Source organism: Acipenser ruthenus, chromosome 10 (genome assembly GCF_902713425.1).
Source record: "Acipenser ruthenus chromosome 10, fAciRut3.2 maternal haplotype, whole genome shotgun sequence".
Lineage (NCBI taxonomy): Eukaryota > Metazoa > Chordata > Actinopteri > Acipenseriformes > Acipenseridae > Acipenser > Acipenser ruthenus.
Window position 1 is genome coordinate 37,917,463 of NC_081198.1, and position 116,722 is coordinate 38,034,184.

Genomic DNA, 116,722 nt, shown 5'->3' on the forward strand with positions numbered 1-116,722 from the left:
GGAGAGGGTCGACTTCGCGCGACCAGGACTCGAACCTGCACTTCCCTCTCGCGGCCGTGCTTTTACCATGTGAGCCCCTCGGGGACAAACCAGATTTATTTATTTACATATACCTATCATTAAAAATTACACTTATACCCCAATGATACATTTGAATTTGAATAGCTCTCTTTTTCTATAGACTGCTGTTTTATACACTGTGTTTATATATGATGGCTCAAACACACATATTTAAAAATATCCATAATTTCATTTGAAAGGTTGCCACTGCTGAATGTCTCTTGCCAGACTTACATAAAACTTTATAAAATCCATAGCAACTAAAGCTTATATGTGCAGCTTACTACATGCTTTGATAAGCAATAAACTGAGGTTGGCAGCTCAGTACTAAGAGGTGGTGAATCTTGATGTTTCCTTCCAGGAGAGGGCGCTCTCATCACTGATGAAATTAACCACACAGACTATTGTAATCTAGATTTGGAAAACTGCCACATTAACCAGGTTGGTTAAATCAGACTCAGAGCTAAATGGTACACAGTGGTTCACTATATATTACATATACCTGTCAAGGTAGCCATTTAATATTGCATCCAAAGGAGTGGTTTAACATCTCATTCATCAGACTAAACCTACAAAATGTTCCACATCAATGATAAATAAAACAACCTGGTCTAAGACTGTGATACAGGTGTTGGGAGCTGACTGAACGGCATTGTTATTCATTAGTTGGGGGTACATTGAGCTGGAACATTATTTTTCACAGTAGAACCAGACATAACACTTGGGAATTAGAAGGGGGAACAATTGCAATGTCGAGCTTCCCATCTGGCATACCCAAAATGGGCTAGAGCAGAGAACCTGTCTCCCGAGAAGGAAGCTGGAAGGGACTCTGTAGGGAGAGTGTAGCTGGACAACTCTTGACAATTGCTTCAAGAAAACTTACATAGTAACCCCAATAAAAGCTCTGGGTGTTTGCATGAAGATTCTTGAGTGGAAGGTTTGTGCTACCTTACCTTCCTGTACAAGCCTTGTGACTTCTGGATATGTTGAAATCAGTTTGTTTTCCCTTTGAAAGGCAAAATAATAATAATAATAATAATAATAATAATAATAATAATAATAATAATAATAATAATAATAATAAAAAAATACCAAATTAATTACTGAAGCAATTGTAAGGGTTTGACAATTTCCAGTGCTGTAACTTGCTTGGGTTTTATAAACATAAGGCAAAGATACTAATTTTCTTCTTGGCAGAAACCACACTGTGATGTATGTAAATTACCAAGCATGCACCGACAATGTACTTAGATATATTTAAGAGATAGTAATACTGTACATAATTAAAATATTCTTTACCATATAAGTTTTATTTTTTTTCTTTAACAGTTAATGTTAACTTTAGTGTAGGTCAAGGGATGTGAGCCAGGGCTTCGCCCTTTCCTAATTTCACCTGCCTATCATTATTGACTAATTTCACCTGTCTATCATCATTGACTCCCTATTTAAACCCGGTCACAGCTCAGCTCTTTCTCTTACGTTTAGCTTTTTTGCATATGCTGCGACCCGTTCTCCCTCCCTGCTGGATCTCCTCAAAATATCGCATTCATTTCCCTATCTCATCATTTCTCATATGGAAGCTCAGTACAATACTGAGCAGCAGTGTGGAGTAGTGTTTAGGGCTCTGGACTCTTGACGGGAGAGACGTTGGTTCAATCCCAGGTGGGGGACACTGCTGCTGTACCCTTGAGCAAGGTACTTTACCTAGATTGCTCCAGTAAAAACCACTGTATAAATGGGTAATTGTATGTAAAAATAATGTGAAATCTTGTAACAATTGTAAGTCGCCCTGGATAAGGTAATCTGCTAAGAAATAAATAATAATAATACTTCTAATGCAGCTATTTTATAAGGATCGGCAACTCGCCAAACTCTGAAAAACCCTGCATGACAACAACATCAACATCCCGGTTAGAAGCAGGCATATGTAAACACTTGTTTAGATGGCTTAGACAATCGCTCCAGCACCACTGCAGTTCTTCCTTCAGCCTCTCGTTCCAATCTCCGCCGCCTCCTTCATTACATCTTCTGTTTCAGTGGCTCCATTGCTCGCCCCAGCCCAGGCCCCGGCCCCGCCCCCATCTATCAGCATTCCAGATGGTTACTGCATCTAACGTTATGCCCTCTCCCCATTGATCTGAAGGCAAGTAATAGAAGATAGCTAAGTTCCACACACGCTCCACGGTCACTGACACACATACGCTGTGCACCGCCCCGCAGTCACTGACACACATACGCTGTGCAACGCCCCGCGGTCACAGACACACATACGCTGTGCAACGCCCCACGGTCACAGACACACATACACTCTGCAACCCACTCTAAAGATAAACTTGGCCTCCTACTCGACAATCCTGGAAAGCATTCGTCAGCTCATTAACAACTTCCAAGTATCAAAATAACGCAACCCGTTATCTCTCCTCGGCCACTTCAATTTCGCAATTTGAATTATTCTCAAGGCAGAACTCATAAGCCATCACCTGATCAAGACCATGGGGCATTGGTCCTCTTCGGCAGTGAACTTCCTACATCCGATCGCTGCCAGTCTATGTCACTGCAGCTCACCAGTCTATAGCTAGTATGGCCGGAGTGGGGGCGCCCTCTCTGCCAGGACCACCAGAGGGTTTCCCCTAATAGAAGGTTTTTTTCCTCTCTGCCGAGCGGATGGCTGACACATAGCTTGTTCCACTAACCATCTATTCTTAGTTATTTTGTTTGTCATTGTTTGTCTCGTCTTGCTTTTATGTTATACATTGGCATGCTGTCTTTGTCTTCACAGGTGCGGGTTCAGCGGGGAGCCGGTGGTCCATCTTTTGGGGGGATAGTGAGTCTCATTTCCCCGACCTGGAGTTCCAGTAACTCTGCAGGTTCTTTGTGTGGTCAGAGGGGACCACCGGCCACACTATTCTTTCACAGCTCATGCACTATATCTTGCCTCAAGAAAGAAGGCTCTGTCTTACTTCCTTCTTTACCCTCCTGGGACGTGGCCCTCTTACTCTTAGTGCTCGATTCCCATAACTAACAATTATTTGTGTTCTTTCAGATTCTCTTTTCTTCCTTACGTCAAGGCTTCGTATGAGCCATTGCGTCCTCTGAGGGTTGAACCCGGTCGCTAACTGGGATCCAGTGGCAAGGCCGAGCCTATAACGACTCTCCAATAAGTCAGAGGACTCTGTCTTTTCAGAGGCCCAGAGGCCATTAAAGCTAGTCCGGCCCACCTTTTCTCTCTCCCTTGTTTGGAGGCCGAGCCTCCAATCCTAAATTGCAAAAAACACTCCCTTTCACTCGCAGCCCTAGCTACCGCTCTGTGAAACATATATTATGCAAAAACATCATAAAAGATTTTAAATTACTATACTACTACTACTACGACTACTACTGCTACTACCAATAACAATAATCAGTGATACACAGGCACCAAGCCCTGCATCCTCATTAGTTTCCCCATTTGTATTAGATAATTCCCTTCATTGATTTTGTACATTTTCAATATTCAATTTTGGCAGTAAAAAATGACAACAAGTTCAACATATGCTATGTGTGCCATTTCAGTTAAATCTAAAGCCCAGTTAAATACCAGCCAACTCAGGAAGATTACCTACAAGTTGCTGAAGTTTCCTGGCATTTTAAAAGAAACTGAAACTTCTTATTTGAGGAGAAGCAATGTTTTTTTTTATAGTTGAAATGTTCACCTACCAGCTAAGAAGTTTCTCCGTATTAACTGATTTTGAAATTTACTGTTTAAACGAATATTACATTTCTAGTGGGCAGAATGCTATGCAACATAAGGTTTAATTGGTGTCATTCATAATGAATATGATTTATTTAAGCAAGAAGACCTGAAGGGTGAACTTGTTACACAATACTATTTTTTTTAATAAGAAATTCATCTTTGGATGGATAGATATTAAGCTGCCCTTCACAATGGGTTTCTCTTGGCTGCTTGGGGACTGCCTGGAGAATGGCAGGGTCACATCAAAACACCCAGGTGCTCACAGCTCCCCCATTGCCACAGAACCTACAGAAACTGCATACACACGGGCATCTGTTAATTAATGGGTAAACACCAATTAGGAAAGAAGAATTTTGATAAGGGCTGATAAGGTGCAGTGATTAGTTACCTTAGGACAACTTTGCACATTTTAAGAACTTCACAGTTATTATTTAGTTTAATTGCTTAACATTGGTCCAGAGACAGAAATGAATGTCATTAATGCAGATAAGCCAAGATAACACCGATTCCATATGGGTTTAGTAATCACATCACATGGGATTTAACAGTGTGTGTGTTTCTAATAGTTTAGTACACTACACAACCAAGGGAGACATAACAGGTACAGCTAAGGCTTACAGCTTTAGCCAAAAGTTTTGCATCACCTAGAATTTTACGATTGCGACATAATTAAAAAAAAATGTAATCTAAGAAACTACAGAATGATATTGCATAAGTCTACTGGAAGCCATAATAGTAAAACAGTATTCATGTTAGATTTTGAAATGTCACATTTTTCAATTTTTGTCAGTTTTTCGTTAAGTATACTGAAAACTACAAAGCAGTATGTAATTCAATATGTTAACGTAACATTATTCAGCAGGTTTCATTCGACTTTATGAAGCAAAATTAGTTAATTCTAAAGGGTGATGCACAACCTTTGGCCATAGCTGTACTGTAGTAGGTAAATATTTAGTATATCTTGGAACATACTGTACAGACAAAGCTATTTAGCAAGTTTAAAAGTTGACATTTCTGGCCTGTACTATATCAATTCTGCTATAAGAAAATCTGGTAATATTATGGTAACATACAGAAAGTGAAGCACTGAATGCAAACTATAATAATGTTGCGGTCAACTTGAAAACTTGTCTACATTTAATAGGTAATTCATACAGTATTTAGCAAGTTAAATAAGCATTGATGGCTGGGCTTCTGAGAGGCGCATCCGGTAAAGGTGCTCCGTGTGGAGTGCAGGATGTGCCCTATAGCCTGGAGGTCGCCAGTTCGAGCCCAGGCTATTCCACTGCCAACCGTGGATGGGAGTTCCCAGGGGGTGGCGCGCAATTGGCCGAGTGCTGCCTGAGGGGGGGGGAGGACTTAGGTCGGCCAGGATGTCCTCGGCTCACTGTGCACCAGCGACCCCTGTAGACTGGCTGGGTGCCTGTGGGCTTGCCTGTAAGCTGCCCAGAGCTGCATTATCCTGACACTGTAGCTCTGGGTTGGCCGCATGGCAGGCCTGCAGAGTGAAAAGAAACGGTCAGCTGATGGCACACGCTTTGGAGGTAGCGGTGAGCTGAGCCTAAAATACAATTGGATAATTCAAATTGGGAGAAAAACGGGGTAAAATCAATTGGTGACTATTACATTTATAAATAATAAGAAGCAGCATTGGAATCTCATGGACCTTTAAGAAAGTAGGAAGTTGTCTTGAAAGTAAGTATTTCTTTGACACTCAATTTTCAGTCAGTATAACTCAATGTGCTGTCATGCACTGGCCCGTGCTGTGCTTTGGGGATTTTCAATTGCAGCTGGTGGAGTAAAGGCATCATCCAGTTTGATAAATTGATTATGCTCCCATATATATTTCTACGTTTTTAAGGTGTTTTTCCACTTAGTGGAGTATGTATACATTTGTTAAACCTTTTGAATCCATTATGTGATAAATTACATTGTAAAGCCACTGCAGGTTAGAAAACTGTGACACGTTTTATATATATATATATATATATTTGATAACAAATATCTCACTGTAACAAGATGTCTTCCACCAAACAGGGTTTGGTTCCCCTGTGAAGAACAATGAATCAATTTTACTTGACACGAAGCTTCTTTTACTGTGCGCCTTCGTGAAATTATTTTTAAAAATGACACGAAGAAGCTCCAAGTTAGTAAACCATGTGTGCTTAGAGATCTGCTGTTGACATAAATTGTGGATAGATGCTTCTCAGAGGAGCATGTAAAAATCTACGTCCTGTCTGGGTAACGGGCAATATCCTGTTTCCCTTGCACTATTAGCACTTTCAATCAAACGGGAACATTCTAAATTGAATCATCAAATATAATGTGAATACAACATTAAAGAATCTTTTAGTAATGTCTCCTATATGGAAGTATAGCTTCTGATAGTATCAATTTCTAGTAATGTTAAAACTGGTAAAACTATAAGAAACTTGTTGCCGGACTTTTAGGACTTTTAAAGTACTGTAAATGCATACTGGCATACTTTCAATTTGTATAACTTTACTTTCACAAGCATACATTTTTACAATCAAAAGATATATATTTGAAAAGAATATAGAAATCTGGGCTAGTTTGTATGGATATTATTTGCATTTTAACTGAAACAGTGTCTTGCTGCTCTCATCTTACTGTACAGTCTGACACCCTGATCATATGACTTTTTCTCACTGCTGTATTAATATCAACAGCCTCTGGAGGATCTAGTCTTAAGGTCTGGCCTCTGTTTTAATGTCACATACCAAAACTTAACAGTCAAGCTAGGGAGACCACAAGATGGGCCAAGGTATGCTGAAACAGTTTGGGACCATTCAGGTTTATTTACTCACATCAGACTGCATTCTTATCAGGATTATAGGCCGGCTTTCATCCACAAACGTGTTTAAATGTTTATCAACTACAATTTTAGTTACTTTTAATCATCCATAAACAAACAGCTATTCTTTTATTTATTTTACAAGAAATTCAGACTACACAAGTGTATAATTATAGTATAGACCAGTGGTTAAAGTCCAGGGCTTGTAACCAGAAGGTCACTAGTTCATATCCCACCTCTGCCACTGACTGACTCACTGTGTGACCGGGAGCAAGTCACATAACCTCTTTGTGCTCCATCTTGTAGATGAGATGTTAAATTCATTGTCCTATTGTAAGTGACTGCAGATAATGCAGAGTTCACAGCCTACCTCTGTAAAGCACTTTGTGATGGTGGTCCACTATGAAAGGCCTATATAAAGACTATTATATATTTCAGAGGTTTGCTTTTTTTATTACTGTGGTGCTGAAACAAGAATTGCAACCTTCAACAAGTGAAAAGGCAGAACAAGCTCAGATTTAGCAAGCATTCAGAATTTCAATCCTCAGTGGTTTTGTTATTAAAATTGTTTTATCTGGTACATCCATTTACAAAGTTTTCATTGGCAGCATAAAGCAAATTTCGCGCATCATCAGGAAACATTTGCTATTTTGTTGAAGGTGAGATTTCCTGTAGCAGATTCAGTTGTCAGACATAACCTTTTGCACATATTTATTTATGTTCCTGATAAGTAAAAAAACATCTAAACTGTTTTTTATAGTCATAAATATTAATAAGCTAGAAAGCAATTGAATTATCATGTTAAATATTCAAACATGTTACTGTGCTTAAAAATATAGGTCCATTCTCTGTAAAACAGTGTGAGAAATAAACAATTTTGAAACCACATAAAAATGTTAGTACTGTATATTGGGGATGCGGATTGGGTGAAAATCAGCTTGTATACTATACATTTGTTTATAATACTTTATATAATAATAATAAACAGCATAGCTAATTGTACTGTGTCATAATTTCTCTCTGATACAAAGTATCACAGATCACATACATTAATATCAGGGTCTACTATATATTATTCAAAATTAAAAAGCCATTAAATAAGTGACTTTTTGATTTCTCGATGTGCCACCTTCAAGAAAAATTTTAAAAAAATAAAAAAAAAGCAAAAGCTCAAATCATATGGCTCCTGGGTCAAGGGGACAGTTTGGTTCTTTTTAGCTCACAGCCCAAATCTGGTACTTTTTGCCTGTCCAAACTGAACTTTCACAAAATGTCCCTGTTAAATACTGTCATATTGGGAATTTGTTGTACTTATCCAAACAGCTGACAATCATTTTGCTGCCATTCTAAAGCTCACAGGCTTGTCTAACGTGATCTCTTTCTACCATATTTTTACTGGATTTCTCAATGATAGTTGATAGATTTTTCTGATCTATATAAACACATGAAGTGCAGGCCATTTTTATGGTGAATAACCTAATCCTGGACAGGAACATGTTGTAACCACCTGGAAAGAAGCAGGATGTACACAGCTGGTTGTTAGCTGCTGTCCAACATTCCTCAGCCTTCAATTAGTGCCAGTGCTCTGCGCCTTCATTAAAATCAGCCTGCGAGCAGATAGTTGCAGATGGCCACAGGATGTTTAACATGCTTTAGAGCTTTGCCCTCGTATTAAAAATCATCTAGATAATGGAAAAGAAACACAATGTATGATGGGAAGAAATAAATTAATGCTACTATATAATCCGTAAATAATTGTAGACTGTAAATATTTTAGAATCAAGCCACACTTTTTCACCAGCCAAAGGATTCTTAATTCTCGCTTTTTTTTTTTAAAACAACCAAAGCCAATGTTAATTTTTCTACATTTTTCTTTTCCCAATTAAAATCGCATTATTTGGTTGTGGAGAAATAAGCACTTTCTGAAACAATAGGCTGACTGTTGCTCAACTAACTAGTAGGCCACGTAAAAGCTGCATCTCTATGTGTTGCATGTTTGTTTCAGTAACAAAGACAGCAGGTTTGTCAAGCTCTGGTGTATGTGCTTGGTAAGTCGGTGCTTCAGAATCCTAGACTGCACAAATTACTGATGCTTCATAAGGAAGTGCCTCACAAGAGAGGAGTCAAGGCCAAGATTCAGTGTTTAGTGGGGCTTTTACTTTTTGTGTGAAAGTGAATTGATCAGGTCTTTCTGATATTGCCCTAAATTACTGTTGCACAGTTTTGATATGCTGAGGCATCCTGTAAATTGCAAACGTCAGAACACCAGCATGCAGATTCTAAAAGAACCACTGTCATGTGGACTGCCATCTTAACACGGTCTATTCAGGATTAACATGCATCTTAGATTGTTCCAGGATTTTAATTACAGTGCAGGTTGTTCCGTTTCAGAAGAGCGGATGCAGCAGAAACTGGCAGTATGTGCTGCCTTATGCACAAGGGTCATATCAAGGTAATTGGTGGAGATTAACTGACGATCATATTTAAACATGTGACCAGGCAGAGCAAAAGGTCACTCTGGATTTATTTTACCATCTGTCATAAAGTTCATATCTCAAACAGTCTTGGCAGCATATATTTTGGATAATATGCATGCATTAGCGTCAATAAATCACAAGTTCGATGATTATGGTATGGACCTAGGCTATCATTAATGTTCAGCGAATAGCTCATTAACAAGGACTACTAAAGAAAGCTGGTATATGTTTGTATGTGCATTGCATGATGTGAAATTCAAAAAAGGAAATAGCCTCAGTTGCCATTTTAACCCCCTACTGTTGGTGTTTAACTATTCAAAAGATGATGCCAACAGATTTGAAAGGTCACTGACAGATAATTGGGATTCCACATACAGTTAGCACTTAATTTAGACAATTGTGTTAGGTACAGTCAAAGGAAAAAATAAAAATCAAATCTTTACATATTTCAGCACCTAGATGTGTTCCAATTGTCTGGTGGAAAGTTTGGTATAACTACCTGGGGTGGAAATGTTTTAGAAGTGTAATAAAATAAGCACTGACAGTCCAATGTTTCTCTCTGCAAGCTTAGCTACTGAATGTCATATTGTAAAATAAAATAAAATTAAAATAACCTATTTCTAGAAAGAGTGTTGGTATTGCTTTTTGTCAAAAATAAATGCACAACACAGGTTATTTGAATAATGTTACAATCTCTGATACTGATGACACAATATACTTCTTAACTACGTGGGATAGAAATAAGTGAAAGTGTTAAATTTCATTCAGGGTACCAAGATGAATTTAAAAAAGCACCTGGTTAGAAATATAGCTATGAAGTTTTATCTTCAAATAACACACCTCCAATTAAGTGACTTACCAGTATGGCGTTTCCTAATATAAATCCATCAATGCTTTTGGGACGAGAAGGAAAGACTGTAAATGCCAGCAACAAAGAGGTACTGCCAACACTCACTTTGCAAATACATTAATAACCTGTTTGACATTTACAATTGCATATTTGTTGCCATACCACATTCTCAGTCAAATAAAACTGATTCATATCAGCTGGAGTACACTTTACATTTTTGTTTTGGTTAAAAAAAAAATGGATACATACCTATTTATTTTAAAAGAAATTAAACAATGCTAGTATTTTATACATAAATGAATGTACCCAAGTCATCAAACCATGTGCTGTATTCTTCCCGTGTGTACTATTTGTTCTGCTAATGAAAAACCCACATGGGCCAGTGCACTAGGTTAGCAGGTTTACCTTGGGGAAATCGGAAACATGGTATAGGTTACAGCACTAAACGCAAACCACATTTTTTGCACACAGATGCATGATACTGTTCTTTATGTAGTACAATAATGGAGTTAATAAAATGGGTGACGATATTTGTACTGTAGAACATGAAATCATGCCATAGTTGTCATTTATTTTTCTTCAGTATGTTGAAGGGACAAGGAACCAAATACCCCTCCTCGTTTACCACATGGAAGAGGTTACAGGCAATGTGCACTGTTTCACCATCCGCCAGCCATAAGCAAGCACTGAAACACATAGACTGTCCTCACAGTCCTGGAATTGTCCTAGTACTAATAATGTTGTTGCAGCTTTCTTTCAGTGATCTAAAACCGTATTATTACAGTTTTTGATACACAGACTGGAACAGTACACTGGTACATACAAATTCTTATTAACATAAAAAAGCTTTGACAATAACCCCTAAAGTCTGTAACTGTAAAATGCTTAATACATTAGTGCACCTAAGTTATTTTGTAACACATACACCATATGCTTGAGTAAAAGCTTCACAAATTTGGGCCAGGAACCTAACCAGGACATAATCGAATTCATCCTGCCAGTAAACTGCTGCTGCAGCAGGTGTTTCCTTGTTCCTATCAACAGCCATACAAGGACTCAAATTAGCCACTTACAGAGACCATTACTGAAAGCGCAAGTCTCCTCTAACCCACTTATTACTGCTTATATGAGCTAGGACTGGCTTGAGCGTTTACTCTTTCTAACGAAACATGAATGCCCTCTCTGGGGCACATTATTCTTCCTGCGATTTCCTGATCTCATAATGTAAACTGAGGCTATATGAGGTTTCTAAAGCCACATATATATTTTTTTTAGTTGAGTGGAAAGATTTGCACCATTAAAAAAACAAAACAAAACAAGTAAAAGCATATTAAATCAGTTTCTAAATATCATAAAATGACAACACAGGTGAGATGTGGATGAAATATGAAGTACGTATCATTAACAGGTTTAGACACAGTAATGACTATTAAAAGAATATGACATTATATTAAACTGTACTGTACTAATAATGGAGATACCTGTTGGTACCATGTAAATATGAAGTCACCATCTCAAATATTCCTGTAGCTGAGACTGTAATAGTATGTCAGCTGCTGCTTTTTAAAATTCAAGTCTATAAAATATCATAGAATACAGTACTGAACACAAAGCCAATATCTCAGTCACATGACCAAAATATGGCAGCTACAATAAGTCACAGGTCAACCTTACATTTGATCCGAGTTTCCATAACATTGCACAGAATTACAAAAAATAGGGGATACCTAATTATCACAAATTCTGTGCCTAAAATCAAGGTTTAAAAAACAAAACATTTGTGTATAATGAGGTGTGTAGTATTGACGTTAAAAGCCTTCCACTTGTTTAAGTGAATTTAGTAGAACGTTCCATTTTTTTGACACCCACGCCAGATAACACGGACCACATGGCTCTTAACTTTTGTACATTAGTAGTACGGGGTAATTGCTGACTACAAGCTAAAGGGCAAAGCATGGTCACAAAAGACCATTAATATTGCAATTAAACTAAATTCAAACATGTCATATCTGGGGACTAATTCCACAATTTGACAGATTTAGAAATTATGGCTCATTACATTCTAGTCATAAATTCACTGCTTCACGCCACGACCAGTGGGAGCTATAGTAATTAGAAGTTTTTGAAAGTCATGTGTTTTGACATGTTTAAAAAATCACTGCCGACAATTTCACAATTACAAAAACGGGTCTTTATTACACAATTTGATTTGTGCAAATACTTAAAGAATCATGTTTATTGTATTTTAGATAAGCATGTATAACAAATTGCAGTATAAAGTTTATTTTCTCAACAAGCCAAATTTCTTATTTAATAAAAGTGTTGTGCCAGAACTGTATTTTTTATATGTTCTGGTATGTAAGTGACTTGTTATGGGCATGTACAACAGGGTTTAATCATCACCCATTATCTAAAACATCTCAAAACTAGGATGCAAGTTTTCCTGTAAACCTGAGAGCGTGCATTGATTTCCCTCTTAAAAATAGGCAAATAATACAATTGCAGTGGTTCCCCAAATGCAATTAATTTCCAATTAGTTTTCCCCCAGAAGAAGGGTTTCAAGAACAGTGGCTGTTGTACCAATGTTAGCAGTCATCCCATCCACTCACTTTTCAATGGTAGAATGAGTGCACTTGTGGAATTATTTATTTAAATAAATATGTGGTAAAGATCTGGAGTAATATTTCCAATGTGTTTTTCTTGAAGGTTTCATTTATGAAAACAATTAAACCCAACCCTCCAAAGTTGTGTTAATCCTGAAACTTTTTCAAAAGGCACTCCATATGCCTAGAAGGCAAACACATTTAAAAATCTCTCATGCATCTGGAGTTTATTTTCAGCAAGCAATTGTAGGTCCCTTACTGTATCTGCATTTGCTGGAAAAACCCAGAATCTCACTTGCTATTTCACTTACAAGCTTCAGCCATGACCTTGTGATGAATGTTACAGATGCTGACTTTAACACAGAAAGTTTATAGCCACACAGATTACAAGTTTGTGGTTCACAGACTTCTGCTGAGAGGTCACCACTTATTTCTCACTAAGTTTTAATCAAAAGTCAATGAGCCAAACAGTTAAGTTGGAGAGAAAACATCAAAATCAAATCACAGCAGGCACAACGGGAATTTCATTCATTTTAAATTACCCCATTTTTCTACCATCCTTGTGTTATTTGCATGAGTTATTTTTTTTATTTTTTTAAATTTAATAGAGGGTTGATAAATTTGAAAAGGGACCAAATTCACCAAGCAGCATGCAATAACTAGGCCAACATGAGCCTGACAAGCCCACTGCTGGGGATATATGAACATGCTGGAAGACACTAAGCCACTGCAGTGTCCTACAGTAGTCTTTATTATAAAACAGAAACTGAGGCATGTGAACATTGCTGAAACAAAACAGCTTTTTTTGTTTTAAATTTGCACAAAACCCATGAAAACTTTTTTTTTAAATCAAAAAGAATTATAGTCCTGAACAACATCTCAAAGACACATGACCAATATGGTAGCTACAGTAAGTCACAGGTCAGGAAGAACTTATATTTCCTCAGAGGAGTTTCCATAACATGGAAAATATTAAGTCGGTAACTCAAATTGCTTGACATTCTCAATCCCCAGCCAGTAAATACAACAGCTATCAGTATTTTGAAAAAGTAAACCAAGAGGACCTACCTATGTGACACATATACTGTACGTAGACAATTCCATATAGAATAAATACTGCATCCCCAGATCCCAATACTTTAACAGTGGTATTCACTTCCAATCTACTCCATTCCCAATAGTATCCTAAATTACTGAACAGCAGTTCAGAGCCTTGTTTCATACAGCTCTAACTGTTTCACTGAAACTAGGTTTTCAACTAGGTAATTAAGGAGCTTGTTTGAACAAGTTCTTTGATTGGGATAGACTGAAAAGGAGCCAAGTGAGAACCACTGCTCTATTGTTATATTCATAACTGGATATAAATGTTCAGACAGGCCTTGTTATATTTTCTCTGGCTCTGTTACTCTAAATGACATGTGCTAAAGAGTGTTCTAACCAGGTTTCATCACAACTGGATAAGCAGTTCTATAGATGAATGAAGAAATAATAATACAAAAAATAAATAAAAATCACACTTTCAGGGCAGCTTTAGATTTTAAATATTTATCATGATAACTTGCAAAAGGATTACAGTGTGGAAGAACAAATATATCTGCATCAGCCAATTCTTTGAAAAGAGGCTTATTATAAAATATATTGAAACACATTTTGACTACACTAAGGCTGCTTGCGACACATACTAAAAAATAAAAATAACTTGCTAAACAAACATGCAAACAGAACACTGGAAAGCACGACCACACTTCCTTGTTTTAATTAACAATGACAATATTTCGTGTCAGCAAGTCTTTTTTTCACCCTCATTTTAAATTCTAAACACCCACAGTACTTTTAACATTGTGTTAATGTTTAGTTCAGATTTATTCCAAAGCGCTCGGCTCTCATCCTTTTCTTAGCCTAGAGGGAGGGAAAACAATTAGCTTTACAGGTTTAGTTCTTATAAAACAGTGAAATAAAGTAAATAAATTATACTTTCCGTTTACCTGATTATCAAGCAGACCTGTTGTATCCATCACAATTCCAAATCGTTCCTTTCTCTTCCTTAATTTTTCTTGACAAACCTAATTAAGTAATATGCATTAGATTCAGCAGTAATAATTTCTACACAAAGCAACATTTAGTAGAATAGTCTACTGATAAATGGAATATGCAGCTTTGGGTAGTCTTCAATGAGTTGTACTAGGGTTATTTGAATTCTTTCAGCACTTTCACGTTGCAGAAAGACTACCTTAGGATAACTACAAACTAGCTTCAGTGTCTTAGAATGAAAAATAAATACACTTAGACACCGGTTTCTTACATCTGTTTTTGAAAACTCAAAGATAAATGATATATGTAACAGAACCATGCCTGTACTAGTGAGCGGATTTGGTATATTGTGGATGCATAAGATATATACTGGCTGGAATGTTTTACTCTGGTTTAACATTACATCTAGGAAACAATACAGTTGGTACAAATACACTGGTATAAATGATAAACTGAAGAAAACTAACTGCTCACTGTTTTATCACAACTGTACTTCTTGTGGTGGTAAGTGGTAGGTATATCCCAGCATTAATTAATCTTTTATTGATACACTGGTCATGAAAACAATAAGCCTGTATAAATAGTTTATATATATCTATATATATATATATATATCTTTACTTCAAGCTCTACAAAGGTTGTTCTTTCATGCTCCTCGCACCTGCACATGTTCTTGATTAGCAGGAGTGAAGTACGGCACGTGCGCCCCTGTAAAACAGGCTGCACGTGCCAGTGAAATGAGGCCGAGTTAGCATTTTCAATCCCACAGACAGCAAACGTGTCATACAAGAATGAACAACCATGAGAATAGATTATGTTGCTGCCTGTGTCATATAGAGGAATCACTTAACACCATTACTTTACTGAGAGATTAAAATGGGACCTTTAATTTAGGCAGAATTACAAACAATCAGGAATAACAACACTGCTATCCTGCCTTTAAGTAACCATAGGGAAACATAACTGAAAATACAATAAGTCTTGAAACACTCACTATTCTAATTCAGGCTTCACATTATACAGACCCATCTTTTGAAGAAATATTTTAGCTTAAAAAACAAACAGTAATACTTGACAAAACACAACTTACCGGATTTTGTTTAATTTCTGTGTCACCTGTAAGGAAAGTGATAAATTACATGAAGTGAACACCAGGCTATGGCATGTATTGCTTACACAGTTCTATAATTTAACAAACGATCATGTTGGATAGCCTCACTCTACAAATTCAGTGATGCAACGTGTACACACAGCATAAACATATAAACAGGAGCACTAACTTCTGTTCCTGTGATTAGTTTCAGCTGTCAAGGTTATCAAATGCATATCATCTTCTGGGATTAGAATAAAACAATTACCAAACACACCTGCTCCAGCACTGTAAATTGGGTATGTTGAGAACCCAAGAATGTCTCCAAAACATTTGTCTTACCGTAAACTGGAATGCCAAACCTATTAAAAAAAAAAAAAACATGATTATGATCTATATTGACAAAGAAAATACAGATTTTTTTCAGCTGTAATTAGAGTTTAATTACATGTTAATACTCCCCCTCTCTACAATATACTGCAGATGTACACTATCCAAATCCAATGTGGACCAAAGATCCTTGTGTTCCATTCTGGGAAGACTATATCTTTCCAACACTTACAATGGATTACCCCTAAGGGTGCTGGACTGCAACTAGATATGACAGTGTAATTACATCTCAACAAGGTACGCCAGTATCCAAATATAGCATATACATATAAAAGGATCAAACCCAGTCTTGTGGGTCAGAGGATAGCAATCTGTTCCCCCCAGTTAAAAGATCAAGTCAAGTAAACACTTGTTTGAAAAATTTGTGCCAACAGTTGTTTCAATACAAGTGAATGACAAATGGATAAGCAGTCTATTTGCTAACTGGTTTAAAAAAAAAGGATTAACTGTACATATTACAAAATAAGAAATGGAATGAGCATACCGAGCAGCTCTGGCTTCTTTCTTTGCTTGATCACTGGCAGACTTGCCGAATCTTTCCGTTCTCTTCTTAAGCCGCTAATCAAAGACAATAAAATATATAGATAAATAAAACCAACGATATACTTATACTAAAATGCATATAAATATGCTATCGTTTTCCTAATTTGATAAGACTATTCAATTTGATCAAGTGCCCTTTGCACAGTCACATTGAAAAAAATAAAAATCTAACTTTTACATATATATATATATCTCCAACTTATAATATATATCCACTTGTCCCCAGTGACAGAAACTGGTATGGCAGCACACTCCTGTAGATCCTTTAGATTTTGAACAGTTCAATAGGGTGAAATACTCAGCATCTCATTAAAACCAATCTTTATTGATATCCATTTGTTTTAAAAAGCGCAGAACAATGCGTTTCGACACATTGGTGTTTTCATCAGGTTACAAACTATCAATGTTGATAGATTAAATATATATATACATAACCAAGGAGTGCCACTTTTTTGTAACAGACAGACAATTTAATCTGATGCATCACAAAAAAAAAAAAAAAAAGATTTAGGATTAAAATATTGAACAAACCTCTTCTTTCGTCATGGATGCAACAGTTTTAATGCTCAGTTTTTCTGCCTGCCTGGAACACAAATTTCCAACCTCTGGTCCGGAGACCACTTGTGGTACTGGAGTCAGGGGATTTCTAGGGGGAAAAAATGTAAATGAGGCTTCCGTGTCCACTACACAACCAAAGTGTAGGGTTTGTAACTTCAAAACTAGCTCTATTTTCCAATCTTTACTTACTTGACATGTTCTTGCAAAGATTCTTCATCCTCAAGTATATCCAACTCCTCTTCCTTTGAGGAACGGAAAACAGAGGTACAATTCATCAAAAGCAATGGCAAACTCAAAATGTACACAAAGACAACCAACTCTACTAATTACTAGGGCAAAGCTAAGGGTCATCTCATTTATCAAGGGTTCCATCACTAAGCAATACAAAAAAATGTAACACAGCATTTCTTTAGCTTCATCAGCTCACTTGGGTCATCAAAACCTAGATCCTGGTGTCCAACATATTGTCCAAATGAATGTCAATAACAGTTGGATGGCCAGTTCAACATACTAATATACATGAGACAGGGTACTGATCTGCGCAGCTGGTTGGAGCAGACCTGTGGTTCAGTTCCCCCCCCCCACATGTAAACATTTTAAAAATTGAGACCATTTGAATGACAATGAATAAATACTTTTAAAATGTATTCATTTGACTACAAAATAAGCCTTCAAAAAATAACTGCTATAATATAACCAATTCACCATAAACAAAGAAGCTGAAAATACTGAAAGCTTTGCACCCTCTGCATGTACTCCATATTAATTTACTTTAATATAACAAACTGTACTGTAATATAACACTAAAGTTAAACCTTATTAAGAATTAAGTATTATACTATGCAGTAACTGATGTAGAGAGGGAGTTTTGTTTCATGATACCCTAAGAAAGAGATGATGTTGTAGAAAAAACTGTATAAAAAAAACAACTGTGCTATGAAAAAAATATACAAAAAGGTCTAGTCAACCAATGCACAACAGGGGCTGAAATAACCCTCTAATATTTAAAGTAACAGGCGCTACTCTTTAAAACATTATGTACTTGACTAGACCATCTTAATCTCCACAGTATTCTCTGAAACCATCCCCATACTTTCCAGACCCTGGGTACTCACATACAACAAGACCTGACCATGCTACTGTACACTGATAGCTTTGGACTAGAACATATAGAACTGTATTTGTATGTATTTTTTTTTTTTTTTTACTTATTACTTCTAATAATAAACTTGAGACAAAAAATCAGGCGTTTTGCTAGATTTTTATTATTATTATTGTTTTGGCAACAGGTCAAACTTAATAGGTTAATCATACATGTTATGGCAATTATTTCTAATACAGTCAACACTCACATATCCAACCATGTAAAATTTTGACTTGATTGACGGTTAAAAGCGTGATGCATATCTGATTATTTAATTTTGGCCCATTCCAACCCTTGTCCATTTTTCAGGGAACACAAAAAAGATACAATGTCAAAAATTCATAGCTGAAAGGGCTGTGTTTTAAAATAAGTAGGCTTCCATTTAGATGTACTGTAGTTGTTTTTGTTGGTACAGTACTATATTTTCAACAGAAGTAGTATTTTAATTCATAATTCAGAACGATATGATTCTGGAAAGATCACTTGCAAAAATAGATGACTGTGGACACATGGACTGTAATACAGTACATACTTTTAAATCGCATAAGTATTGTAGCAGTATGTAAAATTTCCCATTAACGACCCAACAGCAAAATTAAATCAAACTGTTACCCATGCACAGAACTGGGTAAACATAAAATGCAATGCAATTTAGCAAAAAAAGATTGCAGAATATAGGCCCTAACACAGTTCAAAAGTAAATGAAAATGCACAAAAGCAACTAAAGATCAGATTAAAAAATAAATAACAATAAATACATCACAGTATCTAAAACTGTTTAATCATTAACTGTTTTACGTTACAGTAGCTGGTCTCGTTCGCTTTGCTGTTGCTGCATTTTCGTCAGGTGAAACTGGAGGAAGCACTGTGTAACTGCACAATTAAGACTGATTTGCACAAGAGAGAAAAAAAAAAGAACACAATGCAGGGTTGTGACGGATAACCAAATAAATTGTAACATTGAAGAGATGGGCTTTGTATCAGAAAACTGGTGACGGAATCGGAAATCGCGCATGACGGGAAAGTGCATTCATTTGTTATATTATATACATATAAAATGTTAATTGATTTGTTTCTTAATACAAGGACGGTAAAACGTGACTGACGTGTATCTGAGTGCTGTATATCTGAGTGCTGACTATATTTATCAACTGCTATGTAATTTACAGTGGGCACCAACATGGATTTTTGCCTTCAAATTAATGTGCAGCAATGGTCGTTTGAATATTCATATAGTTTATCTGTGCTGAATTAAATCTGAATAGCGGCACCGATTGAGATAAGGTTGAAGAGAGTAGTTGAAAAACAGATAAAATAAGCCCCAGGACCCAGTACCGGCATTAATATGCCCGGTATGGAGTACCGGCAGAATTTCACCCCTGCCTGTAACCAAGGATATGTACCACCTGGGATACAAGAAAAGACTGAAAGAATGTCACTTCTTACCTTAGAGCTTGTACCAAAGACATCTGACTCAATGTCTTCAAAGGCAGTTTCTTCATCCACACTGTCTTCTAATTCACACAAGGAATATCAAGAAGTTGAAGTGCATTTAACAAAAATGGAAACCCCAAAGCAACACGTTTGCTGTCTTTTCAGGTTACAGTAATTTTCGGAAATTAGAAAATGTTTGCATGGTCACGTGAAATAAGGTAATACAGCGTTTAAAATGCTGCACCTACTGAGCAAAACTCCACATTTCTACATGATTGAGATAGGGCCTCAGAGGAAGTAGTCTCAATTGATAGATAATGGCAATTTAAATTTCCCAAAATAATGAAAGAAGCAATTTAGCAAATACTCTGCTACAAAATGCCATTTATCATGAAATGTGGCAGTCTGACACAGATTTAATGTTCACTATGTGGGCTTAAAAACCCACCTGTACTTAAATCAGAAACAGTGGCTGTAAAATTCATAACATTATGTTATTGATTAGCAGGAAAATCTTATGCAGGAAACAACTGCTATAAATTAAAAAAAACTGTGAGCACAAACAGTATTTTTTAGTTGCCAATTTCCATCTTGCTATACAGGTTTCCACAACAGCTAGTCCTTACTACTGATGTAAATGTGCTTTATGTGTCAACAGATCTATACTTCTACAAAAATAAGCAGGGCTACACGCAATTGCCTGCCAAGCTATGCACAGCTCCAAACAAATAAGACATCAGGCTCGAGTTTTCTGCACAACTGTTAATAATGTATATTCAAATATTAAACTCATACTGTACCATGTTCTTCTTCATCTTCATAAGCCTTTACCAGTCTTGCTAAGAGCTCAGCCTTACTCCCTTTTGTTTTCAAATTACGATGAGACAACTCCTGTTTTAGTTCTACAATCTGTAAAATGTTCTTAAATTAGAGAGACTGCAGTGTTTAAAGCAGGGGCTGTTATTCTTCTCGAAAAAACAGTATTATAGAGTCGACAAGTACGGGCAAGTGACCGCTTATCTTCTTCATAATCTCGATAGAGGTATAGTTAAAAAAGACACGTTTTTTTCAATGTTTCATATATATATGGGCTTCAGTGAGTTCAATTAAAATATGGCTCAAACCTTTCCCCAATCGACGTTTTAGCCAAACAAGATCAATCAGGTAAAATAAACCGTCTTAATTTATATGCAGCATGTTGCACGTCTTTTTTTCGACGTTATATATAATCATTTTTATTAAAGACCATGCATGAGCTAGCTAGACCCTGTCTCTGACCCGCAGGTCCTTGCAATGCAATGTTAGCATAACGTGAGCTAACCCAACAGACGTTCAAAAACGTTGCGGTTGTGCCGTCAGGGCTTTAGTTTATGTAGATGTAAGGTTTAAAATTAGACGCTACAAAGAGAGTTTACACTGGACTGAAAAAAAATTGCTGCACTTTTGCCTGCCCTCGACTTCACAATTCTCAAGTTAGTTAGTTAGGTCGGTCGGGTCGGGTTCTTCCAAATGCAGACTATGGCGTCCAGCATTCGGTCACCTTGGTTGGAACGCCATAATTGGTGGTGATCGATCATAAAAACTCCGAAGATACATTAAAGTAAATTAATACGAAGAAAGAACGCACCTTAAGTTTTGTAAAATCTCGTTCTGCTTTGACAATAGCCATTTTCGGTCTTCGCAAATCTACATTTCTCGGCTGCGCTTCCGGTTTACATAATGACGGTAGATGGTGGTTGTTGATAAACTGAAAAGCCGCCCGCTGATGATCACACATAAGTGTAATATATTCGTCACCAATTTAGATAACTGAAGAGATGCATTTGTAGAGGTAATACAATTGGTGTGTCCTTGAAGTTAAAAGTAATATAGTAGGCCAACTATTTTTTATTTTATTTTTTAAAACGAGACAATAACAAAACGAAATGTATTAGGCCTTTATTATTTACATTTATTTGACTGACGCGGTGCCCTGTTTACAGAGACCCTCCAAATTTTAAAGTGATTGCTTAGATTTCAACGTTAGTTTAGCTATTTATTTTTTATTCAGCATTTGCTTTCACAGTGTACTGTTGTTATCAATATTTTTTAAATGCGAAAATCGACATTTCAAAGGTGGGCACGGTTTATACTACCGGTGTAGTGTTAAAGTGGTACATCGTCAGAAGATGGTACCTTGACCAAAAGCGACACTTGTCGCATTGGAAGTTGTATGGAGTCAGATTTTGGTACATATGCAATCAATTCCGATCTGATAGGTGTTTTCCTATTGTCAAAAAGGTACATTTACCTTTTTTTTTTTACAAACTTAAACTGGAAACAGCGAACAGCGAACAAGACAAAATGAGAAGTCCACTGCAAAGATGCACAAGTAAAAAAAATGTACAAGACCCAAAGTATTGCATATGATAAATATTCACATACTATTTTCTTAATGATGGAAAAATATGATAAATTACATTAACAATAATGTAAAAGACTGGAAATATAAATTTAAAAAGATGTAAAAGACCAAAAGCATAACATACTAGATTTGAATTGGCACTTGCCTGCTTTCTTAGCAGAAGTTGTTTAGGCTTTCACAAGCAAACGCAATGCGCTGTGCACCACTTTTTTTACCACATACCTAAAAATAACACTGCACCGGTAGCATGGTACCAAAATATTATTACCCATGCAGATTGTGAATGTGGATGTGAAAGACAATCGTCTGTTTTAAACAGGTGTTGATCGTGCATTATTGATTCCTTTCCAAACTACCTGCCTGCCATTTGCAGATTATGTGGGTCTGTGAATAAGGCATTACTATTGGTTCCAAAATTCCAATGATAATCATTTTCATTCAATTTATGATATTATCTCATTCTGCCGATTTGTTTTATTTTTTTAAATTATTATTAAGAATTAAAAATCATTGAATATATTGTATTATTATCCTCAAATATATATGGTATATGGTCAGTTTTAAAATCAAAGAAAATCAAGGGTTAATAATACTATTTGTAAAGACTAATACTGGAATTTTTTTCATTCTGGTTTAGCCATTTACATCTGCCCAGCCTATTCACATGGCTTATTGTAATATTTGATAGGTTAATCAAGAGGGTTCACTGGGAAAATTGCTGTGTACCAACAATTAATACAATAATACAAAGCATACAGTTTATAACCCAGCTATAAACTCAATCACATGACCTCAATATGGAAGCCATATTAGGTCAGTGGGTCAATGTCAAGGTCACCCTGCAAATCTTAAGTCACTATCTCAAATGGTCCCTTAGTCATGAGGCTTTGACGCTGTGGTGGTGAAAGCTTTTTTCTTGTGCTTTACATGGAGAATCACAGAGCACAGTTGTGTACTGAGTATGAAGCCAGTATCTTAGTGTTAGGTCTTGTTCCACTGGCAAACAAAATCATATGACCACAATATGGCCGTCAGGGCACAGGTCAAAGTGAAGGGTACTGTTAGTTTGTCTAAAGAGTTTCCATAACACTGAAAATATGAAGTCACATGAAATGGTTTATGAGAAATAAGCAGTTAAAATAGTGGCAGTGGTGCAGCTAGAGGAGACAGACTTATTTAAACATGCATAATTTAAAGACATGAAAAGCCAGCAACCAGGTAGAGAATTTCTTCTGAGATGCACTCAGTGCAGAAACCACTTTACAGCTGAATCAGGAAATTTGAAGTTGGGAGAAAGGCTAGCTCCCCTTGCTGTTCTCTAACACAACAGCATCTTGCATAGGAAAGAGAAAAGAGAAAAATCTGAATTGCTTGTTTCTAGTTGTCAACAAAACACATTAGAATTTTTGTCCTGTTTCAATTAATATGAAACATATAAAACAAATGTCTTTCTTTCTTTCTTTCTTTCTTTCTTTCTTTCTTTCTTTCTTTCTTTATTTGCAACATGCCATAGTCACATAGAACATTAATGTACAACATTAATTGTAAATACAAAGTGTGGTGTAATATAAACTCTGACAAGAAAAATACTTACCCCATTTGTCAAGTATATTTAAATATTTACAAGGCACTAAAACTATGTAGCTGTGGGATGACGTTCTGCTCTGATCCTGATACCCATCAGAAACAGAAATAGTTAGGGATATAGGGGTCTATTTGAAGTGGTCTAAACCTCATAAGATGATTAAAAAGGTACTATAAATTCTTAGAAACTGCAAACTAATTGTAAAATGTTACACAAAGTTTCACACAGAATCAAGGGCATGCTTATTTCCTGGCAAGTAGATTTCTAATATTTCCTGAACAGTCTATTCCTCAGTTTCTGGAATATCTCTCAATAAATGGAAAAATGGGTGCCCGTGTATACAGCTCTGGCTGTCATTTCCAAGCTGCTCTTTCATTCTGGAGATTGTATCATCAATATCTTCTTTTGAGAAGGTCAGTGGTAATTGGCATGGCAGACGGACAGCTTCTCCCTATATAGTGTGGAGTAGTGGTTAGGGCTCTGGACTCTTGACCGGAGGGTTGTGGGTTTAATCCCAGGTGGGGGCCACTGCTGCTGTACCCTTGAGCAAGGTACTTTACGTAGATTGCTCCAGTAAAAACTGAACTGTATAAATGGGTAATTGTACGTAAAAATAATGTGATATCTTTTAACAATTGTAAGTCGCCCTGGATAAGGGTGTCTGCTAAGAAATAAATAATAATATATGTACAATGAAAAGAAAACAATAAAACATACAAAAATGTGAATCACACAGTATTTTATTTAATGGAATTCATTACAGTAAATGGAGGGTATTGCATATTAAAGGTCCCCAGGACCAAAAAACTCAGTGTGTGACAGTGCCAGTATCCATTTAAATTCACTAAATAAAGACAAATTCATCAATTCAAATGTTCATGGTAATACTCTAAACTGTGTTTATACAGTACTATATTGCTGTACACAGGCGCTTTGTCAAAACCACAAATTAATCTGATTTACATTTTGATAACAAACTACATGTTTGGTTGCTCTATGGGCCACTCTCGTGTTGCTTGGAACAAATATCTTCAATTCCTTACCTGAAGGTAATTTTTTACTTTAAGCAGTCTGCACTGTTGCACGTTTCAAAACAGCATTTAAATTTTCCATTAAATCTGATGTACTGTAGTAAGGCACACAGTCAGACATCGCCGCAACTTCCAAGTGTCTTTCAGCGGTTGAGCCACCTTGCCAAGAAAAACCAAAAAACAAGGATTAATATACACTTGATAATAAGTACAATCTCCAGCAAAGAATAATAAATAAATGTTTTGATTTACACTCCAGTGACTGACCAACACAAACAAACTGGTGCCAAATACAGTCCTAAATGACTATTGCAATGCTGTACAGAATGGAAAATGAAGATTTCTGCTTAAGAACAAGGTGTACTCCATCAATCTTTTTCCCCTTTAAAATACAGCTGCAACGTTTTAAAGAATATAGCAACTGTTGCCTTGGGCAATGCCTAGCGTTAACAATGTATTCCCCTATGGCCTAATCTATGACACTCCATAACCTTGCATGGGTATGAGAAATGTGAATTTAAAAACCGTCACCCAGTGTTATTCCCCCAGACCAGGAATCCACTGTCAATTGTGTTTAATAACAAGCTGTATCCAGGGTCAGCACGTGTCACTCCGGACAGGGAAGGAAGCCGGACTGGAATGTCTAAGTGACAAACTGCCAAGTTGCACATAGACATTAAAACTGGTATAGCCACTGAAAAATTATCATTTAACAAGCACATTTTCTCCCCACTTGAAGACAAAGTTACACCTTTTTCCAAGAAAAATGTTATGTTAACATACTGAATTACATACTGCTTTTTGGTTTTCCATATATTCTTACTATTAAAGAATCCAGTCATGTTGTGGGAACACTACCAAGCATCTGAAATGTGTGCATATCAAACCAATGATCAATTGTTGTGAAAGTGCACAATGTTACTTCACATTTTATGAAGGAAACGTTTCGACTACATTACTGTTCCAGATACACAGACTGAAATAGGTGAAATTATAAAAGGTTAATATATAGCATTGAGTGGTGCTGCTGTGCAATATGTTATACACATGTGGTCTGTCTGCACAATATATCTATAAAATTGTTGAACAGCTGTATGAAAACACACACACACACACACACACACACACATTGGTCTCTTCACTATGTAATGAGATTTAATTACTACTTATATTAATAATAATGTATACATTATTTCTTCCCAAACTGTTTTATCGGAGGAAGGTCTTGAAAGCTTGTGTTTTAAAGTTTGAGAAATTGGTCTAATAAGCTCATCAAAAAAAAAAAAAAAAAAATTTTACTGAGAAAGGTTACAATTCTTCATTTTAAAAAACATTTTCACATGTTGGCATTCTAAGAAAGAAAACAGGGTCAAACAGCCAATGTTGAAACGTTTTCACTTATTGTCATATTTGTGCGTTTACTGTAACACTAAAAATGGCAAAATAAAGAAGATGGGATTGTAAGGCTTATTTCTGTATTTAGGATTCAGGTGCGCAGTTCAGATTTGATGTACTGTATTATCACTTTCAAAGGTCAAAACCCTCAAATATTTTCCATATGAGGAAGAGGAATCTGTTGCTGCTGCAGCGTGCTTTACTTCTATTTTTTCCGAAAGCGAACCAGTTACTGACACAACAACTCTGTCAGAAGAATGTATCGGAATCCTCTCCTGCAAACCCTATAGTTTGATACCTTTTATGAACTCTGAAAATAGTAAAGACAACAGCCCCTGTGACCCTAAAATAAAAGACATGATGCAATTTGTTGTAAATGACTCTTTAACCCTGTTGGAATGAATGCAAAACACTTTTAAATAGAAACTTCAGCAAAATCTAATACTAAGGGAGAAATTCAATCAGAAAACACAACACCCACACTATTTTCCTGTTCTACAGAGACATTCAATCAAACAAACATTCTGGGGCAGTCAGCGATCCAGATAAGCTGTAAAAAATATGCATAGCAATTTTGCTGCACAGCTTGAGGTCGCATGTTATCAAGCTTCTGGTACTTCGTTGGTTCCCGGCATCTCAATGGTCAATTGTGAATATACTGCAAGCAGTGGCCAGGGAGTAGCAACTTCCAGGACTGTAATATTATTAATATTATTAAGGCAGGACTAAATGACTGTGAAAAAGACATTGTTGGATTTTTTTCAGGTGGAAAATAAGGAAATCCCAGTGTCTTCATGTAGAATGATTCTAAATGAAGCTGTTGTTCAAAGTACGTTACAGTTAAAATTTAAGGCTGTAGTTGATGCATACCTCATAAGTTGCCATTAAAGTATGGCCAGTATTCATTGAAAGTACTCATGACTTCAAGGTAATGTTGCATTTTACTCACCCAAAATAGATTTTACTCAAATAGTGTCTAAATTGGAGAGTATATATGTGTTTTAAAGTAAATATTACTTTTTTGAATTAAAATATTATCATTTCATACATCATGACACTGAGGTAGAAAACAATATAGCAATGCATTGATACACTACCCATCTGTTAACTTTACAGGTGTGTCCAGGCACTCTGCTGGAAGTATATTAGTCTCCATAAGCCTTTTAAACAGCAAGGCTTCTTCTACCCGAGATGGATTTAACAACATGAAGTTTCTTCCAGATAAAACAACCCATGCACCGTGCGAACCCAGCCGGTTTACAATTTGAAGGCCTTCTGATTTTTGATGGCACTGTTCTGAAAGGAGTCTACGCCTGAGCTTTACTGAATTCAGATAAAAAGGAACAGTTTTAAACACTTTTTTGGATTTATTTTCTTTCTGGGATTGAAAAAGCTTGTCGATTATTTGCTGGTTTGAAAGAGGAGCCTTGCGCTTTTGGATTTCAAGCTTACTATGTGCCAAAGCCAGTTTAAGACGTTTTTCTACTCCTTTTGAAAATCTGTCAATGTTTTGCTCTGATGCTTTCTTGGTCTGTAATTTATATTGGTCCAAGTCCTACATATATATTAAAAAAAAAAACACAACTTACAGATATGGATCACAGGAAAAAAAAACTCTGCATTTTAATTATGGTCATAAATGAAATGTATATATTTTATCCCCATTCCCCCCAAAAAGTAGTACCCTAGTTTTACACCACTTCTGCCTATCATAGTTCCACTTGAAAATCAATCTAGGTTTGCTAGCCATAAACCTAATAACCTTATGTGGACTTAGTAGCAGTTTTTATTCCCTGTAGAAATCAAATAACTTGATGAATAAACTGTTTTATTGTTTTCATTAAACACTGCAATGTTAACTACTAATTGCTGGATAAATACTCTTATATTTGTCAGTTGGTGAAAAAGTAAATACAAGGGATTTCAGGCACTCATCAGTTGCTGCCTTCTTTTAAACTAAATGTAAACTAAAGACATTATAAGCTATTGCAGCCTCCCCTAATTTGTTTTGAAGAAACTACAACCGCCTTCTATTAAACTTTTAAAGATAAGCACTTCTTAGGCGAACATTCAGATTCAATTATTTGCAGGTGTGGTGGAAAATGGGTTTGGTGAAAAGGTCACCAGTTGTAACTAATTATAATATGCTCAATCACATATGGAACCTTGATTCACTTTACTCTGGTGAATCTGGTTCCTAGGGACAAGCAATAAATCATACCCAAGAAAATGTGGAGAAACCGTTAAGATAAAAACCATCTGCTACCTGTAAAGCCAGAGGGGGGTGGGGGTGGGGGAAACCTGTATCCCTGAACAAAGTTACAGCTTTTACCTTACCCCATCGAGTTATACGTTGTTACTAATTACAAAGCTGCTGTTATCACATTAAGGCTTTGGATAATTATTGAACAAAACTACTGTGTATACTTCTTATTTAACTTAATCTGTTACCATCCTGTTTATATTTTTAGGAGAATATTTTTTTTTTAATAAATATAATCCATACTGTAAACAATGAATCTCTCTGGACCTGTGTTGAATACTCATTTACACTAAGTATCCCTTTTGCACTCTGTATTAACATTGTAAATAGGACTAAAGCAGCGGGCACACCTTTGAAAAAACCCACCTTTGAAATTTAAAGTATCTGAATGTTTCTTAGCATCCCAGAAAGAAACTGCAGACAATTCCCTTAGCTGTCTGCTTCAACAGGCCAGATTATCAAAGCCATCTGGTGGAGACTGTTTGCATTGCATGTCTGGAACTGACATAGAATAGCATTTGCACAATATATAAACTGCAGAATGTTCTGGATAGTTTGTGAATATTTGGAAATAGTCCAAGTTACAGTATCTGGATAACTGTCATATATATATATATATATATATATATATATATATATATATATATATATATATCTGTGACCAATGGTCAGCCTAAAGTGAGAAAGGGACCTTGACCAGAAAAATCACCCTGGGGGGAATGTAGCTGCTACCATCATGTATAGCACCTCGTTCTACTCGTATTGAATAGGACTTTTCAGAAAAAAATACCAGGAGCACCCAACTCACTTCTGGAAAATTGCCAGACAAGGGGTAACTGACGAGTTTTATTTGATTTTCTGCCTAACCCTTTACCCTGTAGGGGATGTGGGTCCTAAAATGTAAGTATTGCTGTAAGACCCTTAGGTACCAGTCTTCCAAATTCTGTGAAAAACTTTTGGTTTCAAGTCCCACCACTGGTCATTAAACCCCCTTGAAATTTGAATTTTTGCTATTTGTACCAAGTTTAGGCCATAATAACTTGCGTGGGGGGACTCCAAAAAATCACCCAAAGATATGTTTGGATAGATGTTGATGAGATATGGTATGTGGTACTTTAACCTCACCAAAGTGGCCATAAGCAATGCTCAAATGCATGACAAATGCAACTTCAAAAATCCAAAATCCCCGGATACCAACATATGTTGCTTGATGCTTGTAGATTTCATTAACATCTATCCAAACATATCTTTGGGTGATTTTTTAGAGTCCCCCCACGCAAGTTATTACGGCCTAAACTTGGTACAAATAGCAAACATTCAAATTTCAAGGGGATTTAATGACCAGTGGTGGGACTTGAAACCAAATGTTTTTCACAGAATTTGGAAGACTGGTTCCTAAGGGTCTTACAGCAATACTTACATTTTAGGACCCACATCCCCTACAGGGTAAAGGGTTGGGCTGAAATTCAAATAAAACTCGTCAGTTACCCCTCGTCTGGCAATTTTCCAGAAGTGAGTTGGGTGCTCCTAGTATTTTTTTCTGAAAAGCCCTATTCAATACGAGTAGAACGAGGTGCTACACATGATGGTAGCAGCTAAATTGCACCCAGGGTGATTTTTCTGGTCAAGGTCCCTTTCTCACTTTTGGTTTACCTTTGCAAGGTCACAGGTCGAAGGGGACATTTAAAAAAAAAAAATTGGCTATCATTTCTGAACTCAGCATGTCAGAAAACCCCCAGGTAAATTTTTCTAGGAAAATCTGAGACGGATGGGCAACGAAATGTCCCTTTTCTGGTTGAGTTGGCGTGGAATGACCAATATATAACTGAAAACTCATTATTTTTTTAATTAGCTACAACATTTGGGCTTTCTCCTTCTTCAGATAGCATGGTAGAAATAGCTAGGTAGACTGATGTTAAGTTTGAAAGTTGCAATATGGTTTTAGAAAGAAAATGTAATGAATAAGGTTCAAAGGATACAGTATCTTATTAACTGCTGGAATGTGAAATTGTAGGGGTCTAAATAAGGCTTCTACTGACCTGCTGTACACACAGGCCCCAAATAATCAATCAAGTTGTACAGTGTTAAACATTCATAATTCAACAAACCACTTCAAAAGTAAATTCTTAACAAAATGAGTTATACATATTAATTATTGTTATATCAGAAGAACATAAGTCAAGTTTATATTTCTTAATTTAAAACCCTACTGCTTATGATTTACAATGAACTTGCATTTAAAAATGTTTTGTCAGATCTGGTCTAAAGTTATGAAGAAGTTAAATTTGGGGGTTGGCCTGTCTTCATTTGCAGTGAAAAAACAAAACAAAAACAAAACAAACAAAATTACAAAAAACGTAACAATATTCACAAGACTAATCCTGTGCAAAGGCAGCACACATTTATTTTGAGTCAGATCAGATGACCAAGGCAATAACATGGCATGAACATATATCTGCAAAGGTGCAATAAACTAATGGTTAACTCTGCTTGAGTACTGATAACCTTATCGGTTACATGTCACGTGGAATTTATATTAATATTGAACAAAAATACTTTTCTATGTCTTCTTTATTTCCTTCCTAATAGCATGTGCATTTCTTTTTTTTTTTTTCTTTTTTTTTACAAAAAAATCTAATAAAAGTCAGACTGCAAAACGGAGATTAAAAAGATATGTGAATTAAAGAACACTGTCACGATTCAGTACGAATCTTTTGTAGTTTTTGCACGGCACTACTGTACTAGGTATTTATTGTCTGAGTTTGCCTAGTGCAAGTTCTCAAGATGTTCATGTTCTATACACTTGCACAAGCAACTGTTCATGCAATCTGTGAGAAGTTTTGTATTGCTACAAAACCCCAACATATACATTATCAATTAAATAGGGTTTCTTAAAAACAAAAAAAGATGACAAAGAAGTTTGCACAAACCTACAAACTATTATGATTATTATTTAAACTCATTTTTAAAGTTGTGATTTAACAAGCCATACACCTTCTTTCCAATGTAAAAAAAACTGTCCGCTCCATAATTGAGTCTTCATACAATAATGTAAAAAATGTGCCACACTACAGTAAATTTACTATCCAGTGACTATTGTTTGTGGTATGAATTACCAAGTGAAAGAAAAACACTCCATTATTAAATCACAGCTGTCAAGAAGATCCAGACAGTCAAAAATAACACTGCCTAGGAGAATATATATATATATATATATATACATGTATACATATAGTGTTGATATAGTCATGATGGAAAAAAAGGGTAATGATTGAAAGGTTAAAACCTGGACTGGAAAATGTTGAGCATCTAACCTAATAATCAGATGCAGCAGTCTGGAAAAGACAAACATATCAACAATCCGCAAGTCTGGATGACAGAAGGGACAAGCCAAAACCAATTTTCCACTCTATATTTTATAAAACCTTGAGATATGGTTTTTGCACCCTGTGAGTCACAAGGAATGCAAACTACTGGTTCAAAGGTAAAATCTGGAAACTTACTTCTTTTTCTCCTCTTCGCTCAGATTTTTCCACAGATCTTCAACACTGCTGGTAATCTCCTGCAGACTGGCCTTTGGATTCTCTTCTAGGATCCTTGGTCGCATTTCTTGCCTGAATATTGCACTGGCCGACATCGGCTGCCTCACAGTTTGGTTGCTGATCAAGTCGTAGGCTGTAACCTTTGCCATTTTCTCAGTCACTGCGTGGACAGCTTTTTGCATGGGCTATTGTTTGGACTTGACTGAACTCTGCAGGTTGATTTCATTCTGGTTTGCAAATGTCTTTTCATGAGGCACAAAGACTTTCACAGGTTCTAGTTTCTCTCCTGTGTTGGAATCTTTCAATGTGTGACCCATGCTCCAGCTTTCGGCAGTCATTTCAGAGAAGTCTTTAGTACCATCAGTCTTTGTGTCCATCACAACTCCTGGTTTCTTCTGCAGGCCATTTTCACCTGCACTTTTTAACCCATTGCCCTGCTGGGTGTCCATAAATATCCTCTCATCATCAAGTGTGAAAGTCACACCAAACTCGCAGGCGTTCTTGATGATTTGGCAGTTGCCTTCTGATGATGATGTGCTTTCCAGTGGCTCGGTTGGCATGGTTTTGTCGAACGATACTGGCGGCTCAGAAAGTAGGACACTGGTGTTTTCCTTCCTTATTTAGCGTTAGTAATGCACTGTCACCTGTGAGGACCCTGCTGTCAGGTGAATCGGTTTGATTCACACATATAGGAACATCTCTTTTGCTGACATCTGTAAGCACTGAACCAGGCAGTGCACCACACATTGAAATTAAGATGGTCTCAACAGCAGATAGAATGTTTTCCTAAGAATACAAACAAAAACGTAAAATACAGTATAAATGCAGTTATTTAAAAACATGTAACAACAAATATGAAAAATATGTAATTAACTGTAGAAAAGATTAATGATTGTAATATTATCAGTACGTTATAATGTTGAAACGTATAAAAATTACTTTCACATAGCCAAAAGGTGTAGAGGTATACAAATGCTAAGTTACCTTGTTCTGAAGCATTACTTTAATATCAGCTGAAGCAGCAGGAACAACAATGTTCATAAACAACACAGGACACCGGGAATGTGAAGATTGTCGGCAGGACTGCAAGCTATAGAACTGTCGGACCAGCTATAAAGAGACCAGCAGAAAATACAATGCAGACACAAAAATTATCATTATCAAACATAGTATCAGTTTGGTAATGGTAACTTGTATTAATCAGTACATTATTTCAATACAAGAAAAAGTATATTCCTCATATGTAGTTAAAACATATCTTGTTATTTTTATTTCTAGTTTTTAAATCTTTATAGCATTATATTCCATTTAGAAAAAGGGGAGAGAACTTTGTACTGTAGCAAAAGCTTTATGCCAGCCCACAGTCCGTTACAGTACCTTCAGTACTTCTTTTAGATGAACCGGTCTTTGATTCGTGAAAATGAAAGTTTTGTCAGAGCTGCTTGAGCTTGTCAAAGTGTTGTCAGAACCTGGTTTTGGAAGAAATCCATTAAGAGTAACCTGTAAATGCAAAAAATATAAAAAAAAACAACATGTTGTATTATAATAAGTAGGTAGCAAATAAAGACTACAGACATATTCCCCTGTGAGAAACAGTGAGGAGAGATCAGGCAAATACTTGTAAAGATTATATTCATTTAGCGTGTGTGTCAGTGTGTGGGGAGGGGATGTGAATGACCTAAAACATACACAGATCTCAATCTGCTCAAATAACAATGCCAGAAAAAACACTTTGTACTGAAACTCTTTGGAAACAGGCCGGTACGTGACCATGCGAGTTGCAACAGATGATAAGAACTATTTTGTTCTGCATATTGTGATTAAGAAGTAGTAGCAAACAAACAAAAAAATGTTTTCCACAGGAGTTCTATAACTCATTTAAGGTTTATTGTGCAAGAACCAAGTTGTTTGGTGTGTACTACTGCAGCAACACACTTCCTTGTCCGGCATTCTGAAAACAGGGTATTTTTTCATCAACCCAGAATAACCCTAGTCTCACCCACACTCTACAACATGTATTCACAATGTCATTGTGTATTATTATCCACTGGGATATTTTCAAAATAAACAAATCATGCAGTGTTTACTGTTTAATATTTGAGCAATTAATGAAGTTTTCAATGCACAATCAGAACAAATTTGTCATCTCTGGACAATGTTGGTGCCAAGCTGCCAAAATCTGCTATGACAACCTCTTCTATTGGCAGCGTGTTGGAAGTAGGGTTGGCCATGCTCCGGCTCCGGAGCCGAAGCCCTGGAGCCAGTTCCAGGACCTGGAACCAGAGCGGAGCTTGTCAGTTTTCTGAGCTGAGCTCCAGAGCTAGGGATGCTGGAGCCAGAGCAGAGCTGGAGCTGGGGATACTGGAGCCGGAGCAGAGCTGGAGCTGGGGATGCTGGAGCCAGAGCAGAGCTGGAGCTGGGGATGCTGGAGCCAGAGCAGAGCTGGAGCTAGGGATGCTGGAGCTGGAGCGGAGCTGGAGCTGGGGATGCTGGAGCCAGAGCAGAGCTGGAGCTAGGGATGCTGGAGCAGGAGCGGAGCTGGAGCTGGGGATGCTGGAGCCAGAGCAGAGCTGGAGCTAGGGATGCTGGAGCAGGAGCAGAGCTGGAGCTGGGGATGCTGGAGCCAGAGCAGAGCTGGAGCTGGGGATGCTGGAGCAGGAGCGGAGCTGGAGCTGGGGATGCTGGAGCAGGAGCGGAGCTGGAGCTGGGGATACTGGAGCAGGGGCGGAGCTAGAGCTGGGGATGCTGGAGCCGAAGCAGAGCTGGAGCTGGGGATACTGGAGCAGGAGCAGAGCTGGAGCTGGGGATACTGGAGCCGCAGCAGCGCTGGAGCTGGGGATGCTGGAGCCGGAGCAGAGCTGGAGCTGGGGATGCTGGAGCAGGGGCGGAGCTGGAGCTGGAGCTGGGGATGCTGGTGCCGGAGTGGAGCTGGAGCCAGGGATGCTGGAGCAGGGGCGGAGCTAAAGCTGGGGTTGCTGGAGCCGGAGCAGAGCTGGAGCTGGGTCACTGGGGCTCTCCAGAGCATATCGCTGCAGCTGAGGTTCCGAAGCAGCTCCACTATTTCCTGCCTTTCATCACATTTAAAAAAATCCTTTCTCAATTATTCAGTTCAAACTTTCGCAATTGTTCATTCAATTTGAATGAACAAAATAAATAGTATATAAAATAACGAAATGTAAATTCAGAAGTACTTTAATGTACATAATATTTCTGTTGATATAAGGGGTCATCAAAAATTATCAACTAGAATCATGTATTCCAGTATCTGCAGCCATTACCTTTTATGAAATCAGTACAGGCATATAAAGCGGGTCCTTATAATTGCATAGATAGTTCAGATATCTGTTCAGGATTCAGACATGTATCTGAATATTTGTTAATCTGCAGAACGTTATTACAGTCCTTATATTTAGCACTATTAAAGTTGAAAAGTATCTCAGAAGTAAGAAAGGCCTGACTTTACACTCATGAAGGATTCTTGTCTAAAAAACACATTTTACCAGCTTGAACAATTAAAAGAAAACTTAAATAGAATGTTACTATGGTAGGCAAGAACATGCATTATTGATTAGAGGTTTCAGTGACTCTGGAGCTGGAGCAGGGGATCCCCATCAGAGCTGCCGGAGCCGCTCTAGCAAAGTCGGAGCACGGCCAGCCCTAGTTGGAAGTACACATGAGCTGTGAAAATGGGAATCATCTCAAAATGACTGAATGAGCTGCTATATATTGCATGGAGCTCAACAGCTGCTTTGCAACAGTGTATTTTAATTAGAGATTTTAATGAACTTTCTAATTACTCAGAACTGAAACATTTATAGTAGCCATTATCGTACATTATTTATACTGCACCATTACAACATTGTTAATTGTAAGCAGGTGATCACTGACTGCAAAACACTGAATGAGAACAGATCATTGAGGTAAACTACAGCCTATTATTGTTGGCTTTGTTGATACTCAAAAACTACAACATTGAGTATACAAGCTTTCTATTTGCATACAACTACTGCTTTATGTTTTACAGCAATTCCTGAGGCAACCATTAGCCAACCTGCAGCAATTTATATTATGCAACGGTGACACTGGCAAAAAGCTGATGTAAACCACTGTCTTCAGAACTGAAAAACAGGGGTTCCCCAGTGGCTCACCTGGTAAAGCAAAGTGGGGAGAGTTGCATTGGCTCTGGCGCTCCTGCAGGGTAGGGAGGCAAAACCATCAGGGACTGTTTCTTCTCATCATGCTACAGCTGACTCTACTAACCAGGAACCTGGTGAGCTGAAGCGGATACCTGCAGGGCTGGCCTTTGTCCACCAGGAACTGGTGACATCCACTCTCGAGTACCTGCGTGTAATGAGGCCATTGGCTTGGATGGGCGAGCAGAGGATGCCTACTAAACTTCAGTTCCTTAGCTGCTATGGGGAACTGCTATGTGAGAAAATGGAGGGTAAAATAATTGGGCACTCTAAATCCATAAAAATAAATAAACTGAAAAAGAAAAAAATATGATTTGACGGTACTTTTATCTCAATTTTCGACCCAATTCAAAATGCACTGTTTGAATATCAGCTTACCATTGCAACCACTAAATGACCAGGAGGACTGAAGATTTAACAGACAAAAAGAATGCTCACCAAGTCATTCTCATTGTCAAATCGATTGTATCTTTTCACTCACCGAACCAGGCCCTGGAGGTGAGGCCCAGCCTTGGACTTGTGGGCGCCTGAACAGTAGGGGTTGCTGAATCATGAATTATCCCCAAAACCCAGTGCAAAAGTCAATGCAGCACCATGTGGGCCCCCAGCCAAGATTCGCAACTCAGTGCAAACAAAATTCGGACCATATTGGCGTGACTCACCCTGCACTGCAAGCGGTAGTGCTTTTACTAGCTGAGCCCCTTGCAATACTCAATCACAGTTACTTTAGAGCCATGCTTAATTGCTCTTATAATTAAATCTGAGTTGGTCACCTGGAGTTCAATAGGGTTGCCAGGCTTTACAGAAGTGTTTTCAAGGGATGCTCGATGGTAAATGTTATCCTTTTCCAGATTAAACCTAACAACATTCAAGCTCAATGATCCAAACTTTATTTAAAAATAGAAATGTGTTTTGTAGCATATTACAGTACTGGGTAGCAAACTGTCTGAATTTTATAAGCAACTTTTAATAAAATGTAATAAAAATGGAAAATTACCATTGAATGCTAAGCAGCTACAGTAGATGCTAAGTGGATTCTGACAATTTATAAAGCTGTAAAAAAATAGGAAAACACCTTTTTAACTGAATCCACAGCCCGCAATTCCTCTGTGATTACTAAGTGGTTTATTTTTTTATATAAGGGATTAGGACCCCAAAAATTATAGCAGTACTTACAAAATCCCTATTTTCTGTGTTTCAAGTGAAGAGGGAAGTTACTTAATTTTTACAGATTAAATTAAACAACAGAAATGTTACCTTAACATTTTTTAAGTTTCATCTGTCAAGAGAAATGTGTTTATACAAGTTGCAGGTAGCAAACAGGGGAACTGTGGCAGGAACAAGCAAACATATTCACGCTCTTCGGAAATGCAATTATAATTTGAATTAGTTCAACCAGTTCATGTGACACAAATTATTATTAATGCTTTACAAATGCTGAGGAGAAAATCTGGAGGCCATCCAATGACAATGTATCACGTATGACTGGCTTGCGTTCAGCATATCTTGATTAGAACTTCGAAGTGCTGCATTTACTTTGGGAGCACTCTGGAGTTTTGCACCTCAAAATGCATCATTTCAAAATGATAAGATGCTTACCATTGTTTTTAAATATACTAAGTTCCTCTTACATGGTGTTCTTCTTTCACCCAGAAACGAAGAAGGATTTGAGAGTTCCCAGCCCCCTCCTGGTTGGAGCCACCAATGCCAAGCCTGCTGGCAGGCCGGCATTATGCCAACTGAGCTCAGCAATGTCCTTATGCTGGTCACACATCTACAAGACTAATGACCCTCCCAACTAATCCAATGTTACATATTTTGCAAACCTCCGGCCCTAAACTTGGCTGCTGGGTCATAGAACTAGTTTAGTTATATACAATAGGGAACATTTGCTAAAGATTGAACCACTTATTAAAAAACAAACTGGTTATTTTACAAACCTTAATTCAGTAAAGAAAGTTTTGTATTTTTTTCTCTTTAAAATTGAGTTCCCTTATATGTGTTCACTTATAAAAAAAAAAAAAAAAAAGATGTACTGTACTTCTTAAGATACCATATAATTGTTGTTATCAATATTGAATTGGCCTTTTGACTAAGCAGTAGGGTATTACTAAACAATATTCAAATTCCTGCATAACTTTAAACGCCCAAATATACAACCAGATCTTCAAAAATAGAAGAAACCATGAAAACTCATCTTCAAACACTGGATTTGCAAAAATGATTATGAGTGCCACCCAGAAGCATGATGTAATGGTTGAAGTCACTCAGGCCCCACTAAACAGCAACACAATGAAGATCTGTGCAAGAATATCATGCAGCTCAGCTGACCCTTGTCTGTCACACTGAACATGAATTGTCTCCAACTTTCCCAAATCCTATTCACTTTTATCATAGACTCCTAGCCTCCTCTTTATGTATGTATGTGCGCACTGGTTTTCAAATCTGAGTAATGTACTGTATCCCCTGAGTTAACAGCCTGCAGCATTTATTATTTAAGTATGAAACAAATACTGACTTGCTGTACTTTACATTACAACAGAGTTGTAAATGCCATTCTATCAGCTCACACAATAGTCCAAAACAAAACAGATTTGCTCTGATCAGAACTGTAAATAAAACAGTCTGTCCCCTGAGCACATTGAATCTAATTTTAAGAGTCACATTTGATTATATTACTTTGGGATGTATGAACATGTGAACCCTGACAAGATCTTTCTTTGAAAGAAACTATTGGGGGTGGGGTTATTACTGTACATTCTTAGATTCTCCCAGGCAAAAAATAAATAAGATCAAATGTATTATTATTAAAGAGGCTGAGTTTGAAAAGAATAACACAACATAAAAAAATAAAAACTAAAACTTTTCAATGTACAATATTAAATTAAACTGCTGTCATTTTAGGAAAATAATTCCAAAAGCTGCTGAGCAAGTATTGCTGTCTTGGTATTTCCTTGTACTAGAATGTAGCCTTTCACTGACTTCTGGATCCATCTGATGGTGTTGGAAACGTAGCATGCTGCTCATCAAGGCAGTTCCAAGCACGGACACGAGGGCCATTTTGTGATCTGACACCCTGGCTTTCTGCCAAACAATTGCCTGAAACAACATAGTAAAGGGTCAAATATTTTTTATACTAAATTTAGATCTGTTGATCTCTAGTCATCTGCAGGATTACGTGCTTACGAACAGACATTCAGCAGCATTTCACAACCCCAAAAATGTCAATAAGCATTTTTCATTTAACGTTCCATCAGCCATACAATCCCCTTTGCAGGTTCAGTGAATATCTCCAAATGTGAACAAGTCTAAAAACCTTAATTTTGATCAAATGAATGATTCAATAAATAACAAGGTTCTGTCTTGGGCGAATAGCAAACATGGATTTGTATTAAAATACACAGTTGATTCAATTTACCAGTGATTTTATAAAAGTGTAAGTAGCTCCAAATTTCCTTTGTTCGTAATCATTCTTTGGGATTCTTATTGCAATAACCGAAGCACTGTTATTGCACTCTGATACAGACAATTGCATTCAAACAATTAATAAAGTGTGGCATGTGAAATAGTACCATATTTTTATTTGAACATGACAACCTGGATTTTTGAGGTTGCTTACACATAACATATATTTTAACACCAGCGTTCAAGCTTGTCATGGGCATTTCCAGATGCAAGCATAAATCCAGGCTGTTGATTTCTGCAAGCGTGCTATCACACATCTCCAATGAAATATGCAATTTAAGAAACTGTAAAATGACCACTGCAGTAAACAGCTTTCAAAAACGCTGTGAAACACGAGAAGCCATGAACTGCAAAGTTTGTGATACAAGATATCTCCGCATGTGCTGATGGTGTGAAAAGCAGGCCCATGACAATCTTTAAATGAATTAAATGAAACGGATACACTACAAACTTTTCTCCCTCCAAACATTTTATTCAACGTAGGATTTGCAACTATATCAAGAAGTATTCCAAATACAAGCAAAGTATATATTTTTTGCAGCAGCATTTTATAGTTGGACAGACAAATTAAAATACAGAAGAAATAGGATTGAAGTAGCTTTCCACTGTTAACCCAAACCAGACACATTTCCCTATTAAATGCATAACAACAAATAATAATAATCTCCAGCCACCACCATAGACACTGTGGACAGAAGGCTTACTGTACTGTATAAGGGACTTTCACTTCAATCTCAATTGCAACTAGGTATGCTAAATTTAGAGTGGAGTTCAAATGTCAGTGCGATGACATTGCAGAAACCCCACACTGGAGATACAGTAAAGAGGTCAACGGGGACTGCACAGCTTCAGCCTTTTTTTAAGATAAGGAAGGTCAACAACATTATTACACTTATATAATTTCTTTCACGGCCCTGTTGTCACAAAGTGCTTTACAAATTAACAGGATTTGTCATTTCTTGCACCCTTTTGGAAACTAATCTATAAAATGTGAAGGGATGTATTGCTTTGCGGTAGGGAACAGTCAAAAATAAATCAGCTAAACCTAATTGTATTGATTGATTTAAAAAAAAAAAAAGTTTTACAAAAATATCTACAAAATGGCAAATATCAGCATAACTAATATAACAGTAATCTAGTGTATTTTCTGTACTGCAGTTTCAGGACTACTTTCTTTTTTATTTTTACTATATCGATTCAGTGCAGAGCTTCACGTAGCTTCTCCTGTAACATTATCTCTTTGCTCCTTGAAATTACTTCAATATGCCTGATTTAAAGTATGCTTTCCAGGAAAGCCATGATGAGAGATGGAAAAATACACTTCTCTCACAGAATGCCTGGCATGAATAATAGCATTATCAGTATTCTAACAATTTCTTGGCAGGAAAGCCCAATATTCAGAAGTAGGACATCTGAATTTTCGGGAACTGACACAAATCCAAGAACCAATTATGAAACGTTACAGGCCGTTATATCCATTAACTAACTAACTAACTAACTAAACTAAATGTACATACACACACTTAGTTGAATAATACACATGATTTCAAGTAGCTTATCAAACTCATATTAAATACTAGCAACAGAAACATAACACATTTTGTGGTAAAAGTGTACTGTTAGTTGTTAACTGATTGTTAAAGATGAAATGTTGTACAGACCTTTAAACCTGGTTTCTGGTGTGATATATCTTATACTAAATGTGCAGATTTAACAGAAGTTAAATACAGAAAAAGCACCTTTTTGGATGATAATATTGGGGGTTTTTTTAAGTATAATTTTGGAGAACCAAATGAAACATGTTTTAAATGTTAATAAAGCAATGGTTGAAATGTATTTTATTCCCCCAACAGTAATTTAGGTTTTCAGATACACGTTAAACACATTGCATTTAACAGGTTTATCTGTTCATTGTAAAATGAACTGCATACAGAGAGAGACATCTTGTGGTTAAAGCCATCACTACAGGAGGGAACTCATGAATTGTGTTGGATTGTGTTACATGAAGGACAAAGTCAAAATGCTACTTTAAATATCCACCTGTAAACAAAACTGTGTTATATTTACAAGGGACATTTTCAATCTACACTGTTCCAAATAACACAGTGTAACAAATTATTTTTTTTTTTTTGGTTCCTGGGTAGTAAGTGTTATTTCCTAATTGCTTATGCCTCAAAAGTATAGAAAATGGCTATTATTCCCCACAAACTTTGCTTTTGTGACCAGGACAGTGATATTTTGAAATTGACCTATTTCCAATGAGAAAATGGGCGAATTTGTGTCTTTTCGTTCACATAAAGTCAGAAAAAAACAACATATGAATCCAAATTAACATGTATTTGTACTAAAGTAATACAAAAATGACTACAAAAGATTTAGAAGTGAGTAGCTTTTCAGGATTTACGATTATACTGTAAATCACTTTCACGAATCAGCCCCCAAATGTAGTCTCCCAATACCAATACCAGAAATCTCAGTTGGTTTCAAATAATAACAATACAAGTTAGTTCATCAGTCACTATTACTTGTTAAATACTCTTTACATCTCTGCAGTATATTACACCCTGTGTTTATTCAGAGTCATACTTTAGTTCCTAAAGGCTGGAATAAAGAATAACCTAATTTATTATTTAACATTTTTAACTAAATATGAAAGAACTTTTGATTCCTACCTTGACCCAGATGAGAAGGCTTTTGAGAGACTACATTTCCAGTAAAGTCTAAGGTGTACTGAGTACTAACGTCATCAGAGGCAGTCTTTATAATAATTATTACCTGAATAGAAATTAGGACAAATAACAAAAGTTTAGACGTGTGTAAATAACAATGGAATAACAAACCAATTTAATGGCTTCAATGTCAATGTGGTTTCTTGTTAATTGTATAAAATAAAGTTATTTTTTCACAAAACATAGTTTTCATACTGTACCTTGTTCATCTGAAACCCATAAATCATATTAATATGAACTATTAGGCTAATTGTCAGTAACTTTCCATTTCTACGTGTGCTGGATGTCTTTAGCAAAATAATACCTAGTTTTGTAAAGGGTGCTTCTTAAACAACGAGCCATATGAAAAACAAATTATGACTTATTACAGAACAATTCTGAAATACAAATTTAGATCAGAATATGCAAACGTGTTCAAGCTAACTGGAATCAAAGAATCATCTTGTGCTAGGCCAATGGCAGATCTCAATTTGAACATGTTCTGTGATAATGTTTTTGTTACATGGCGTGTTCTTTATCAATCACCATGTATAACCTACTCCCTACATGTCATACCTTTACTCCACTGGGAAATTGCTAGCTTGCCTCCACTGCAGCACCTTATTAGAGGCTAAACTAGAGCATCAGTCCCTGCCGATGGAAACCCCCAAATGTACAAGAACACCTCACCTCAGATACAGTGCACAATAATTCACCGCGGAATCCATACGTCTCTAAGGATTCCAAGTCATCATGGCTGCTGATTTTTGAAGTGTAGTGTTTAACAGCAATAACATGGGTTGCTTCATCAGCTGCTTCAATTCCAATGCCATTGTCTATCAACTCAATTCGGTCAAAACCATAATCATCCTTAACAAAAAAAAATAATAAAGGATTGAATTTAATTTGTATTATTTTCTCAACTTTTTGCCACGACCATACAAGATCACCAGCTAGCTTTATATAAACTGCCCCATATATAAACTGTCAGGAAACAATTATTGATCTAGAACAGTTTAAATGAGCAATTCTTGATCACAGGCTGAGGTGTTCAAACTGTTCAGATTCCCTCAAATGGGCAATACTTACATCAACTGTTTGGTTCCTAAGAGTATAAATCTGTCATTCCAGCCCAATTTATCTTTTTCAATATCATAAATCAAATAATTTGTCCTCACTATTTTCAATGCAGGCTATTAAAGCCAGATGTCATCAAATGTCTTCTGCCAAAAGGTTCAACATTAAATAACTGACTAACCTAATAAATATACTGCCTTTAAAGATGTTGTTGAATATTCCATTAAAAGTAAGTGTCCCGATATATGTTGAGCGGCACTTGCTGTTTGGTAAGCATATTAGTAATCAGATGTCTATCTGCAAGGAGCAAACCTGTCATATTAAGAGTTCGATTTATTTTTGGTATGTATGTAAGGGTGAGAGTGGAGAGGGGTAGTGGAGCGGAAAAAGGGGACGGGGGGACGGGGGTATCAGAACTGCTAAACTACAAACAACACATAACTTGGCATTAATTCATATCTGAGTACATATAAATATTTGGGCAACTACTATGTCTGACAATACTGTTAAATTATTTTGTTAGAAACAAAAGCGCTAATTTGTCCGGCGGTGCCAACGCTGTAACTGGAAAAGCCGTTGGTAGAAACTATGAAGAGTAGAGGGGCAAAATAATTCAATACAAGCAACAACAACAATAGTTTGAATAGAACATGGAAAGTAAACAAATGCAACAAACTTCCAACTTCTGTTTCCAAGTGTTTTAATCTGCACGCCGCCCCCAGGGTAAATAACAGCTGTATAGGATTTATGTGACGTCATAAACTACAAGACCGTTAGGTCGAGTGGTTATTTTCCTGTAACTCACTGAAGCCCATCTATTTTTTTTTTTTTGTAATACATGGATATTAGTATCTGTAATACAAAAAGACAATAAACAGGTGTTAAGGATCAAATTTCAAGTGAATTTAATTAATAATAATAACGTAAATTAAGTCAATATTAAAGAATCTTAAATATAATTTTCTTTTTGATAATTTAGGAATGGTGAATTAAATTGGGTAGATAATGAACTGCAAAAAATAACGTATTTTTAAGGAAAGGGTGTTTCAGTTTGGTATGCTTTTTTTTTTTTAGTCGCTGTCAGAGTTGAAGATTATTTGTCTCGCTCGCTTGTTTGGTTCTCCCGTTGGTGAAGGATGATTGTAAATCTTCACAGAGACAGATTTGTTAAAAGTGCCCAAAAACCACGAATTGTGGGTGTTGTCGAGTGATGAAAACGAGATATTTTGTGTTTGAAAGTTGTCTTGGGTGCACAGGAGTCAAATATGGGTCAAAGGTCAAGTAAAATCTTCTAGTAGAATATGCCATTTTGATGTCACTACTGTGGTATTATAACTTTTTTTTCGAATGGCTCAGGATGCAAATATAGCCTTCATCCATGTATTATACAAGGGTGTGTAAACAGCAGCAATACAAGTATGCCTGTGGTGATGCAGCAGTATCATTTTCAATACAGAGGGAGAAAGCCCCTGAGAATGCAACAATAACCCTTAAATAAAACATGAGTAGTAATGTATTTCCATTAACCCATTTCAACCGAATGCACACTTACTCTTACAGATATTTCATTATTCAACAAATGGACATATTATAACCTTCCCTTATATTTAAGCACTTTATGTCACATAACAAGTGCTGCTAGAAATCTGCGTTCTAGATTACAGTTAAATACAAAATTACAGAGCACTGCCTTGAGTAATAACAGTACTGACATGTTGAACAGCTTGTCACCTTTTTGTTAAAGGCAGCGTATTAAAAAAGAAGACAGGATTGTAAGTCCTGAAATGTTTGACACATCTTTGTAAAAATCCAAAGCTCCACATTTGGGAATAAAATGACCAGATTCACTTCAATTCTTGATGCACCGGCATCCAATGAATTCTCCACTAACTCTTTCACTACATTCAGCATAGAGGTGATCACTTGGGACTTGTAAGTAAACGGACGGTTTCCGGAGGCAGCTGCTGCATGTTCATAAACCACCAACAAAGTCATTGGGGAAACCTGAAATACAGCAGGGTTACATGGTAACTACTATTAATATAAATACATATTTTCTTTTTAAATACCAATACCAGATTATAAATTTGGCGTTGCAGCCTTGCATTTAAAGAATGCACACTTTCCTTTTAATGTATTTTTTTTCCTACATTGCGAGAAGAATCTTAAACTTTAGATTCAAGATGTTGTTTTGCATTTTGAGAAGTGATACATATTAAAAGATTATATTGTTTAAAGATGGGACTCACATTAAAAATGGTATCCAATTTAGGAAAAATGCACAAGTGGCCCAATACAGGACAGACAAAATTAATTACTGTAAATATACCCTTTGATAATTCTATCTAAGAAGCTGTCCGAATGTGGATCTTTTGCAAGAGTTATGACTTTTGTTAGGCTGAACTAATGAAGGCTATATCTTCAAGAACATTAGCCTAAATTTCATGAAACACAGCATGTAAAACTGTACATCATACTACTCCACATATTGTGAATGTTGGTCATGGATTACAGTGACCTTAATTTCAGGGCATTGATTGGTTGGGATGCTAAAGACTTTATTTTTTTTAATTTTATTTCTTAGCAGACACCCTTATCCAGGGTGACTTACAGTTGTTACAAGATATCACACTATTTTTATATACAATTACCCATTTATACAGTTGGGTTTTTACTGGAGCAATCTAGGTAAAGTACAGACGTGCTCAAATTTGTTGGTACCCTTACAGCTCATTGAAATAATGCTTCATTCCTCCTGAAAAGTGATGAAATTAAAAGATATTTTATCATGTATACTTGCATGCCTTTGGTATGTCATAGAATAAAGCAAAGAAGCTGTGAAAAGAGATGAATCATTGCTTATTCTACAAAGATATTCTAAAATGGCCTGGACACATTTGTTGGTACCCCTTAGAAAAGATAATAAATAATTGGATTATAGTGATATTTCAAACTAATTAGTTTCTTTAATTAGTATCACACATGTCTCCAATCTTGTAATCAGTCATTCAGCCTATTTAAATGGAGAAAAGTAGTCACTGTGCTGTTTGGTATCATTGTGTGCACCACACTGAACATGGACCAGAGAAAGCAAAGGAGAGAGTTGTCTGAGGAGATCAGAAAGAAAATAATAGACAAGCATGGTAAAGGTAAAGGCTACAAGACCATCTCCAAGCAGCTTGATGTTCCTGTGACAACAGTTGCAAATATTATTAAGAAGTTTAAGGCCCATGGAACTGTAGCCAACCTCCCTGGGCGCGGCCGCAAGAGGAAAATCGACCCCAGAGTGAACAGAAGGATAGTGCGAATGGTAGAAAAAGAACCAAGGATAACTGCCAAAGAGATACAAGCTGAACTCCAAGGTGAAGGTACGTCGCTTTTTGAGCGAAAGTGGGCTCCATGGAAGAAGACCCAGGAGGACTCCACTTTTGACAGAAAAACATAAAAAAAGCCAGACTGGAATTTACTAAAATGCATATTGACAAGCCACAATCCTTCTGGGAGAATGTCCTTTGGACAGATGAGTCAAAACTGGAGCTTTTTGGCAAGTCACATCAGCTCTATGTTCACAGACAAAAAAATCAAGCTTTCAAAGAAAAGAACACCATACCTACAGTGAAACATGGAGGAGGCTCGGTTATGTTTTGGGGCTGCTTTGCTGTGCCTGGCACAGGGTGCCTTGAATCTGTGCAGGGCACAATGAAATCTCAAGACTATCAAGGCATTCTGGAGCGAAACGTACTGCCCAGTGTCAGAAAGCTCTGTCTCAGTCGCAGGTCATGGGTCCTCCAACAGGATAATGACCCAAAACACACAGCTAAAAGCACCCAAGAATGGATAAGAACAAAACATTCAACTATTCTGAAGTGGCCTTCTATGAGTCCTGATCTGAATCCTATCGAACATCTATGGAAAGAGCTGAAACTTGCAGTCTGGAGAAGGCACCCATCAAACCTGAGACAGCTGGAGCAGTTTGCTCAGGAAGAGTGGGCCAAACTACCTGTTAACAGGTGCAGAAGTCTCACTGAGAGCTACAGAAAACGTTTGATTGCAGCGATTGCCTCTAAAGGTTGTGCAACAAAATATTAGGTTAGTGGTCCCATCATTTTTGTCCATGCCATTTTCATTTGTTTTATTATTTACAATATTATGTTGAATAAAAAATCAAAAGCAAAGTCTGATTTCTATTAAATATGGAATAAACAATGGTGGATGCCAATTACTTTTGTCAGTTTCAAGTTATTTCCGAGAAAATTGTGCATTCTTCGTTTTTTGTGGAGGGGTACCAACAAATTTGAGCACGTCTGTACCTTGCTCAAGGGTACAGCAGCAGTGTCCTCCACCTGGGATTGAACCCACAACTCTCTGGTTAAGAGTCCAGAGCCCTAACCACTACTCCACACTGCACGAGGAACACTTTGATAAAACCTTGCATAAAATTTAGTTACTAAAGTTTTTTTCCACAATATTGTAAAAACAGGTAGCGTTTTCAAAAATAGGACAGAGAAGGAGAGGTGATACATTTTATTGGACTTTCAGCCAAAGAAAGCAGGTGATTAATTATTGTTTATTCTGTCCAATAAAACTTTTACATCTCTTTCTCGTTATCTCCGGACTGATAAAGCTACCATTTCACCTATCAACGATAATGAGAATATATATATATATATATACTAGCTCAATCCAGACGGTTGTCATGCTGATGCGCTGGGGAGGCCGCACTGTGGTTGATCCCCCGCAGCCAGCATCGCAGCCGTTGTGTGTGCTGATGCGCCAGGGAGGCAAAATAAGCTGATCCCTGGAGCCAGCATTACACTTCAGCCATTAACACCAGACAGAAGGATATCTACATCATCATATGGAAGGAAGTGCAAATGGATGGAGACACATATGGATCACATTAGTTTACTGGAAAGCTACGTCTTAGTTGGTGCTTATCTTGGCGAGAGCCGAGTTCAAATCACCATTAAGTTTTAACATCTACTCTTGTGTAATGGAAATCATTATATATATATATATATATATATATATATACAATATTTTATCTTGGTTACTCAAAATTGTAATTTGAGAAAGGTACAAATGGTAATGTGCATGTCTGCGCTCTTATTTACACGGGAAGGCTTACATGTTGTCACCCTCCAGCTACTGACACTAAACACTGGCTACACCGTCATTAGCAAATTAACCATTTACCAACACAACTAGAACAGGACATCGCATACTTTTAAATAATTCGAAACGTAATCAGTTCAGCTACATGCTACCATTTTTTTTGTCTCTCTTTAACTCGTGTGTGCATACACATTGCAAAACAAACATTTCACCTTTTCGAGAACCGTCTCAAAACTATTTCTTCATACATGAATTGACGTTTAAAATGCTGCATGTTATTATGATACAACACGTATTCACCCATCTAAGATTTTATAATTACTTCTCACGAGTAATCCAATGCTCCTCACTATTTGTATTCTCACTTTTTTTTCTGCACAAGGGCGGAAACCCCGCCTCCAACTACGAGTTTATTGTCAATTTAAAATAGTGGTTGGCTATTTCCAGTATCAGTCATTCAGTGTTTTGTCCACTTCCGGTCTATGTGAATTCTTTGAGTGAAACAAAACTGCACAACATCAGCGGTGCAGCGGTGTAGGCCTTCCAATTACTTCGTCAGAGGCGTTTTGTTTTTTAGAAGCCAGGCATTTAATTTTTAAGACATTTCTGTAAGTATAAACGGCTCTGTTAATCTTGTCTATTTTCACAACTTTTGTTATTAAAAAGCCTTTTTGGTTTCTGCTAGCAGTGACCTAGATAATCCCAGATGAAAATGATTATTCAACTGGTGGAGACAAATATGACTGGAAGAAAATAAGATCTAGCTTGATTTCATTATAGAACACCAGTTTTCAACAGCTTTTGTCTATTAGGTATTTTAGGAATCAAAGTAAATTGCAATTAATGTGTAAACAACACCGGACAATAATACGATATTATTGACCATATATATATTTTTAACTTGGCTAATTTTATGTCAATGAACTGATAAGATTTTGCTTAGAATTGTAAACAGATTGGTGATCAGATATGTTTTATTTTCATGTAATGTACATATTGCACATTTGTTACACTCTAGTCTGTACAATTGGTGTGAACAGATTCTAATTTTGCGCATGAAATGATTACATCAGTACTGCAATCCACGAGTTTTTGGGAGCACACTGACCTACAATTTGAAAGAGCACAGTATGTCACGGTTCACTGGCGCTGTGCCAGTCTGTATTTTTCTACAATACTTTTCGTTTTTATTGAATATACATAATACAATGCACTATATATATATATATATATATATATATATATATATATATATGTGTATGTATGTATATATATATATATATGTATGTATATATATGTATGTATATATATGTACTGTACTGTACTGCAAGGCAGGGATGTACGTGTTTAATGAAATCTATACAATGAGCACAACTCAATCTCGATATAATTTGAAACCACAGACGACAAAGCCACTTTCACACGATGGTACTACTTCATGACCCAACCTGTCTTCCTTAATTCAACTGCTGCAATTAATTGTTTTGTGCAATGCAACTGACTAGACGTTCACAGTTTCGGCTGTATTGTGATTAATAATCACCAAACCTATTGGCTATTTTTAGAGAACCAGACTATTTTTCTTTGATAGTATAGCTGGTTTGAGACACACGCTGACCAATACTGACGCATACATTAAAGTGACACCGAGGAAAAGCAGTGTTAGGTTTTTGCTTAGAAGAGGTTTACATAGGTGCATGCTATTATTTATTTATTTATTTATGTATTTATTTATTTATTAGCAGACGCCCTTATCCAGGACGACTTGCTATTAGGGGCTTGATAAATCTCAGTACATGCCAGTAATACTTCCCTGGTCTTTAGTTTAACTTTGCCCATATAATGAACCAATGCTTTCACAAATATGTACAGCCAAGTACCAGTGAGTTGTATAAGACTGTATGTTAAGGGTCAAACAGTTTTTCTTTTTTTTTTTTTTTAATTTTGTCTTAAAACTGGGTCTACCTCATTCTTTACAGTGTCTGTATTACATTACACAGTGTTACTGTAACAGTGTTCTTAGAGGGTTTACCTTTTCAACTCCGAAGTAGCTTTACAGAATGATAATCCTAAAATACTGTAACTAATGCAATAGTTTACAATACTACCAGTTTAAGGTAGCATTAGGTAGTCCAAGACAGTGCTTGATAACTGAGAGCTATGAAACCAGATATTATATCAGTGTCTTAAACTGGAGAATTCATAATACGTGCAGCATAGGCTTTAACCAATGCTGTTTACCAGTGTGCCTTGTGGGGTGTCCTTTCCAGGACTGCAGTCAGCAGTTTTACTTCTACTGTATACACTCTTGTAACATGTCATTCACCTTGTGGGTTCACATATGGTGAAGGGTGCAGCTTAGTCCCAGTAAGTGTTAATCATACCAACAGCAAAAAAGAAACCTCTTTGTGTAGGAATGAATGAGCTGGCACAGTGATTTACCCCCAACTCCATAGAGGAGAGATTGTATGCACAGTGGAGGGAAAAAAATGGAAATTCAGTCCTTGAGTCTTGAAGCGCTGCATTTACACAACAAAACCTCTATTCAGTTCGGCTTAAGAGGGGCCAGGAAATTCACAGTTGGGCTTCTTTAATTGAAGCTTTAACTTGCACAGTGGAAAAAAAAATGATTTGACCCCATAGGGATAAATGACCCTGGGAAGCTCTGAAGGACACTTCAGCATATAGGTCTAAAAAAAAAATTAAAAAGCTGCAGTGTCCCAGATTGAAGTTACGTTATTGACAAATCTAATGAATTTCTGTCATTCACTGTATTCTTCCATAGTTTAGTTGCCTTTGTTGTAGTCTTCTTTATCAGTTACCCGATGTCAATTGTAGCCCAGGAATCAAAACAGAAATGGCTTTTTTTATTTTTTTTTATCAGATTGTGGTTTTATATACAATACAAATTAGCCAAATCATTTGTCGTTTGACTATCTGTTTTAGGTGTATATCACAGTGTTTAAGGATGGTAACAACCTTATCAAATATGTGAGCTATATATGTATTTTTTAAAAATGTACCCTAAATTATTTCTCTTCCCAGGTCAGAATGAACGTGGGTGTTGCACATAGTGAAGTGAACCCCAATACGAGGATAATGAACAGTCGAGGAATCTGGCTGACATATGCACTTGGAGTTGGCATGCTTCATATTGTGTTACTCAGCATTCCTTTCTTCAGTGTTCCAGTTGTGTGGACCTTAACAAACGTTATACACAATTTGGTGAGTAATCAGTTGCACTAAAACCTTTCGTCTTTTTCAAAAGGTGCAACTCCTGATGTGGAAATTTAAAAGTTGCAGCCAGAGGTTACAGTAAATGAATCACCGATTGTGTCCCACAATTATTTTCAGAACCTCAGAGTTCCGAACATCAAACTTATGAACTGACCGGTCAACCGAACACCCACTTTTAGCTGGAAGTATGCAATCACTGAACCTGCCTATAATGCAACCAGAATCCAGTTTAAAAAAGCGTACGAGTATCCTACTGAAATGGTAAGAACGTGTTACACTTTCAATTGAAAGAAAACGTTGACAATATTTTTTAAAAGTTGACAGCGGTATCATCTTCTGCAATGGGAATACAGAAGAAGGAAATTGCCAGCGATATTAAAAAGGGCCAAGAGCATCATAGCAGTAAAAACAGATGTATCGTACGCAAACCTGATGAGATTTTGATAAAGCACACCGTAAGTGGCATGCTTGTGATGCTGGTAATTATTGTACAACAAATGTATCCAGACAGAGGTGAGGCAGATTTCAAAGCAAGTACAAGCAATTTTACTAGGAACATAGGACTAGGATTTTTTTTTTTTTAAGCCAAAGGTAAGCATGACTAAGTAAGCTGCACAAATACAGTTTGTTTAAAATAAAGTAAAAGCAAGCACTACGTTCATCCAGGCTTTCCTGGACGTTTAAATCTGTGTTTTTGCTATTTACAATCTGAATAGTAAGTTAAATTTAGCAGTTTTCCCATTTATAGTACTATTTTAAAGACTTCAAAACCCTAACAATATGAGTATTGCATTACTGTTCTGTGTCCTTGTAGTATTTGTAAGGCTTTGTAGCAGGTTTACACACTTTATTCAAACCATTGAAAACTCATTTTCAGAGTTGCGGACATTTCAGTTACGAACAACTTCCATTCCTGAGGTGTTTGTAACTCTGAGGTTCTGCAGTACTAAAAAATGATTCCTAGGTGTCAGTTTACTGTATTCAGTAACTTGGAGCTTTCTCTGCACTCACTTTTCAGAAGGCAAATCGCTTTGTGTGCACCCAGATCTTGTTTGTGTTCCCCAAAGATAGTTTTAGCTGCTGTGAGACAAGTTCCCCTTGAAACTTGCATGTCATGTTGTCCTTGAAGAAGACCAATAGTTCCACCCCTGTTTCTATTGATTGCCACAGTATAAAGGTTTGAATGTCATCTACAAGCTATTTTGTAGCTCAGGATGACAGAAAAACTAAAAGTATGACATTTTCTCCAGGTAATGTTTTTGTATGCTGGTAAAAAAAAAAAAGCACAATTTGTTTCTGCAAAGTAACAATAGCATCATTTGTGGCTTCATAGGCTTCATATTGTGGGGTAACATTGGCAATCAAAGCAAAGGATTTTTCCCTTGGCGCTATGCGTGTTTATTCTGCTGCCTATTTGAAGTTCATACTCTGATGAGACATGTACCCCCCTGGAGTTACATACAGCACTTGAACTCTATAGCCAGCTGTTACTAAAACAAAGGCAGCTTCCTCACTACTTCAGACCTCATTGTTATGGAATGTTAACTGCCTTTGAAAATTAAGGGTTAATTTGGTTGCATTGTATTTTAAAATCACCCAAAATATACAAAAGGGGGAAGGGGTGGTAGTTTCTCTGTGGTTGAATACGAAGATAGTCTGTGTATTATTGGTACATGTAACACATAGCCGATCAGTAAGACATTTTGTAAATAGCAATGGGTTAAAAGTTATTTATTTTTTTGCTGTGGTGGATGCATTTTTAAGAATGTATCACTGCTAAAGAACAGAACATTGTAAAAATGTAAAAAAAATGACATGCAGTTTAGGCATTAGTCTTCTCAATTTAAATATACAGAATTAAGGACTGTTTGTTTTTTAACACTTAATAAGGGTTTGGTTGGTTTCTTATTTCAGTATTTTCAGAACATCTCTAGATAGCTTAAAGTGTTTGTAGCCCGAGACTAGAAAATTGATTTGGGCAACTTGTGAGATGGCTTTATCTAATCGGGGACGCCAGTGCATTTATGTAAGAAAGCGTGCAATACAAACCAGCATAGGTTTTTCCATTTTTCAGAAAGCGAAGATATTGGATAGAAACTGTAATTGACAATTTTCACAAATAGTTTCTAACATTTAAGCTAATTAAAATGTAAAACCTTAACACTCTGATCTATTGCATCAGGCTTGAGGGATTCATAGTCATCAATGGTGCAATGGTCTCTTTTTAATGTATTTTTTTTTTTTTCGTAATCTACAGGGGATGTATGTATTTTTACATGCAGTAAAAGGGACACCATTTGAAACGCCAGATCAGGGTAAAGCCAGATTACTCACACACTGGGAGCAGTTGGACTACGGAGTACAGTTTACTTCTTCACGGAAGTTCTTCACTATCTCTCCAATAATATTGTAAGTAAATATATATTATACAACTTCAAGTAATGAATATACTGATTATCTGGAGCAATTGAATGACTACTAACCAAGACTGGGGACATACATACAGATGTGCCCCTCATAGATTTTAAAGCCTTGGGTGTCATTCTTTTAAAATAAGAATGTGAATAATTATCTTAAGTACAGACCTGCAAGAATAAATTGGCCCTTAACATTTTCTCCATTATTATTTAATTACATGACATTCTTCCTTATTGAGAGCACTTTGGAAATTCTCTTTATCATGTTAGAATACTGTACAAAGTCTTCAGACACAATACAATTGTACATGCTGCTGTCATACTGTGACAAAGTTAAAGAATTCATTGCTTTTTCAGATTGATTTGCAGATAGAGGCACTGTACTCGGCATATAATGTAAATTAATTGGCTGTGCACTTAAAATTGATTAGCAGTCTCCAGTTCAAGCAGTAAACCTCTAAGATTATAATGCTTTGCACTCGTTAGCTGATGCTAGTGTCAGGTTTCTACATTTTAGTTTCAATGAAGAAGTATACAGCAATAAAAATAACTAAAAGGCAAAATACAGTAGTAAGCAAATAATACTTATATATATATATATTTTTTTTAAATGCTGTGCTAACACTCTTTTCTTTATTTTCACAGGTATTTTCTGGCAAGCTTCTACACAAAGTATGACCCAACACACTTTATTATAAATACTGCCTCTCTTTTGAGTGTGCTGATCCCTAAACTGCCACAACTCCATGGAGTCCGGATCTTTGGCATCAACAAATATTAAACTGGGCTACCTGAAAGCTGCAGTCTTGTGACCAGTTCTCCAACAAGCAAATTGCTTTTTACATGGTGAAATGAATTGGTAATCTGCTGTACTTTGTACCCTGATAGTGTGTACTAATCAGTTTGTACAGTACGTGTCCAATTGCCAGTCATTGTTTATGTACATTTGGGAAAACCATGTCAGGATTGTGTAAGAGGAGAATTCAAAGTACATTTACTAACAAACTATTTAACGTTGGTTTTCTTCAAAGAACTGGGCAGGCCCAGTTCCAACACTTGAAGCATTTTCATGAAGTTTAGTGTGTAGTTTTGATGCGTGTCATTTTGTAAAAAGAATGGCACAACTGAAAGGAGGCGAGTCTATAAAGATCCATCATTTATACAGACGTTCTGGCCAAAAAATTAGTCAAATGTATTTTTACAGATTAGCTGTACCTGTGATTAAGGGCCTATTCAATTTCAGATTGTGTATTTTCCTAATTTAATGTGCTTTATTTGGATGTAACCATGTTTAAACTGTTGAAGAAAAAAAAGAATATTGTTTTGTATGGTGTTTCATTGGCAAATTGAATCAACTTGGTTATGGGACTGACTCATAATCTAAAAGGATTTTGTTTTTCTATGTAACATTATAAGCATTTTGTTAGATGGTATAGTTTCATATTGTATACGATTTAAAGGTTTCAATAATAAACACAAAAGGTGAAAGTATAAAATGGTAAGGATTTAGTGAGTCTTGCATAAGTATTTAAGTTCGTACACAGGAACTAGTTTACAGAGACATGTCTACAGTATGATTTATGTACAGAAACTTCATATAGCTATACTTGTATAGGACATGTTTGTGGATTCCATTTTAAATGTTTTTTGTTACACCTGAGACAGCTAGTCCGTCTAAGTCTCTGCTCATCTGTGATATTCTTTTTAGCTTTTAAACAACCCATTTACCTTTGACAATAAAAATAATTTGTGCCCTACTGTATGTGCACTTTTCCTTGAGTGGTGAAAGCAATTTCTTTGTTGTGTTTGCATGTGTTTTGTTCATTTAAATACAATACTTTTACATGTGATTAAATATAAATGTGGAAAGCCAACACAGTTGGGCTACTATCTTGCAGACAGTATTTGAAGAACAGCTAGAGGAAGTAAACTGTTTCCTTTCAGAATTTTTGGTCAGAGGTTCTCCCCTCTACATTACGGGCCTTATTTATAAAAGTTAGTATACATGTTGGCACCTTTTTGCAATTTGTAGTTGATTCATTAACACACATTTGTTAAATTTGTTGGAAAGGAACAATATCCTGACATGTTTCTGTTGTGAAGTATAATTTTGTATTTGTTTTCACTATAATTATTTAATTATACACTGTTTTAAATACCTCTGAAAATCCCCCGGATCAAGGTTGTTTTTATTGCTATTAAAAGTCATAGAAAATATATTTCTAATTGTTTTACATGTGTGTGTATATTACTTAGTGTTCACAGTTTTGAACTGTTTGTTCTGTTCTGGGCATTTCTAGACAATTAACAATGTAATAGATTGTTTGAACTATTTTTCAACATTTTCTCAGGTTTATATTATAAAAAAGCACTACATTGTACTAATACATTGGGTCCAAAGTGCACCATATTCTAATAAATTTCAGGACACCCCATATTAAAGATAGATAGATAGACAGATAGATAGATAGATCTATCTATCTCTCTCTCTCTATATATATATATATATATATATATATATATATATATATATATATCTACATATATATATATATATCTCAAACTATTTCTTTGTAAGAAAATCCCAACAAACATTTATTTGTAAAACAGCATGGTATTGGTCCATCACATTATGCACCAAACTGAAAACTATTAAATAAAAACTTACAACTAAGATGTACATAAATACATTTTAAAACCTGCTTAAAATATTTTTTGCTAAGAGGTATTGTTTTCAATTAGGCCACAACAGTGCACAAAACCATTTTACAGTTACAATTGCGAGAGCTTTTGACAATCCTGTTCCATAACTCCTTTAAACACTTCAAACCGATGATTCAGATCTTTTTTGGTGTGGATTTTGTATTTGGTTCCTAAAGCTCCATCAGATGAAATTACTCCAAAGAAGACCCTGCGTATTCTGGAGTGAACCAGTGCCATTGCACACATAACACATGGTTCTCTTGTTACATACAAATCATAACCAGTGCAAATATATGGCAAGCCACTCTCAGTTGCTTGTTCTAAACTACTAAGGTTTACAGAAGGCAAAGAGTTATCATTGGCTAGGTAATGTGAAGCATCAGTTGGCACAAAATGACATGCTGGGTACTTTTTGTAATTATAAGCACCTCCTCCTTGGCCATGGGCTATGAGGTCAATGCAAACCATAACAGCATGAAGTAAGGGGTTTGGGCTGTTTCTGCAGTCATGGGCCACAGCAAGGACTGCGTCAATGTCCGGGTCAACAATCAGTGCACCTACGCTTGCCATACCTTCTTCTTTCCCTGCTTTAGCTGCTTCGATTGCCTGCTCCATGTACTTCTGCATCGTGGCTTTTTCATCTTTGGAAAACAGTTCTCCTTTCAGGGCCACTGTAACCTGCTTATCCTCATGAAAGGATGTGGGCCAGTGTCTACTGGCTTCCTCAAACTGAGGTCTAGTCAATGGAGGAAATGCAGGGATCTGCACCAAGAAAGGTTCACCGAGACCAGTGCAGTCACTTTCGCTATTATGAAGTAAAGCAGTGATGGATGGAATAGTGCCACCTTCTTCTTTGCTATTTAAGTCGCTTGCTAAACATACTATAATTTCTAAAGGATGTGGACTATGTTTATCCCTGCATGCCCGCACCCTCTTGATGTGTTGAAGTCCTTCTAATGGATACATAGCTGCCAGCTTCTTAACAAGGTGAGATGTGTCCTTCTTATTGATAATAGGGGCTGCATAGGCTTGTAGAAACTCAATACCTTGAGACAGCTCTTCTGAAAGCACTGGTAAAACTTCCCAAAGAAACGTGTCACTTTCTTCTGTTTTTCTGCGTTTGCGCTGTGGTTCCATTGCTTTTATCTCTGAAAATAGGTCAAATATGCATTTATTTAATAAAGAGATAATAATAAATCAGTCTATATTGTAGTTAAGTCATACTAATGCAAGACAATTATTTGTTATATAACAACATAATCCGAGATGCACAAATGGTTCCTTTGTCATGTGTAATTTGGACCATGCCTTTTCTCAATTAACTTATACAACGTCAACCCCGCATAGCAAGACTGCTCCTCCACACAGTCTGGTTCTGCAAAATGCTGTGTATACACTTGAAATAGGTATTATTTTGCAGCAGTAAGAGATTATGGTCTTTCAAAGATAAACAAACTATATAATGTGTTTTTGTTTTATACTGCTAACATTTCATAGGAAAACATAATATTTTTTACATTTCATTTTGATAATGTAACTGCAACTAAGCCAACTTTAAACACGTGCCGAAAATGTGTATTTTACTCTTACCTTGAGGTAAATGTACTCTAACTTACAAAAAAGGACAACACACTCTTAGTTTAAAAAAATACGCTAAAAACCACAGTCCTAGTGGCGCTCAGTCGCCCACATTTGCAAATGGTGCACACGTGCAAATCGTCCACACTGAAACAATTTCTGAAACCTACAGCTCTTTCATACTCTTAAGACTCTTATTTGCACAACTTAACGTGTGAATTGGAAAAGTGATTGCGGATGTGTTATTCAGCAGTTCGTTTGATTAAACTAAGCAGTATATCAAAGCATAGTATAGTAGGAACTCAAATGTAGTTGTGTGTTTCCTTTAGTCAGTATTTACGTGGCGTACCCGAGTACCATGTGACTAAACAACGCCAAAGAACATTTGCCTGCCGTTGCTGTCTCAGACACAGAATTCAAAGAACTCAAGTACATTTAATTATTAGAATAAAATATTTTATGATAGTAGATTATGAAGCACTTTTTAAAATACAATCTGAACGTTATATTGCACATGTGGTGGCATTCTAAATCAAATACAAGAGCAACTATGGCCAAACAACTTGTATGAATATAAATACAGTATAACATTATACATTTTGTGTACTGTAAGTGAAAACTATATATATATAAGAAAAAAATATAAATCGTTTTGCAGGCGTAACACAATGTCATCATCATTTTTATCTTTAAGCCGTCGTTCTTGCCGTCACGGTGTCGGAATGACTATGCTTAACTCGGATCGCTGTTGTTACTGGAATCTGAAATGCCCATTTGCTTTGGGCAGTTACAGAGCTGCAGGTAGTCAAGCTGCTCTGCAACCCCGAATTGTTTTAGGAATTGAAACCAGCTGTGATGATACTGGAGCCGCCGTGATGGATGAAGCAGGGAGAATCCTTGGGGAATCTCTGCATTCCCAGAAAGAAGTGCACTTGAAGTAGGTGAATGTACAGCGGTACTGGTTTTTATATTCAGCATTTACTCGAGACAGAATATATATGGGTAATCCCTGTAATATATTTGATGTGACATTTTTAGAAAACACACACACACACACACAAACTACTGAAGCTAATACATTATTTCAAAGCGCCCCTTAAAGTTTACTGTACTATATACCACTGCAAAAGTACAGCAAAGTAAAAGCATAATGAAGCACAGGTATTAGCGTAAATCACATGTAAGTAGGTATTGTAAAGCATTGTAGAAAACATGTTGTAGGCGTATAATGCTTTGCAAAATGACAAACCATTAGGCTACACTTATTTTTCTTTGTCTTTAAAACGTGGGTTGTTTAATTTCTTAATAACGTATTTGACATGTTTATTTTTTCCACATTTAAATTTTGCAGTATGGAATTTCACTGTAATCTCAACTGAATACACATACAAAAAAATATGTTTGTAACCAGAGCATTTTTTTTGTTGTTGTAGAACAGGTGGGATCATTCCCCCAGTGGCCCAAAGACTACACAAAGAGAATATACACAGAGTGATACAAGAAGCTCTTGACATGAGTAGAATTTCTCCCAGTGAACTGTCAGCCATAGCAACTACCATAAAGCCTGGTCTTGCACTGAGCCTAGGTGTGGGACTGGAGTACACCCTAAAACTTCTAAAGCAATATAACAAGCCATTCATCCCTATCCATCACATGGAGGCCCATGCATTGACAGTCAGAATGATCCACCCTGTCCAGTTCCCCTTCTTGGTTCTCTTGGTTTCTGGTGGTCATTGTTTAATAGCCGTGGCAAATGGAATCACAGACTTCCTTCTTCTAGGACAGTCATTGGATGAAGCACCAGGTGATATTTTAGATAAGGTGAGTATGACTGACCAATGATACACTTTAAACATGTTCTTGGACAGTTAATTGCTCCCATAAATTTCATGACCTTCTACCACACTAGCGGATACAAAGACATTTTGGAAAGAAAAAAAAAAAAGGTAGGAAATGCATCCACTTCTTTTGTAGTTCAGTACATCTAATTAAAGCGCGCTGATTCTAAAACCTCCTACAAAATGGAGCACATGGATAAACATGTTACTTCTCTTGATCAGTTAGATTATCAGATCATACTTCCTGGTGTTGTTTGAAGTTAGATTAATATGCTATTTTATAACACAAGTATTATGTATTGACAGGTAGCACGAAGACTGACCCTCATTGAACACCCAGAGTGTACTACAATGAGTGGTGGGCAGGCTATTGAGCATTTGGCAAAGCAAGGTGACAGAATGAAGTTTAATTTAAAGTCACCAATGGGACAACACTTTGATTGCAATTTTTCCTTTGCTGGCCTCCGAAATCAAGTTACTCAGATAATTACCAAAAAAGAAAAGGAAGGTAAGAGTCCATTGGTTTACTCTGAGCATGATTTTCTTATATAGAAAACTCAGCTTGAAACAATGCATACTGCAAATAGCCTTTCTGAGACGTTGTTTACTATAGGAGTGCAATATGTTTATAGCAGTCTTGGTGATAGCTTGTTAAAAATCTGTATCTTCATTTTAGATATAGAAAAAGGCCAGATTCTGTCTTGTGCCAATGACATTGCCGCAGCAGTACAGCACACTGTTGCATCCCACATTGCAAAGCGTACCCATCGTGCCATTCTCTTCTGTAAAATGAACGGGTTATTGCCTCAAAATAATGGAGCACTGGTAAGTGATCAACAAATGTATTACATTACTTATCAGTGCTTATTTTAAATATCGTTGGTCCTAAAATGTGTGAATGTGATAGAGTAAATATGCAAACATCACTCATTAAGTTCTAGATGCACAATAGAAATGTGCATGCTTTAAAAGCATTAAAGAGGCACCTAGATGTTTAATTTCATGTAAACACTACAGCTACTTAAAAGCTTTTCATAAAATAAAATAGAATTTAAGACATTTTTGGAAAGCTTATGATTAATTTGAGAAAACAAACCCTTTCTCGTTGCAGGTGGTATCCGGAGGAGTTGCTAGCAATCAGTATATTAGAAGAACACTCCAAATTGTGACTGATGCAACTGGCATGGCCTTGCTCTGCCCTCCACCAAAGTTATGCACAGATAATGGTGTTATGATTGCATGGTGAGACACTCTTGTTGGAAACACAGCCAGATAGATACTTCAAGCATTTTAAGAACTTCTAGAGCTTGAACTTATTGTTATGGCATTGTATAAAAAAATGTTGTTTTATTTTTTTAGGAATGGAATTGAAAAACTTAGAGAAGGAATCGGAATCCTGCATAATCCTGAAGGCATTTGCTATGAGCCAAAGTAAGTTCTGGAGACTTTTAAGTAGCCTATATTCTGAAATTGTAAATTAAAATTTATATTGGCAGGACTGTATTTCTATTTTATTTTTAAAATCATGTTTTGAACTTCATTATGTACTGCAATGATATAAGATGTAATCTTGTCATACTCTGCAAGTTTGAATTGTAAATCTGGTTCATACTCCAATTGTGTAATTCTTTTCTGAACTCTTAACTGGTCATGTCAGATATGACCATCTCCTAATGATCGCAATCAAGGGTTATTTTATTTAGAAAAAGATAACCGATCTTATAATTAAGGAAGAGGGATAGCATTTTTGTTTCTAGACCTAATGCACTAACCTTTATTTGAAGTAGCATTCATCTATACTTCAGTCTGTCATCAGCTTGTTGACCTTTGCCTAGGCATTTTTTAACATAATCTTCAGGTTTGAACAATACCAGTGGCGGGTCGACTAATGTGATGAACAGGTGCGACATGCTAGTTATTTGGTGTTTCGCAGTTTGGGTTGTGAAAAAAAAACTAGTAATTTTCTTAAGCGTCATGTCGCGTCCTAAAATATAGCTTTACAGAACACTTTTGTCATTCAATTCATGGAACAGGATTTTATTTTTTTATTGTACGTCATGTACATAAAGTTCTTTTTTTCCCCATATGGTTCATCATTTGCAAACTTTATAGTTCTCGTCTGTCAGACAAAAAGGTATCAGATCTGGGATCCGGTACAAATTAACCGCTGGTCGCAATATAGAAGTATGATCCATCCTTTACAAGAATGCTGAAGTAGATTGCCCTTTACAGAACATGACTGCTCTTTCCTAATGCTGAACATTTATTTAGATTATTTTCTTATTTTTTTTATATTGTTTTTTTTTAAATTTAGATTACAAGAATAACTGTTGATTTCACTTCTTTTTCAATACTACAGAGCTGCTTTTGGAGCTGACATTTCAGGAAAAGTGAAGGAGGCTGCTATCAAGTTGCCGCATCTTAAACTGAAGATTAGAGAATAATACTTTTATGTCCTTTGTGCACAAACAGAAATAGAAAAAAAACAGGGACTATATTGTAATAAAGCAAATAAAATATTTTTGGAACAGAATAAGTGTATCTGTACATTTATTTTAACATGTTACATAAAAAATATTTAACCGTACATTTTCTGTAGACAAAATTTACCTTGAGTGAGCAATTTCTTATTTGACTTTGGTCAGATGTTGTAGTTAATTGACTAGTGTTAAGATTTTTTTTGTTTTACCTCAAAATTAAAAAGGTATATGAAAATGGGGAAGGTTATTTTTCGTTGTTCTGTTTCTTATGTTTGTCCATCAATAACATATAATAAATCCAACCATATGAGGGAAACCTGTTACACTAAAAAAACTTCCTGTTGTTAAAATAATGTATACAAATTCCATGGTTTCTTTTGTCCAAAAGTTTTAATCATTGTATAACTCATCCACTAATACCCAAGTCTTGTACACAAGGCAATGGAAGTAGAACTAAAGCAAATATACAATATTATAGCTCTCATGAGCTCTCATCTGATGTTCATTATTTTCAAAAGAAGATACAAAATAAATGTATTCACTTTTGATGATAAAAAAAAATGTAGTAAAAGCAGCGAATGTAGTACAATATTTATTTTGATCAAAGAAAGAGACTCTCAATAGTGTTAATTCAATCCAGGTAAATGGTGTTCTACTTCTGCTCTGTATTGTATAAACTTAGTTATAATTACCCTATAAAAGCTAATTGAATTGGGCCCTTAATCTAATATTTTGCTCTTGGCAGGATGTATGGACTCTGGGTTATTCCTGGAAGATGCTGCAATTCTCCTTCTTGAATCTGCAGTTTTACATCTTTGAGCCACTAAGACTGGAGCGGACTTTGATCGAAGGTGCTTGTCTGTTTGAAGTTCATCCTGATCCCTCATGGTGCTTGTGGTTTTTGGCCTGTCTGTTGATAAAAAAAATAAGTCTCCCAATATACTTGAAGTAAATATGAATTCAATTAGAAACTGGTAATTGTGACTGGGGATTGAAGTATATACTGGACGACTTATACATTACCTTTTTTATTCTGGGGCATCACATGTGGACCACCATTTATCACCAAGCTGCAATAGAGAAAAGAATGACTAGTTGAATTCATTAATGTGAAAACATTGTAATAATTGCAATATAAACACCACATGCCTGTGAATCAGTTATTATGTCATGTACAGTACCTTTGGGAAGGCAGGCCCACCAACTTTTGCCTCTTGAATTCAGCTGTAAAGATCTTGGAGATCTTTGCATCATTGCTTAGATTTTGTGTTAACAGGTTGTATAGTCCAGGTCTGTTCCGGCATTGTACCAGCAGGAGGCGATGAGCAGGCCGGTTGAAAGTAAGGTAGCCCAGAGCAACAGCAGTAGCTACTCGAACCTAAACGCACACAACTATGTATTAGTATCGAAACTACTGTTCTTGATCAGATATTTAACATAGTGTGTTTTCATTAATTGTTTTAGAATACATTAAATGAATTAAATAGTCAATTACTTTACATATAAAAATCATGAAAGCACTGTAATACTTTTACCTCTTCTGACTTGGAGTATAAATGAGCACAAAGGTGCTCCACAGCTCCCATTGTTACAATAGCATCAGGGATACCTGCTCTTGTGTGAGACAAACTGGCTAGCAGCCGCCCTGTAGTAAAATGAAAAAGAAAATTGTATATTTTAAAGCTTTAATGGTGATTATTTTAGCTATTGTAGTTTTTGTTAATAAACATCAGTGAATGACTATAATTATGTAGTTACACTTTACAAGGAACAGACACACCATGGATGACCTAAAGTTTGTAGTTTTAGAACAAATTCAATTAGGTAATGCACAGTATAGAATAATTAAAGAAAATAAATGGATAAATAGACTAGATACCATGATGCCTGAAGGTTTAAATGGAAAGGAACAGTATATCGTTACATCATTAGCTATATAGTGAATGACATCACAAAGACATTAAATTCAAAGAGAAATAAATGTGTGGTTACCAATGGCATCAAAAGCCTATTAATTACCTCCAATGTTTATTTTCAAACATATATATATATATATATATATATATATATATATATATATATATATATATATATATATATATACACACACACACTGTAATTACTATAGCAATCAATCGGATGTACCCTTATTTAATTGTACATTGTGTTGTTGTTTTAAAACATACCAAGAATCATTATGTAACATTGCTCTGAGGTAAACATGGTTTACAGTTGTGGAAGGTACAATATGCAATGTTTAACATTTTCCAAACCTCTTTATAAAAACATTTTAAAGTTGATAATAACGGTATACAAAACTCTATTGTGTGATGTATATCTGCCCACCTCCACTACATCTCCCTTGGGTATATGGATCCCCAGCATGGAATAATATCACACATATTTTTGAGCAGTATCTAAAGATTCAATAATGCCATGTATGATTTCCATTACACGAGAGTAGATGTTAGAACTTCATGCTGATTTGAACTCGGCTCTCGCCAAGATAAGCACCAACTAAGACGTAGCTTTACAGTAAACTAATGTGATCCATACGTGTCTCCATCCATTTGCGCTTCCTTCCATATGATGATGTAGATATCCTTCTGTCTGGTGTTGATGGCTGAAGTGTAATGCTGGCTCCTGGGATCAGCTTATTTTGCCTCCCTGGCGCATCAGCACACACAACGGCTGCGATGCTGGCTCCGGGGATCAACCACAGTGCGGCCTCCCCAGTGTATCAGCATGAAAACCGTCTGGACTGAGCTAAGTAGGGTACATCTGTGGGGTCTTCAAGTGGGCACCTTCCATCCTCAGTGTTTTGTTGACTAGCCCACGACACCTCAAGTGGGCTCGACGGTGATTCTGGCGTCCCAGCATCCCCCCCCTCCCCCCCCCACTCAACTCAGCCCAGCTTACTTACCTGTACATCAGCGTTTCTTTCTTTATATTGTGCTTGAGATCCCCAGCCAAAATCTTTCCGTCTCAACCACAGCCAGTTGCTGCTCCTCTCTGCTGCTTCAGATAAGTTCTTCACTGTGCGACGCAACTCTTGGCCACTGAATCCGATGTCTCTGAGAAACTGGGTTGTAGAGTGTGCCACAAATCCTCGACAACCCACTTCCACTGGGTAAACCCGGACTCTCCATCCTCGCTGTTCCGCTTCAGTGGCTAGTTGAGCATACCACAGTTTCTTCCTCTCATACGCCTCATCTACAGCATCCTCCCATGGCACTGTTAACTCTACCAGGTGAACAAGGCGTGCTGATCCAGACCACAAGACAATATCTGGTCGAAGGTTAATGGTGGCAATCTCAGGTGGAAAAATAAGCCATTGACCAACATCTGCCAGCATTTTCCAGTCTCTTGCAGCTTCCAGTTGTCCTGGGCGAGGACTGGTTTTAACACCTTTTCTTGGTGGTTGCTCTCCTGAGCGGAGGAATGTTGTCTTTTGTGTGTAATGTTTTGATGGAACAGGTGGCAACTTATTGGTCATGTTACGCTTGTCTTCCAATGCTAAGGCCAAACATCGCAGCCCCTGGTCATGGCGCCAAGTAAACCATCCTTGGCTAAGAGCCACCTTACATCCTGTCAAAATGTGCCTTAATGTTGCAGGTGATGAACACTAAGGACATGAGAGATCCTCTCCTACCCAGAGGTTTAGGTTCTGTGGTGATGGGAGAACATCATATGTTGACCTGATGAGGAAACTGATCCTGCTCTGTTCCATTGACCATAGGTCTTGCCAGCCAATCTTGCGTTGTTCCACACTCTCCTATCTCATCCATTCTCCCTGCTTGGCCTGGGAAATGGCCTTTATACACCTCATCCTCTCCTCCTGCTTTTGCACCTCGTTGACTACCAGCTTCCTCCTTTGAGCTGGGGCTGCCTTGTGCCATGTAGGAGGAGCTGAACTAAGTCCAAGACCCCTCTTCCATGCTGAACTTGCCCCATGATATCACCAATTCGAAGGGCAGCCTTTGCATCTTCCACAGATTTCTTTGCCGCCCACTTTCTTCCAGTTTTCAACACAGGTGCTGCCTCCCTTACGCATTTGTCGCGTGACTCTACTAATGTCATTTCCAGTCTGACCTTGGCGCACTTAAACTCCTCGGTTAGAACGGAGACTGGTAGCTGCAGTATTCCTTTACCATAAAGTCCCACTCTGCTGAGGCAGCGTGGAACTCCCAACCATTTCCTGATGTATGAACTGATTAAAGCTTCCAGCTTCTCTACTGTTGTCAAAGAAACCTTGTACACAGTCAGTGGCCACAGCAACCTCGGCAGTAGACCAAACAGAAAGCACCAGAGTTTTAGTTTACCTGGTAGAGCGCAGCTGTCTATGCTCTTCAACCCTTCCACTGCTTGTTGTCTAACCTCTCCCACACGAACTGTGTCCTTTAGATCCCCGTCGTACCATCTCCCAAGACTCTTCACTGGCTTCTCAGACACTGTTGGTATTGCCTCACCATTAATGAAAAATGTTTTATCTACTACTTTGCCTTTAATTATAGAGATGCTCCTTGATTTAGTGGGCTTGAATTGCATTCGTGCCCATTCAATGTTATTGGTTAATTTGACCAATAACCGATTAGTGCAGGCTACTGTTGTAGTCATGGTTGTCATGTCATCCATGTATGCTTGAATTGGTGGTAGTCACATTCCAGAAGCCAAGCGCTCTCCTCCTACTACCCATTTTGATGCCCTAATGATTACTTCCATTGCCATGGTAAAAGCCAGTGGAGAAATGGTGCATCCTGCCATTATTCCAACCTCTAGGCATTGCCATGTAGTGCTGAATTCTGAAGTTGAAAAACTAAATTGCAAATCTCCAAAGTAGGCTTTCACTAAATTTGTTATTGTCATCGGTACACTGAAAAAATCAAATGCTGCCCAAAGTAGTTCATGTGGCACTGAACCATATGCATTAGCCAAATCCAGGAATGTCACATGGAGCTCCTTTCTCTCCTTTTTAGCTGATTGAATTTGTTGCCAGAGCACATTGATGTGTTCTAAGCATCCTGGGGAACCTGGAATGCCCGCTTTTTGTATTGAAGTGTCAATGAATAATAATTTCTTACAAAAAAAAAAAAAAAAAAATATATATATATATATATATATATATATATATATATATATAAATGTGCAGGGAATGGGAAATACCGTAGCTGTGAATGTCTATCTGTTCTGTATAGCGTGTATATATGGTTATACAAGTATCAATGTTATTTAATGTTTGGAAACTGAAGATGTGTTTCTGTTACCTGTAAGAATGACTGTTTTGGAGCTCTGTGATTTAAGGAGTTGAACTAAAATGGTGATTCCTCTTGCAGACAAAGTAACTTGGTCTACATCCACTATTACTTTTGCAAGTATGACAATCTGAAAATAAATAAATAAATAAATAAATACATTTATGGGTCCATTAAATTAACTTTTAGTTGAAAAAAAAAAAAACATTTTAGGAATAAAAAGAGCAAATGTAGATCAGCAATTAACAAATATATATATATATATATATATATATATATATATATATATATATATATATATATATATATATATATATATAAGGCATAATACCACAGTAGTGACGTCAAAAACACATAATGTCTCGTTTTCAATCACTCGACAACACCCACAGTACAGAAATGTTCATTAATAAACAACAAAATGAGAATACGTTAAAAAAAAAAAAAAAATGTAAAGCTGGTTGTGAAGGATGGCTTGCAGTGGTGAGGTGTGGTGACGTCACAGACCAGAAACAGAGGAGTGGTGACGTCACAGACCAGAAACACAGACCCAGGAAGTACGGGTGAGAGCTGAAACGCTACGCCGTTCAGCTGATTTTATTAAATAATTAAACAAAAAATTTAAACAAACAACAAAACGCTACAAAACAAAAGGGCGCATTGGCCAAACAAATATAAATAAACAAATAAGCGTGCTGGTTTTACCCCAGCACGATACTTAGCGTTTGTTTGTTTGTTTGTTTGTTTGTTTGTTTGTTTGTTTGTTTGTTTGTTTGTTTGTTCGCTCGCTCGCTCGCTCAAAATCTGTCTCGCCTCTGACACTCTCCTCCGAGCACGGACAGCTGCAGGTTCTTATATTCTGGCCGAGGGCTTTAACTAGCTGTTAATTATCTTATTACCCCTCAGCCACAGTCTGCACGAGTTTAGTAAGGATGCGTGACTGTCAGCTAGTTAAATAATCAATAGCTGATCAGCCACGCATCCTCACGAGGTTTTTAAAATATAAAAACAATTACAAATACGCGGCGCTTTGACCTGCGCCGCAAACAAAAATACAAATAATAAAACAAATACATAGGGCGGGACACTCCGCCACACTGGTACATTTGTATCTCAGAGAAAATGGAGAGGAACGGGAAATTAAAACAAGGTAAATTAAATTAAAACTCGTCTTCTTCAATATTAGCATCACAAACGTACCCATGTATTATAAAAAATAATAGATGGGCCTCTTCAGTGAGTTACAGGAAAACAATTCCATCTAGATTAAATTATTTTCCAGTAACTCACTGAAGCCTATCTATTACTTTCTCCCCCCCTCTCTCTCTCTCTCTCTCTCTCTCTCTCTCTCTCTCTCTCTCTCTCTCTCCCCCCCCCCCCCCCCCATAGTGTTTTTAACGCACACAAACAAACATCATCTTGATTACCTGAAATGCAGCCTTTGCCATATTAATCTCATTTCCAGATTGAAGAAATGGCTCATAGATAGATATTGGAATACCGCCATTCTGTAATATCATAAACTGCTGCATTGTGTTGTTATATGCAAAGAGTGACAAAGCATATCCGGCAAGCAAGCAGATATCCTACACAGAAAATAAACATTTCATTGGTAACATATTTTGTTTTTACACACATTACTAACACATATCAACAGATCTGCATATTTGTTATATCATAGTCTGAGACACTGATATTGTCAGTAAAATGTTTGCTCTATTTATTTATTTATTTTTGTTAGAAGAGCTGTGACAATGTGTCCATATACTGTATTAAATTGATCTTAATGGTTTAGATCAAAATTAGAAACACCTTATTTTACAGGAGTAGTAACTTTTATTTGATTAATCTACTGATTCTGATCAAATAATAACATTTTGATTACTTTGTCTTGTGCTTGAAGAAGCTCCAAAACATCAGTGTAACTGAACCCTTCTGTATCCATGAGGACTGTTTGCAGCTCTGTGTTTCTCAACACTATGCAGGCCAGAGTTTCTGCAACTGCCACCTGAATGAATTAAAAACAAAATCACTATATACAGTTATTTTCATTGACTTAGAGTATTATTAACTAATCCACAGGAGCAACTCCAATTTATTATTTTTTTTTAACAGAATGTCTGTGAAGTACAAAACTGTACTACAGTTTCCATTCAATTAGAAATGTTAACATTTTGTAAAACATAACAAGGCAAAAAGTAATTGTTGTGTGCTATTGAACCACAGACAGAATTATTGTACTTGTTCTACTCCATATGTTTACCTTGACCCGAGGAGACTTGTGATGTTTGAGTAGTTCAACCAGAATAGGAAAGGCAAGCTCCTCTACAATGCTTTTCTGACTGAAAGGATTGTTTGTATGTGCTACCCCTGTAAAACCACAAAGGACATTTTTGTCAGTGCAAAAAAGAAAGAAAAAAAAGCTCCTGTAATGTCTTTTTTTAATTTATTTTTTTAGCTCAGTTGAAATAATACTGGTCTCTTATTAGTTTGAAACTTGTTGATCCCTCCAATTGCAGATCTAAAAACCCTAATTTGCTGACAGTGAATATATAAAAATAAACCCAGAAATATCATTAATGTTCACATACCTTCTAATTTTGTAAGTGATTGCTGTGAGAGTTGAGTATCGTTTTCCCTACAAATTGTCACCTACTGTGAAGCGTTACCCGTAAAAGGGCTACTATTAATCCACCAACATTGTATATTGAGTTTTTTAAGTAATACCAGGCTGAGCACACACCGATACACATGGTCCCCAGGGCCTTGATGACACTCAAAAGGGTGCGCTCTGTCGTCCTGGAGTTCCGCAGCAGCCTGATCAATGGACCAACTCCACTATTCTGACAGATCTGATCCTGGTGAGCTTTACTGTCCCGACTCAGGGCAATCACTGCCTGGCAGCCTAAGAATAAACAAGTTTATCATAGGTTCATTAAACAGGGATCAAACTTTTCTAGCATATCTTGTCCTAAAATAATTCCCTATCAGGGACTGTTGATTCGAGAGACAGCTGTTGACTGGTCTAAACTGATCTCAGCGGTGCTCCAAGATACTTGTTCCAGACACAGAGTAACAGACCAAGCTGGCATTTGTTAGGATTTTATAACCCAACATAACAAGAGTGCATTTGTTGCCAGATCGTATGTCTTGCATAGAAAGGAAGGTATTTGGGTTGGTGTATTTGGAAGGTATTTGAGACCAGCATTCCAGACTGCATGGCTTCAGACATAATGAGTCTGCCAGATCATTGCTGCCCAATAGATTTTGCTCCTCAGAGGGTGCCCTTTTCCACTGTGCTATAAATTACATCTTAATGAAACAACCAATGAGTTACAACATAACTTTTGGCACAGTGGTCAGGTAGCCCCTGTATGAGGCGGTATGCAGACTGTGGCCCATAATCTCTCTAGTGCCAGATAGGGAAGGCCAGAAAAGGTTTGTGGGATGCAGTTCAATTTTGCCATAGGTTACTCAGTGAAAAAAACAAATTAAAGGCAGGATTAATATAGTGATCTGTGAATCATTAAGAATCCTTCTCTTATACAAAGTGATTAATAAAGACACCATATAGCTTAGACCCAATACCCTTTTATATACAGTGCTCCCCCTTTACAAGGCAGCCCTTTATAAGGCAGTACAGTCATGGCTCCCATTAGCCTCATAATGCCATTACACTAAAACTAGTATTCTCGTTATAAGGTGGAATAGAAACAGCATGGTTTCTTAACTATGGCTCCCGACTGCGTTATAAAGGGGGAGCACTGTATATATGTGTATGTGTATATATATATATATATATATATATATATATATATATATATATATATATATATATATATGGTTAGAATTGGCATAGGGATGATTTTATGTTTTACAAGACAGACTCAAGTAATATAAATGAGAAGGCATAACTTACCAACATACTGCATTTTGTCTGATGAGGACAAGACAAAGTCTATGATAAAGTTGTGACCAATCTCATCGGCCATCATTTTCTGCTGCTTTAGTGTCTGTCCAGCAAGTGCCCACAAAGCCACTGCGCCTTGTTCTCTCACTTCCAACTGAAACACCTAAACAGCCAAGCAAAGAAGTACAAACTAAAAGGATTAATTTCTTTCCACTGGTGGTCACCTTGTAACTGGAAAATGGGAGAACATAACAGGTAAGAATACGTCTGTATGTTAGGCTTTAAAACTATACTGTACCTTTAAAAGTCGAAGAAGATGCTTTGTGACTGACTTTTCCAAAAATGCAGTCTGTATAGCTGCATTATGGTCAGCTACAGCTTCCAATGCCATAGCTGCCTTCACCTGTACATCGATCTTTCTCCCACTAATGATTTTAACTAGTGGGGTGACGGCTCCCTCAGTCGCAATAGCATCCTGGTTCTGCCGGTGGCCCCGTGCCAGCTCTGCCAGAGCAGTTGAAGCTGCTTCCTGCAGAACTTCTAGAATTTCAAAGAGAGAAGAAAACAAATCATGTTAAAAATAACTGATTTTATTATAGATACATAATTCCTACAACAAATAAAGTAGTGCTAACCAACGCTTTAATATCAAATGGCTTACATCTAGCAACATTATCAATGAGACATCCTTTCTTGTGACAAAGACCTTGTCGTTTTGTTTTGTATTTTTTCTTTAGGAAATCAAGACATGTCATTTTCATTTGTGATCACAGAATGTCTTTGTCATAACGTTTTTCAACTGGGTTATCAACACAATATGGGAGACAACAGATATCCATACACATAAAATAACAAAATAGTACTTTATTACCTGATCTGAGCATCAAAAATTCCACCAATGATGTAATCCCACCCTCTTGTGTAACTGTGCTTTGATTGGCTGGATTGTTGATACACATGACCCGGATACAGTTAACTACATTAAGTAGCACATCTTCAATGTCTGAATGCAAAAGCTTCACCAGAGGGGGTATTAGACCCTAAATGAAGAAAAAAAAGTTAGGTTTTATCAAAGATTTTTTTCTCTTCAATGAAATTTGCACTGTTTTTGTGAAAGGAAAAGAAAACAAATGATCATGTTAAATAGAGAGGAATGGCCCATAAGGTTCATTCAAAAGTACTCTGGTGTCTACCTAAGTTTGTTTCTTACTAGTTTTATAAATATCATGTTGTTTAAAACACAGACTTGAATATTTTTCTTTGCAGTAGGACTGAACACTTTAAATTTATGACTGTATAATGCATATACCCTAGCAGAATAAAATAGCTTACAATTTCCTCGCTGATTTTTCTTTTGTACCAAGTAATAAATGTGTTCTTTGTTGTTTATAAACATTTAACCAGACATTACTAAGATGTATTACAGAGTCCCATGCAGAATTAAAAGAATATCATCACATTATCATTATCATTATTAGTTGTGGTAGCAGTAGTACAGGTAGTAGTATTTTCTTTTTTTTTTTAATAATTGCTAAGATAATCTTGATCTGAGTTTATATATATAGTATAAAAAAAGAACAAATACTTTGAGAAAGCAGAAAAAAAACTAATCTGATCTTGCACATCTTACTAATTTGGCAACAAGGGTCTGGTTGTCATTGATGTGTGCAAGATCAGCCAGGATGACAGAGCAGCGGGACTGAAGTTCAGGACACTGTGTCTGGAGCAGCTGGATAAGCACAGGAATTGCTCCGCATTCCACCACAGCAAGGGAAACGGGCACCTGATTTGAAATATTACAAAGCACAGCAGCAGCAACACACTGCAGGTTCTCCTGCTGGCTATGTAGTAAATCAACCAGGGATGGGATTCCACCTGCAACACAGAATGGAAAGAATCTGATAGAAGAGACAGGTAAGTCATACACTGACAGAATAGCATGTGGGGAATTGAAGAGCTGTGGGTGAGTGATAAATGGATGTATTCATTGTGTTGTTTTAAGCTTATAGTGTATGCATGCATGCAGATTAGATTAGATATTTGGAACAGATATTTAACATTTACATTATTTGACATTACTAATACTGTACATGGCTACTGTACCTGCTTTTTCCAAAGAATCCTTAGATCTAAGAATTTAAATAAAATCACACTTTTGTATAGACCAGGTCAACTGAGAGAACCAAACCAAACCAGATGTAATAAGCACTGTTAAACGAAAGACTTGAAAAAGGTGATTCTGTTCTACTATGAATTGTTATTAGTCTCCAAAGGTAAAAGGCCAATTCATTACCCCCCCACCTGCAGCAATAATGTCTTTCCAGTGGGTATCTGCAGCCACACAGAGAACTTCCAAGCACCTCACTGACATATCTTTCTTAGTTTCATCTTCACACCGGAGCATCTCTAATAATAATCAGAAAAAAATCACTGTTAGGGTTAGACATGTAACTAGTAAGTTAGTAACATAGATTCCCTGCCTTGGTTGTAAATACAAAACAGGTATGTCAGTAACAGCTATCAGTAAACGAAAAATGTGTGGACGACACATATACTGAAAGCATTTGTATGTATGAAAGTAAATAAGTATGTAATTATGTAATGTAGATTTAAAAATGTAAGTGTGACATACAGACGGACAAACACATTGGATTGGCCTATATGCAAAAATGTAATTGTGACATATGCATGTACATAAAAAGCACCTCCTTATATCCCCATATTCTGAAAACTCTTAATCTCATGTAATAGTAAATTTCATCACATTGGGATAAGCGGTTCTCTTATGTATGAACATTTTTAAGTATAGGCATCTACACCTGTCATCCCCAGGAAGGAATAATGACGAGTATAATATATGTTTTAGCATTTCCAATTGGGCTATACAAATCATTATAAAAATCAGAGAAGTCACCTGTACAGACATCATAAAAAACAGACAGTTCTCTAACAAGGAAAGTGTATCTACATCTTTAACCTTATCGTTTCTACCACTACAGGAAGAAACGATATAAAAGTTTAATCAGATTTAACCTGATTAAACTCCACAAACAAATGCATCTCCTAGTAAACTCTGCGGCAGACAGTTCATTCAGAGTGATAAGCTCTTAAGGTAGCACTAAGGAACGATCATGTGTACGTGATAAATCAGTGGCATTTGCTAGTTTCTCGACATGTTTTGTGTCAGTTTACTAAACCGTCACACTGGTACTTTAGTGTTCAGATGAGACAAAGGCAGCATTCCTTGTTGTGACATTAACACATTTTTAAAAAGGCTTGTTTCGATTTCATGTAATACATATCAATAAAAAGTGAATTAAAGGGAATTACTTGGATTTTCCGCCTATCTCTATACCCCTGATCTAAAATGCGTGCATACCTACAAGAAGTTTCCAAACTGGCAGCTCTACCAGATCAAGCTCAATCAGGTGCTTCAGCATCTCAGTGTGAAAATACAGCACCCCCAACTGAACCACATTGTTTCCCTTGCTGTCGGTTTTCTTCCAGTCAGCACCAATTGACAATAGATACCGGAGAGCATCAAGAGACCCAGACATGGCAGCCAGTAATAGTGGTGTACAGCGAGATCTAACAAATCAGAAAGAAAGAAATTGACTTTATACACCTGCTGCTGTCGCTGTATACAACTTCACAATATAATTTGGATTGCTACAACATATTTTCTTGCATTTTGGGTGCAAATATTTACTATTTCACTTCATTATGCTAAATTAAAAAAATCTGCTCGAGTTAAATAACTTTGTTGCATCAATGCTCATGCAAAATCAGGAGGCTGTGTGGTCCAGTGGTTAAAGAAACGGGCTTATAACCAGGAGGTCCCCGGTTCAAATCCCACCTCCGCCACTGACTCATTGTGTGACCCTGAGCAAGTCACTTAACCTACTTGTGCTCCGTCTTTCGGGTGAGACGTAGTTGTAAGTGACTCTGCAGCTGATGCATAGTTCACACACCCTAGTCTCTGTAAGTCGCCTTGGATAAAGGCATCTGCTAAATAAATAAATAATAATAAAAAAAGATTCACCACAACTGGATGCAATGTACAAACAGAAAGATGCCTCCAATACTACAGTACATCCATACAATTCTAACAAAATACTCTAATCTTATTCATCACAATTAGATGAACCCATGAGTTGAATAGTAACTTACTCAGCAATACTTTCCATCTCCAATAGAGTTGGGTCCTTTCTGTACAAAGCCTGGATACACAGAACATTGCCATAGAAGGCAGCAAAATGAATAGCAGTCCATCCTCGTCTATCCACCATTTTGTAGTCCACCTGAAGGGCTAGTAGGCAGTGTAACGCTTCCAAAGAGCCATACTGAGCTGCCAGATGCAGTGCAGTGACCCCTTGAACAATCACAAACAACAATCAGCCAAGCATCTCTATCAGCTAACTATAGTACCACAATATTACATTGACTCATCTACAGTTTATGCTTGTAAACCACCATGAGAGCAGTGTGACTAGTGAAAATGGGCTATTAGATACAATACTTTTGTACTATTCTGAGATGAGTCTAAGAAAAATATGCATGCTTTCATATGGTTTTAAAACAACTTACCAAATTTTGTTTTTAAAGCCGGTTCTCCCAGATGATCTAAACAAAACAACAACACATTTTTTCATAAATGTTTAAAATTTTGTTTAATAAAATAGGGGTACCTATACAGAGCTCACTTGTTATTTCACAATTGGACCATCTTTACTGTGTAAGGGCCTTTCACTTATTCACTGTCCACTCTAAAAATAAATATGTGTAAGTTATGTGAAAGCAAAATAGCAAGGGAGTACTGTACTTGGTTGACAGGATAGCACTTCAATTTATGTAAGATAAAACTGAATAAAAGGAAAAACCTGAACTGATGAATTTATCACTGCGTCTCTGGTTGAGCTGCAAACCTGCCATTGCCAGCTGGCTGATAATGGGCACTTGGTTATGTATGGCTGCGTAGTGGATGAGAGAGTAACCATATTCATCGAAAAAGCCCAGGCGAGATGGAGAGTTCTTGCGGGAAAATGTGTGGAATATGGCAGAGAGTCCTCTTTCCGCAGCACTTTTTAGACCATACGATAAATTCTAAATGAACAGGAAAGTTTTGCATCACAGATTAGAACATAACAATAATAATAAAAAATAAGGATGAATTTCACATACTACAAGGTAAATATAGAACAAAATACAAAATCGAAATACAGTACCTTACATTTTAGGGCCTTTTTGTAACCAAATGTTTTTTTGAACTGTTCATGCAATTGAATATCATTTAATGGTAGTCTTTTAATCTTCAGTGTTTTGATGAGAACCAACATGGCTCCCCACCACTGTGTCTTGTTAAACTGTTGATAGAAGGTTTCAAGCTCTATAGAAATCACATAATAGCTGTAACAAAGAGTACATTTGGAGTTATACCATGTATAATGTGTAAAGTGTACCTTTAATATTATACTGCCCTATTTTGGAAATGATACAGCACTTACCTTCTCCCTTCAAACTGCACGACTGGTATGGAGTAGTTTTCTCTGTATGATGTGTCCTGTTCCCGCAACTGACTTAAATGCGACGCTGCAAGGCACTGTAGATCTTCAAAGGCTGACTAGTTAGACAGTTTGCAAGAGAAATGTAATAGCTATTTCACTTTAAAAGCCATTAGAAGTGTCAAGTGGCTTTTATTTGCAAAAAATAAAAACCTTTCTTTGACATAGTTCTTCGATTTTTTTCAAATAGATTAATAATGCAGTAATAGATAATGGATTTGTAAGACAAGCAGCCATATTTTATATATAAATGCCAGTGAAAATAAATACTGTATGATCTATTCAATGATCTCTAAACAGTGCTAGATCTAAACACCTCCACAAACACTATTATAAACCTGCTATGGTTTTAAAAGCTTGGAGTTAGAACATGTTTATAGGCACTAAAAAAGACAACTGTTACTTTGATCATTAAAATTGAGCCATTTCTGGGGTGGAGGAACATTAATATTATTTTTGTGTATGAATACATGTTTTTGTACTGGATCAGACCAGGTGCTTGAAACAAAGCCACTTTTACTGTGTTCAAAGGTAGTATTGATGGACAATAAAGACAATTATTTTTTTTTGATTTTTCAAATTGCTTTGTGTAATGCAGTTTTCATACCTTTATTTCGTCAGAAACATCCCCCAGTAACGGTGTTCCTATATCAAACTCAATGCCACCGTGAAGGTGGAAGTACTTATTTTGCTCGTATTGGAAATGTTTACATGTAAAATCTGGACCATGATAAAGTGGAGGCAATTCTCGTTCAGTCTTCAGTTTATCATCTGTAAAAAATGAAAAAGGACACAGGACATACAGGGCATAGCAGTGTTAGCTTCACTCTATTTCTCAGTCAATGGGCAGTTTAGTTTAATCTCCATGTCCCTACAATTCACATTTTTTAGACTAAAAGCCCTTTACTGTTTAATACACTGTACTGGTACTTTGTGATTTGAAACTAAATGCAAGAACAACTAGGCTGAGACATGGTGAAAATGTGCACTTGAATGAGAAGTATGTAATTTCTTTGAGTATTCTATTTGTTTCATAGTGCCTGTTGTACACAATTGTGATTTTTGGTATGTTTATTGTATTAGTATACTTATTTCCTTATTAAAAGCTAGCAGTTACAGAAATTCAGCTAAGACTGGAAAAGCACAGCCAGTGAATGCACTTCCAAGTGTAGACACCATAGGGTTTGTTTGGTGTAAGGATGATGTAATGTAATTACTTCCCAGGCTGGGCACTTGCCTCCAGGGTCCAGTAGATTTATGAAATCTGTTGGTAAGTTCTAGCAGGTGATATAAGGCGATAGGCTGCATAGTAAGACATAGGTTTCTATTGATCTTCAGTCTGATCGGTTAAGTGGGTTGCAGCACTGAGGCGACATTCAAATTGGGAAATTAGGTGGAAACATAAGGGTTACTTGATCAGTAACTCAGCATATGAGGTGATTTGTTTTCTTAGTACTGAGGTTCAAAAAGACCTGGGAACTATAATCTTGTTTTTGTTTTTGTTTAAAGAAAAAAGTAAGTAGTTTTACTGTGAAAAACTGTGAAAGCTTCAACATATCCGTATAATAAGTGAAAAACAAATGTCGGTATGCATTTTGTGAATATTTTCTTATTTACTCCAGTCTTTTATTATATGTCAGTTTTACAAAATTAGAAACAAACAAACAAGAGTACTGTAGTAATATAAGGGTAAAGTAGAAAAGCAAAGGTTTTGAAAATGGCTGGAGTGTTGGTAAAACTGGCATTACTTACCAGAAAATGAAGGGAGGAGTCTGGATAGATCTGGAATCTTCATCTTCTTTTTTAGTCCAATAAGAAAAGGTACGAGAAAGCTTATTAACTGCACATAAGCCATGTTTTTGCGGACTTCTGGCTTCTTCTGCAGGTACTTTGTCACAAGTTTTTCTTGAAGTTTTAGTCTCTTCTGTAATCTCTGATAGATCACAGGGTTCATTTTGTCTTCTATGAGCCTCACCGTGTTAGCAATGTTGTAAGTACCGTCATACATAAACAGGTTATTATGCTGTTTCACAGACGTGAGGTAAGAGGTGAGTTGCAGTAAGAAATGGTCACAATATTGCATAAAAATCTTCACTTCTTCAGGGCTGTTGGGCTCATAGGTTGGATCTGTGTTGATGTCTTCACTATACATATTATGAAAGGCAGGGTCATCTGAAATATCAACTAAACCTGCCAGAGATAAATCAAACACAAATCAAAGGAATTGCTGGTGATGTGTTGTTTTGTTCACCCATTTTTTTTCATCATAACACCAATTGCAATACAAACTTCTGTTATCAAGAAAGCAACAGTGAATAAAAGAACATGCCCAAAATACTTTATATTCAGAAATATGGAAAGCTTGAAACCATCAGTGCAGGTACTTGATAGGGCTAATATCCTACCCTTAAACAGTGGGATAGGTGGCCAACAAGCATTAATTGTGCCTGAATGCTACTATGGGGATCCCAAGTGTATATTTACCATAAATATGCAATATCGTAGTTCATATAAATAGTTTTATTTTCTCACCTGCTGCAAGGAATTCTGGATATAAGTTTTTCCTTGTCTGTGGAATTCCACTGGCATCGACATCCATGCTAGAACGCCACAGTTCGGAAAACCTGACCCTTTTCTCTTTCGGAATATAGGCTCCATGCCAAAGGCCTTTCATCATGTAATCCACGCTAATCAAAATCTGCCCAACTTTTGTGTCATAGTAAGCTGGTGGCATTTGACAAGTGGTGCTTTGATCAAAATTGGATTCCAGTCTTAATGATGGCATTTGATTAAAGCAGTAAATTCCAACCACCAGTTCCTTCACAATCTGATGGACTTCTTTATAGTCCAAAGATACCTGTGCATCCACCGGCACGAGGATGACTGTGTTTGAGTAGCTGAAGTTTTTCACCTGGTTTATGATTCCAGAAGGTGCTTCTACTGGCAGGCGAAAGTCTTCACTGGAAAGCAACCAGTTGCACGATGTAAGGCTGAGCACTTCCTGCATTTCAGTGCGGTTAAACTTCTCAAAAAAAGCATTCGCATTTCTCTGGGCAGCTAGGGAGGCAACATAAGCTTCATCATCATCTTCATCTTCATCAACTCCAGGGTTAAGGGGTCTGGAGGAGGTACTAGAAGCTGTAGATTTTGCCATGCTAGGAGTCCTAGAATAAAAAAAAAAGGTTGTCAAACATATAATAATATCAGTTATTCTGAATGATTGGTTGGTTGTACAAGGAGTGTCTTTTTTGTTGTGGCAACCTTTAATTACACGCTTCTATTGCAGCAGTTTCTACTGGATAAATACTCAAATATAGACCCTTGCTGAGACATTCTACATACAACACAATAGCATAATCAGGACAGTGATATGTATTGTGCTGTTAAATTTTCTTTCATAAAAAAGATGACATATTAGGACGTTCCAAAGGAATGGAGACAAAGGAGACAATGGAGAAAATAAAAGTATCGTAAATAGAAAATATCCTACAGTGAAGACATGCGATTCAATAGAATATTAAACATTCCACATATATCACGGTGGGGAAATATTTCATTCAACCATTGTGGATTTTAACTATTTTACAAGCAAACCCCAAATTTCAAATTCAGTCAAACCAACGTGTGACCATTCTCATGGTCTGCTTCTATGCTATACTTCGATCATTTGCGTGTATTTCTTTTATTGAAATATATATATATATATATATATATATATATATATATATATATATATATATATATATATATATATATATATATAAACTAAATGGTGTACCCGTGCTGTGCTAAATAAAAAAATTACATTTTCAATACAGTACCTTGAGTAAAAGAAAGTAATGACTGACCGTTCCCTCACGCTAGTTTAAAATCACAGCAACATACTTTTGTTCTCTTCAGGCTGTTGTAATCCAAAAAGACCGACGTAATGCCAAATAAATAATGTCAAATACCGGTAATATTCAAATTTGTTGTCTCCTAATTTCTACATTTACATTCAGATTCCATTTGGCTTTCAGTCATACAGTGTCACACTTACAGAAAATGTAAACCGGCTTTCCTAGCAACCAGGAGACGCCACAAACCTGTTCCTTCGATACGCCGCGGAGGGGCGCTCGAGGCTTAGGAAAGCAACATCGAAAATGCAGCAGGAGGGCGCTGTGATACAGATTTGTTCATCCAACGTTGACGTCAGCAAAACGTTATGCTACTGACTCCATTGTGGCCCCACCATGATGTATAGACTCCAGTTGTAAACTATGGCGATTATAGCCAAGATGGTAGAAGTATGGTGTAGTTTCCTAAATACCGCATATTCTGTAACTCTTGGGAGTCAAAGGTGGTGCACCTGGAATGTAAAAAGTCGGTGGTAAGAGTCATTTTATGTTATTCGTTAACAAACAAGTGAAGAAACATCTACGTCTTTTTGTTTTAGGAATCGAGCTTAAATTAATGAACTTGCTGGCGTCTGACAAAAACGAGCTGTATAGGTTATGTGGACTCATGAGGAAAAGTAAACAGAATCCTGGGCTGTGCTGTTTACTGTACGGTGACACGTTCACATTTTGTACCTTGATTTCTTAAAAAAATAAAGTGTTGTCTTTACGGAGACAGTGGAATAATGTGATTGTACTGTAGATTGAATCGATGCTGCCCACTTAACCATTCATGGTTAAGCGTGCTACTTAAAGCAAACGATGTAGAATTGCAGTAAAGGGACATTTTTTCTAACATTACCAATTTAATTTTTAATTAAAGTAAATGTGGGATGCCTGCTGGAAAAACACAAATACGCTTCATTTTCTCAAACACATGTGCTGTCTATTCTGTCGGTTCCAATATTCTTACAGGCAATGGAGTGTTGTATTGCGTAATATTTTTTCTTCCATAATAAATTAATAACAAACTGTTGAATGAGAGCAAAATGTAAAAGATTATTACAGAATTCTTTTTATTTTAAGGCTATTTACCAAAAGTTCACCCATCATCTGAAACTGACAAAAATATGAAAGAAAAAAAAAAGTGATATTGACAGTTTTGACTATAAACTAGCACCATGCCACGATGTGGGAGGCCAAATGCCATCTTAAGGCTGGTTCCCTTCCAATTCGAAGACTACCAACAACCAGTACCTTTGGGATATGCCTGACACAGGTCAGGTATTTACTGAGCATTTTATGTCAGAGCAGCCGATTGGCCGCTCCAGGGAGTGACGTCCTCAGTCTGCCTACCGAGGTGATTAAGTAGTCACTCCGCCGGAGATGACGTTCTCTTTTGATTCTCACAATCAGGTAGGTATAACTAACTTCTCCAGGTGCATGATTGTATCTTTGTAAAAGAGCTCTCACTTTTAGTTTTCTGCTAATTCCACGGCAAATATTGCTGGAAGTTGGCTTGCCACTTCCTGGAATCAGTAACTCAGCTTCTGAGGACTGAGCAAACACTGTTTTCTAACCTACAACATCTGCTGTTTGTGTTTTTTCCTCTATTTTTTGCAGCTACAAATTTTTTTAAAAAAGACAGTAACAAAGAGAGAAAAGAGGGACTCTTCCTCCACCGGGACCCGGCACTTCCGCACCCGCTGTCGAGTCAACACCACTGACCTTGCCCTCCCACTTGGTATGTGCGACCTAAAAAATATACCCTACCCTTCAGCTTCTGCTGTGTGTTAGAGTTGCATACATTGACTACCCACCTCGGTGCATAGGTACAAAAATATATATATATATAATTATGTCTCTTTCTGTCTCTCTTATTTTCCTGTATACTGTCTGAAAGCTGTGCTCCACGCCGCTGTAAGCTACGCGCTGCTCTGGTTGTGTGACTGCATGCAGTCCAGACTAGACACTGGCCCAGCAACCTCAGTGCTTACGTTCTTGGTGCTTGGTGCCTTGGTGCTTCGGTGCCTCGGTGCTCGACGCTCGCCGCTCTCGGTACCACAGAGCCTCGGTGCCACAGAGCCTCGGTGCTTAGATGCTCCCTGCATTGGTACCTTAGGGCTCGACACCTCTGTGCTTCAGCGCCCTCAGTGCTTAGACACACCCTGCATCGGCGCCCTCTGTGCATAGTTGCCTTGGAGCCTCGTTCATCGGTGCTTTGACACCCTCGGTGCTTCGCCGCCTTCGGTGCATGGGCACTCCCTGCATCGATGCCCTCGGTGCTTCAGTGCCGCAGAGCCTCAGTGCATCAGTGCTTTGACACTCTCAGTGCCTCAGAGCCTCAGTGCATCAGTGCTTTGACACTCTCAGTGCCTCAGAGCCTCAGTGCATCAGTGCTTTGACACTCTCAGAGCCTCAGTGCATCAGTGCTTTGACACTCTCAGTGCCTCAGAGTCTCAGTGCATCAGTGCTTTGACACTCTCAGTGCCTCAGAGCCTCAGTGCATCAGTGCTTTGACACTCTCAGTGCCTCAGAGCCTCAGTGCATCAGTGCTTTGACACTCTCAGTGCCTCAGAGCCTCAGTGCATCAGTGCTTTGACACTCTCAGTGCCGCAGAGCCTCAGTGCATCAGTGCTTTGACACTCTCAGTGCCTCAGAGCCTCAGTGCATCAGTGCTTTGACACTCTCAGTGCCGCAGAGCCTCAGTGCATCAGTGCTTTGACACTCTCAGTGCCTCAGAGCCTCAGTGCATCAGTGCTTTGACACTCTCAGTGCCTCAGAGCCTCAGTGCATCAGTGCTTTGACACTCTCAGTGCCGCAGAGCCTCAGTGCATCAGTGCTTTGACACTCTCAGTGCCTCAGAGCCTCAGTGCATCAGTGCTTTGACACTCTCAGTGCCGCAGAGCCTCAGTGCATCAGTGCTTTGACACTCTCAGTGCCTCAGAGCCTCAGTGCATCAGTGCTTTGACACTCTCAGTGCCGCAGAGCCTCAGTGCATCAGTGCTTTGACACTCTCAGTGCCTCAGAGCCTCAGTGCATCAGTGCTTTGACACTCTTAGTGCCGCAGAGCCTCAGTGCATCAGTGCTTTGACACTCTCAGTGCCTCAGAACCTCGGTGCATCAATGCTTCGACACTCTCAGTGCTCCAGAGCCTCGGTGCATCAGTGCTTCGACACTCTCAATGCTCCAGAGCCTCTCTATGAAGACAGCCTTTCTATTAACCATCACCACCGCTAAATGGGTTAGTGAGTTACAGGCTCTGTTAGTGCACATTTCCTGTATGAGGGTTTGGGATGATGGAAACAGAGTGTTGTTGCGCATGAACCCAGCTTTCCTCCCTAAGGTGGTTACAGCTTTCCACTTGAACCAGTCAGTGGAACTAGAGGCTTTCCATTCCTCTCCTTTTTCTTCGGAGGAGGATCATAGATTGCATTTCCTCTGCCCGGTTCGGACACTGAGGTGTTATGTGGATAGGACGAGAGCGCTGTGTCAGTCTGACCAGCTCTTTGTCTGTCATGGTGAAAGGACCCTGGGTCAATCCCTCTCGAAGCAGCTACTGCCCCACTGGATTGTGGACACAGTTTCGACTGCATATACTAATGCTGGTCTACCCCCACCTGGGAGGGTGGCCGCGCACTCTACAAGAGGAGTGGCTACATCATGGGCCCTCTTCAGAGGTGCCTCTTTAACTGATATCTGTACTGCGGCTAGCTGGGCTACTCCGCATACAGTCACCAGGTTCTACCGACTCAATGTGGTAGATCCCTCCATGCCTTCATTAGGTACAAGAGTCCTTGAGGTTGCATGCTCACACCACAAAGATTAGTTTGGTGGTAGCGAGACGTCCCTCATCTGCTGTCCGCTCACGCTCCCTCGCGACGGCTTTGATATATTTTCCCAAAAGTATTGGTTGTTGGTCGTCTTCGAATTGAAAGGGAACAATTAGGTTACAGATGTAACCCCGGTTCCCTGAAAGAGAAGACGACCAACAAACCTTGTGAGGTTGCATCACTTGCATTCGCGGGTTCGATGCAAAAGAGAACGTGATCTCCACAGAGTGACTACTTAATCCCTCGGTAGGCGGGATCGAGGACATCACTTGGCAGCTCTGATACAAAATGCTCAGTAAATAACTGATCTGTGGCAGGCATATCCCAAAAGTATTGGTTGTTGGTTGTCTTCTCTTTCAGGGAAACTGGGGTTACATCCGTTACCTATCGTTCTCAATGATTCCAACTCTCCTGACTGTATCACTTTAAAATGAAAAATCAACTATACTCTTCCTATTCAGATATACAGACACCTACAAGGAAAGCATGAAGGCTGTTATTCTGGCTGCTGGTTATGGAACAAGGCTGCAGAGAGACCTGCAAAATGATCCCACTGGAAGATTCAAGTCCCTTATCGGGATCCCTAAACCATTGCTTCCAGTAGGACACTCCGCTCTGATTTCACGATGGATTGCAGCTCTAGAAAACACTGCCTGCATTGATGGCATCTTTGTGGTTGTAGGTATAAGCTGTATTCAGGGTTACAGGATTCAATTATAAAATACATGTTGAGCTCATGGTTTTTTTGTTGTTTGTTTCTTTGGTGGTCTTACGAAAATTAACACACAACTTGTATTGTTTTTTAAATGTTAACTTAATCTTGTAATCTGTGTTCATTAAATGTGTGTAATAAAGGCAGGCTGTCAATAAAGTTAAATTCAACATCACAAGGTGCTGGTACCTGTATATATAGATAGAAATCTAAATAATGTCCTTACATCAAGGTTTCAACCATAGAGACAGGTCACGCTTACTGTTTCTTGAATTTTGTTTTTTTTTAAACAGACAAATGACTTGTACTATCAAATCTTTGAGCAATGGGCAAAGCAGTTCACAGTTGTTAAAATTATAAATGATGGGACAAGATGCAATGAGGTCAGTGCTGCACAAACCTGTACCTTTAAAATTGCTTTTGCATGTTCACTACATTCTTCTATAATTTAGCCTTACTGGGCACTAAACCTTTTCAGAAATCTGATATGTTTCTGTAACATTACCCACAGTTATTTTTAACTGTTGGGACCGAAGGGTTGCTATGGTAAACTTTTAATATTTGAGGAAATAGGTTATGAATGGAACTAGAAATGAAAACACCTACTGTCTAGAGCTGGTCTTGTCATGGTCTTACAAGGTTGCAACTGCATTTTTTTAAACATACGGGACACTATACCTTTAATTATTACTGTATCTTTGGCACATACAGAGCTATATTATTTATTCAATTATTTGTATTCATAATAATATCATTTTGTGATAGCTGTTGTATGCCTACATTCATACCAGCTTGTATTTTTGTGGTTGTATCTAAGATGTATCTATTCCATTTATTACAAATGTCTCATTATTCTGTCAGGAGCGCTTGGGGGCCGTTGCCTGTCTTCAGCTTGCCGTAGATCATTTTCAAATAGAAGATCACTTATTGGTCATTGGAGGGTAAGTCTTTCAAAAATGTAAGGATGACTGTAAAACACATTTCAGAAAATAAAATGTTTATTTATTTATTTGAACTGTCTCAGGCAAATCTGATAACTGCAACTGTCCTGATTGAGAATATTAGAGGGATTTATTTAACTTACCAGTATGTGTTATTCAAGACGAAGAATCAGTTGGTGCAGGGTGTGTATATATTTTATTTTGTGGTAAAAATTAATTATTAAGCGATATAAGTTAGTCACATGAGAAAGTCTTGTACAAAAGCTACTTTGTTTGATGTCATTTCTTTTTAGAAATGATCAGCATGATCAGTTGAATACTTTGTTTTTCCACAGTGACACTTTGTTCAAAGAGGATTTCAGTCTCTCAAACTTTATGGATAGCTTTTTACAGCTACAATCCAAATGTGAGGAAAGCAATCTTGTGTTGTCATGCCTGTGTAAAGATAAAGGTAGGTCAATTTGCAACTAATGCTCTATCTCGCTCTCTCTCTCTCACTCTATATATATATATATATAGATAGATAGATATGTGTTGTTTTTTTTTGCTGTACTTACCGCCCGCAGAATTGTTATATCAAAATAATGAGACGCATGCTAAAGTAAATGATATTTACAATAGCTTGCTCTTAAAGTGCTTAATAGTTTCTGCCTGACAAAATAACTGGTAGATAAATGTACTCAAGTTGTTCTCTGTGCAATTTAATACAATGTATTGTTTTGTATTAAAAACTATTTATGTGCTGTATATCTTTTGAATTGGTTGAGTGTGAAGTTTGTTACAATGTTGTTTGTAGTCATGTGTCTATTACTGCTGTTCATTTCCAGAATTATTTATTGTTAACCAATTATTTAGATTAACATCATATTTTTCTGAAAGAGGCTAGACCGTTCCCACTGTTGAATTTTCTTTCCCTTACAGAAACTACAAAGTATGGGATTCTGGAAGTTGATGAAGATTTGAGGGTCTGTGCCATGAAAGAAAAACCGTCTCCTGATGAAACAACGTCTCGTAGAGCAGTGAGCAGTTTACTAAAATACCAGAGCACATTTCAACAGTGGACATTGATCCACTGTCTTTAGTTTGAGGTCAAACAGGAAGGTTTACAGATAGAATAATGTTCTTCCATGTTTTAGCAAATTATATACATTGTGGACAAGTCATTCTCTTACCATAATCAGCTTCACTAGAATGAATGTCACATTAAAACTAGCCAATTAATTTCAACATTCAATACTTTTTGTCTTTCAGTGTCCTTGTTTTTATTTATTCTCAAAGAATTCTGTCCCTCTTGTAAAGATGTTTCTTGAAGAAAAGGAGGTAACATATTTTCTTTTAATATCTTGTTTTCCCGGTAGAAAAGTGCATAAAGTTAAAGTATGCATTTTTGTTTTAACAGAATGCACCAATAGAAGTGAAGGATGCTCCAGGAAACTTCTTATCTTGGCTTATATCTAGGTATATTACTTAATTTGCAGTTTAATAGCCATTTAAAGTTAGTCCATACAAATACTTTGATTATATAATCAAAATAATTTGATTAACACTCATGTGCCCTTGGTCAGTGAGCAATGTACTGGATGTTTTGAACCAAGTCAGTTTAGTCTCAGTATTTAATAATAGAATACCAATATAGGATGAGAATCTGTTAATACCTTAACACAGCCTTTTTTAAATCTATTTCAGGAAACCAGTTTACATCCACCAGATTTCTGGCCGCTTCGATGTTGGAAATTTGTCATCGTATATAGAATGTGACAGCTATTTCCATGGAAAGTTGAAGGATGTGAACAATTATCTTAAGTAATATTGCCAAGTGATAGTAAAACTATTAAATTGTGGAAAGCTCTGAAAAAGTGCACCCACAACTGAATAATTGTAGTGCCCCATTTAAGAAAGATGTAATCTTGAAAGCCAGTGTCTTAGTATCTGTTTTAGAACCATGCTTACTGTAAAATACTACTGGTTTAAAACTAACCACTTAGAAAGCCTAGCAAAAGTATGTATATCTTCTTAAACTTAGTAACATGTATCATCTTTAAAGGTATAATTATTATCCTTTTACTGTCTGTATTAGTTGTTAAAAATGCATTTTTTGAATATATAATTAATTTTTTAACCATTGTATTTTATAAACCTCATTCTTAGCTATTGATTTATAATAGAATAACAGCATGTAAGATGCCCAAGTATGCTGCTGGATAAAGAAAGAAACCTGAGCATTCTAGTGGGGCCAAAGAAAAATGAGAAAAGCACTTTACTTCTAATAAAATGTATTTAATAGCAGGTTGCTACATTAAAAAAAAAAACCAACAAAAAAACAAACAATCCAAGTAAATAAAATATTTTGATTTAAACCCTTTGAAGTCTGTTGCATTTGTCTGAGGCCTTTTCGTTGCCGTTTTCCATTTTGGCAATCCTGGAGCCAAACTGCATGGCTCTCTTTGGCAGGACAGCTGAGGCTGTGAGTCCCAGCTCCCGGGCTGCTAGGCGTAACAGCAGCTTCTCCCCCAGCCCGCGAGGCAACGTCAGGTCAGCCTTCTCCCACACGGGGAGGGAACTCAGAAAAGAGACGACCTCTTCATCTAGAAAGGGAAACCTAAAAGAAAATGCAGTCTTTCAATGTTTAATTATACTTACTAGATAGCTATCAAGAGTAAAAGGAAATACCTTCAAATGTATCGGTAAACGTTTATTGCTTTGTTTTTTTAGTAATTTGTTTTTGTTTGTACATTACAGAAACTAAAGTGTTCTAGTAGAATAGATCCAGATTTGATTTAAGTGTTTTTAAAGCAATTGCACCACTTGCCTGGCTTCTTTGCCATGATCCCCAATAATCCTATCATCCCTGCCAAGGTTTCTTGAAGAGATTCGCCCCAGCTCCATTCCCAACTCGTTGACCAGGCCCTCCAGTCCTGACATTTTATAGCGAACGCGGTGTCGGGAATACCCAGCCAGCTGCTCATCTGCACCAATCCCTGTGAGCACCACCTACAACATTTTACAAACCAAGGAATATATGATGATAAGAATAATGTGACAAAAACAGGAGTTGGACATCATACAAGAACGATTAATAAACATACTATGTAACAGTAGGTCATCAACACAGGATACATTCATATTTCTTAAGAGGAAAAATGCATACATACCTTTGCAGTTGAGGTGTATTCTTTCATTTCATTGTTAAGAAGAGCTGCACCTGTTCCCCTTGAAGCAAACCAAACAGCACAACCAATACTGTCATCCAGCACTGTTTCTAGGGGATACACCAAATGGCTTATTATCTTTTGTCTCATTTCTTGAAGTTCATCTAGTGTGACATTAATTTCCACAAAATTCCATGTTCTTGTTGGATTAATGTCCTGCAGCTCTTGAAGGCCTGCTCTGCCAGTAATTCTGTCAGGAACATTAAAGCACTCGAAATCTCCTGCTTCAGTAGAACCAAGCTTAGCCTCTTCCTGACACGGATGAGCACTGAAAACTGTCTTGCATTTTTTTGTGTTTTTGGTCAATACCTTCTTTTTTGGTTTCTTCAGTTGGAAAGCCACATTCAAAAGATCTATCGGATGTTCAACAGGAATGTGACGATCAGCCAAAGTAGCCAGAATCATAGAGTCAATCCCACCTGAAAACAGTATAGCAACATTAGCTTTGTTAACTGAGGGACACGTGGCTACGGTTTTGCTTGGTGGGTATTGGATTCGTCGTCTCACTGCCTCACTTAAAACATCTAGGAGCTGATGGACTACTTTTTTCCTTTTGTCACTCTGAAGAAATGGCTACAGATCTTCAAAGCTCGGTTGAGTACATAAGGTCTGTTTGGATTCAGGCAGGCAGGCTGGGATTGCTATGTTTAGTGGAACAACTGGAGCTGTAAGAAAAAGTCCAGATGCATTCATCGTTAATGAAACACAGCTAGAAAACTGTTCCAATCTCAATTCATGAGTTAGATCGCTTTTTTGTAATTTACTGGATGGATATTTCCATGGATACGTCATCAAAACTAATGAGTCCAATAGAGAACAAGCCTTTAAATCTATTTTGTAAACTGCAGAGGCTGGTACTTCCTGCCATTGACCACGCTCAGTTCCAACGACCAAAGCTCCCACCGAGGTAAGCATGATTGATTTTTCTTCATCATCAAACTGCCAGAGAAGACTTCTTCGACCAAAGAAGTCTCTACCGAACCAGAGACAATGACTGTCTGCCTGGAAGTAAATGAAAGCCCAAGGTCCTTGGATAGCTGAGAAGATAGACAGAATCTCAGACTCGCTGGTGCACTTGATGAGATGATCAAAGACGACTTGAGCGTCATTTTCTTCACTCCCAACTTTCAAACCACCAAAGACCTCCCCGTTCCACAAAAAGACATTTCCCTTCTCATCTTCTAAAGGCTGGGGTGTTAGAAGACCCCTCATGTGAAGCACATGACCAGAGAAAAAACAGTGGTAGTTAAAACCAGCAACAGCTTTAGTAACTTCTTGACTACAGTTAGGCCCTCTTTTTTTTAGATTTCCAAGCACAGCATTATCCAATGCAGACTGCAAATTGGATATATTTACAACACAACAAATGCCACACATTTTTAGCCCGATGTTTACTTTTTATTGTATCTCAGATTTAATACTGTTGGGTTTTTTTTTCCTGGTCTTTAGAATATTACAAATCCTGGTACTCCTTCTTCATGTTGTCCAACATTTCTGCAAAATTTGACAAAGAGTAAAATATCAGTAAAAGGCATGTCACAGAGGGGGTTAAAATTAAGTCAACACATTTAACAAGGTTTGTTATAGGCCTTCTGAAATGAAATTTATCACAATCTGATCTGAAGTTTAACATTCCCATGTTAAACTTTAACAGCAACAATGAGCTTTCCTTCTGACCCACTAATAAATTAGAGGGTCTAGATAAGTGTGTCTGATTTTGTTTCATGCAACAGACAACTTTTTATTATTCAATAAAATATGACAAATAATCTGTTCTGTCTGTAACAGTAACGGTTTTTAAAACTATTATTATTAGTATTTAATTATTTAGCAGACGCCTTTATACAAATCCATAAAAAAAAAATCATAAAATGATACTGAATTTAAAAACAAAACTGAGTCAACACACTTAATAAATGTTAGAGAAAGAAAAAAAAAATACCTTTGGATTCACTCAAAGTTTCACTTTTGTCTCCCAGAAAGAATATATTACTATTGGGCTGCTGTATGTAGACTTTCTGTAGGGAAATAAAAAATACATATATATGTCAATTATTAATGTTAATATTGAAAATATCAATGAGTAATAAATTTGCCGTGGATCACAACCTTTGTAAATTAAGTCCAGTATGTGGATGTGAAAGAAAGTTTTTAAAAAGGACAAAGACGAGACACACAGGAATAACCTTACCCGATTTTTTTTCAAGTTAGAGAGTTCATCAACCAAAACTTGTTGTTCTTTTATCTGTAAAACAAGTATTTCTGTAAATAATGATGCCTTCATGTAATTCTAGTCTAGGATACTAGTAAGAGGACATAGAAACAATGTAAAAGTAATGCATATTTGGGACAAGTATTTAAGATGACTAAAGTCAAAAACTTCACAATGCCTGAACACCAACGTACTGCCTGTGTTGTGTGCATTGGAAAGCAGATTTAAAATGTTTACAACAATAAAAATATACCTCACCTCACCTAATAATAAAAAAAACAAACAATTCTGCAATTGAACCCGACATTTTATTTTTGAACATAACCGAGTACAGTACGCGCGATATACTGTGTAAATCGTCATGTAAAACTCGGAAGTATTCAGTACTAATTATCCCGACTGAATTGAACTGTTCTGTTAGAGACACTTATATAAAAAAAAACCTTTACAATTACATGTAAATGACATTATTTGTCATTGTAACACATCTAACAAAAACAATGACACTGTATTTGTAGCATTTGCTAACATGTTTCACTGATTCATAATCCATGTGAGTTAATTTAAGAGTATTTTTGCAGTACTGTAACTTTACCATCTCCGTCTCGTGCACTCAATGTCAAGATGCTACTGTCCTTCATATTAACTTCACCTTTTTATTTAATTCTTCTTTATGCTTTGTCTTGACCTCAGATGTATTACCTTGTCTGCTCTTAGTAGACATCTTCGGTTCAAAAAAGTATTTCAAATATCCTAAACCGATTTCACATTCTACCGGAAAAACAGCTCTGAAATCCGACACGTACATCAGCATGTGGTGAAAGTGTAACAAGAGGAACCGAATTCACTGTGATCATACGAGAGTACTGACCTCTAGTGGGTGGAAAGATTAGTGTTCTAAAAACAAAAAACAAAAACAAACAAACAAACAAAAAGACTTGCTTGACAATTCTCACAGTTTCACAAGCTTTATCTTTAATTACATATATATAAATATGTCGACACTGCTTACGGTATCTGCTTCTGTGCAATGTTGGTACTTTTGAATTTTGCATTCCCAAACACACATTCTCTTCTCAGCATAGGGATTACAAAAGAGCAATGAAACAGTGGTAAACCAGAGGTATAATCCACCATCATATATATTTACATTATTCTATAGTCATAAAAACAGGTTATTGAAAATTGTAATTTACAAGGGACTTCATCATTCTGTATCAATAACTTATTATGAATGTATTTATTTTAAACTCAGAAAACATAGTAGTTGAGTTTCATTACTGGACAAATATAAAAGCCGAAAATATATAACAGGTCTACGGTACACTATTTCTCTTGAAGGCATGTGGTGCTTGCTCTTAAAAGCTTGTATAATTTCAACCAATATTTTGGTCCTGAAAAAGTTATCAACTTTAACATTGTTTTACTCTTTTCATGTTTGGATGCTAACATATACTGTATCTAGAGAACCGCTTGTCCAATTGTAATGAAACATGCTGAGCTCCTTTATTTTAGCTCCATTAAATTAGCATAAAGTGAATGTAGGTCAAGGTGATATGACTGATCGCTCTAAGTTTGGATGTATAGAGGTGGAGGGGATGGGTATCATCGGCATTGTTTATTTATTCATCTGGCTGCTGAGTCATTCACCCTGCCTTTGTTCTCAAGATTTCCAAGATCATTATAATTCATTCAAATCAGCCAATAAAATAAATTGAAAAAAGTACAGGAAGAAACATACTTAAATATCCTTATCGAGTACAAACTACACAAGTCTGGGCACAAGCAAGCTCGTCATAATTGAACTTTACAGTCAATTTCATGTAATATCATGTTAATATTGTGACTAACCATCTTGACAAGCAAAGGTTAACCTGGGTTGAAGAAAAAGAAAAGCAGACAAAGTTCTAAAGAACTGTGACCCTTTATCTAATGCTGCAAACTAGTTTTTCTCAGAAACATGTTCTCAAGCCAGTCTTACAGTATAGAAAAGATCTGGATGTGTTAATGATTACTGGATCTACAACATAAACCTGGCGATTAATGCACAGACAAGCAACCAAGTATCTGGTTTATGATTCTTTTTTAACATTATGGATCTCAGTTTCAGACGCTTGCTTCCTACTCCAGATATAATCCAACATTTTATTGTGGCCAGGCAGGACATAGTCCTTAGGGTTGGTGAAGTGATCATTTCTAGCATTCGCATTTCCCTTGGAATTACAGTTCATCGACCAACTGTTTACCATCATTCTGCAGATCATATTAGACACATATATTATTAAGATTTAAAATGATTTGAATTTTGAAAGAAAAAATAATATTACACTTTGGTTAACAGTTGTAATCCACATAACACCAATAGAACAGCTGTTTCTAATCTCCTGCTGGGGGTGCATATCCCTGCTACTTAATTGAGCCACATAAGAGGTATAAGAACAGTCTGTAACGAAACATGCTAAAGATATATAATTGAATGTATCAGCATATGTATATTGCTGGTTGTCTGTCCAACTGTCAGTCTGTATGTTATACTTACAATTTTACATATACTGTAGAATATCCAGGGAACCAATTGTGATTAAACATGCTAAGGAGCACCTTTAGCACCAGTGTATCATAATTTGGGGATGTGTTTGTTTCACCGACTGGCTGTGAGTATGTCACGCCTAAACTTTTTGGAAGGTTTTTTTTAAACCAAAGAGAACAAAGTCAATCTAATATCAGGAGTCATGAGTAGACCATTCCTTAAAGGTAGCTGTAAGGACACAAGCTTCCTCTCCTTTTGTTATTCAAGAAGCGAAACAGTTACACTTGCAGCAGTGGACAGTTATAAATTATGTTTCCAACTTCTGTTGATAAACTTGTACAGGACTCTACACCTTTAAAAGTGAAATAACAGGTCAAATAAGTTCATTACAAGAGTATGTGCTCCAAGCAGTGCAACTTGGAATGTGTTTTGTTAAGAAAATGTGTTTAATATTAATATTAACCAAAAAATAAATACATTCTGAGTTTTTTTCATAAGTTTCCTAACTGTCTGAAAACAAGGAAGCATGTGATTGAACAAGTTACAGCAAATAACAGGTCACAGTCTTTCAGTGCAAGCACCTCTGCTCTCCCAGATGTGATTACATTAAAGCCAAGAGGACTTTGCTTCCACTTCACGTCACTGTTCACTTAACCCTTTCTTTGTTTGCAACTGTATACAGCATCTGGTCCAAGTGCTGTATATACCAATATTAAACTGTCGATTTTAGAGAAAACCAAAAAAGAATTTGTGTCCTGTGGAAAAAAAGTGCAGAATTTACAATCCATTTAAGGTTGTTTTTTGTTAGCCTGTCTTGATTTAACAAAAAATGTTTTGCCAAATGTCAATTCATAATTCATTATCAGTGGCTTCTGTTCAAGAGAATACATTTAAATGTGTAGGATTGTGTGGAATACTTTTTTTACATACAGTACTGAAGGTTTCTACCTTGTAAACACATGCTGGATCAGTCTCTACACTGTCCTATTTTTAACTTGTCAGCTATAACCTTTTACAGCTTGCAGTAGAAAGAGGATCTGTTTGTCTCTTAAAGTGATACAATTACAAGCCTGTTTCAAGAGTAACAAAGCTTATGTCCCTACAGCTGAAACTACATTTGGGAATGTACACAAAAAATAGTAATTCAGTAATTATTCATTGGACATGGCTGTTTACAAATAGTGATAGGTCGACAAAATAGCTACCAAGGTTAGATTTACATTTATATGGCATGGAGCAGGAACACCTGGCCTGCAATTCCAGGACAAATCTATATTAAAAAAAAACAACCCAGCAGATGTTGAGGGTCAAACATGTCATCAGAAAATAAAGTCTAAAGGTTATTGTATTGATTTAAATACCTGTTAGATGTTTGTCACATTTCCTAAAAAAAACAACAGTCTGTCAAGTGTTGAGTAATAGGTAACATGTTTTATATGTTGACAAGCAGAAAGGACTACCAAGAATGCTTTGTGTCATAATGGCAAGCTTTAATAAATGCATGCTCACGTTCTTCAGGATGACCAAATACAAAATGAAGTCATTCAATGTGTGGTATGCGCCGCGACAGTATGTGTCACACTGTACTGTTGTTAAGGCTGTTCCAGGAGCTAAAATAAATATATTTGAATTTCATAATAGTAGTTATCACTTTTAGTCTGTATGAAAATATTTCCACAACAAACAACAACAAGAACAACAAAAATCTTGAAATCCATCCAAGTGTTATCAGTTTTATCATCAAAAATATGTGTATGCTTGCAGCATCAGGGGGTTAAAAGTGAACATATATTTTTTTTCCCACAAAATTGTGCTTTTTGTTTTTACACTATTTTTATAGTACCATGGCAACTTAAGTAAAAAAAAAACTGTATTTTTTATTAAACCTAAACGTGGGGAAAGTAATAAACAGTATGTATAAATAAGGTTTGTGCAGATTCCTTTTTTTCCTATGTCAGACTTTGACCATGTCTCTATAATTTCAGTCACAAGACTAACTTCCCTTTGGACCATGTGATTCAAAGCATGATACTGCATGTAGCAGGTAGAGACTTGGTGTGCTGACATTACACCACACATTAACCCAAATGTTGTTTTTTTTGTCGAGAGAAATCTGTTTGTAACTATCAAATAAAGCCCAGGATTAGGCGAAGGCAGATCCAGAAGATCTGTCGACCACAATATTTTGAAGTTGGTTTTGTATGCTAAAGCAGCTAGATGAGAACAGCTTATCTGTGACTAACAATAGTAATTGTTCACAAATAGAATATCACATAAATGTTTGTCCATTCTTTAGGGCGAGAAGAAAGGTCAAATGAACCTTTCATCTGCTTTAGAGCAGATGGAATTCCCTGACAGCATGTGTTGTTGTTAACAGATTAACCATCCTTATAAAATGACCCATATTCTAAAAGAATAAATACATTTTTAACAGCCTGCTAGTTGCTAGTTGCTAGTTGTCTGCTCAAAATAGACAGATTGTCATACCTGTTGAAATTTCTCACAGTTTAAATACAAAAACACCCCAAAACTGTGATGAACTGTGATGATCAAGTCATAGCAGCCTGGATCTCCCATTCCCATTATCATCATCACCCACCATACCCACACACCCTCCCACACTCCAACGCTCCCTAGCAGTGCTGCAATTACTGTTATATACAGAGTAATTAATGAGGTAACTACATGTAATTCTCTCTGTTACACAGTAATAACTAAGATTTAAATAATATGATTTTCAGGGTAAAATATTATAACATGGCAGTAAATATAAAGTGTCACATAAAAAAGAAAAGCAAGATTAACCTTTGAACCCAGAGAGGAATCTATTTCCATTTGCCAATGACTGAAACTTGTGTAGCGCATGATCTACCATCTACTAGTGGGTATGCCAAAGCATACATTGCTACTTATTTATGTTAAATAGTTCAAGAATAAGTAGTTTTTCAATGGTTTACCACCTCTTTCCAAACCTATAATCCACTGATTAGAAAGCAAAAGCAGACAATATATGACTAGTTAGTAAGAAATTATAATTAATAATTTCCTAATAAACCCATTCCCCCATCATCAGTTAGGGTGGTTACTTGCCAACAAGAATTATTTTTATTTTAAAAGTCATACAACAACATTTTCAGAAAATGAGGTCAGAAATATTGTTAGATTATCTGATGCAAGTTGTGCAAATGCTATATTCTGATTTAATTTGATGGAAAATAGCATTGAAGCCATTGAACACTAGTACTGAGGCCAGGAAGAACTGTTTAAAAAAAGTTCTGGTGTCTGTGATCTAAATAAGAAACAGATTTGAAATGTAGTTAAAGGGCTGATTCTTTGACCTAACAATTTCACCAAAGTACTATTTATTGCAGTCGTAATTGATTTCTAGTAATATATATTGAATAATATCATGATGTATTTGTTTACAGCACTGGCACTAATAATGGATGTGTGATGGATGAGGGGGAATCTGGAGAAGGAGAAGTCAGTTTCGATTATATCCTGTTTACCTTGGCTGTTTCTGTATATTGTATATCACATATTTATACTGACCCCTTTTTCCAACTGTGGCTTAAGTATCACTTTTGTATATATTATTTCATGGAATTAATTGAATTATGCACTACAGAAAAAGGAGAAATGATATAGCTGGGTCCTTTCTGAAAGTACCTATTGCAGACCATGCAACTGTATGTAACTTTTATGTAATTTACCTGTGTTGTGGACAATAGCCTATTGAGGACTGCGCTTTGACTGCTAATTCATAATGTGGAGGGATTATTACTGTTATATGTCACTGATTCTTTTTTTGGCATCAGTTTTGTATGACAAGGTCTCACACATATGTCTCCAGCAGATAATGAGCTCTGGGTTGTAGGAGGTATTCTCCATTGACCCATTTCCTTGTAGCTATCTGCTGCAATAAGGATATCCAGAGACACAGTTGCTAGCTTATCAAAGCAAACTTTGGTCTTGTCCTTTTTGAAAGTCGTTGTTGTACTTCAGAAGCCAACATTGAATGCATTTTGTGTGAGTGACAATAAATTCAAAAGTGAATAAAAAGAAGGCGATTTTTCAGAAATCTGAGGATCCAGAGGATTCTTGCACGTATTTAAAGTATGTCAAAGAGCAAAGAAGAACAATAATATCATGTTTCTGTGTGTCCTTCAGGTACAACCTGTAACAAATGTTTTGGTTATTTAGGTAATATTATTTACTGTATGCCATTGTGGTACAAATATCCAATTACTTGCTTTATGAATTCTATGCATGTACATTGAGTACATTTTTATTGGGAGTGACAATATTATGTGTTATGTATGTATGTATGTAATTATAGGCTTACATTTAATCTGTGAAGCAAGAACAATAATAAGCTTGTTACTTGTCTTCGAGTATCTGGGGTTATTGTGAAAATGTAGAAAAATGTAAAGCACATTACAGCATCACAACATCAAGGACACATCACGCAAACAAGTAACAGCCGCACGTAAAGTTATGCATTACAGTGTAAGACACGTTCGGTATGAGTATGATTAATGGGAGGATTTCAGATCTTACTGTAAGCTCCCCAACATTTATCTGCAAGACACAACATGAGATCAGGGCTGCCATGGTTAAACAGGTGGGTGTGATAACAGATGTCTGTTGGTCAGGAGTTTAAATGGTATTTATCAGAATTTGAAACTGAATTAATACATGGCTTTAAAGGCGCTGACCAGCAGGTTAGCTACTGACAAACTGAAGAATTTAAACAGTTATCTATAACTCATTACAAAGCAATTGGTTTAAATACAGTATGGTAGCGTTTTACTTAATATAATTATTTTTTGTTTTAGTTTTTGTTTACTCCGGGTGCAACCTGTCATGTACATCATGAGTCTTACCTTTAGGTGAGGGTTAACGGTAAAATAATACAAAGATAATGTAATATTGTTTGTAGGATAACAGGCACACTGATATCTCTCTCTAGGAGGCTGTGTGCTCCAGGGGTTAGAGTCAGCCTCTGACTCTTTGTGTGACCCTGAGCAAGTCGCTTAACTTCCTTGTGCTCCATCTTTCGGGTGATATGTTGTTGTAAGTGACTCTGCAAGTCGCCTTGGATAAAGATGTCTGCTAAATAAGCAAATAATAATAATTATTACACACATACACATCCACACACACACACGCACACACACACATCCACACACTACTGACAGAATGTATTTAATAAAAGAAATGACAACAGTAACTGGTAAACTACACACCCACATTCCGTGTGAAGTATGTGATCTATATTAGTGGGTTTTTTGGTCAGAATGGTTACTTTTAATTCAAACCAAAACACCTGCCTTAAAAAGATCGCTCATCTGTAAAGGAAACAATCTTGTGGTTTGCAGATTATCTGGGATGAATCACTTTGCGGTGGGTGCTGTTTTAAAACACCAAAATAGCTCATGTTTTTTTTTTCACAATTTTGAATGATAAATATTTTGTTTCGTCCAAGTACAGAAAACAAGATGTAGTTATTTAATTATTATTTTACAAATAAGTTTGTTATTGGGAAACTGGATTTACTTAATAGGTAATCTCACTATGACAACCACTGGAGAGCTACAGGCTGCAAAATAAGTGTTAAAGGTACAGTATTATTATTATTATTATTATTATTATTATTATTATTATTATTATTATTATTATTATTATTATTATTATTATTATTATTAATAATAATAATAATAATAATAATAATAATAATAATAATAATAATAATAATAATAATAATATTGGTGTATATTGGAATGACTGTCAAGCTTTCTCCAATTTAGCATGAACACAGTACCATATGTATTTATTTTTTTACTGCAATAAACATTTGAAACTGTTTATAAGAAAGATACAGTGACAGTAGCACTTCTGTTATAAATTATGTAATGCATATCCCTTAGTCATATAGAATTATCACATGCCTAGCTGTAAAAAAGGGGTCCTGAAATTAAAGGTTAAAGTTCTTTTAAGAAAGGAATATTAAATGGCTAGTTATTTTAGCTTATATTGTGCAATATAGGATCTAGTACTATTCACACTAGCATATAGTAGTTTATACTCATTACTTTTTTGAATGAAGTCATTAAAATTAGATTCTATTAGCCTGAAAATTGTCCCTTGGCTTGCTTTTACTTAAATTGAAACAGAACCCACCGCATTTGATAAGAAAAATACATACTGTAACTAGGGAAACTGGACGATTTAATGATCTATTTTTTTCTAGATAAAAAAAAAATTAATAATAACGTCTCAATAATAGGATGACACACGGATTGTTATTTGTCATTTTTCACAATTCATGTTTGACAGTGCCACCTAAAAATAATTTGTTCTGGGAGTGATTAGTGTTGGGCTGTGCTCAGGAGGCACGTGACGGTTACGTATTTAAACGTTGAACCAGAGGACTGTAAATATACCGAGCAACACAACTCCACCTGAAGCAGTATTGAAGTGGAGCATAGCTCTGCGTAAGAGAAGATTCTGCTCTTGCAGTACTAAAGCTCAAAACAGTTCAGTCTAAAAATATTGCTTTCCAACTTCAGCTACAGTGATAGCTAAGTTTGGAAGGAAGGGAAATATATTCTAATACAGCCAGATTTGGTTTCTTCATAGAAAACACATTTCAAGGTTTGCACAGTACTAAAAATAAAAATAAAAAAGGCAATAACGGATTTTCAGCCACAACAAGAGCAAGAAGAATATTAAATATGGCACTTCAAGCAGAAAGCAAGAAAAGTTGTTGTGGTGAGTATTTGTATTTAATTACAGTATACAGAATTCTAGAAATGACCTATATTTACTGCATCAGCTAGCTACAAGTGTCAGTTACACAGAGTTACAAAATATCAGTTGTTGTGCAACTTGTACATAACTTTAAACCTGTCAGCTTTATGGAGATACAATTTGTATTCGTGGTTACATGCAGTGTATGATGTCCTGCTAATTTTACCCTCACACCGTATATGCATTACAGATTCTGTCACCGACTATTTCACATCAGCAAAGTTCTTCATTTACCTTGGGCACGCTTTGTCAACATGGGTAAGTACAATATACATATTAGCAAATACTATTTATTGGTAGCAGACAGCCTTGTATAGTCTGATAAGTAATGGCAATGCACCCTGTTTTCTTAAATCCTATGGTTTTTACACTGATAAAGAATGGCAGTGATCGGTTACCCATGTCCTGTTCTTTCAAGGGTTTCTGTTTATAACGCTGCAGGATTGCATACCGGTATATTGCAGAAGGGTTGTACAGTAAGAGGAAAGAGGCACGGTCGGTTTTGAGTATAAAAATCATCATGGAGGTTTCAGTGCCGCCTATTAAATTAAATTAAATTTAATAGAAAATAGTAATAAAGATTTACAAACCTCGTAAACTGGATTTATTTATGTGTCAAACTGACCCAAACCCAGAAACATGTACTGTACCGAACTGTACCTCATTAGTTGTTTTTTTTTGTTGTTGTTGTCGAATCAGTGAACAGTTTCAATAGAAATCAGCTTCGGCTTTGGCATTTACCTAGCCCACTCTTCAGAAATTATAATGCAGTTTAAGAAGAGCGCACAATATGAATGCCCGTGCGCGTTTTAAAATATGGTTTACATTAATTATATTGTTGTCTTTGGAATTTTTTATTCCGTATAATTAAAGATCAGTCCATTGACAATAAAATATTGTAGTATTTTCAGTTTAGGTATTGAACCCGATTGGGGTGAAACATCAGCCGCCTTTTTCAAAGCGTTTACAGTCTTCAATGAATGACTATTTTTTGAAAGAGATAAAACACCTGTTAATTGAGCAAAACTAAAACCATATATATATATATATATATATATATATATATATATATATATATATATATATATATATATATATATATATATATATATATAATTCGAAGTTCAAGGGAAAAACAGGTGAGCAACTGCAGATCAATTGACTGCAAATTTCAACCTGGGGCGCGAGCAGCCAGTTTCATCAAACAGTCCGCCAAGAACTCCACAGAGCGGGATACCATAGTGGCCCAACACCCTATTAAGTGGCTTTACATTTGTGTTTCCATTTTTTGTCCACTACCTGTATATATATATATGTTTGTCCTTAGTAGTAGAACTGCATCTGCCATGATATTCACACCTTCCAGTTGAGGCCCTAGGGGATTAATTTGTCCATCACCTCTAGGCAAGTTGATCCTAATATACCACATTATGCCATTCCAACACCTTGACATTTTTAGTCAGGGGAGTGAAAGTGGGACAGATTAGAAATGGTTGTATCTGCAAAGTAATCTTGTTATTCCAAAATCACACAGTAATGTGGATTATTTTGTCACCTTTTCTATCTGTAGGTTCTAGACTCATTCAGACAATGCAGTGCTAGTCATGTAACTGGAACTTTTTCAATTGTATTTTATTCCTAAATCTTGTTTTGATGGTAAGATCCAGTTACAGCAGGTTGGGACACACACGACAGTGCTATATGCCATTGTACTTCTCCAGGTATGAAACTGAATACAAGAGCAGGGATCATGTGGGGTAGCTTTTAATCACATTCCTTTTAAATGTTGTTTTTAGCCTGAAATTACAGATGGCACATCTTTTTCCTTTTGTTGGCATTTGTGAAAAATGATCCTGTTTTATTTCTGCAAATAAAGCAAAGTCACACACATTTAAAATATATTGATTGACAAGGCAGTTTAGTATAGTCTCCATGTTTGTTTAGTTTTTCCAATGCGTCAAGCCCCAAAAGGCAGAGATGACACAAACTTGTTTTACTTGTTACATGAACTGTATTTGACCGTGAGATTTCAAGTACAATTAATGACAGGATTTTGTAGTCTGCTGGAATAAGCTCCTCTGCATGTCAGAGCTGTAACAGACAAACGCTGTTAGAGTAGGGGTCAAATATTTACATTTCTGGTTTTAAATTTCACAGATTTAATTACAGTTTTGGGTGTTTTTTTTATTTGTGCTTCTTTTTTTTTTTTACTTTTGTTCAGGTAGCCTAAATTATCTTTATTTTATTTCACCCACTGTGTACATTCAGACAGGAAATGAAGGCAAAATTAACGGGTCAATAATCATTAGATACAGTACAAATGCCATTTAATGTGAAAGCATGTCTTTTTTTGTTTGTTTGTTTTTTCGTATCAAACAGATGTGTGTCCAAACTGTCAGAGACAAACTGCTGTTTAAACTAAATGAACAAAACCAGTCATCAAATATCTACATCAAAGTCTACATGGCTTTGTATTGAAAGCAAAGCTTTATGGTAAAATTGACACAATACACGGTGCACTTAAATGCAGTAAACTTTTCCAACTTAACCAAAAATACAGCTGATCAGCTGACTCTGTTTAGTTCATAAGTGCTTAAATTCCTCCTTGGTATAATGAACCCTTGCACCAGCTTCATGCCCAGTAATTATTATAATATATTTTTTTTAACATTAAAAAGCTTGCTGTTGCCCACACACCACCAGCACCTCAAAACAACCAACCTGATAGTGGCCTAGGAAAACAGTACATGGCCCTTGGTTAAATGTACTTGCCATAGTTCCTTGAAGGGTAAACTAACTAATGACTGGTGTTGTCAAAATCTACACTATGTTCTCTTGGGGGTGTAACTCACTCTTTTCCATTTTTGAACAGTATACTGTACTTTTTTCCCATAGGGGGACAGAATGTGGCACTTTGCAGTGGCAGTGTTCCTGGTTGAACTCTATGGCAACAGTCTCCTCCTGACTGCTGTCTATGGGCTTGTGGTCGCAGGGTCAGTTCTGCTGCTGGGAGCCATCATAGGAGACTGGGTGGACAAGAGTGCCAGGCTAAAAGGTGTGTCTTACCAACAGCTACTTAAAAAATGAATGCCAGCAATCTACCCTACTGTTGAACTAAAAGTATGTTTTATGCTATTCTTATAGGCCAGGCCTCAAACTCCACTGCAATAACAATAAGCCTTCTTCATGCCAGTACATTACTCAAGACCCTTGAGATCATAATTTTTTTAATTTTTTTTTTTTTAAAGAAAGCCAGCGGATGTATTTGAATGTTTTTGTCAGTAAAATGGGATGACTAGCCTACATTTTATGCCAAAAGGGTAATTGTTATACTAAAGAAATGATGCAGTTTTCATCTGGTATAGGTAGTGAATAACTTTTAACCCTTCAATACCTGAATGTGACTTTAGCAGCCTTCATTGGGACTGCTTGGAAAATATATAGTCCTGCTACAGTATATTGTACATGAAACTAATACAGCACGTAGTGATTTCATAGCACAGTCCGTTTTATAGGCATTCATTTTGAAGCAATTCATTGATCAAGGCACTTCTCTAAACTCTAGGTTAGGCCGCACAATTTGAAAAGAGTAAGCTAGCGGCACCCTTTGCTGTTAGTTCACAACTAACATTTTTAATCAAAGCATTCTTAGATCGAAGTGTACAGTGAACTGGTTAGCATTTGAGCTATGTTCTAATGGATTTGTTTGCTTTTCAATCCCTGTCGCTCAGTCGCTCAGACGTCACTGATTGTCCAAAACTCAGCTGTCATTCTGTGTGGCATCCTCCTGATGGTGGTTTTCCTGTGTAAAGTCCAGCTTGTGTCTCTCTTCAATGGGTGGCTGCTTGTAAGTGTTAGAATAATTTTTTTGATCCATTATAAGTTTTCAAAGAACAAATTTTTTTTTCTTATTTCACTCTATCCTCTTAAGATACCAACAGAAATGTCACTGTTACATTCACATGCCATGTCTTTCTGATTTGTAATAAAGCGAATAGTGAGCAGTTTAAGTGTTTTTAAAAAAGCTGCACGCAACAAGAAAACGAAAGCCAAAGTTTGCTGTTCTTAAAATAATCAGTCACATGCCTATCTATGCCTGAAAGCAGAGATATCAAAGCTCTGCTATCAGGTCCACAAATATGCACTCCCAGCACATATTTGTTTAGTGGAGGAACATAGGTGACCTAGATTAAAAAAAAAAAAAAACAGTAGCATATATAGCATATGTTTACTTTATCTTAATCTAGCAATGTATGTTACGTAATAAGTGCTGAAATAAAATATTAGTTAGGTAAACATTGCAGGCTGTTGGTGTCTCAGCGAATAGCTTGTTTTCCTCTGGGGGTGGGGGTGGGAGCACTGTGCTGCTAAAGGCACAGATCTCCATAGAAACATTGGAATCAGTCTGGGGGTGGGGGGATGAACTCTAGCAACTTGTCTTCCCTCCCTTAATAAAAAAAACGTAAGCACCTCTTAGCAAGGGGCCTCTGAAAAGGAACATGTTTGCTCATGGCTGCTGTGAATGAGTTTTTCTCCTGCTTTACAAGAAGTTTACATTAAACTTTAAATGCAAATGGCAATATTCCAGTTTCTAATAGGTCTACCGAAGTTGCATGTAGATTAATTGTTACAAATTCCATGTTTAATTTTAAGCATCTTCTGATTGATCTCATTAGGAGTTTGTGAAAATATATTTTATGGTGACTTTTTTAGTTTATAGTTTAGCAAATATAGCTGCATTATCCCTGCTTGTCTTTAATACTGCTATAGCGTTAACTTTTTTTTTTTTTTCTTGTTTACAGACACTCTGCTACATCTTGGTCATCTCCATTGCAAACATTGCAAACTTGGCCAGCACTGCAACAGCCATCACCATTCAAAGAGATTGGATTGTGGTAGTGGCAGGGGAAGACAGAAGCAGGCTGGCAGGTATGCTATCTTCATTTATATTCATACAGTACCCTAACCAGACCTGGTTCAACTTCTTACACAGAGTTAATAAGATGGGGTCAGCAAGTTTAGTCAATGCCCTTGTACCGCGAGTTATAAGAAGCAATTTCTTGAAAGGAAGTCAGTTTTTTTATGTACTTGACACTGTTAATGAGTTCTATAAAACTGGATTACACAACCACACTATGTACTAGTGGTATTGCATATATTATGCCATCTAGTTTGTTAAGGTTTATATTTATATGAGTGTACTTTGCAACCATTATTTATTCATTCCCCACTGGTGGATGTCTGAACTATGTGAATAATATCACATGCTGTACTCCTGACCATAACCCAGTTTTCTTATGTAAGTAAGCACAATAATAACCGAATTTAAGGATAGCCATACACATAGAAAGGAAAAAGTGGATTGTCTAAAGGGTTAAAACTGTAACCTTTCCCCTAGTTTTTTACTGCCGATTCAGACATTTGTGTTCTGCGTGTTGGCTTGAGTGTGAGAAATGACAGCATTACAGTTATGCCATTTTAAACCCCTTCAGGTCATGTGTATATTGATGGCTTCATATTATAAAAACATAGTTATTACAGGAAGATATTTTTTAACTGTGTCACTTGTCACTGGTATTTTAAAATCCATCTTGCTTGAGCAATGTTAGTGATTTGGTTTTTAGTTTTATGGTAAAAGAATGTGTTTTCTGCAGTTTGAGGTCCGCTATAGCAGGTCACAAATAGGGTTTGGCAGGCTATTCAAGTAATACAAATATGTCCATTATACTCTATTTCATTTATTTTGTTGGTGTTGAGTTCTATATGAAATGTTTCTTTTTTTCTCAAATCAGTTGATTCTTATTTTATTTTTTTTTAAAACAGACATGAATGCCACAGTGAGAAGAATCGATCAGCTGACAAACATTCTGGCACCCCTGGCAGTGGGACAGATCATAACCTTCACCTCTCCCATGGCCGGCTGCGGGTTCATTGCGGGCTGGAACCTGTGCTCCATGTGCCTGGAGTACTTCCTCCTCTGGAAGGTTTATCAGATGACACCGGCACTTGCCATCAAGACAGGCCAGAAGGAAGATGAGCAAGAGTTAAAGCAGCTCAATGTTCAGAAAGGTATTCACACCATGTTACTGGATCACAAATCCATGAGTGGTGTTTATGAATTTGAATGCCATCTGCCATGCAATGCTCTCTTAGAGATGTCTTCCGATCGTGCAGGGTTGTGCAGTAGCTTTGTGATGTGGACAAATGGCCAAAGGGCCACTTAAACTGAAGACAAAAGACATGAAGCTATAATGTAGAATACAAACTAGTAAAAGCATTACAAATTATATGTGAAGAGTAATATGTGTTCTGAAAATCTTAATCTGATACACTATTGATTCTTTAGTTTTGTTTTCTCTAATGTTAATTACCAGCTTTAGATTACCACCTATATTTTTTGCAACCAAAAAAATAATAATTTTGCAACAATTATTTTATTTATTTTTTTGCAAAAATGTTATAATTGTCTTTTCTATAACTGCAGATGTTGAAGCTGTTCAGAAACCATCTGAAAGCTCTGAACTGATGAGCGGAGTTGTTGAAGCAAGCTCTGCGGAGAAGAAGAATGGATGCTGCTACAATATCACAGAGCCATTCCGCACGTTACGAGATGGATGGGTGGCTTACTACAATCAGCCTATCTTCTTTGCTGGCATGAGCCTTGCCTTCCTGTACATGACTGTGTTGGGGTTCGATTGCATCACCACAGGATTTGCATACACCCAGGGCCTAAACGGATCCATTCTGAGCTTGTTGATGGGAGCCTCCGCCATCACTGGAATCCTGGGAACCATGGCCTTCACCTGGTTTCGGAAGAGATGTGGCCTGGTCCGCACAGGGTTTATCTCTGGGGTGGCTCAGATCTCCTGCTTGGCGTTGTGCGTGGTCTCTGTTTTCCTGCCTGGAAGTCCTTTGGATCTGACTGTGTCCCCCTTTCAAGATATCACAAGCCACTTCATGGGAGACAGTTCCTTGCCTGAAGCTAACCCTACTACAGACAGCTTTATCAACAGGTCTACATCTGCTTACGAGATTGAGGAGATGAAGCCTCAAGTTGTATCTTACCTGTCTGTGAGCTTCCTGTTTGCTGGGGTCATTGCTGCTAGAGTTGGTAAGCATATAGAACATGATTTTGTATGATTGTTTAATGGTGTGAAGCAAACCAAAAAGCATTGTGGTTATCATACTGGTGCCATTGGACAGTGAGGACGTGGTTTTATAGTCAAGTACACATGTACAATTGTCCAACCATTCTGCAATAGAAGTGAGTGACTGGAATTTCATGTTGATTTTTACTTTTTGTCTTTTTTTTTTTTTTTTTTTTAGGCCTTTGGTCCTTCGATTTAACTGTGACCCAGCTAATCCAAGAAAATGTGATCGAGTCTGAGAGAGGTGTCATAAACGGTGTCCAGAACTCCATGAATTATCTTCTCGACCTTCTGCACTTTATCATGGTGATTCTTGCACCTAACCCAGAAGCATTCGGCCTGCTGGTGATCATCTCAGTATCCTTTGTCGTCATGGGGCACATGATGTATTTCAGATATGCCTATAAAACCTTAAGAAGCCGTCTCTTTCTGTGCTTCTCATCTGACCCTAAAAATGAGACTGACAATCCCTCACCTCCCGAGTCTGACAAGGTATAAGTTTTTAAAGAGACAGTATCCCTATTACAGCTTTATGTAAAATGTACAAATATCTGCATTTATTTACAGGGCTGATAACATAGTATTGAATGGTGATTGCTTTTAGTGATAGCATGGACTAACGTATAGTTTTAAAGCAAAAAATAGCACAGCTTGCATTATACTCATCAGAGTAAAAAGGTAAGGTGATCAGTTGCAGGTATGTACAAGATGTGTCTTACTGTTAATAGAACACAGAGTATTCAAAGATGCATTGGTACATGGGAAAGGGCTCTTGCAAGGTGTGAATTAGGAAGCAATAATACAACTACGAGGGTGAAAACAGACAGTATTGGACATGTGCTATAGTACAAGTGGAGTAGTTTAACACAAGCAGCAAGAGGTGAGTTGGTCACTGATATGGGCATGCCATAGAATCAGTGTAGAGGCCAAGCCTTCTATTTAGGCCTGTCAATCCTCAAGCAAGGACAGTTTCAGTCATTTTATTGCAAAAGGCATCTAATGTTTTCCCAAACTGTTGATGAGCTCCATGAATAAACCCACGGACACAACCCGAGAGGTTTCATTTAGTGTTCCAGACCTGCAGGGGAGTCTCATCTCCAGTTGGGTGGGGAGGAGAGTTAGGCTTTCAACAATTTGAAAATAAATCACAAAATAAAATGTATGATTTATATGCTTTCATAATTTTGACCCTGCTTTTGACTTGAAAGAGCTTTTTACTAACCAGTTGTATTTAAAACAAATGGTCAGCTACATAGAATGTTATTTAGCACTTCAGTTTGCAAATTAGAAAAACAGAATAGTATTCAACATTATAGAAATGTTTCTTTTTTTATAAAAGCTAAAAGAAACACCCTAATTGTTTTATGTATATCTTTCAGTATATATGTTTTGCATAGTGTTCATTTAAAGACTTGGGGTACAGTCTCTTTAAATTACTTTCAATTGTACAGCTATATAGATCTTAAACTAATACCCAGTATAATATTTGCTGTATGGGCGCTAATATGTGATTAACCTACTTGCTGTATACATTTTAAAGGTCGTCAATATTATACCAGAGTGGGATTTTAGAGGTTTTTTTAAGGCAAAGATTAGAGTGAAGCAAAATGATATAGCTCAGCAGTTTCTGTTCTGATTTTAATATTCTGTGTTTTGTGCTGCATTGTTAGGCAACAGACTGTAAAAAAGATCAACATAAAACCCATGACATAAAAGCAGTAAAGAATCATGTGAAAATGTATGAAGACAGCAATATAACCTTATTGAATTTAAAGCTGTAAAATTTATTTTCTTGATTCCATTGCAGATGCACTTTTAGATTTATTTATTTGGTTAAAAAAAAAAGAACATAGAAATCCCTACAAAAAATATCAAATTTTTTTATCTTTCAAAAAACTATACCGCAATACGAATGAAATTCACGGTATGCTTTTATAAATGAATGTAAAACGTATGCAACATCAACAAATCAACCAGCAACAGGTAACTTGCAATTACCATTACAATATTTTTTTTTACTTGTGAATGTTAAGAAATTGTGTCTTAGTATAGCAAAAAAAAAAAAAAGATATTATATATTTTGTTAAATGTCTGTGCATTAGATAGATAATCTTTTTACTGTCATTTGAAATATGTGTTCAATGGATTTTACACAAATGAAACACTCCATAGCTATATTAGTGGAGAAAACTGGACATTCCGCTTTCGATTATAATGCATGAATTGTTTGCAATAAAACAAAGATATAAACACACCTACAGTTCTGTCTTTTTATTATTATGGCTGCAAAGAATCTGTACCAGCATGCCTCCAGAGGTATTCTTCTGAAAGGAGAGGCCATGCTAATGGCAGGCAATGAGTAGGATTATTCACAGAAGGCATTGTGTCAGGTCAGTCTACCTACCACCACAGCCATGAACCTTATGTTTCTGGCGACAGGCCAGGAATATGTTATGCAAGACTGAGTTTACTGGGTTGCGATGGTTATATTTGCTCAGCTGTTACTTTACCGATGAAGTAGTTTTAGCCAATAAGTATTTACATTCTGCTGAGTTGGAGTATTTGAGTAACACTACAAACCTTGTTATCTATCCAAGAGGTTACCATATAAAGTTAATGCATCAACCTTAAAACCTAACTAAACCTGCTGAATGGTGTATTATGATACAGTGTTCTTACTTATTTTTTTAGTTATTCTGTTGCAAACTAAACCAAAACCCTATTTTAACTGCTATTTTTTCTGACCCTCAAGTGTGGTCAGTGTGACAGATCATAGGAAAGCATAAGTAAAAAACAGGATAGGCTTTTTTTTAAAAAACAGCAAACTGTAAAACTGTCCTGTCAAAGAGCTGTGGTCATAAATGCTTTGCTGCTGTGTTTTATCAGAAGGTAAATCTATTCTGTTTTTTATTTAATGCTTTTTTTCTGTGTTAAATTATTAACAATGTATCAACCTTATCTAACACTCAAGCATACGAAGTAAACCAAAATAAACTACTACATCATTGGATGAATCAATCACAACTCATAAAGACACTTCACTGACAAATAAAAATGACAACAACAAAAAGTTAGAAGCTATAGTTACAAAGCAAACAGTTGGGCACTTCAATCAAATGGTAACATGATTCAATCAGCCGACCTGTGCTCAATTTGCCAGTAGAGACCCACACACACCGAGACAGGGGTTTCCATCAAGGTGGATCCTCTGGTCAAGTCTCCATTGTATAAATGACAACTTGTTCTCAATGGATTTTACCTGGTTGAATTAAGCAATTCACTGATTATTTGTAGACATCTCCTTGGGTGTAGTTTCAATAATCTAACCACAATTTAACAAAAAATAGGAGGACTATTAAAAAAACACAATGTTTGGTAACGCATCTGATTTCATCATTTGTTTTGTCTACTTTTTCAACCTGGTGTTCATTAGTGACAGATTAAGAAGCAGGCAGTACTTGAGAGAGTTGTTCCTAACTGCCACCCTGCTGTAAACCCATAAAAAACATACTTGAAGTTTGTAATTAGGGGATACGTTAGCTGTAGCATGTCCTATATACAGATGTGCTCAAATTTGTTGGTACCCCTCCACAAAAAATGAAGAATGCACAATTTTCTCTGAAATAACTTGAAACTGACAAAAGTAATTGGCATCCACCATTGTTTATTCCATATTTAATAGAAATCAGACTTTGCTTTTGATTTTTTTTTCAACATAATATTGTAAATAATAAAACAAATGAAAATGGCATGGACAAAAATGATGGGACCGCTAACCTAATATTTTGTTGCACAACCTTTAGAGGCAATCACTGCAATCAAACGTTTTCTGTAGCTCTCAATGAGACTTCTGCACCTGTTAACAGGTAGTTTGGCCCACTCTTCCTGAGCAAACTGCTCCAGCTGTCTCAGGTTTGATGGGTGCCTTGTCCAGACTGCAAGTTTCAGCTCTTTCCATAGATGTTCGATAGGATTCAGATCAGGACTCATAGAAGGCCACTTCAGAATAGTCCAATGTTTTGTTCTTATCCATTCTTGGGTGCTTTTAGCTGTGTGTTTTGGGTCATTATCCTGTTGGAGGACCCATGACCTGCGACTGAGACAGAGCTTTCTGACACTGGGCAGTACATTTCGCTCCAGAATGCCTTGATAGTCTTGAGATTTCATTGTGCCCTGCACAGATTCAAGGCACCCTGTGCCAGGCGCAGCAAAGCAGCCCCAAAACATAACCGAGCCTCCTCCATGTTTCACTGTAGGTATGGTGTTCTTTTCTTTGAAAGCTTCATTTTTTCATCTGTGAACATAGAGCTGATGTGACTTGCCAAAAAGCTCCAGTTTTGACTCATCTGTCCAAAGGACATTCTCCCAGAAGGATTGTGGCTTGTCAATATACATTTTAGCAAATTCCAGTCTGGCTTTTTTATGTTTTTCTGTCAAAAGTGGAGTCCTCCTGGGTCTTCTTCCATGGAGCCCACTTTCACTCAAAAAGCGACGGATGGTGCGATCAGAAACTCAGGGAGGTTGGCTACAGTTCCATGGACCTTAAACTTCTTAATAATATTTGCAACTGTTGTCACAGGAACATCAAGCTGCTTGGAGATGGTCTTGTAGCCTTTACCTTTACCATGCTTGTCTATTATTTTCTTTCTGATCTCCTCAGACAACTCTCTCCTTTGCTTTCTCTGGTCCATGTTCAGTGTGGTGCACACAATGATACCAAACAGCACAGTGACTACTTTTCTCCATTTAAATAGGCTGAATGACTGATTACAAGATTGGAGACATGTGTGATACTAATTAAAGAAACTAATTAGTTTGCAATATCACTATAATCCAATTATTTATTATCTTTTCTAAGGGGTACCAACAACTGTGTCCAGGCCATTTTAGAATATCTTTGTAGAATAAGCAATAATTAATCTCTTTTCACAGCTTCTTTGCTTTATTCTATGACATACCAAAGGCATGCAAGTATACATGATAAAATAGCTTTTAATTTCATCACTTTTCAGGAGGAATGAAGCATTATTTCAATGAGCTGTAAGGGTACCAACAAATCTGAGCACGTCTGTATGTATATTAGGTCAATCACAAGAGTCACTTTGCTGAATCCCATACGGAAAATCAAATTGTTCAACAGGTACAAAGTTGGTATTTTTACATTAACTAACATCTTATCTTTTAAATACACGTATTAATGGTCTTTGACCAGCTACCTGGGTGGCACCACAGAAACAATAAAGCTACAGTTGCTTTTCTGAAACAGGAGAGGATCTGCAATAAAAGGCATGTTATTTTCTCACCTTTTAGCAATAGGTATGTCACAATTTGCTTGACAAATGACAAATGACCAGACAGCAGAGCACATTAAAAGTTTTTTTCAAATAATGTGAAATTATCCATTTATTGAACTTCACTTAAATGTTAATAGTCAATATACATGCAATATGGCCATTTTGTGCTCATATTCCATGCCTGTTCAGTATGCTTTAAGTCTTATATTGGTAGTTTCTATTTTCAGTCTACTCTCTAAGTAGATACCGAAGTTTCCCTTTATGATAAAGATTAATATTATGCAGCTCTGTCTGAATAATGTCAATTTAAATCATACCAATATTCTCACTATGAAGTTAGGAGTCAATATCAACCTGTACTATAGTTGATAAAATTGCTGAGTAAGAGTAAGAGACTCAGCATATTTTAAACTTCTGCTGTGGTAATGGAAATATGGTAGGCTAAAAGATAGATTACTGTACAGTAGATTAGCAGTGTACTTGTACCAGCCCCTTTGTTTATTAAATTTGCAGCAGCTGTGTTGAGATTAGGTTGACTTGAGGACATTGTTATTAAAAGGGAATTTTAAATTACTGTGGTCTTGGAACTCACTGTGACTCAGCATTTCTTTGACATAATATTTCTGGATCCTGTAATATGAAGGTCTTGTGATTGTTATAAACACATTTCTCACTGCAATATGTTTAAGACTGGAAATGTGCTTGGTGGATAAAAACATCAGATGTATTTTTTTGGAATGAGACTAGTGTTAAAACATGTATGGCTGGTTTTCAAAGCTGGTTTTGGATTATCTAAAAGTAGGTAGTCAACATAAAGTGCATATCAGGGTTCGAGAAAGGAAACCTATAAAGTCCTTTATTTTTTATAATCAGGTTAATATTGTTTAGGATTTATATCTCATGTATAAAACTAATAAAACCAGTAAAACCAAAGATTTAAATCAGTAGTAATACTGAAGAAAAAGGGATTTAAATATTTTAATATCAATATTTAAATACTGATCACCACAGAAAATGTGTTGAATTAGTAATATATGAATTTATATGAATGTCAACACTAGACAAAAAAAAGTGTCAGTGTTGACATTTGTGTTACTTCTAATTCACAGGGCGTACTCTGGGGCTGTAAGGATAGAGCAGAGGAAGCAGAAACAAGTTGTTAGTGGGACACTAGTGGTCGGAGAGGAGGAAACGAGACGCTGGCCCAGACTTAGGAGCGGGCTTGGAGGGGCGCGGACTTGAAATTAGAAAACACATAAAAGGGCTCTGACTCGACAGAAAGGAACAGTCCTGGTGTGTTAGGACCTGAAAGGAAAGGATAGTAAAGGGTTCCCTGACTAAACTGATGCTGCCCTCGATGTGAGGAACAGGCCTGGAGCAGGCATCCTGCAGGGAACCTGCAAAAGAGAGAGATGGGTTAGTCTGGGACTCAAGCACTGAGAGCGTAAAGTGGGCCATGTCCCAAAGGAAATAGAACAGAGCCTCACGTGGCGAGGTAAGATAAGCACATGAGCTGTGAAAGGATAGTGTGGCCGGGGGTCCCCTCTGACTCATGCGGTGAGAACCCCCATGTGAAGGAATAGGTAGTGTAGCTGACCTGAGGTCAGGGAAGTGAGCCTCATTTGCCCCCTAAAGGATGGACCCCTGGTTCCCCACAGAAAACCCACCATGAGACAAACAATAGAAGTCACGCCAATGCATAACATAAAAGCAAGAAGGACATTCAAGACAAACGAGAAAGGAAAGGGCATACAAGACAAATGGGGAGAGAGGTTAAGAAAGGGTTAGTTTGAGATGGTTATGTGTTTACCTGCCGCTCGGTGGAGAGGAAGAAACCCCTTTGGCTATTAGGGGAAAACCTCTGGTGGTCCCGGCGGTCAGGTAGCCCCCATTCCGGGCATGCTAGCTATTTTCTGTGTCAAGTATTATTGGAGGAAAGCTGGAGTGTTGGAAGCTGTTGCCGATTGAAACAGTAAATTAAAGCAAGTTTGAACTTTTGCATGCTGCAGTAGTGAGCAGATCTGAAGTAGGGAGCAGAGATCTGCTGTAGTGAGGAGTGGTTAACTGTAGTGTGCAGTGGCCTGCTGCAGAGAGCAGAGATCTGCTGAAGTGAGTGGAAAGAAACTGAGATATGAGCAAATTTAAGCTGCATGAAGCACCTCATTGGTAGTGGTATAGTAGAGGGTATACTCAGGTAAACTGCTTTTACCCACTTTTAATTTGGGCAATATAGCGTTTACCCACTTCTCATATAAGAGATACAGAATTTACTCACTTCTAGCCTCCTGTGATGTGCAAATCCTGGGTTAAAGACAATATATTTTAACTGTGAGCATCTGTTTTGCATTGCTGAACGCGAGACTGACAGCTGAGTGCTCTCAGTCAAAACTGTCGTGAGAGCAGGTGGGCGTGGCACTGGACTGTGTGTGTTCTGTGATTGGTTGTTTATGTTCTGTTAATGCTCTGTTAGGCACACTGGACCTGCAGGGTGGTGCTAGTAGCCTTCATTCTAGCCCGCGAAAGGAAGCTCACAGAACTGTTCAGTTAAGCGCACCATTGGGTCTGTGACTGTTCACATGTGATGAGTACCTGGGAGGGGAGAGAACTGAATCGGGGTGGGGGGGGCTCTGGTTGGTTGAGGGCCAATAACAATGTATCTGTTCATGTTTGTTT

At 36.9% G+C, this 116,722-nt stretch overlaps 9 protein-coding genes across 14 annotated transcripts; 4 read left to right on the forward strand and 5 right to left on the reverse strand.

The window, feature by feature from the left end:
- Window positions 1-13,271: 13,271 nt before the first annotated feature.
- Window positions 13,272-21,554, reverse strand: LOC117414271 (SAP domain-containing ribonucleoprotein-like). 2 transcript variants are annotated; one of them, XR_009329725.1, is made up of 10 exons: window positions 21,356-21,554; window positions 20,529-20,637; window positions 19,741-19,808; window positions 17,340-17,392; window positions 17,124-17,238; window positions 16,534-16,607; window positions 15,937-16,021; window positions 15,660-15,685; window positions 14,524-14,601; window positions 13,272-14,437 (listed from the first exon to the last, which is right to left on the reverse strand). XR_009329725.1 is itself a non-coding variant. In XM_059032174.1 (10 exons), exons 1-10 carry the CDS (start codon window positions 21,503-21,505, stop codon window positions 14,390-14,392), a joined length of 741 nt encoding a protein of 246 aa, XP_058888157.1. In that variant the 5' UTR covers window positions 21,506-21,530; the 3' UTR covers window positions 14,068-14,389. The 2 variants fall into 2 exon arrangements, 1 of the variants encoding a protein (XP_058888157.1); XM_059032174.1 differs by having other exon boundaries at window positions 14,068-14,437; window positions 16,002-16,021; window positions 21,356-21,530.
- Window positions 21,555-24,491: 2,937 nt separating this feature from the next.
- Window positions 24,492-45,361, reverse strand: pms1 (PMS1 homolog 1, mismatch repair system component). The gene is given in 11 exon segments (XM_059031323.1): window positions 24,492-24,907; window positions 31,910-32,526; window positions 32,528-32,734; window positions 32,933-33,058; window positions 33,326-33,448; window positions 39,124-39,240; window positions 39,560-39,657; window positions 42,279-42,381; window positions 43,005-43,184; window positions 45,231-45,325; window positions 45,328-45,361. Coding segments are annotated over 11 exon segments (1,716 nt in total). The 3' UTR covers window positions 24,492-24,891.
- A 3,585-nt stretch (window positions 45,362-48,946) lies between these two features.
- Window positions 48,947-55,917, forward strand: ormdl1 (ORMDL sphingolipid biosynthesis regulator 1). The gene is made up of 4 exons (XM_034004706.2): window positions 48,947-49,114; window positions 51,552-51,731; window positions 54,001-54,152; window positions 54,806-55,917. Exons 2-4 carry the CDS (start codon window positions 51,558-51,560, stop codon window positions 54,939-54,941), a joined length of 462 nt encoding a protein of 153 aa, XP_033860597.1. The 5' UTR covers window positions 48,947-49,114; window positions 51,552-51,557; the 3' UTR covers window positions 54,942-55,917.
- A 790-nt stretch (window positions 55,918-56,707) lies between these two features.
- Window positions 56,708-58,662, reverse strand: adat3 (adenosine deaminase tRNA specific 3). The gene is made up of 2 exons (XM_034000103.2): window positions 58,454-58,662; window positions 56,708-58,011 (listed from the first exon to the last, which is right to left on the reverse strand). Exon 2 carries the CDS (start codon window positions 57,998-58,000, stop codon window positions 56,933-56,935), a length of 1,068 nt encoding a protein of 355 aa, XP_033855994.1. The 5' UTR covers window positions 58,001-58,011; window positions 58,454-58,662; the 3' UTR covers window positions 56,708-56,932.
- Window positions 58,663-58,769: 107 nt separating this feature from the next.
- On the forward strand, window positions 58,770-62,908 carry osgepl1 (O-sialoglycoprotein endopeptidase-like 1). The gene is made up of 7 exons (XM_034007232.3): window positions 58,770-59,378; window positions 59,875-60,262; window positions 60,586-60,787; window positions 60,956-61,104; window positions 61,391-61,521; window positions 61,639-61,710; window positions 62,639-62,908. The coding sequence occupies exons 1-7, from the start codon at window positions 59,110-59,112 to the stop codon at window positions 62,721-62,723; spliced, it is 1,296 nt and encodes a 431-aa protein (XP_033863123.1). The 5' UTR covers window positions 58,770-59,109; the 3' UTR covers window positions 62,724-62,908.
- Window positions 62,873-81,667, reverse strand: ankar (ankyrin and armadillo repeat containing). Its single transcript, XM_059032175.1, has 24 exons — window positions 81,304-81,667; window positions 80,015-80,646; window positions 79,235-79,672; window positions 78,090-78,253; window positions 77,426-77,541; window positions 77,147-77,327; window positions 76,802-77,024; window positions 76,509-76,544; window positions 76,092-76,293; window positions 75,301-75,509; window positions 74,223-74,327; window positions 73,552-73,796; window positions 72,793-72,961; window positions 72,220-72,461; window positions 71,931-72,084; window positions 70,755-70,916; window positions 70,275-70,381; window positions 69,897-70,019; window positions 69,439-69,597; window positions 68,024-68,141; window positions 64,295-64,404; window positions 63,941-64,137; window positions 63,783-63,829; window positions 62,873-63,669 (listed from the first exon to the last, which is right to left on the reverse strand). The coding sequence occupies exons 2-24, from the start codon at window positions 80,634-80,636 to the stop codon at window positions 63,479-63,481; spliced, it is 4,320 nt and encodes a 1,439-aa protein (XP_058888158.1). The 5' UTR covers window positions 80,637-80,646; window positions 81,304-81,667; the 3' UTR covers window positions 62,873-63,478.
- zgc:136439 (uncharacterized protein LOC678627 homolog) lies at window positions 81,648-89,101 on the forward strand. Of its 4 annotated transcripts, XM_034023682.3 has the most exons (10): window positions 81,651-81,851; window positions 82,981-83,101; window positions 85,652-85,868; window positions 86,196-86,285; window positions 86,764-86,843; window positions 87,179-87,294; window positions 87,765-87,862; window positions 88,095-88,163; window positions 88,243-88,301; window positions 88,530-89,084. In XM_034023682.3, exons 3-10 carry the CDS (start codon window positions 85,677-85,679, stop codon window positions 88,648-88,650), a joined length of 825 nt encoding a protein of 274 aa, XP_033879573.2. In that variant the 5' UTR covers window positions 81,651-81,851; window positions 82,981-83,101; window positions 85,652-85,676; the 3' UTR covers window positions 88,651-89,084. The 4 variants fall into 4 exon arrangements, with proteins under 4 accessions (XP_058888160.1, XP_058888159.1, XP_033879582.2 ...); XM_059032177.1 differs by lacking the exon at window positions 88,243-88,301 and having other exon boundaries at window positions 81,648-81,851; window positions 88,530-89,101; XM_059032176.1 differs by lacking the exon at window positions 88,095-88,163 and having other exon boundaries at window positions 81,648-81,851; window positions 88,530-89,101.
- Window positions 89,102-89,195: 94 nt separating this feature from the next.
- On the reverse strand, window positions 89,196-93,095 carry asnsd1 (asparagine synthetase domain containing 1). The gene is given in 6 exon segments (XM_034023660.3): window positions 89,196-89,442; window positions 89,653-89,834; window positions 89,996-91,546; window positions 91,995-92,070; window positions 92,244-92,297; window positions 92,860-93,095. Coding segments are annotated over 3 exon segments (1,863 nt in total). The 5' UTR covers window positions 91,430-91,546; window positions 91,995-92,070; window positions 92,244-92,297; window positions 92,860-93,095.
- Window positions 93,096-101,251: 8,156 nt separating this feature from the next.
- slc40a1 (solute carrier family 40 member 1) lies at window positions 101,252-111,009 on the forward strand. Of its 2 annotated transcripts, none has more exons than XM_034020560.3 (8): window positions 101,252-101,568; window positions 101,798-101,865; window positions 104,503-104,662; window positions 105,339-105,454; window positions 106,410-106,536; window positions 107,431-107,676; window positions 108,092-108,718; window positions 108,934-111,009. In XM_034020560.3, exons 1-8 carry the CDS (start codon window positions 101,532-101,534, stop codon window positions 109,251-109,253), a joined length of 1,701 nt encoding a protein of 566 aa, XP_033876451.1. In that variant the 5' UTR covers window positions 101,252-101,531; the 3' UTR covers window positions 109,254-111,009. The 2 variants fall into 2 exon arrangements, with proteins under 2 accessions (XP_033876451.1, XP_033876461.1); XM_034020570.3 differs by lacking the exon at window positions 101,252-101,568 and adding an exon at window positions 103,178-103,328.
- Window positions 111,010-116,722: the final 5,713 nt, after the last annotated feature.

What these genes read in the sequence shown, in the direction of transcription:
- osgepl1 (XM_034007232.3), top strand. Translation starts at nt 59,110, where the DNA reads ATGTCATCATCATTTTTATCTTTAAGCCGTCGTTCTTGCCGTCACGGT. An exon ending in CTCAAAATAATGGAGCACTG is followed by an intron (nt 61,105 to 61,390) that starts GTAAGTGATCAA and finishes TTCTCGTTGCAG; the next exon opens with GTGGTATCCGGAGGAGTTGC. An exon ending in AATGGTGTTATGATTGCATG is followed by an intron (nt 61,522 to 61,638) that starts GTGAGACACTCT and finishes TTATTTTTTTAG; the next exon opens with GAATGGAATTGAAAAACTTA.
- ormdl1 (XM_034004706.2), top strand. Translation starts at nt 51,558, where the DNA reads ATGAACGTGGGTGTTGCACATAGTGAAGTGAACCCCAATACGAGGATA. An exon ending in CAAACGTTATACACAATTTG is followed by an intron (nt 51,732 to 54,000) that starts GTGAGTAATCAG and finishes CGTAATCTACAG; the next exon opens with GGGATGTATGTATTTTTACA. An exon ending in ACTATCTCTCCAATAATATT is followed by an intron (nt 54,153 to 54,805) that starts GTAAGTAAATAT and finishes TTATTTTCACAG; the next exon opens with GTATTTTCTGGCAAGCTTCT.
- ankar (XM_059032175.1), bottom strand. Translation starts at nt 80,636, where the DNA reads ATGGCAAAATCTACAGCTTCTAGTACCTCCTCCAGACCCCTTAACCCT. An exon ending in ACTCCTCCCTTCATTTTCTG is followed by an intron (nt 78,254 to 79,234) that starts GTAAGTAATGCC and finishes CATTTTTTACAG; the next exon opens with ATGATAAACTGAAGACTGAA. An exon ending in TGATAAATTCATCAGTTCAG is followed by an intron (nt 76,545 to 76,801) that starts GTTTTTCCTTTT and finishes TGTTTTGTTTAG; the next exon opens with ATCATCTGGGAGAACCGGCT.
- slc40a1 (XM_034020560.3), top strand. Translation starts at nt 101,532, where the DNA reads ATGGCACTTCAAGCAGAAAGCAAGAAAAGTTGTTGTG. An exon ending in GGCACGCTTTGTCAACATGG is followed by an intron (nt 101,866 to 104,502) that starts GTAAGTACAATA and finishes TTTTTCCCATAG; the next exon opens with GGGGACAGAATGTGGCACTT. An exon ending in TCTTCAATGGGTGGCTGCTT is followed by an intron (nt 105,455 to 106,409) that starts GTAAGTGTTAGA and finishes TCTTGTTTACAG; the next exon opens with ACACTCTGCTACATCTTGGT.
- LOC117414271 (XM_059032174.1), bottom strand. Translation starts at nt 21,505, where the DNA reads ATGTGTGATCATCAGCGGGCGGCTTTTCAGTTTATCAACAACCACCAT. An exon ending in GAGATTTTACAAAACTTAAG is followed by an intron (nt 20,638 to 21,355) that starts GTGCGTTCTTTC and finishes AACATTTTACAG; the next exon opens with ATTGTAGAACTAAAACAGGA. An exon ending in CATCCATGACGAAAGAAGAG is followed by an intron (nt 16,608 to 17,123) that starts GTTTGTTCAATA and finishes GTCTTTGATTAG; the next exon opens with CGGCTTAAGAAGAGAACGGA.
- zgc:136439 (XM_034023691.3), top strand. Translation starts at nt 85,677, where the DNA reads ATGAAGGCTGTTATTCTGGCTGCTGGTTATGGAACAAGGCTGCAGAGA. An exon ending in ATGCCTGTGTAAAGATAAAG is followed by an intron (nt 87,295 to 87,764) that starts GTAGGTCAATTT and finishes TTTCCCTTACAG; the next exon opens with AAACTACAAAGTATGGGATT. An exon ending in TGTTTCTTGAAGAAAAGGAG is followed by an intron (nt 88,164 to 88,242) that starts GTAACATATTTT and finishes TTGTTTTAACAG; the next exon opens with AATGCACCAATAGAAGTGAA.
- adat3 (XM_034000103.2), bottom strand. Translation starts at nt 58,000, where the DNA reads ATGGAACCACAGCGCAAACGCAGAAAAACAGAAGAAAGTGACACGTTT.